General features: G+C 42.3%; 3 protein-coding genes and 2 pseudogenes across 4 annotated transcripts; 4 read left to right on the top strand and 1 right to left on the bottom strand.

Annotated features, from left to right (window-relative positions):
• Positions 1–14,460: 14,460 nt before the first annotated feature.
• Positions 14,461–18,085, top strand: LOC131490892 (procathepsin L-like). Its single transcript, XM_058693323.1, is given in 8 exon segments — positions 14,461–14,586; positions 15,121–15,243; positions 15,342–15,366; positions 15,369–15,487; positions 15,671–15,895; positions 16,342–16,504; positions 17,151–17,268; positions 17,719–18,085. Coding segments are annotated over 8 exon segments (999 nt in total). The 3' UTR covers positions 17,819–18,085.
• Positions 18,086–27,441: 9,356 nt separating this feature from the next.
• Positions 27,442–28,393, top strand: LOC131490891 (large ribosomal subunit protein uL10-like; annotated as a pseudogene).
• A 7,724-nt stretch (positions 28,394–36,117) lies between these two features.
• On the bottom strand, positions 36,118–112,928 carry LOC131491960 (procathepsin L-like). 2 transcript variants are annotated; one of them, XM_058695523.1, is made up of 8 exons: positions 40,217–40,311; positions 39,931–40,066; positions 39,513–39,632; positions 39,278–39,412; positions 38,628–38,852; positions 37,771–37,933; positions 37,001–37,118; positions 36,118–36,528 (listed from the first exon to the last, which is right to left on the bottom strand). In XM_058695523.1, the coding sequence occupies exons 2-8, from the start codon at positions 40,054–40,056 to the stop codon at positions 36,429–36,431; spliced, it is 987 nt and encodes a 328-aa protein (XP_058551506.1). In that variant the 5' UTR covers positions 40,057–40,066; positions 40,217–40,311; the 3' UTR covers positions 36,118–36,428. The 2 variants fall into 2 exon arrangements, with proteins under 2 accessions (XP_058551506.1, XP_058551507.1); XM_058695524.1 differs by lacking the exons at positions 36,118–36,528; positions 37,001–37,118; positions 37,771–37,933; ... (3 more) ...; positions 39,931–40,066; positions 40,217–40,311 and adding exons at positions 108,692–109,078; positions 109,560–109,677; positions 110,573–110,735; ... (3 more) ...; positions 112,515–112,650; positions 112,812–112,928.
• Positions 61,644–62,360, top strand: LOC131491961 (protein YIPF6-like; annotated as a pseudogene).
• Positions 94,028–98,598, top strand: LOC131491964 (procathepsin L-like). The gene is made up of 7 exons (XM_058695531.1): positions 94,028–94,155; positions 94,687–94,809; positions 94,908–95,054; positions 95,238–95,462; positions 95,909–96,071; positions 96,717–96,834; positions 97,287–98,598. The coding sequence occupies exons 1-7, from the start codon at positions 94,030–94,032 to the stop codon at positions 97,384–97,386; spliced, it is 1,002 nt and encodes a 333-aa protein (XP_058551514.1). The 5' UTR covers positions 94,028–94,029; the 3' UTR covers positions 97,387–98,598.
• Positions 112,929–134,452: the final 21,524 nt, after the last annotated feature.

The following is a 134,452-nucleotide window of genomic DNA, read 5'->3' as shown; positions in this document are numbered from 1 at the left end:
GCTGGCTTGATAGAATAGTGTGATGGCCTTTTGAAGACTCAGTTACAGCACAAGCTGCATGACAATATCTTGCAGGACTGAGACAAGGTTCTCTAGCAGGCTGCATGTGGTCTGAATCAGCATCCATATGGTGCTATTTCTCCAATAGCCAGACTTCCAAGGTCCAAGAATCAAGAGGTGGATATGGGACTGACAGCTCTCACTATTACCCCTAGTGATCCACTAGTAAAATTTATGCTACCTGTTCTTATCTCCTTATTCTCTACTGCCCTAGGTTCCTTAGTTCCAGAGGGAGAAATGTTTCTGCCTGAACATACATAATGATTCCACTGAACTGAAAGTTAAGACTGATGCCTAACCGCTTAAGTTCTTCACACATTTGAATAAACAGGCAAAGGAGGGAACTATAGTACAACCTGAGGTGAATAATCCTCACTACCAAGGAAAAATTGCACTGCTACTCCACAATGGAGGTAAAGGAGAGTATGTCTGGAGTACAAGAGATACCTTAGGTTTCTCTGTGATTAAAGTCAAGAGAAAATTACAGTAATGCAATCTAGCAGGCTAGTTATGGCCTAAGACATTTCCAGGTTGAAGGTTGGGGTCCTGTACGAGGTAAAGAATCATGACCAGCTGAGGTGCTTGCTGAGGGTCAAGGGAATGCAGAATGGTCCATCTTCAGTATTCACAGAGCCAGTGGAAGAAAGTAGTTATAAATACTAGATATGTAGTACCATGTGGCCACTTCCAGAATGAGGGCTGTCATTATCATGAATGTTTCCTTCCTATTTTGTCATGAATACGTATGTGTATGTATGTGCATAAAATATCTTTGTCTTTTTCCCTCTCTTATTTCTTTATCATGTCACATAAGATGTGCTGACTTTGCGTCATAACATTTAGGTATTGTTTATTTTACATCACAGTATTTTAGTTTGGGGGTATCAAGGACAAGAGTAAATATGACCCAAGAACCTTATTTCCCCCTGGGGCACCTGGGTAGCTCAGTCGGTTAAGTGTCCAACTTCAGCTCAGGTCATGATCTTGCAGTTGGAGCCCCACATCAGGCTCTGGGCTGACAGCTCGGAGCCTGGAGCCTGCTTTAGATTCTCTCTCTCTCTCTCTCTCTCTCTCTCTCTCTCTGTCCATCCCCTGCTCATGCTCTGTCTCTCTCTCTCTCAACAATGAATAAACTTAAAAAAAAATTTTTTTTAATCTTATTTCCTCTGTGGGAAAAGGCATTAGTGCATTTTTGGTTGTAACAGCTTAGTTGGATCATTTTAGGAAGAATTATGACCGTGCCATTGTCTTTGTGTGGAGATGAAGTATGGTTTGCGAAGATGTGTGAGTATGTCAAGTGGACAAGGACCTGAATTGTGAGAGTTAAATTTATGTGTCAACTTGACTAGGTCAGAAAATATTTGAACATCTGCTCAAACATTCTCAGTGTGTTTGTGAGGGTGACTTGGAATGAGAATAACATTGGAATTGGTATACTGAGTAAGGCAGATTGTCCTCCCTAATTTGGGCAACCCTCTTCCAATCAGTTGAAGGCCTACATAGGTTTAAAAAAACAACTGACCCTCTCCTGAGTAATGGGGAACTCCTCTTGCTACCTGACTTCTAGCTGGGACGTTGGTCTTTTCCTGACCTTGGACTGGAAGTGAAGCACTGTCTCATCTTGGGCCTGGAGCCTTCCAGCATTTTCAGTGGAACTTGGACGATTGCCTCTCTGGGTCTGACACCTGGTAGTCAGGTCTTCCCAGTTGGACTGAACTACACCTTGGGATCTTTTGTGTTTCCGGCTTTTTGGCTGTAGATCTTGGAAATTCTCAGCCTTCCTGAGCATGTGGACAAATTCCTTATCATAAATCTCATTCTGTATATATACATCCTGTGGTTCTGTTTCTCTGGAGAACCCTGATTAATAAAGGCTGCCTGAAGTCTATCCATGAACCCAAGATATCAATGGGCATCATTTTAAGAAGCCCTGCCCTAGAGGATTTTAGGTCTCAGGATTTGTCTACAAGGCATAGAATACACAGAACAAATCTGGTCTCAAGTCTTCAGGACCCAATGTTATTTTTCCCTGATCTTGTTTGCATACATAGCATTTACCAGCTTTCCTTTTTTTACCACCTTTCCTCATAGTCCAAGCAGCACTCTTATGCAGGGCACATATTTCAGGTCAGAACTACATGACCTCAAAAATCTCATACTCCACAGGGGTAGCAGATGCTTACTTATGATGTTACAAAGCTGCAGAGAAACTGGCTCTGGGGACCATGTCATCCTGTGCTGCCACCATGCTATCCTCTGGCGACTTGATGACCCAGCTGACAGCTCCCAGTCTCCTCCTTTACTGTAGGCTCCATATCTAGCATCTGGGAAGGTTACAGAACCTGTTTGACAGGCCCATGGTGATGACAGTCTTCATGTGACTCTCATTGCTGCCTGCAGATGTGGAGTTACTGCTGACAACCTGATTTGTGGAGACATCACTGGGGGAGTAAAATAAAAAACCAATTATATCATGTGTTTGGGATATCGGGAAGAATGATCCCAGCTAATATTTTCTTGAGAGAGTTTAAGAGTTTGTCTTCATTACTTTCTTACACCATACACAAAAATAAACTCAACATGGATGAAAGACCTAAATGCAAGACAGGAAACCATCAAAACCTTAGAAGAGAAAATAGGCAACAACCTCTTTGGCCTCAGCCACAGCAATTTCTTGCTCTCCATCTCCAAAGGCAAAGGAAATAAATACAAAAATGAAAATAAAAAGCTTCTGCATTGCAAAGGAAACAATCAACAACACTAAAAAGCAACTGACAGAATGGGAGAAGATATTTGCAAATGACATATCAGATAAAGGGTTAATATCCAAAATCTATAAAGAACTTACCAAACTCAACACCTGAAAAATAAATAATCCAGTGAAGAAATGGGCAGAAGACATGAACAGACACTTTTACAACCAAAACATCTAGATGGCCAACAGACACATGAAAAAATGTTAAACGTCACTTGTCATCAGGGAAATACAAATCAAAGCCACACAGAGATACGACCTCACACTGTCAGAGTGGCTAAAATCAACAACTCAGGAAACAACAGATGCTGGTGAGGGTGTGGAGAAATGGGAACCCTCTTGAACTGTTGGTGGGAATGCAAACTGGTGCAGTCATTCTGAAAAACAGTGTGGAGCTTCCTCAAAAAATTAAAAATAGAACCACCCTATGATCCAGTAGTAGCACTACTAGGAATTTATCCAAAGGATACAGGAGTGCTGATACATAGGGGCACAAGTATCCCAATGTTTATAGCAGCGCTTTCAACAATAGCCAAATTACCAACTGATGAATGGATAAAGAAGATGTGGTTTATATATACAATGGAATACTACTTGGCAATGAGAAAGAATGAAATCCTGCCATTTGCAACAGTGTGGATGGAACTGGAGAGTATTATGCTAAGTGAAATAAGTCAGTCAGAGAAAGACCGATATCACATGTTTCCACTCATACGTGGAACTTGAGAAACTTAACAGAAGACTATGGGGGAAGGGAAGGGGAAAAATAGTTTCAAACAGAGAGGCAGGCAAACCATAAGAGACTCTTAAATACAGAGAACAAACTGAAGGTTGACGGTGGGGCCGGGGAAGGGGGAAATGGGTGATGGGTGTTGAGGAGGGCACTTGTTGGGATGAGCACTGGACGTTTTAAATAAGCAATGAATCACAGGAATCTACCCCCAAAACCAAGAGCACACCATATACACTGTATGTTAGCCAACTTGACAATAAATTATATTAAAAAAAAAGAATTGGTCTTCATTAAACCTGTATATATAATAAAAGAAAGATAAGGCAGAAGAAAGGGAAAATTTTTTTCTATTTACTTAAACTTATTTGTACATGGCTACCCATGGAAAAAAACTGAAATGTCACATGATTCTATTTATATGATTACCCCTACAGATTATTACAGACAATACTAAAGTATTTCCTAATACTAAAGACAAAAGCAAATACTATCATAAAGAACTGATATCTACAATAGAGATCTCCCCATAACAATTTGAATCTGTAAATTCTCAACTGATATATCCAGTGGGGCTAAGATGGGTGTGTGTGTGTGGCGGGGGAGAATTCTCAAACACTGAGTGACTATAAGTTGGCCTAGTTTTTTGTAGGGTATTTGAAAATATCTACAAAACTTTTGATGGCCATACTAATGGATGTGTTAAGTTTCCAAATAATCTAGAGGAATATATACACAAATGTACAAAGATAATCATACAATACTTTTCATAGGAAAAAATTAAAAACAATCCGAAGACAGACCAAATGTCCCTCTATAGATATGTCCCTGTGGTAGAATTCCATACAGCCATGAAAACAACTACATAGATCTACATGTACTGAAATAAAAGGATGAATTGCTATATTTTGAGTGAAAGGAAGTAGTATATAAAATGTTATCTGATATACATAAAAAAAGGAAATCATAGAGTTTAGCTTTTCTTTACTTAGGCAATAAATGACATAGAAAGAAGCTTCAGACATTGTAGAAAGTATTTTCATCTTCCAGTAATTTCTCTGCTACTCCAAATAAATATTTGGTATCCAGAATCACTTCAAATACCTTCTATTCTACCCTGTCTGGTGGAGAAGAGCAATTATCTTCACTTCTCAGGCAAAACAGGAAACCCAGTTTCCTTAAAAAGAAAACCTAGAATAGAAATGTTATCTGTCCACCCAGCCCTACAGAGACTTGCGTCAACCTGTGGAAAACAGGACTCAGCTCTTTGCCATGCATAAATGCTGTCTTAGTCTGTCCCGGCTGCTATGACAGAGCAACATAGACTGGGGGCTTGTACACAACAGAAAGTTTATTTCTCAGAGTTGTGGAGGCTGGAAGCCCAAGATCAAGGCACCAGCAAATTCACAATCTGACAAAGGGCTATTTCCTCTTCATAGGTGGCCATCTTTTGACTATATCCTCACAGGGCAGAAAAAGGTTAAGGAGCTCCCTGGGACCATCTTTGTAAAGGCACTAATCCCAGTCCTGTGGGCTCCAATCACTTCCCAAACACCCTGCCTCCTAATGCCCTCACCTTGGGCATTAGGGTGTCCATACATGAATTGGTGGAGGCATGAGCCTTTAGTCTACGGCAAATGCCCAGTGGTTCTCTGCTGTGTCTCCACCCCAATGCCTATCAGCCACCACCACCTTTATATGAGTCCGTATGTGTGAAGAGCTTTCCCAGAGCCAATTCCAGTGTTTTGTGTGCATGAGCCCAGCTTACCCCTCAGAACAAGCTTCGCCTTCCTGGTTCACAAAATAAGAAAACTGGAACCAAGAGAAGCTAGTGGAGCCCACGGTCACACCCTGGGAAGCTGGTGGCCTACACCAGAATCTGCACACTCTTCTCACTTCGCCCCCTCACCTGCCTGGGAAAGCAGCCACGGGCTTTGGGTGATCTTGCAGTGATCTGTAGGAGGCCCCATGTTATCAGCACTGCCCACCACACGTGTTCGCTGGCAAGTCAGGGCTCCCAGAAAGAAATGTAGTCCCTTAAAGCCACGACAGATCTCAGTGTCCAGGTAGAAATTTACACTCTGGAAACCTGGAGCTCATTCCCTTTGGAGGAAATAATTTCTTCTGCGTATGAAATGGTACCCACCGCCACTCAGGGTTCTGAGAGTGTGCTGCAGCACACAAAGCATGGAGTGCCAAGACAGGGCTTGTCTCTTTGAAACACTATTGTGGGTTTGTTTTGTTGTTTTGTTTTGTTTGTTTTGTTTTGCAGATAGCATTTTCCAGGGATATCCATATCAATATCTCCAACTGTATGTGGTCTTTTTACCAAATGACCTTGTCATACCTTGCATTGACTGATGAGGTCTATGTTCCTCTTCTTTAAAAAAATTTTTAAAAAATTTTTTTTTCAACATTTTTTATTTATTTTTGGGACAGAGAGAGACAGAGCATGAACGGGGGAGGGGCAGAGAGAGAGGGAGACACAGAATCGGAAACAGGCTCCAGGCTCCGAGCCATCAGCCCAGAGCCTGACGCGGGGCTCGAACTCACGGACCGCGAGATCGTGACCTGGCTGAAGTCGGATGCTTAACCGACTGCGCCACCCAGGCGCCCCTAAAAAAATTTTTTTAATGTTTATTTTTCAGATGCAGAAAGAGAGAGACAGAGAGAGACAGAGAATGAGTGGGGGAGTGGCAGAGAGAGGCAGACACAGAATCCGAAGCAGGCCCCAGGCTCTGAGCTGGTAGCACAGAGCCCGACACAGGGTTCGAACTCACAGACTGTGAGATCATGACCTGAGTCGACATCAGACACTTAACCGACTGAGTCACCCAGTTCCTCTTATGTCCCCTCTTCTTGAACCCGGTGGAATCTGATAACTGTCTCAGAAACAGAACAGTCTTCTGAGACTGGAGCATAAAAATGCCATACTCCTCCACCCTGCTATGGGGACACGTGCTCCCAGATCCCAGCTGCCAGGAGGATTCTTATTCAGAAATATTCATTCCCTCAACAGGGTGGACCTTTCTGCTCAGATGCGGTTGGGTCTCTCTGTGTGACTTGCTTTGCCCAATGGAATTACATGGAAGGGACAGTGTGCCAGTTGTGAGCTCAGGCCCTAAGAAGCCGGGTGTTCCACTCACTCTCTCCTATTTCTGCCATTGCCACATGGAGACCAGGAGGATGTGAGATGCACAGAGCAGAGCCCACTGACCCAGCCTGGATCAGAAAACCTTCGGCCAAGGCACGGACCTGTGAGAACCAGTGAGCGACTGTTGTTTTCAGGCATGCTTTTGGTGTGTCAGGCGGCACAGCTGTACTTAGCCACAACAGGGATTTGGGGCATTCTCGTCCTGCTGACATGACCAGCCCTGAAAAAAGGCTCTGGCCTCACAGACAGAGGTGATCTGAACTCCGGCTGTGGAGCTTAGAATTGGGAGGAAACAACGATCTTACTAGCCTCTCACCACCTCAAGTTGTGACCACAGCTAAGTCGTGAAAGAGACTCGTGTTATTAGAGAATGTGACTAATGTGTACTGACATCACCCAGTGAAGCTGTGAGGGTGATGGTTTTATACAAGCAGCCATAAGTAAATAAATAAACTGTAAACGAAGCCCCTGACAGTGGAATCGGAAAACTGGAGTTTGTTGGAACAGCAATCTACTATCTCCATGCTCGTGGTGCATTTTTCACAAAACATTTTGTAAAACCTTGGCATGAAGCCTTTAGAGCTTTCCTGTTGCTTCAAATAAAGCAAAGTGGCTTGCTAGTATAGCAGAAGGGCTATGTTTTAATACAACCCTTATGCATTTCCGAGCAACGTCAATGCCTCCTCTCGCTAAATGCCACGAAGAGCCCAGAACCGCAGAGCTGCAGAGACAGCCTCCTTGCAGCAGGAACAACCACAGTCCACACTGGGTCTGAGAAGCTCGTGAAAGTAGCCATGAGGGTCATGACAAGTTTATGTTAAGAGAGAAAGTAGACACTCTGTTGCACTCCTCTATCGGATGACACTGCTGAACACCCAGTACTCGTCTGCAGATAGGATCAAGGAGCCATTTTCGCGCGGGTGCCTGTGGATGACCCTGGACAGAAAAAACATAGGCAACGACAGCAGCCCTTTTGTTTGGTGCTGAATGAGCTCCATACATCTGTGCACTATGTGCATGAGGTAAGAGTGATGGAAACATCTTATCTTCGCCAAGGAAGATATGCAGACGGCCAATGAGCACATGAGAAAGTGTTCACTGCTATCAGCCATTAGAGGAATGCCAGTTTAAGCCAGGATGATCATCTTTACACACCTATTAGATTGGATAAAATACAATAGAGGTAAAACCTAATACTGGTAAGAACGTGGAGAAACTGGACCACTCAGCCATTGCGGGAGGGAATGCAACATGGTATAGCTATTCTAGAATATGGTTTAGCGTTTTCTGCTTTTCTCAGTTTTATTGACATATAACTGAGATATAACATTGTATTAAAGTGTACAGCATAAAGATTTGATATGTGTATAACATGCAAAATCATCCCCACAATAACTTTAATTAACATCCATCACCTCCAAAGTTATAATTATTTTTCCTTGTGATGAGAACTTATTTTTAAAGTTCATTTATTTAGGGGTGCCTGGGTGGCTCAGTCGGTTAAGAGTCTCACTTCAGCTCAGGTCATGATCTCACAGTTTGTGAGTTCAAGCCCCGCATCGAGCTCTGTGCTGACAGCTCAGAGTCTGGAGCCTGCTTCAGATTCTGTGTCTCCCTCTCTCTCTTCCCCTCCCCTGCACATGTTCTGTCTCTCTGTCTCAAAAAAAAAGTTCATTTATTTAGAGAGAGACAGAGAGAGAGAGTTGGGGAGAGGCAGAGAGAGCGGAGACAGAGAATCTCAGGCAGGCTCCGAGTGTCAGCGCAGAGCCCGATGCAGGGCTCGAATTAACAAACTGTGAGATCATTGCCTGAGCCAAAATCAAGAGTCAGAGGCTTAACCAACTGAGCCACCAGGATCCCCTGTGATGAGATCTTTAAGTTTTACTCTCTTAGCAACTTTCAAATATATGATACAGCACTGTTCACCATAGTCACGACACTGGACATTACATGCCAAGAACTTATTTATCTCATAACTGGAAGCTTATACCTTTTGTCTTCCTGTCTCCACGTCCCCAACACCCAACCAGTTTCTTATGAAAGGAAACATTCTATTATGTTATGACCCAGCAATTGCACTTTTTTTAGCCCCTTTTCAATCACCTCCTCCTTCTTGAGAGTGTTTCAGGTGTCACTGACCAAACCTATCTCCAGGACCAAGCCCAACATCTCTTCCTTCATCTACAAGCCACAGACATGTATTTAAAATTAGCACCTGCAGCAGACTCATTAGAGCAAATGGAACAATTCCAAGACTGTCTATGCTATTGAACAAGATCCTTTATTTTTTTCTGAGAATGCCATCCTTAGAAATAGATAAGTCTGTAATGTCAAGAGGAGTATAAGAAGTCAGAGAGTGAAGCCAATAGCCAGAATCAGAGTGGATGGGCGTCATCACATTGGGGGTGATGACATCACTCACAGAGGTTCGCCCCACACCTACTAAGCTTCTGATTAAATCCAGCTGTGCTTGAAGAGAAACTTACTAAGTAAGCTGAGAAGCTGGAAATGTCTGTTACAAGGTGGTTGACCTGTCACCTATTGTCCCTAGGGGTATAGACAATGCCTAACCAGGCTGGAATATTAGGAAACTTGGCAGAAAAATGTGAGAATGTAGGATGTAGTGGTTACTACTTGCTGCCTGCACTAAACTCCAGCAAGAACCATACTTCCTTTACAGAGAAACTTCTATGCACACCACCCATCAGGAAACAGGGAAAAGAAGGAGACCTTGTTAAGAGAGACTAGTTCTGTGCACAATAATTGAAGACGTTTTAGATTCTGTTCATCTTTTTACCTGCAGAGTTAGAGGCACTAAATTCTCTGCCCCAGAGTAATGTTGGAATTGAAGATGGAACAGAAGGTAAGATAGCAGAAGGAACCAACAGCTTTTATCCCCTCTGGATTCTTTTTTTTTCTTTTTGTAATATCCTTTACTTTTTGACCCCCTTCCCATTTCTCCCACTCTACAGCCCCTGTGTTTGCCAACCACTAATCTACTTTCTGTATCTATTAGCTTTTTTTGTTTATTTGTTTGCTTGATTTTTGTTTTGTTTGTTTTTCTTTTTTGCTTTTTGTTTTGATTCCACATTTGACAGAGATTATATAGTATTTACCTTTCTTTGTCTGACTTATCGCTCTTGGGATAATGACCCTCAAGATCCATCCATATTGTCACAAATGGCAAAATTCCATTCTTTTTTATGGTTGAGCAGTATGTCAGTATATATATATGCCACATCTTCTTTATGCATTCATTTATTCATTCATTGACACTTAGGTTGTTTCTATATCTTGACTCTTTTAAATAATACTGCAATGGATATGTAGTACATATACCATTTCCAATTAGTATTTTCATTTTCTATGAATAAATACCCAGAAGTGGGAATTCTGGATGTTATGGTAGTTATATATTTAACTAGGGGGAATTTCCATGCTGTTTTCCATATGAACTATACCAGTTTACATTCCCACAAAGTGTGTATACAAGGGAGTCCTTTTCTCCACATCCTCACTATGTTTTTTATTTCTTATCTTTTTGATAATAGTAACACTAACAGGTGTGAGGTAACATCTCAGTGTGATTTTTATTTGCATTTCCTGGTAATTAACAATGGTGAGCATCTTTTCATGTACTTTTTGGCCATCCATGTGTCTTCTTTGGAAAAATATCTATTCATATCGTCTGTATATGTGTGAGTTCATTTCTGGGCTTTTTCTTCTGTTCCATACATCTATGTATTTGTTTTCATGCCAAGGACATGGGTTTTCTCTGTATTATTTCTTACAACTGCATCCTACTATAATTATTTCAAAAGAAAAGTTTAATGAAAAGAAAATGCTTATCTGTATGTTGACAAGCTAAATGGGGGCTGCCATGTTGAACAAAGGCTATTTCTTAGCCACTAGCATCCATTTCCTCTTGTCTTGGTAGGAACAGTGTGCTCTCATTTATGGTTTCTTCTTCCCCATCACATGCAGTCTTGTGGGAGAGGGGGCTATATTAAGATGCCTTTCCCTCCCTTAGACACGGGATGAAATATTGACAGACATTGTCTTCCAGGTTTTTCAATCTGGAAGCAGAATGATGCAAGGATGGAGGAAACAATGTGAATTCTTTTATTACAGCAACTGAGCCCTGACCACATTGCTGACTAGTTCCTGCTGCTTAGATGCCAGATTTGCCCTGGATTCCAGGTGTTTTGGTCCTGACATCTATTTCTTAGCATTGCTATGAACTCTGTCAATATCCCAATATCTTCTCCAAAATTCTATTTAAAAAAAAAAGAATATAATTGGTTTGGATTACCTGTCTTTTGCTCTTCAAAGATATCTTAAAATACCTGAGCTGTCAATTACCCTAGTTTCACATCATGTCAGTTTTCTTACTCTTTGCATGTGGACTAACTTAGAGTTCGCCAACTCCAAATTTTCATCATTGGGACATGCAACAAGGATTCAAAGACTCCCTTAGACAGAAGTCACTGTGAAAGGAAATGCAGTGATATATTTAAGCCATGTAACAATGCCTAACATATCACAAGTTGTTGACAACTACTACAAAGGTGGTGATGACTACGATAGTGATAATGTTGGTTTCCTGGACTGTAGAATGTCTGAAGCAAAAGTTGCAAGTAACTTGCTCTTGTTGTTGATAAAGTGAAACCAAGTAGACTGATGATCTTAATAAGTAGCTGATATACTTGCAATAATCTGGCCATCTGAATGCAGATAATAATAATACTAACCATGTTATAAGCATTTTTTTCTACTAAATAACTTAAAACATTTTCTGTACTTGTTTGAACATTAATTTTTTCGTGAAATTCTTCCTTCACATATAGTGTGGAAGGAAAATTTGACTGCCTTGGATGAATTATCACAGATTAAAGTTGGAAAAAGAAACAGAAAAATATGTAAACATAAATGTGAATATTTCAGCTCCATTTATTCATTTTTAATGTGACCAAAATGAGAGCAACTTTTTGCATGGATGTACTTTGCAAATCAAAAAAAAAAAAAGTCAAATCTAAAAGAATTGAAAGTCATCATTTGGCTCTGCTGCCCTTTCTTATTAATCAAGCACCTGCTGACCCAATCATTGAGATACTGGGTTCAATGGTGTAGTAGACATGAACATGACTTTGAGGAGCTCAGCCTAGCCAGGATTACCAAAAACTTATAAACACTGAACAGGCACCTGAGCACTCTGAAGTCTAGAATCTGTGGAAACACAAAGAAAAAAATCCATTTACTGGCTTTTCATTAGGGGACTGGAGGGAAGAGCAGGATTCTACCAGGCACTTAAAGAGGTAGAATGGTAATAAAGAGCATTCTTTAATAAAGGTAAATAAAGGTAATAAAGGCACAGCTTGCCAAAGGCACTGAGGCACAGGAGAGCCCCTCGGGCAACATCAGGTCATCACAGTAGCCCACTGACGGAGTACACCATTCATTGCTTTGTGACAGGGATGAGAGATGAGCCTGGAAATGCCATTTAGGGCCAGCGGTAAAGAATGGCAGAAAACAAAGATAATGATGAGAGTGATGTTGCTCCTTCAGAATGGGATAAAAGGATGAGCCCAGAGATAACACTGTGAAGGACTAAGTAGTCCAACAGTCACGGACAATTAGAAACCATTTGCTATGACTACACCACGCAAAATAAAACATTTAAAATGTGATATTACCTCTAGCATAATGGGTCAAACGTGAGACAATATGTATTTTAGGTTCTGTGAGTATAGTTAGGACATGTATGCTTCATTTATCAGTTTGGGAGTACAATTTAAGAATGTTAACCAGATGTAGCTTGGCTTTTTTAGCGTATAGGCTTACTTATTTATGGTTCATTTCACTAATCTGGTAACCTGGTTCACAGGAAGTAAAGAAATCGGTAGGTATTGCCTATGTATCAAATTCTCAAATAAATATTTTCTGAATGAAGCAAGGCTTTTGGAAGGATTTTCTGTGACCTCACAAGGAAGCAGTATTAAATTAGCCCTACTCTATGATCATGCCTGATGTGTATTATCTCATTTAATCTTCACAAGAGTCCTCTGAGGAAAATCTACTTATTGCCCCATGTCCTCACTGAAGAAACTGATGCTGAGGACATTGGGGAACCTACCGGGGACCCACACCAAGAGAACTGTATAATGGCCATGCAGGCCCAGCCCTGACTCCAAACCCCTGTACAGAATCCCTCTGACCACGGCGCTCCTAGAGTACAGAGTGCTGGAAACAACATGTGAGGAAGATCACTTGGGTGTCTCAGGCATGTAGTAGGTCTGGGAAAGGAGGTCGTCAACCACTCACTGTTTAGACATATGGAATCCTGTTTATAAGGAGAGCATAACCAGTCGTTAGAGGGGAAAATCATAGACTCCTGATAAATAATTTTTTGCTTGAGATAAATGTCTTTCTGAAACATTTTAAATTAAATCTGAAGAAAAGCACGTCAGATAGTGAGGACCATAATAATCCATAACACAAAGACTGGGGAGGAAAAGCTGTTTCCACAATCTGCCAGTCCTCCTTTTATTAAACCATATTATTCTGTAAATAACTCTTTTCTGTTGGTTTTGAGAAAGGCTTGAGAGGGAAGAACAATCCCTACTTGGGGGAGGCAGGAAGGGAGCATTACAAAATAAGACACTTTCCCTGGACACCCCTCCCATCTGCCCCTTTCCCTGAAATGACTTGAGCCTTGCCCAGTGCATACCTTGTTTGGGGGACTGACAGCCCTCTCCAGATTCTTCCATACCCAGGGGCATCCCATCCTGACACAGTGATAACACTTCTCACTGTGGGCTCTGCATCCTTTACCTGCCCCACCTTTGATCAGAATAAACAGGAACCACTAGACTAGATTATCCTGTTCTCATCCCTCCAGGAGATTTTCACCAAAAAACCTAGGACTAAAGGACAGGCAGGGTGATGCTGAAAACCCAGCTGGGGCTTCCTATGAGGTTCTTTTCATGAACCACCTTCCAACGGATAAGTGCATGGTAATTAGTTGATGTAGGTCCCCAGGGAGATGCAGGACCCTCCCCCTCCAAAGGGCTGTCCCTGGTCCTCCACCTTACCTCCCCCTGGGGCCACTGAAGCAGGCACAAATTCCCCTGGGATAATTAGGGACCCAGGCATCACATGCCCCAGCAGCCCAGAATTCCAGGGCACAGAGGCCCCTCCCACAAGATGGATCAGCCAATTGCAGTGCAGGCAGGTGGGGCACAAGGCTGGTAGGGCCAATCTCAGACCTTAAATGAGCAGCCTCCCAACCATTGCCAGGCCTCCTGGACATCCCCTGACCTAAAGCTGTGACTGAAACTGCACAACTACATCTGCCACAGGTGAGATCCCCAGAACTGGCATGAAGGGTGGGCCACCTCTGAAAACACTGGGGACAGCTGTTTTGGGGATCTGGGGTTTGGGGCTCCTAGGAGGCACTTTTCCAGGACCTGACCTCTCCAGACATGGCAGCTTGCCCCCACACACCAGGACTCAGGACTCCTCACTCCCTGCACTGCCATTTACATGTTCTGGAAGCAGGAGGCAGGTCACAGGGCAGGGAGTGGGAGCATTGCACGTCCCACATCCTCAGCCTTCCTCCACAGCCCGTGTAAACACTCAGGAGGATAAATTCAATCTTTTTGCTCTACTTCAGTGGCTCTAACATTTCAGAAGGAAGAATGGCTTTTTAGGTGGCTTGATCTAATCAGACACTCATTCTTTTCCTTTCCTAGATTTTCAAACATGCATCCTGCCTTCTTCCTGGCTACCCTTTGCCTGGGAATAGCGTCAGCTCCTCCACAAGTCAATCAGAGCTTAGATGAACAATGGTCCCAGTGGAAGGCAACACACGGGAAACTTTATAGCATGGTTGGTAACATTTAAACTTTCCAGGGGGACCCCTGAAAGAACATTCAATGCTGGTAGGAGTTCACAGCAAAGAGTAGCTTCTTGAGGCCGCTCTTACCAAGTCAGTAAGCAGGGCACTGGGACTTTGTACAACATGGGCATATGTCCTGCTGTATGGTTGTGGAGAACAGTTCCCAGAAGCCTTAGGCCGTCCCTGGGTGTGGGATATCCTCCTCTCTGTAAGCACATCCACTAGGTGTAGGTCTTTAGGTTTTTTTATTTTTATTTTTTTAACATTTATTTATTTTTTAGAGAAAGAGAGAGACAGATATTGAGCAGGAGAAGAACAGAGAGAGAGGAAGACATAGAAACCTAAACAGGCTCCAGGCTCTGAGCTGTCAGCACAGAGCCTGACACTGGGCTCGAACCCCGGAACCACGAGATCATGTCCTGAGCCCAAGTTGGATGCTTAACTGACTGAGCCACTCAGGCATCCCAGGTCATTCCCAGGATTTAAATAGGAATATAGATGATAAGTTAAATATTTATCTCCAGGATGAAGAAGGACAGAAGAGAGCAGTGTGGGAGAAGAATATGCAAATGATTGAACAGCACAATCAAGAACACAGCCAAGGGAAACACAGCTTCACAATGGCAATGAATGGTTTTGGTGACATGGTGAGTGTGACACGGATTGCTGAACATTTCATGCTTCCTCTAAGTACTTTTTCAAAACATCTCATGCTTGCCAACATTCTGTTTCCTTTTCCTTGAAGACCAGTGAAGAATTCAAGCAGGTGTTGATGACCTTAAAATCCAGAAACACAAAAAGGGGAAAGTGTTCCAAGCACCTCTCTTTGCTGAGATCCCTTCATCTGTGGACTGGAGAGAGAAAGGCTATGTGACTTCTGTGAAGGATCAGGTGGGACAATATTCAGCAGATCCCTCTCAAGAGTAAAGCCAAAAGGAATCAGTGTTGTTGCTTTGGAAATTGAGGCACAATATGCAGTTTGTTATGTTTTAAAAGAGTTTTAAGATTTATGGGCTGTCGTCAAAGCCTTGCAATTTATTTTGTATGCTAAGAGCGTTTGCGTTTTGTTTTCAGGGTGACTGTCATTCTTGTAGGGCTTTTAGTGCAACTGGTGCCCTTGAAGGACAGATGTTCCGGAAAACTGGCAAACTTGTTTCACTGAGTGAGCAGAACCTGGTGGACTGCTCTTGGACTCATGGCAATAAGGGCTGCCATGGTGGCCTAATGGATAAAACCTTCCAGTATGTTAAGGACAATGGGGGACTGGACTCAGAGGAATCCTATCCATATCATGCACGGGTAAGTGGAGTTCCTTATCTTTTATCAAAGTTGAGCATTTCAGTAGAAACAGATCCTGTATTTAGAATTCTTGTATGTGATTGTAGACTCTATACCTGCAAATGGTCAGAACTGACATTAAAATGTATTAGCCTAGCACAGCTCTCTGATCACCTCATTACCATATAGCTGTTCCTACAACTATGTTACATGGTGTCACGAACACCATCTTATATACAGTACAGGTCTCCAGAGTGAAAACTTTATGAATGAGTAGACCCAAAGAGTGTCTCATTGGATAGACACTGCTAATTTTTCAACTTCAAAACAATCAAACCCATTTTATGTCCTGAGATGCCTTATAACAAACTTCACTTGGAAATCATTCAGTTGCAAACAATCTTGCACTCCTGTTCCCCTGGACGTGGATGGTAGTGGTCAAGTCTCTCCCCCTTTACCTTTGAAAGAATGAATCCTGCAAATACAAGCCTGAGAATTCTGTTGCCAAAGTGACTGCCTTCTGGAGTGTCATAAACAAGGAGGATGGCCTAATGACCACAGTGGCAACTGTGGGGCCTGTCTCTGCTGCTGTAGATGCAAGCCTGAATTCCTTCCAGTTCTATAAAAAAGGTCAGCATGTGTCTACGTACAAAAGTAGGCAGGACAAATGGGGAACCACCATCATATAAGGCAAGATAGACCCTTTGCTGTGTACAGATCAGGAGGGTATGGACTTCACGTAGTTGTACCTTCAGCACATGTGATTTTGTGCCTGTTGTTCAGCATGTTGACATGACTTCACCCCAATTCCCCTGCTTTCAAACACTTCATAAATATATTCAAATGGCTACATAATTTGATTGGTATAGTTTAACTTACTCTAGTTCTTCCCACCTGTTAGACCTGGAAGATTTCCAAAGAGTTTTACTAGTGAAATGGACGCTGGAAAGAACCCCTTGGCTCAAGTGATTGTGTGTTTTTCTGCTGCTTCCCAATGCTGACATGGTAGAATAGAATGACAAAATTTCAACGAGTGTTCTTCTATGCCTCTTGACTGTTCTTTACAAAAGAGATTGTGATGATGTGTGTGTGATGATGTGCATGACAGCCTAAATCCCCAGCCTTGCTAAACAAAAAGAACTGATTTCTAAATCTTATTGGATTTATATTCCACCTGAATTCTGAGATGCCTCCTTTACTGCGGTGACTCGGTTATTGTTAGATGTTATCATGTTGCTTTGATGTCCCACCTTGGAATTGAAATTTACTTTTCCAGGCATTTATTATGATCCAAAGTGCAGCAATAAATGCCTGAATCACGGTGTTCTGGTGGTTGGCTATGGCTTTGAAGGAGAAGAATCAGATAACAAAAAATATTGGATTGTCAACAACAGGTATAAAAAGCCAAAAATATTTGTCTTTGGAATTGAAAAGGAAATCCTTTTGGCATCAGTGTTTGGATACAGATCATCAAACCCTTGAGCCCACTTCTGAGACCCCAGAAGTGTTTGCCGTACTTAGCGGGAACAGAGACATATTCATTTGTTGACATTAAGCTACTGTTTCAAACTTGCAAGGGTCCTGCTATAGTTTGAGTAGTACTGCATCTGAAACACATCTGACCCAAGACTTTCCTTTTCCTATCTCTCATTTTGCAGTTTTGTGAAAGTTTTGGGGATAGATTTCTCTGCTGGGTTGGAACTCAACCATGAGCAAGGATGGCCTCTCTTGATTCTTCCTGAATCTGTCCTGGCCTCAGGCACTGCTGAGTATCAGGTGTTATTGTCCATAAGAGAAATGTGTTTCTTCCTTTGTAATAAATGAAAAACCCCATTTTTTTTCATCTCGGGTGCAAATTGGGGCAAACACGGCTACATACTCATAGCCAAGGACCGGGACAACCACTGTGGAATCGCCACCATGGCCAGCTTTCCTATTGTGTGAGATGATGGTGTAAAGAAGACCTTGACTGGCAACAAATTATCCAGAAAATGGGTTTTATTTTCAAGCCTACCACACCCTGCTGTGTGGAGTGAAACACTTGAATCATTAAAAAACCAAGTTGTGATTTGATTGTGTGACATTTTTCACTGTGAATGTTACCACTTCACTCATTACTGCTGTAAATACTTTTGTATGAGTGACTAGTCTAGTAGCTTTTGAATTTTCAAGTGTCTTTTAAAAATGTATGAAATTTTACTTTTTAAAAGTAAAACAACTGCAGGGTGCCTGGGTGGCTCCGATGGAGAGTGTCCAACTCTTGATTTCAACTGAGGTTATGATCTCATGGTTCGAGAGAAACTGAGAGAAAGCTCTCAGTTTTTCCCCAGTGAGGATGATATTACTGGTGAGTCTTTCATATATGGCTCTTATTATCTTGAGGTATGAGCCTTCTATCCCTACTTACTGTAGAGTTTTTATCAAGAAAGGACACTGTATTTTGTCTAATGCTTTCTCTGCATCTATTGAGAGGATCGTGTGTTTCTTGTCCTTTCTTCTATTGTGATGAATCACATTGATTGTTTGCTCATATCGAACCAACCCTACATCCTGGATATAAATCCTACTTGGTCATGGTGAATAATTCTTTTAGTGTATTATTTTATCCAGTTGGCTAGTATCTTCTTGAGGATTTTGCATCCCTGTTCATCAGGGAAATTGGTCTGTAGTTCTTTTTAGTGGGGTCTTCATCTGGTTTTGGAACCAAGGTAATGCTGGCTTCATGGAAAGAGTTTGGAAGTTTTCCTTCCATTTCTATTTTTTGGCACAGCTTCAAAAGAGAATAGGTGTTAACTCTTCTTTAAATGTTTGGTAGTATTCCCCTGGAAAACCATCTGGTATTGGGTTCTTGGTTTTTGGGAGATTTTTGATTAGTAATTCGATTTCTTTACTGGTTATTGTCTGTTCAACTTTTTTATTTCTTCTTGTTCCAGTTTTGGTAGTTTATGTGTTTCTTGGAATGTGTCCATTTCTTCCAGATTGCCCACTTTATTGCATATAACTGCTCATAATATTCCCTTATTATTGTTTTTATTGCTGCTGTGTTGGTTGTGATCTCTCCTCTTTCATTCTTGGTTTTATTTATTTGGGTCCTTTCCTTTTTCTTTTTGATAAAACTCGCTGGGGGTTTATCAACTTTGCTAATTCTTTCGAAGAACCAGCTTCTGGTTTCGTTGATCTGTTCTACTGTTTTTTTTGGTTGTGATAGCATTGATTTCTGCTGTAATCTTTATTATTCCCTGTCTTCTGCTGTTTTGGTGTTTTATTTGCTGTTCTTTTTCCAACTCTTTAAGGTGTAATGTTAGGTTCTGCATCTGAAACCTTTCTTTCTTCTTTAGGAAGTCCTGGATTGCTATATAGTTCCCACTTATAGCAGCCTTTGCTGCTTCCCAGAGGTTTTGGACTGTGGTGTTATCATTTTCATTGGCTTCCATATACTTTGTAATTTCCTCTATAACTTCTTCATTAGCCCATTAATTCTTTAGTAGGTGGTTCTTTAGTTTCCAAGTATTTGTTATCTTGCCAAATTTTTCTTGTGGTTGATTTTGAGTTTCATAGCATTGTGGTCTGAAAATATGAAAGGTATGTTCTTGATCTTTTTGTACTTATCGAGGGCTGATTTGTGTCCCAGTATGTGATCTATTCTGGAGAATGTTCCAGGTGTACTTGAGAAAAATGTGTATTCTGCTGCTTTAGGATGAAATGTTCTGAATATATCTGTTAAGTCCCTCTGGTCTAGTGTGTCATTCAAAGTAATTAGTTCCTTGTTGATTTTCTGCTTACATGATCTGTCCATTTGCTTTAAGTGGGGTAGTGAAGTCCCTACTATTATGGTATTAGTATCAATAAGTTTATTTGTGTTTGTGATTAATTGATTTATATACTTGGGTGCTTTCACGTTTGGAGCATAAATGTTAAAATTTTTAGATCTTCTTGGTGGATAGACCCCTTAATTATGATATAATGTCCTTCTTCATCTCTTGTTACAGTCTTTATTTTCAATTTTTTAAAATGCTTATTTATTTTTGAGAGAGAGACAGAGTGGGGGTGGGGTGGAGAAACAGAGAAAGGGAGACACAGAATCTGAAGCAGGCTCCATGCTCTGAGCTGTCAGCACAGAGCCCAATGCAGGGCTTGAACTCACAAACTGCAAGATCATGACCTGAGCTGAAGTTGGATGCTTAACCAACTGAGCCACCCAGGTGACCCATACAGTGTTTATTTTAAAATCTAGATTTTCTGATATATGTGTGGCTATTCTGGCTTTCTTTTGGTGACCATTAGCATGATAGAGGTTTCTACATCCCCTTACTTTCAATCTGAAGGTGTCTTTAGGTCTAAAATGGGTCTCTTGTAAACAGTATATAGATGGATCTTGTTTTCTTATCCCTTCTGTTACCTTATGTCTTTTGATTGGAGGGTTCAATCCATTGACATTTAGTGAGTACTGAAAGATATTAATTTATTGCCATTATGTTCCCTGTAGAGTTAGAGTTTCTTGTGGTGTTCTGGGGTCCTTTGTAATTTTTGTCACTTTTGGTCTTTTGTGTTTTTCCCCCTCTTTTCTCACCTCAGAGAGTCCCCGTTAATATCTCTTGCAGGACTGGTTAGTGGTCACGAACTCCTTTAATTTTTGCTTTTCTGGGAAACTTTTTATCTCTCCTTCTACTTTGAATGACAGCCTTGCTGGATAAAGAATTCTTGGCTGCATATTTTTCTGATTCAACGCATTGAATATATTCTGCCACTCCTTTCTGGCCTGCCAAGTTTCTGTAGATATGTTTGTTGTGAACCTGATTTGTCTTCCCTTGTAGGTTAAGGACTTTTTTTCCTCTTGCTGCTTTCATGATTCTTTCCTTGCCTGAGTATTTTGTGAATTTAACTATCATAAGTCTTGTTGATGATTGGTTTTTGTTGAATCTAATGGGAGTTCTCTGTGCTTCCTGGATTTTGATGTCTGTGTCTTTCCCCAGGTTAGGAAAGTTTTCTACTATAATTCACTCACCACAGTCTTCTACCCTTTTTTCTTTTCATTTTCTGGGACCCCTATGACTCTGATGTTATTCCTTTTTAATGAGTCACTGAGTTTCCTAATTCTTATATAGTGGTCTTTTGCCTTAGTCTCCCTCATTTTTTCTGCTTCATTATTCTCCAAAAGTTTATCCTCTAGGTTGCTGATTTGCTGCTCTGCTTCATCCATCCTTGCCACTGTGGCATCCATTTGAGATTGCAGCTCAGTTATACCATTTTTTAATTTCATCCTGACTAGTTTTTACTTCAATTTCCACAGAAAGGGATTCTATGCTATTTTCAACCCCAGCTAGTATTCTTATTATCGTGATTCTAAATTCTGGTTCAGATATCTTGCTTGTATATATGTTGATTAATTCCCTGGGTGTCATTTCTTCCTGTTCTTTCTTTTGGGTGAATTCCTTCATTTTGTCATTTCAAAGGAAGAAAATAAATTAATAAGGTAAAAAAAATTAAAAAATTAAAAACAACACAAAAAATCAAATAAATGATGCTAAATCCTAGGTGTGTTTTGGTCTGGCTGTTGATGGAAGCTTGATAGATTAGAGAAAAAAGGGAAATAAGAGAACATTTTTAAAAAGGAAAAAAAGAAAACATTTGAAAATTTGAAAAAATGAATACAATAAGATAGAATAAAATGAAATGTTGAAAGTAAAATAGAATTTCAAAAAATTACCAAAAAATATAGTAGAAAAAATTAAAGAAAATTTTTCTTATAAAACCAGAAAATAAAAATAACGTTTTTCTCTTTCTGTATTCAAGAATAAGAAAAGAAAATAAAAAGAAAAAAATGAATAGATAGAACAGTGAACAGAATGAAACACTATTGAAATTACATCCAGTTTCCCCTAGAAGTAAACTATGAAGAACTTTAGAGTCCATAAACTAAGCTGTTGGAGAGACTTGTGTTCAAGAGTGCTGTTGGCCCAATTGGGTGGGGTTTAGTGTAATGGCTCTCTTCTCCACTAGATGGTGCTGCATACTTACTGGGTTTAATTGCTGTGGTGAGCGTAGGTGTGTATGTGCATGTGCTGGAGGGGTGACAATGGCATTCTTTCAGCTACCAAGTCTCTAGTATCAGAACTCTGTGTTCTTCCCAACCAGCAATGAAGCAACCCTCCTTTGTCTCCCACCTCCATCCATTCCCCACTTCTACACTGTCCGTGAATAAGCCATCAGTTTGCAAGGTGGCACCTCCCTCCCAAAATTTATCTCAGATGGGGCTGTTTCCTAACCCCTCACTTCTGAGGGTCCTGCAGCTTTGACTCGTTGAGATCCTCTGGGGAAGGGTCTCACCAATAATGGTCAGGTGCAGCCCTGCCCCCAGGAACGTTTGCATGACAGTGCTGCTGCTGATGCCCAGAGACTGCTGCTTTGTGCCAGTCTTCCCCAGAAAAAGTTCCTACGATTATGTAGACACAGCATTTCAGGGATTATGGAAAATTACCACACACATCTGGTGCCAGGCTCCACCCTTAGCATTCTTGTTCCAACATCAGCAAATGTGGCTGCTCTCTGGGGTCTAATGGGACCTTTGCCTCTGGGGAGGCCACATCACCTCTACCAAATGTCATCCCAGCAGGGGAAGCACCTTTCCCCATGTGGCCCGAGGACACTCAAACCTTGCTCTCTCCTCCTGGAATTTTCCCTTCCCACCAGAGCACCACAATGTGTCGAGCTGTGGAGTTTCAGACTCTACACCACCCCCGTTTATATAGTCTTAATGGAATTTAAACCCTCTCCTTTATCCTTTCTCCCTTTTTTGTTCAGTCCCTTGCATCTGTTTCCACTCTTTCTCTTTCTCTCCAGCTGCTTTGGGGGGGGGGTGTTTTCCCTTAATCTCCCCTCATCTCTGTCCTCTGTCTGCAAGAAAAAACAGCTCTCTGCCCTCAGTAGTTTCTCTCTCCCCCAGTTCACCTCTCTCTTTGCATACCTGCTGAGTTCTGTGGTTCAAGTTGTGCAGATCATTGTGTTACTCCTCAACTCAGTTTCTAGGTGTGCAAGATGGTTTGGTGTTGATCTTGCTGCATTTCAGGGATGAGAGATGCAAAAAAAAAAAAAGAAACCTTCCATGCTGTTCCACCATCTCGGCCCTTCCACGAAAGTTTGTATTTCTAGACAACTGGTCATTAAGGTAAGGAAAAACTTTGGTTATGTTTTTTATAATAAGCAAACTAACACTCTTAAGAAAATGTTTTGTCTCTTGTAACAGAGAGAAAACATAAGTTTTAATGTTGCATCAGTATCCTTTGGATATGAAAACTCATTCTTAAAAAAAATCTTAAATAAAATCAATTTTAGCATGGCTTGCAACAATCCAGGAGGGTTTTTCTTCTGATAGCAGTGTAGCTGGTGAGCAGTACTTCATAAGGTCCTTCCCATCGAGGTGACAACACACATTTTCTTCCAAAGATCTTGAGGTCCACCTGGTCTTCTGGTGGACAGGTGTGGCCAGCCTCACCAGTTGGTGGAGGCCATGCCTCTTTTCCCTGTTGGCAAGGTGCTTCAGGTGTACTAGAGAGTCCTCATCTCGAGTTAGTCATAGCATCATATTGTCCAACCACGGATGGAAGATTTAGAGATGCCAGTAGGCTTTGACAACCAAACACTCTTTCAAAAGGGGTCAGTCCGTGTCCCCTGTTTGGAGTATTCGGGATCCTAATAAGGTTCAGGAGCAATGTATTTGCCCTTTCATGGTTAATTTCTTGATATTTATCTTACAATCCATCTTATGTCTAGATTTTAATGTTCCATTTGCCCTGATAATTGAAGATAATATATGGTATGAAATTTTAATGTGTACCCCAGAGATTTTGCAAGCAGGTGGTTTACACCTCCTGTAAACAGAATGTTTTGTCTGATGCAAATCATAAGGAATGGCATTTCTCCATAAGGAGAAATTGGGGTGTTAATTTCTTTATTGCCTGCTGTGGCAGTGCCACATCTAGTCAGAGATCATCAGCCCATCTGCTGAGCATGCAGACAGTGACCAAACAGTGAGAATAGCACAGGGCTTGGGGCAAATCTATCAAATCCGTCTATACAACCACAGAGGGCAGGTGGGCCTAGGAAGCCTTCCTGGGGTGTGCTGATTTCTTCCAGAGATTTCCCCGGGGTTTACAAATCATTCACTGGGAAATCATGTGGTCAGGAATGTTGTGGATGCCTGGGCAAATCCAAATGTCTTTTTGGTCCTTCATTATCTTTGTGTCCAATTTGGTGGGTGGTAAGTGTAAGCCACAGGGTCAAAAGAAAGGGTGCTCTAGGAAGTCCATTTGGCCCACTGTATAATCCATCTGATAGTTGTTTGACACCTTTTTGTATCTGACTGTCCTTTGTAGACTGTGGGGCATTTGCCAGGTAATGAATACTGTCAGGGATAAAGGCAGGGTTCACAACTGGGTGGAGAAAGAACAAGGGGGCCTGTTTGGGGTGCATACTTACAGCTCTGCCAACCCTATCATTTTCTAGAGATGCAACATCAGCTGTCTTAGTATGCGCTGAACAGTGAACAATGATGGTTTTAGAAGCAGGGTGAATAGTTGTAATATGTCAGCAATTATAAGCCTTTTAGCAACGGAAATAAGATGACGGAGAGTTAGTTAAAAGCGCTTGTTTGTAACGGGTCTGTCATGTTGTAGAGAGGTGCTATGATTTATGAACTTGTAAGACAGCAGGCACCACGTGGGGACGCACAGGTGAATAGGGGAGCTTAATGTCAGAGTGCTGGCTATGTCCATCAGGTGGCAGCTGTGGCCACCTCAGGAAAGCATGGGGCCATACCTGATGCCACAGTGTCTGATGGGCATGAGAAATGTGCTCCTGGTTGTATATGATTGGCAAAAGGCTGTCCCAGAAAGCATGAAGCAACACCATTCCTTTCATTCAGTATAAATGAAAGGGCTTGTCAAAATTAGGTAAGCTAAGAGCTGGGGTGTGGACAGAGCCAGTTTTAAGGTGTCAAAGAAAGTTAATGCCTCTAAAGTCCATTGATATCTGAGAGAAGAGCATACAAAGGTTTATCAAACATTGCAAAATTAGGGACCATTTGGAGGCAGTAGCCAGCTGCCCCTCAAGATTTGTGTAACTGTGTTTTCATTTTGGGGAGAGGGATGGACATAATTGATTCAAGAATACTTGAAATGATGGGGAAAAGCTGAGAGGTTTCCCCCCAAGGTCAGGAACATGACAGGGATGACCATTCTCACCACTATTATTCAACATAGTATTGGAAGTCTTAGCCTCAGCAATCAGACAACACAAAGGAAGAAATGGCATCCAAATCGGTGAGGAGGAAGTCAAACTTTCACTCTTTGCAGATGACATGATGCTCTGTATGGAAAACCCAAAAGATTCCATCAAAAAACTTCTAGAACTGATCCATGAATTCAGCAAAGTCACAGGGTATAAAATCAATGCACAGAAATCAGTTGCATTTCTATACTAATAATGAAGCAACAGAAAGAGAAATCAAAGAAATGATCCTATTTATGATTGCACCAAAAACCACATTATACCTAGGAATAAGCCTAACCAAAGACGTGAAAAATCTATACACTAAAAACTATAGAAAGTTTATAAAAGAAATTGAAGTAGACACAAAAGCATGGAAAAATATTCCATGCTCTTGGATGGGAAGAACAAATATTTTTAAAATGTTGGTACTACCCAAAGCAATCTACATATTCAATTCAATCCCTATCAAAATAACGCCAGCATTCTTCACAGACCTAGAACAAGCAATCCCAAAATTTGTATGGAGCCAGAAAAGACCCCAAATAGCAAAGCAATCCTGAAAAAGAAAACCAAAGCAGGAGGCATCACAATCCCGGACTTCAAGATGTATTACAAATCTGTAAAGACAGAATGGTACCGGCACAAAAACAGACACTCAGATGAATGGAACAAAATAGAGAACCCAGAAATGGACTCACAAACGTATGGCCAACTAATCTTTGACAAAGCAGGAAAGAATATCCAATGGAGTAAAGACAGTCTCTTCGGCAAATGGTGCTGGGAAAACTGGACAGAGACATGCAAAAAAAAATGAACCTGGACCACTTTCTCACACCGCACACAAAAATAAACTCAAAATGGATGAAAGACCTAAATGTATGACAGGAGGCCACCAAATTCCTGGAGGAGAAAGCAGGCAAAACCTCTTTGGCTTCGGCCACAGCAACTTCTTACTCAACACGTCTCCAGAGGCAAGGGAAACAAAACTAAAAATGAACTATTGGAACCTCATCAAAATAAAGAGCTTCCGCACAGAGAAGGAAACAATCAGCAAAACTAAAAGGCAACCGACAGAATGGGAGAAGATATTTGCAAATGACATATCAGATAAAGGGTTAGTATCCAAAATCTACAAAGAACTTATCAAACTCAACACCCAAAAAACAAATAATCCAGTGAAGAAAACATGAACAGACACTTCTCCAAAGAAGACATCCAGATGGCCAACCGACACATGAAAAAAAGCTCAACATCGCTCATCATCAGGGAAATACAAATCAAAACCACAATGAGATATCACCTTACACCTGTCAGAATGGCTAACATTAACAACTCAGGCAACAACAGATGTTGGCGGGGATGCGGAGAAAGAGGATCTCTTTTGCATTGTTGCTGGGAATGCAAGCTGGTGCAGCCACTCTGGAAAACAGTATGGAGGTTTCTCAAAAAACTAAAAATAGAACCACCCTATGACCCAGCAATTGCACTACTAGGCATTTATCCACGGGATACAGGTATGCTTTTTTGAAGGGACACCTGCACCCCCATGTTTATAGCAGCACTATCAACAATAGCCAAAGTATGGAAAGAGCCCAAAATCCATCGATGGATGAATGGATAAAGAAAATGTGGTATATATATACAATGGAGTATTACTCAGCAATCAAAAAGAATGAAATCTTGCCATTTGCCACTACGTGGATGGAACTGGAAGGTATTATGATAAGTGAAATTAATCAGTCAGGGAAAGACAAAAATCATATGACTTCACTCAGGACTTTAAGAGACAAAACAGATGAACATAAGGGAAGGGAAGCAAAAATAATATAAAAACAGAGAGGGGAACAAAACATAACAGACTCTTAAATATAGAGAACAAACAAGGATTGCTGGAGGAGATAGAAGGTGGGATGGGCTAAATGGGTAAGGAGCAATAGGAAGACACTTGTTGGGATGAGCAGTGGGTGGTATTCATAGGGAATGAGTCACTGGAACTAGCCTTGAAATCATTGTTGCACTATATGCTAATTAACTTGGATGTAAATTAAAATATAAATATATAAATAAATTGTCAAAAAAAGGATATAAAAAAAGAAATATAAATTTTCTGTGCTTCGTCTTTATCAGATTATTCAAGAAAACTGAGTCTTAATATTAAAAGAGCTAAAGTTTGTTCACTATTGTATAACCTGCAGCATTTGCCTTTAAAATCTTTTATTCTTGGCCCTCCTCTTCAGGTGTCACCATGAGAGTCACTTCTTTCTTAAACTCTGCATGGCAATCATTGATGCATCCCCATGATGCCCAGGGAAGACAAGGTGACCCAGAAGTCCAAGTACTTCCTTAAGATCATCCATCTTTTGGACGATCATCCTTCATTGTGGGAGCAGACAACATGGGTTCCAGGAAGACGCAGTAGGCCCGCATGTGTTTGCATGAGAACGCTGTGGTGCTGCTGTGGCATGATCCCCATGATGTATGAGGTCATCTGAGGGCATCTGGAGAATAACCAGCTCTTGAGAAACCGTTGCCTCATATCTGGGTGAATGTGGGCTTTGTGCTCACCAAGGAGGACCTCACCGAGATCAGGGACATGCTTCTGGCTAAGGTGCCAGCTGCCGCCATGGTGGTGCCATAGCCCCATGTGAAGTCACTGTACTAGCCCAGAACACTTGTCTGGGGCCAAAGAAGACCTTCTTCTCCCAGGCTTTAGGCATCGCCACTAAAATGTCCAGGGGCACCACTGAAATCCTGAGTGACGTGCGGCTAAGACTGGAGACAAAGTGGGGGCCAGCGAGGCCACACAGCTGAATGTGCTGAGAAACTCCCCCTTCTCCTTTGGGATGATCACCAGCAGGTGTTTGACAATCGCAGCATCTACAACCGTGAAGTGCTTGACATCACAGAGGAAACTACATTCTCACTTCCTGGAGAGCGTCTGCAGTGTTGCCAGTGTCTGTCTGCCGATAGGTCACCTGATTGTTGCCTCATTGCCCCGTCCTATCATCAATGGACACAAGCAGGTTCTGGCTTTGTCTGCATGGACTTATTACAGCTTCCCACTTGCTGAAGCCATCACCATCACTGCTGTACCTGCTGCTGCCCTCAGCCCTGGCCAAAGCTGAAGCATAGGAAGAGTCAGATGAGTTGCATGAGGATAAGGGATTTGTTGGTCTCTTGATTAATCACCGAAAAGCAACCAATTCAGCCCATTTTATTTGTGGAACAAGGGAATAAAGGCTCACTTATCTTCAAAAAGGAATCTTTTATTGTCACTTGGGTTGAATAGTTAAATATTGTTGCATAATGATCTGTGATCCTATTTAATCAAATGTTCAAATATTTTGATTTTTTGTAACACACACTTTCCAAAATCAAATTCTAAAATGAAGTATTTTGACCACAATGCAATTAAAATATTCCAGAGGATCCATGGAACGTTTTCAAGAGATTTGGTCTTTTTATAAAAGGAAGATATTACACAAATTAGGCTTACTTCTTATGTTAAAGTACATAGGAAGCAATGTCAAATAAGGGATACTAACACCCTTAGATTACATTTATGTAGAAATATGTTAATAAAGTGTTTTAGAAATCATATGCAACTCTTAGAAACCTGATATGTCCTGAGATGTTACTGTCGTGTGTCAGAGAAATAACCAATTTCCTTGTCAGCAGCCTTGTCATGATCTCTCATCAGATCTTTAACCTTGGACATTTTAAGTCTTTATCATTTATAGACAGTTAGACTTTTACTCAGACACTTTTACAAAAGCTTCTGCAAATGTGTTTCACCTGCAATGATGCTGATGGGAAGAACTCTTTTCTATTGCTTCTGAAAACCTTAAGATTGTAAAGCTGAACTGGGTTAAGAATTTCCAGAGCGAATGGAAGATCTGGATTGAAGCAGAACAAGAATTAATAACATGAGACTGGATGAATGGAAGATGATTCTCATTTTTACAAATTTTTTTGAAACATTGCTGATTTTTAAAAGTTTTTTCCAGTATTAAGGAAAGTGTTTTAAGCTATGACTTACAGCTGTATGATAAAACATGCTTCTGTGAAAAGACTGGGATACTTATCTTTTTCTCCCTACCAATCTGTCCAGAATTCAAAACCTTTCAGTGAGTATTCTCATATGTTCATGACAATAGGTTAATTTGCATAAGTTGAATAAGAATCTGCTCTCTTTGTAACAGGACATATTTGGAAACACTGGTTACATCACCAAGACTTTGACAGAAATGTCATATTCAAGGGGGGACTTGCACAGACATAGATATGACCAGACTGCTTGAAGGAACTCAGGCAGACTTTATGGAGCCAATAAAACCCATTGGAAAAACAGCCTGATACTTATATCTGGGTCCTTAAGCAAGGCAGTCAGTTTTTATACATTGTGACAAGGAGACAACAAATTCATGATGAATTAACAGGATGAAGAAAACAGATGTTTGGGACTGTTAATTAGTAAGGAATCCTAAGAAACTTTTTCTCATAAGCTATGATTTACAGCAGTTTCATCATCAGGCCAAGTTAAAAAAAAAAGCAACTATTACACTTTGCAAACAAATTGGTCTTAATTTGGCTGTCCTTGGTAAAAATGAGGGTGATTATAGAAAGAAACATTATGTTTCAATAACACACCATTGTGGATATTACAGTCTAATAGAGTTCACTATGAACTGGACGAGATCCTAATTTCTTCTAGTTTCCTCTGAAGCCTGGCCACAAGTCTCCAAACTAATATTTTCCACTTTTTTTCTATCCTTTTGACTTGGAATCACTGGATACCCAAAACTCCCCTTTTCCCGAAGCCCTGCAAATTGAATATGAACAACTTGATGTAACCTTCTGAGAAATCACCGCAATAGCTCATATGTAGACAATCTTCATGCCTGTTCCTCTATGAGCCTCTCAGAAAGTCTGTCAGCCTGCCACTGCCTACCTACCTTACCTGCCTAAAGATGCTTTAAGCCCAGCATCTAGAGATTCTTTCAACTGGCTATCCTTGGAACTCAGAAACTGGTTTATAACTGGATCCTTTTATTAACCATTATCTTTCTTGTATTGCCATAGAATTGCCTCTTATTTATTACCTGATCATTTGAAGCAGAGGCCTCACTCTAAGAAGATACCTGCATTGCCTCTTCCTGAAATGAATTTGACTGAATTGACTCACTGTCTGAACAAAGAGACTGGATTAAGGACATAAAACCATCTATCAGCTCAACTTTGTTCTGAATGACAAGTTTGCTAGGTAAAGGATTCTTGTCTGCATATTTTTCCTGTTCATCACATTGAAAATTTCCTGCCATTCCCTTTTGTCCTGCCAAGTTTCAGTAGATAGGTTTGCTACTACCCTCATGTATCTACCCGTGTAGGTTAAGGGCATTTATACCTAGCTGCTTTCAGAATTCTCTCCTTATCTTTGTATTTTGCCAGTTTCACTATGATATGTCATGTAGAAAATTGATCCAAGTTACGTCTGAAGGGAGTTCTCTGTGCCTCCTGAATTGCAATGTTTGTTTCCTTCCCCAGATTGGGGAAGTTCTCAACTATGATTTGTTCTTAGCTTTGGCCCCTCTCTCTCTCTTCTTCTTCTTCTGGAACTCCTATGATATGGATATTGTTACATTTCACTGAATCACTTACTTCTCTAATTATCCCCTTGTGATTCAGAATGTTTTTATCTCTCTTTTTCTCAGCTTCATCTTTTTCCATAATTTTATCTTCTATTTCACCTATTCTTCCCCCTGCCTCTTCAATTCTCGCTGTCACCACCTCTAGTTTATTTTGTACCTCATTTACAGCATTTTTAAATTCATCATGACTATTTTTAAGTTCCTTGATCTCTGCAGCAATAGATTCTCTGTTGTCTTCTGTGCTTTATTCAAGCCCAGTGATTAATCTTATGACTATTATTCGAAATTCTCGTTCAGTTTTGATCAATTCTCTGTCATTTCCTCCTGGAATTTCTTTTGAGGAGAATTCTTCTTCCGTTTCATCATTTTGGCTAGTTTTCTGTCCCTTATGTGTTTTAAATGCTCGTTATATGTCTTGCACCTGCAAGCACTACTATATTAAAGAGGGATGATACGCTGTCCAAGGCCTGGCCCTTCAGGAGGTGTTCTTCGGAGAGTTACTTGCTCTCTGTTGTTGTTACTTTGGTTACTTTATCTCCCTGCTTGTAGTAATGTTTCGGACCCTCCACCAGGTGTGCTTTGGTTTGTTCATTGAAGTAGTCTTGGAAAGGAAAACAAACAGACAAACAAACAAAAAGAAAAACAAACAGAAAAGACACACACACACACACACACACACACACACACACACACACACAAAACCAAAAGCAAAAAATCAGAAACACCAGCTACAAGTAAACAATGGGGTGGAGGCAGTGCTGATGGAAGAGGCCTTATCCCATAGAAAAAGAGAAATGACAGGGCTGGGGAAGAAGAAAAAATAAAACTTGACCAGGCAAAGAAACTATAGGCTTAATCCAGAGAGAGAGTAAGGAAAATAAAGAAGGAGTCAGGGAAAAAGAAAAGAAGGTAAAGTTGTCCAGACAGAGAAACTATTAGGCTTAATAGGGACAGAGAAACAAAAGTAAAGAAGGGGGTGGGGATAAAGAAGAGAAAATAAACTTGATCAAAGAAACTATATGGCTTAATCCAGAGAGAGAGAGTAAGGAAAATAAAGAAGGAGGCAGGGAATAAGAAGAGAATAAGAAGAAGAAGAGAAGAGAAGATAAAATTGCCCAGACTGAAAAACTATATGGCTTAATCCAGAGGGAGAGAAAGGAAAATAAGGAAGGAAGTATAGAACATGTATCAAGAGAATGGATTAAACATGTCTGCTTAAATAGGCCAAAAACCAGGGTAACCAGACTAGAGGAGGGAAGAAATAAGAATAAGAAAAGGAAGGGAGAATATATCTATATAATAAGAATTGTCCGTGAATTAAACCAGGCAAGGCAAAAGCGCTGCTCTGGAGGAAGGGCTATCTCAGCTTCAATCCCACTCCAGTAGATAGGCCTCCACTGTGGGCATGATGTCTGTTCCCTGAAGCGCTCCTCCTATGGCCTGTCAGGTTGTCCAGGTGGGTCCCTGGAAGCAACTCTGCCTCTTTTCCTCCCGGACTCTTGGGGTTCAAGGTCCTTTGGCCTCAACATGGCTTTGTTGGAGAGGACAGAACTTCGGATCCCCCTACTTCTCTACCATGTTGGCCCCTCCCTTCAACCCCTCCCTTTTGAGGAACTGGGGCTTTGACCCACTGAGTTCCTCTGGGGGAGGGTCTTGCAGAGCAATGGCCAGGTGCCAGCCTGTCCACAGGAATGTTCAGGATACCACGCTGCTGCTGGTGCACAGAGACTGTGGCTGGGTGCCAGCCAGCCGCGGAAAAAGTTCGCATGATCTTGTAGCAGCAGCAGTTCAGGGTTTATGGAAAATCACAACACACATCTAGCACCAGGCTTCCCCCTCAACATCCTTATTCCAGCACCAGCAAATGTGGTTGTTCTCCAGGGTCTACTGGGATCTTTACCTGTGGGGAGGCTGCACAGCCTGTAACAAATGTCCTCCCCACAGGGGAACTGCCACTCTCCGTGTGGCCCATGGACCCCTCGGACCTCATTCTCTGCTCCTGGGGATTCGCCCTTCCCACCAGAGCCCCACCAAGTATCGAGCTGCGGAGCCTCAGACTGTGTGCTCCCCCCTGTTTATAGAGTCTTGATGGTGTTTAAACCCTCTCCTTTGGGGCACCTGGGTGGCTCAGTCGGTTAAGCGGCCGACTTCGGCTCAGGTCATGATCTCACGTTCCATGGGTTCAAGCCCCACATCGGGCTCTGTGCTGACAGCTCAGAGCCTGGAGCCTGTTTCAGATTCTGTGTCTCCCTCTCTTTGACCCTCCCCCGTTCATGCTCTGTCTCTCTCTGTCTCAAAAATAAAAATAAATGTTAAAAAATAAAAATAAAAAAATAAACCCTCTCCTTTGTCCTTTCTCCCTTTTTTTGTTCAGTCCCTGCTGCTGTTTCCATTTTTCCACTTTCTTTCCAGCTGCTTATGGGGGAGGGGATGCTTTTCCTGTACTCTACCCCTGTCTCTGTCCTCTCTCCACAAGCAAAAACAGCTCCCTGCCCTCCACGGCTTCTCTCTCCACCAGTTCACCTCTCCGTTCTGCGTACCTGCCAAGTTCTGGGGTTCAGGTTGTGTAGATTGTTGCATTAATCCTCAAATCAGTTTTCTAGGCATGTGAGAGAGTTTAGTGGTGATCTGGCTGCATTTCAGTGATAAGAGACACAAAAAATACTTCCATACTGTTCTGCCATCTTGGTCCTTCTCAGTCATACTTTAATTTTGTTTCAGAAGACGTGAAGAATGAGCTGGTCTTCTAAGGCTAAAAAAGGAGAAATTATTTCCTTCCAAGTTGTCAGTGGAAGAGCTGCCTTTTCTTTATATCTTCAGTTAAGGGTTTTCTTTTCTCCCAATATATACAAAATACACCAGTCTCCCATGTCTGGCACAGATCTAGCAGAAACCTGGCCCACCCGCCAGAAGCCAGCCAGGCATCCACTCGGACCACCCTGAGGACAGGTCAATGTTGAAGACAGCTCAACATTGAATGTGTGAATCTTCCAAGAGAGTTGCAGAGCAAGGAATTGTATTGACCAAAGACAGGCCACCTAAAAACGTGGACCAAATATCTGGGCTTACTTGGCTGGGTGACAAAACCAAGCTTCCTAGCTGCCAGAGCCAAATAAGAAGACTCTGAAATCAGCTATTTTGAAACGTGTGCTGCTCTCAAAGACTGACAGGACCACAAGAAAAATGGAGATGTATGAACATTAACACTATCAATTAACACTCCAGACTTTGAAAAGTACAGGTTTCAACCTCACCTTGTCTATAAACCACACTGCCTTTTTTTTTGAGAGAGAGAGAAAGAGAGAGGGCCCAAGTGAATGAAGGGCAGAGACAGAGGGACAGAGAGAGAGAGGGAGGGAGGGAGGGAGAGGGAGAGAGACAGGGGGCTCACCTGAAACCGGGCTGGAGCTTACCTGATACGTGACTCAGGCTCATCAACTATGAGGTCATGACCTGAGCTGAAGTCAGATGCTTAAGGACTGGGCCACCCAGGTGCCCTTCTCCTTTATTTCATGTGTCAACAAAGCATGTGGGGTTCCCACCTAAATGGTCAGAACCATATGGACTTGGATACCTGGCTCTTCTGTCACTGTGCTTAGTGACAGCATTTGTTCATAAAATTGTGTCACACCCACATGCCTGTTGAGGAATCATAGAAAATCGGATGATACATCAGAATTCCAGGTTCTCTTCAGCATTAAAGATCTTATTCCCAAGTTTCAGAGATGATGAATTAGAAAAGGCAATCCTAAATCTGTCTATGATAATGGAACAAGGAGGGTTCAATACCACTATGCATGCTTTGAAAACACTCCAGTCAGAAGGTAACAGCTTAGCCTCTGGGGGTCTCCAAAGTCATTATTTTCTAGATACCATGACTGCTTAGCAGGGGGTGCTTAGCAGGGGGTGCTCGTGCAATCATCAGTGGAAAATGTTGCTTTTTATCTAACCCAAATGAGGCAGATAATATCTAACTTAAATCTACTTTAAAAAAGGAATTAATATTTTCCATCAGATAAATGAAGCCCATTTAATTGGTCAGATCTATTCCAGGATTGTGGGACTCATTTCATGAGGTGTGGGGAAATGCGTTCTCTTCTATTTATTCATCCTCTTGCCTTCTTCTTTCCCAAATGTTTTGAGTATAAATGACACATGATGTTACCGTAGTTTCAGGTGTACAACATAGTAACTTGCCAACTGTATACATTATGCTGTGCTCACCACAAGTGTAGCTACCCCCACCCTACATTGCTATTAAAATACTGTTGACTATATTCCCTATGCTGTGCCCTTGATTCCTGTGACTGATTCATTCCATACTGGAAGCCTGTACCCCACACCCTCGTTCACCCATTCATTCATCCTCATGGTGATCTATGCTTTTCTTATTCTTTGTAGATTTGTTACTGCTCAATCCAAACTGGACTTCTCTCTCCACAGTCACCTGCTCAGCTATTTATTATATAAACTTTCAGGGGAGTTTCAGAGGAAGAAAGTGTGAGGCCCCAGGGAAGCCACCCCAAAATGTGCCACCATGGCATATTGAGTATCTTGAGTTGAAGCTACTTGGGATACAGCCAGTGCAAGAACACCCAGGCTGTCACATGCCCCTCTTGAAAGCAGGAAATGAGTGTCCCATATGAAAGGTCCCCTCCCTGTACTATGAGGTAAAGAGACATCCTTATCAGCAGAGATGGGGCTTCAAAGCTGAGAAAGCTGTAGAAACAAACCTTGTTACTTTTTTACTCATCTACAACCTCAGCCCAGATTCCACTTAGAATTCCTGCAATTTAAAACTCCCATACACCTTTTTTTTTTCCTGTCAATTCCTCACAAATTATTGTCTTTGTCCAAAATATATAAGACTGCAAAAAACCAATACAAAACAAAACAAAAAAACCTGTCTGCCTTGGCCATTTCTTTGGGCTTAAATTCATTAGTGGGCCTACCTGCCTATGTAATAAAACTTTGAGGGTTGTTTTTTTTTTCCTCCTGTTAACCTGTTTCATGTCAATTGAATTCTTAAACCAGTTGGAAGAATTTTGGAGGAATGAGTATATTTCTTCCTCCCTACAAAACCATTGCATTTTTACTACAAAGAAGTTTATGTATTAAAAACCGAGCACACCTCAACATATGAAAGTAAATTTTATTTTAAAAGGTAAAACTTTCATGCAACTTTTAAACATGAACACTCAGGGGCACATGGGTGTCTCAGTTCACTGAGTGTCTGACCTCAGTTCAGGTCATGATCTGATGATTTGTGTGTTCGAGACCCACATTGGGCGCTGGGATTACAGCTCAGAGCCTGAAACCTGCTTGAGATTCTGTGTCTCCCTCTCTGGTCTCCCCCACTCACACCCTGTATGCCTGTCTCTCTTTCAAAAATAAATTTTAAAAAATTAAAACATGAACATTCAAAAGTTATTAAGCAACTTAATCACACACTGTTGATTAGAGCAGGGATTAAAGAAGTAGTTTCGTCACCAGCGTAAACACTAACAGAATTTGTCACAACTTGGATCTCCAGTGATTCAAGTGTTTTACCCCACAAAATAAGATGTGATCAACTTTAGAATAAAATACATTTCCTGGATATTCTGTTATCAGTCAAGGCCTTCTTCATCACCATCATCTCACACGATAGGAAAGCTGGCCCTGGTTGCGATTCCACAGTTGTTATTCCGGTCTCTGGCCATTTTTATGTAGCCACCCATGCCCCAGTCAGTGCCCCAGCTGAAAGAAAACAGGGTTTTCCAACTATTACAAACAACCAAAAACATACATCTTTTGAACAATAGCATCCAGTATTGAGCAGTGCACCAGAGGCCAGGACAGATTCAGGAAGAATCAGGAGAGGCCGTTCTTGTTCATGGTTGAGTTCTAACCCAGCAGAGGCCTTTCACAAAACTGCAGTGTGAACAGGAAAAGGAAACCCTTGGGACCTGGGTGTGATATAGAATATTGAAAAACTTCCAATTTAGAAATACAGTGGTACCAAAACTATATCAAGACCCTAGCAAGCCTGAGACAGTATCTTAATGTTGTCATCATATGACTGACTATGTCTGTGCTCCCCCCTAGATGGGGTAAACACTGCTGGGATTACAGAAGTGTGCTCAAGGGTTGGGGGACCTGCGTCCAAACACTGGTTCCAAAAAACATTCCCTTTTCAAATTCAAAAGTACGTATTCCTGGATTTTCATACCTGTTCTTGACAAACCAATATTTTTGGTTATCGGATTCTTTTCCTTGAAAGCCAAAGCCAACCACCAGAACCCCGTGATTCAGGTCTTCACTGCTGCACTTTGGATCATAATAAATGCCTGGGGAGTAATATTCAATGCTGAGTGAGGATTCCCACGTGACATGTGATAGTAACCCAGCCTATCAACCACAGTAGGGGAAGCATTTCAAAATTCAGTTGTGATATTGATATGAATTCAGATGAGCTTTAAACATCAGATATTTTTGTTTAGTGGGAAGGGGTGGGGATTTAGGCCCTCATCTCACACCAGGAGAAATACTAACTGTCACAATCCCTTTTGAAAATAATAGTCAAGTGTCATTAAAAAAATCACCCGCCAAAACCTTATTATTCTACTTGTAGGATGTCAACCTAGGGAAACAGCAGAGAACATAAAATTACTTGAGCCAAGAGCTACTTTCCACTGTTAATTTCAGTAGCAAAATTCCTTAAAAGTTATCAAGGTCTAACATTTGGAAAAAAGTAAAGTAAGCTCTACTAATTAAATTATATTGTCATTTAAATATATTTATTATATACTTACACTAGTGGGGATTTGGGTCAAATAATGGCAAATGGAAACAGCAGACATAAATATTACATGTACAGAATGAACAACTATATTAAATCCACACACCCCAAAATTATACATTGAATTCTACATACCAAAGTGTCATTCTTGCTGTTTCTTAGGGTGGTTTTCCATTTTTTCTACATCAACAAATGCTTACCTCCTTTATAGAAGCGGAAGGTATCCAGGCTTGCATCTATAGCAGCAGAGATGGATCCCATGTTTTTCATCGCCACCAAGAGCGCCTCCTCCCGCCGAGGAATTGTCTGAAAGGCAGTGACATTGGCAGCAGAATACTCAGGCCTGTATTTGCAGGGTCCATCCTTTGAATGGTAAAGGAAAAGAAACTTGATTATGACCATCCACTTCCTGGGGAACATGACTTCAAGGCAGCTTACAGGTAAAAGATTTCCAAGTCAAGTTTGTTGTGAAGCAACCCAGGAGGTGAAAGGCTATTTATTGTCTTAAAATTAAAAAACTAATTGGTGGCTCAGTAGGTTAAGCATACAACTCTTGATTTTGGCTCAGGTCATGATTCCACAGTCATGGGATCGAGACCCGTGTTGGGCTCCGTACGGAGCATGGAGCCTGCTTGTGATTCTCTCTCTCTCCCTCTCTCTCTCTCTGGACCCCTTCCCCTCTCGTGCTCTCCCTCTCTTTCTCTCTCTCAAAATTAATAAAAAACCTTTTTTAAAAAAAGCAAAACTAACTGGTGTGGATTCAATGAAACACTCATGGTTTACCTGTCCATAAGAAGTTTTTCACTCTGGAGAAATCTGTACCTTGTGTAAAAGGTATGCATATCTCCATGTAATGTAGAAATAAAAACAGCTATGTGGTAACCATCTAAGCAGAGAACTATGCCAGGCTAATACCGCTTAATGACAGTCCTGACAGACTGCAGATAGAGAGTCTACAATTGGAAATGCGAATGTTAAACATGGTGTCTGTTTTCTTCAAAAGCATTCAACTCTAAGGACAGAGCTGGAATGGTGACAAGTGAGGAGCTCTACTCACTCTTGCAACATATGGATAGGATTCTTCTGTGTCCAGACCTCTGTTGTTCCTAACATACTGGAAGGCATTACTCATTAGACCACCATTGCAGCCCTCATTGCCTTCAGCCTGAGAGCAGTCCAGGAGGTTCTGCGCACTCAAGGAAACACGTTTGCCGTATTTCCGGAATATCTGTCCTTCGATGGCACCAGTTGCACTAAAAGCCCAGCCAGAAGCACACCGACCCTGAAAACAAATTATAAAGGTCGTAGTCTACAAAACAAATAGCAAGAGTGAAAACAGTCCATCTATATGAAAACTTTAAAACATAGCAACGGCAGGGTGCCTGGGTGGCTCATGGTTAAGCGTCGGACTGCAGGCTCAGGTCATGATCTCAAGGCTTGTGGTCTACCTTCGTCTACTCTGCATCAGGCTCTGTGATGACAGCTCAGAGCCTGGAGCCTGTTTTGCATTCTGTGTCTCCCTCTCTCTCTGCCCCTCCCCAACTCGTTCACTCTTTCTTTCTCTCAAAAATAAATGAACATTAAACAAAATAAATAAATACAGCTACAATATATTTTTCCACAGCAGGAAACCATAGCAGGGGGCCACTTTCTTTTTGGCTTTCCTCTTGGAGAGAGACCTGATGAGTAGTCATCCTTGATACTCACAAGACTAATATCAGGTGTCTGTCTCCTATTCATAGGTAAGGAGATACCAGCAGGGAAAGGGACTTTAAACACTGTCCCATTCTCATTCTTCTGGATTTTAAGGCCAATCATCATGTGCCTGAATTCTTCATTGGTCTTAAGGGAAAAGAAAGTAGAATGTTGACAAGCATGAGATTTTGGGGGGAAAGTACTGAGAGAAACAACAAAACTTTCAGCAAATCCGTGCCATACTCACCATGTCACCAAAGCCATTCATTGCCATCAAGAAGCTATGTTTCCCTTGAAGGTATTCCCTATTGTGCTGCATAATCATTTTCATATTCTTCTCCCACACGGCTCTTCTGCATTCTTCAACCTACAGGCAAACATACATATATCATTTTTATTTGTATTTAAAACCTACTGACCTGCACCAAGTGGATGTGCTCACAGAGAGGAGGAGAAACCACAGCCATGGATGGTCTTATGCTTCTGGGAGCTGTTCTCCAGCAACCACACAGCAGGACATATGCCCACACTATGCACACTCACGGTGCTGTGCTTACTGCTTTGGTAAGAGTGGTCTCAAGATGCTACTCTGTGCTACAAACTCCCACCAGCACGGGCATTCTCTGTGAGTCCCCTAGATAGTTTAGATTTTAGATGTTACCAACCACACCATATTGTTTTCCATGTGTCTCCTTCCACTGGATCCATTGTGCATCTAAACTTTGATCAAGCTCTATAGTAGCTGAGACTATTCCCAAGCAAAGTGCAGTTAGGAAGTCAAAAGGATGCATGTTTCAAAACCTAGGAAGCAAAAAAAAAAAATGAGAATCTGATTAGACTGATCTGTCTAAAAATCCATCCTCCTTTCTTCTAGATGTTAGAGCCACTATGGTGGAGTAAAAACATTGAATTCATCCTCCCAAGTACTTACAGAAGGATAACACTGCTCACCTGATCATGCAGCTGTGCAGATGCTCTCAGCAGGTGTAGCCCCAGGGCTTTCTGGTGCTGGGCAGTGACTCTGAGGCCACCCACTTAAATCCCTGGGGTTTGGCCTGATTGGCCCTATCCATATGGCCCAGTACACTGTAATCTTCCTGATCTGCTTTTGTTTCCCAAGCTGATGACTTCTATTCTGATGTTTTCTTGATGATAATTGCTTGTTCTTTACAGAAGAAAAACTTGTTGACAATGGTCTGGGCTCACTTTCCTGTCAAATGGTCCTTAACTGGTTTGACTAAAACAATAAAGCAGTCACAGTGGTCCAGCTAAGGGTCCAAAAGAAAAAGCTCATGCTTATTCAACAAAGAAAATAATGTTAAACTTCCATTTAGTTGATGCCATTATAAGATATGAAAAAAGTGTGTATTGAAGGCACACTGAGATATATTTAGTGATGATTTAGTGATCTGTGTCCCTGCATGTCAAATCTGAGAACAGAGAGCTGGGAGGAGCTTGGGACTCCCCTCATTCTCAGAGGCTACATATCAAAGATTCAAAGCCACTGGTGGAATGGCACCCGGGTGACCATCATTCCATAGGCAGGGGACAGAGGAACTATTGGGATCTCTAGCCTGTGACCTGAGAACCCCTTTCTTCTGTTTCTCATTCTTTCCTGATTGCCTTTCCACTGGAAGGTTACATGCTTGGGCCTGTCTCAGGGGGAATCCAGGTGTGCTTTCCATTTTCTAGCATCCCCTAAAGTACTCTGTACAGCTCTGGCCCTACTTGGGGAACGTGGGAGCATTCACTGGGTTGCATTGGACTCTGGGAAAATAGGCTTCAGCGACTAGAAGGCTGAGCGATTAACACATCAAAAGGAGAAAAGCCATATGATTATTTGAATAGATGCTTTTTAAAAATAAAAAGAAACATGCTATTTCAAATCAGTGGGAAGAGAATGGTCAATAAATAGCTAGTCATCTGGGAAAAATTAGAAGCAGATCCACAAAACGTATTACTGATGGATTCCAGAATTCAACATAAAAAAACAAAAGTATGAAAGTATTAAAAACATAAAAGAAAATGTATTTATGACCTTACACGGGACCAAAGACACTAAGCACAAAGTGTAAAGAAAAGATAGATGTGATTACGTCAAGATGGGAATTACACCCCACGAACAAAGTTAAAAGACACTCCACAGCACAGGAGAAAAATGTTTGTAACATGTAACACAAAGTGCACATCAAAGATCATACCTATTAAGAGGGAAAAGATAAATCACTTCAGAGAGATAAACTAAGGATATAAGACTACAGTTTGTGAAGAGAAAATACAAATAGTAGATGAAGCCATGGGAGACGGTGAGCCTCCCTGAGGATCAGGAAATGAGAAGAACATGGCCCATCCGTTCTCACTTAGCAGATGCACAATAAACAGCAGCGACTGATCCTTTCAGATGTCCTCAGGTGCTGGGACACGGCCCTCTTCTGCCTGCTGGAGAGACAGATCACAGGATGGCCACGGGACAGCAACGTGGCAGCACTGTGGACGTTGAGAAGTTTAGATAAGCAGGCCCTCTGACCTGGGGGTCAGCAGGGAAACCTAGATGAGCCTTTCTAAAGTTACATATTGTCTGTAAGAGCAAAAAGATGGGAAGGATTGAAGTGTCCAGCAGTAGGGAGACGGTTGACTGTGGAAAGCTCTTCAGTGGTTTGAGAAAGTTGGGAATTACTTAGAAACCCACTCCAGCTCTTATGAGCTTGGAAATAAATCCCTTACCTGGTTCAAGGGACATCACAATAGACGAACGTGAAAAGAAATATATTGATGCCATGCTAAGTAAGGCCTTTTGCTTCCACCTATCCTGATGACAATTAACACCGTCTTGACTCTCTATTCACTTCCTGTAATGAAACTAACCACTTTCTATAATAATAATAATAATAATAATAATTGCAAAGAAGGGAAAAAGGCATGAGAAAGATATGCTAGGAGATGGTGGGTGGGTCTATATGATGGGTCTGTGTATCAGTCTGAGGTCCCCAGAGAAACAGAACAGAGTTTAAGCCCTCCACCCCACGTAAACACACACACGCACACACACACACACACACACACACACACTGTGTCACAGTCTAGATGCAGCATTCCTTCTTCCGCAGAAACCTCAGTTTTGTTCCTAAGACATTCTACTATTCACTGAGGCTGCAGGGGTTTGGGACACACTCCCCCAAAGTAAGCAACTGTGGCATATTGGTTGTTTTGAGCTGCAGGCACTTGAGAAGCAGCAGATGCAGGAAGGGCTCTCTAACATCCCCTTTCCAGAAGCAGGTCATAAAATTTCCCTGAGAAAGGTGTTCTCTCCTGAGAAAGGATCCAGCAAGAGAGCATCCTGACCAATGGAGGCTGGGAGTCAACACCTAACACATCTATGCAAACACAATTCCTAAATAATCCTGTTCTTCCACTAGTTTTGTCCCCTGCCCCCCAAAGTATCTCCTTGTCACTCCCCACAACTTACTGTGCTTTGTCTTGTCATTTCTTTACAAATTTATCAAGACTTCCTCTAAAGTTATAGAAGCTTCCAGCTGTGGTCACCCCTTGGGGTATTTAATTCGATTGTGAAGGCCCCCATGTCAATAAAAAAATTTAATACACTTGGATGCTTCCTCTGATGAATTTGCCTTATGTCAGTTTAATCTCACGTTAGACCAGAGATCTTAAAAGCACAGAAAAACATTTTTCAGCCATGTGTGCTCAGGTGTGGGTTCTGCGTCCTGGCTGGGAACTCGTTCCCCAAGCCCCAGTCTCCTCCACCTGACTTATGTTGATTCCTGTTGCAGAGGGGAACTGTTCTAAGGTCACTGCCCCATGCAGTGGGGCACTTGAATCAGAGGAACCCAAGCAGTCTGGGCAACAATCCAACATGGACTGTGCCAATGGGTGTTACTAGAAAGGTCAGGCTTGGTGCCAACAATCACCTGTACAGGAGGAGATCCCGCCCCAACCACACAGGGCTTGGGTTGAATGCATGTGAAATGTGGGCCCCACGGCCCCCTCCTCCAGGCACATTGTAGCAGTCTACACAGCACACAAGCATTTGCAGGGACTGGACAGGAAGTATGCTGTTGCAGGGAAGATGCACAGCCTGCTGCACCCCTGCTTGCTCAGAGCTCATGATCTAGACAGGTGGACAGCAGAAGATCCCTGCTGGTTGGTCACACTCATAGGACAGCACCAGGGAGCTGGACCCCAGGAGGTCAGCACTGTCCTCCTGAGACCACAGACCACCATCTTACCTAATGTGTTCCTTGCTCTTTTTCCAAGACAGAGTGAGACAGCTTCCCACGCTCGCCTGCTGACTGGGAAGCAAGGTGAATTGCTTTTTACTGTGGTGAAATATGCACAACAAAATTGACCCTTTCAACCGTTTTCATTTAGTGCAGTCACACTGTTGCAACCCTTACCACTATCCATCTCCAGAATGTTCCTCATCTCACATTGAACTCTGTCCCCATGAAACCCTAACACCCCTCTCCTCTCTCCTCTCAGCCACTCAATTTCGACTGTGATGGGGATAATATTTTTGGAAGGCTTATGTTCATTTTTGATTCACATTCATATATGCAATACGCCCTTGATTTACCAGAAGCATCCATTGCCTTGGGAAGTGTAGTAAAGGAGATATGAAAATAAAAGTCAAATGTTCAGGATTTAACTTGCAAAACCAGAGTTTTGAGCTCCTGGCTTTCAATAATAAGCCAGGCTTTATAGATAGATGCACTGTCCTTCCAAATGCCAGACGCTCAGGAGAAGCTGGGTGGCACTGAGGACCTCCTATTCACAATCACCTTGTCTTCCACTGTGCACATCTTCAAGAGACAAAGGAATCCACAAGCAGCACCATAACTAGTTGTCTTAGGTTTCCTACTAACTCTGGGATCTGTGAGCACATTTCAAGTGCAGCCAGAATCACTGGTCTTCCCAAAGGGAGGCCCTGCCTGCGGAACAAAGGATGAGTTTTACAGTGTCAGGGGACGGGATCCATGTGGCTACGAAATATTTCATGGGCAGGGTCTGTGGGGCTTTCCCTGCATTTCTATGCACAGCACAGAACAAATGCTTCTAGACAAGCAAAACAGCAATAAACCTGAAAGCCACACTGCCCACCACAATGTGGTCACTAGTCTTGTGAAATGGAGAAGAAATAGGACCATAGGATGCTTTTGTTCTAAGATTAAGTTATTCAATTAAAAAATGTCCAGGGGCAGCTGGGTGGTTCAGTCAGTTAAGCATGTGACTTCTGCTCAGGTCATGATCTCGCAGTTTGTGAGTTTGAGCCACAAGCTGAGCTGACAGCTCAGATCCTGGATCTGACAGCTCAGATCCTGGAGCCTGCTTCAGATTCTGTGTCTCCCTCTCTCTCTGCCCCTCCCCTGCTCGCACTCTGTCTCTCAAAAAATAAATAAATGTTAAAAATTTTAAAAAAAGAACAAAGAAAAACTGTCCACAGTTCTGAGGCTCTGACTCTCCTAGATTTCAGATTTCTTTCTTTTAAATGCTTGTTTTCTTTCTTTCTGTTTCTCTTGATAGCCAATACAATGTTTTAAAACTATTTTACCATGACTGGTGATTGCGCTGGGAAGCTGTTGCTGTTTCTAAGTGGTCTTACTCTGTGTAACAGAGTGTCAGTCTCCATGTTCTTCATGAAATTCACACAGTGTGGGAACCTCCAGCACACAGTAGGGCTGCTCAGGTTCTGGAGTCAACAAATGAAAAGCTCATCTATGTTAAAAACAGTCTCAAACTACTTTGGGAACAGAGGTAGTAAAGCTTATTCTTATTTATTTTCAGAATAGCATTTTGCCAAAATGATAAATGGAAGCGAACCATGTTGGAAGTCCACGTTTGTCCAGTTTATGGGGCATAAGTTAGATGTCACCAGGAGAAACAATCAGATAAGGCCACAAATCAGAACATTCTACAAGATAACCAGTTTTGCATGTTGGCCCTGGAGTTGGGTGTTCTCTACATGATGGGTCTTTTGTGGCATCCTTGCTATGTACAGTCCTTGTTGACTGATAAGTTCCCCCAGTCCTTTCCCAATGGGAGGCCAGGCAGGGCCCCAGCTGGACAGCAGGCTCCCAGGCGCAGAGATGTGAGAAGGCTGGAGAAGTGGGGACCTGGGCCAGGTGGCAGGGAGCCTCACAGGGAGAAAAGCCCAGAGTGCTAGTGAGGCTGTGTCCCCAGTGAGGGGAGCCCACAGAAGAATTCAGCCCCTCAGACCAGACTGAGAAGGATGCAGACCCCCAGAGACTGGCTAATATTGTTGCAATTCAACGAACATTCAAATGAGTCAGCAAATGAGAAAACTCCACATGTCTAAAGATTCTAAAGCTTATGTTTCAACAAAAAATATCTAACTTGATAGAGGTTTTCCAGATTTGGAAAAAAACTCTTAAAACTGCATCCATAATGAGTTTTGAAGCTGAAGGTTTTCTAAACTACTAACAACTATAATATTGACCAACATTTTTGTTTCTCATGATGGTAGGAAGATTGAATTTTCTTTCCATCCATGCGAAAACGTGATATAAAATCTGTTATATTTAATAAAACAATGTTGCAAAAAAATATTACAAGGTATGGCAAAAGTTCATTAATACATATTTTTCTAGGAAAAGTTCTCAGCATGCTCTTTCAGTCCCTGGAATGTGGGAAATGGACACTCATGGAAAAATCAATGAGTCTCAAGGCTCTTGCCCAGGAGATCAAGTTTTTAGGGCCAGAAATTCCTTTACACACATAATAACACAAACTTACATATATATGTATATATACACATGTATGTGTGTATATATATGTATATATACATATATATACACACATACACTTACACATAGGCACAATATAGTTACCTACATTCATTCATTCGTTCACATATATACATATGCACACACATACACATGCGCACGTATGCATATGCACATTCACAGTATCCAATATATACATACACTCATAACACACACACTTTCAATAATACTTTCAATAATAAGCCAGACTTTATAGATAGATACACTGTCCTCATACACAATATTATACTTTAAATACTTAGCTCAGGAGAATAAATGGCCCCCAAGTGTGGGCAGACAGCCTGACAATTATTCTGAATTATAATAATTAAATATAAAATTCTATTTAAAATCTTAAACCCTTTGTTTCAGGTCACAGAGAGAATGGCTTAATCAAACCCTCTGAAAGTCTCTTTAGTTGTAAATTCCATGATTTCAGGGGGACAAGGCACATCATCCTCCCCAGAGCTGGCCTCAGTCTCCTCTCTGTGCCCCTGACAGGAGCCCCGCAGGGTAGAGTCATAGCATCTGGCACCCGGCCAGGCCTCCTCACCAAACATCAGCCCCAAGAGGGAGGGCACATCAGAGTCCCATCTCGGGGGTAACTCTGCTGTAGAACCTTGTGCAACTTCTTTCCTGCCCCTCCTCCCCATGCCCACACTCTTCTTCATTCTTTAGGAGCAAAGACTTGGCCCTGTGAGCAATAGTCACAACCAGCAAGCATCTGAGGATGGGGTTCTAGAAGATTAGCAGCATTTTCCTGAGTCATTTCTCGCTCCGGTCACACACATTTCCAGAGGTGCCCATGGAATCTCCTTAAAATCCCCTTCCAGGGTCTCCTCCCTGACCCTCCCTCCTCCAGGGTGTTCAGTGGGGACCTGCGCTCCCACCCCTGTCCTGGCCTGTGTCTGGAAGCTACTGAGTTCCAGGCTTGAGGGGGCTGAGGCCCCAGCCTGTCAGCAACACATGACCTTTGGTTGCAAAGATGAAGTCTGATCTTACTCTCAGGTGGCCACCCAAAATACAGCTCCAATCCCTGGAAATAACACCCAGAAACAATTTTTCAGGCACTGTTGACTTGACCCTGGTGACCTCCCTGGATGAGCAGGCACACGGGTGAACCTGACGCTGTGCCTTCTTGTGAGCCTGGGGCTGGCACTCACCATAGCTGCTCAGCCATGGTCTCTAGACAACGAATCTGATAACTGCCCACCTAATAAACAGTTTGGTTCAATTAAGTCCTCAAGAATCAAAAGTCTGGACAAGACTATGATTCAAACTGGGGGCAAAATGGAAAAACAAAAGAGAAAAAAGTCTAACAAAATTTTTAATTCTTCCTCCTCTGATACCACTTTAGATGTTTCCCTAAAGTAACAAATCTCAAATTCTTGCAAAGTGCATTGGATCATGTTTTCTATCTCAGCCCTTTTGGGAGCCCAGCTTCTCTGCATACTCTAAACACAGTGGGCAATTTTGCACACTCCTCTGCAAGCTTTTCTCTTACCTGGTTATTTTTAACTTTCAGCTTGATGGATCTTTTTACTTTGTTTTTAAGAAATTGTGGTAAGAGAAACAAAACTCAAAATTGGTCGTTTTAGCACATTTACCTGCGGGGTGCAGAGGCAGCCAGTCCTGTGCTCCCTCAGCACCAGCCATCTCCAGAACGTTTCTCATCTTGCAAACCTGGAAATCTTTTACTCCTTACAAAGGCAGTCATTTTCAGCCTCAGGTCTCCCAACCTCCCTCAGGTTTTACAGCCTGCCTGCTATCTAGTGGCTGCTTGCGCAGGTACAGCCAGGCCTGCTCTTGGTGTTGGAGGGGCTCTCCCAGGGTCACGCCATCCAGGCTTAGTGACAGCCCCGTGGACTCTGGATGTTGATGAGTCTCATTTGGCTGCAGGGGCTGAGCCATGTTCTGGTTTCTTCCTCCTGCAGGGGGTGGAGCCAGCTACCCATGGTGGGACTTCACCAGACAGTTCCCACCTCACCTGATTTCAGGAACAGAACACCCTGAAAGCCCCCGTGGCCTGTCCCCCGAGGCCTTTCCCAGGATGGGGCAGTGAGCGCAGTGGTCCTTAAGCCATTCAGGTTTGGGTTATATGCCTCGTTGTTTTACTTTCACATTCCCGGAGCCTAGGCAGCCCCACATTCTGATGAACACGTGCCAGTCCTGGCACCTGCATCTGAGAAAAGTAGACAGACTCTTGCCATCCTTTGCTTTTCTTTGTCCAGAGCTCTTCTGGCCCCTTCCCTGTTAACAGAACTCTCCTAGTGAGGAGGATGTCTCCTTTCCCAGCACCGCCCCAGGGCCCTGGGGCCATGGGGCCCTGGGGCCAAGCCACCAGGGAACTCCATCTCCCCACCCCTTAATGTTTATGCAGGCCCGCTCCAGAACCCACGCTGGGCCAGTGAGAACCTTCTGTGGAGCTCTGCACACAGAGAAAGACAGAGACAACCCTGACTTCTGGGTTCGGGCAGTGTGGTGCCACATCCCTGTATGTGAGGGTCTCTTTGAAACAAGAGAGAGAGCCATCGCCATTCAGGAGAATGTTGCCATGAGAAAAGAGCATCCACTCTCCTAAGGAAGGGACACCCCAAAAGGTGGACCCCATGGACGGCCTCTCCCAGGCTTGCCTGTCATTGGGCTTCTACTTAGGGTCGGCTAATGGGGGGCACTGCACGGGCTGGGGAGAGATTAGGCTCACGTGTTTCCTCCCCCATCACTCAGTGCTGCTTTTCTGACTCCAGCTGTGTGTCTGTGACTCTAAATTCTTGAGCGGCTTCACCCCTGGGCTCCAGCTTCCCCAGGAAAGGATTTATCCCTGTGTCTTTCTGCCCCAGGGGAGGTAATGGCTTCCTTCTGTCCCAGCCTCCAGATGCTTCACTGTCTCTTGGGTCTTCCTGTGAATTTTGCCCATGACTCTGCCTTTCATTAATGTCCCCACCAGGACTCTGACTGATGTGGATCAAGCACTACCACTCAGGTCCGATTTCCGTCTTTTGTCAAAGGCAACAATAAGTGTCCACAGGAGCTGTCCGTGGTGTTCAGTGCCGCTGAGCGTCCCAGTGAGAAAGGTCTTCCTTTATAGAATCCCCTCCAGGGCTTTCGGTCGCTCTAGGGGCAGGTCTCGGTTTGTGGTCTGAAGTCCATCCCGGCTAATCTCCCCTGTTGAGAAAGCAGGACCGAGCAACTGCACGTACCAGATGTCAGCCCCGTGGTTGGCTGTTCGCGCAATATTTCTATCAATGGCAGCAGTAGTGCTTTTCCGTTATGGGAGGGATATTAACGATCCACTTTTCAAGTCCACGTCTGTTAGTAAATGGAAATAATGGATCAATTTTGAAATATCGCATGAACATTTATGGTGAGACCTGTGAGGTTAGCTGGAAACACGATTTGGGTCCCTTGCGTCTGTACCTAGAGCCTGGGGGCCCAGGAGTGGTGCCCATGGACCCACGGTCCCATTACTAGCGCGCCTGCCTGTCTCTCCTCCATTGTCTTGAGGGCAGAGCTAGTCTGTCTGCCTCAGGGCTGGGACTTGGGCGGTGAGAGGCGGTTCCCCATAAGTGCACTGGGGGAGGGACCCAGGGAGCTGAGATACAGCTGTAGGTAACACCTTAGGTTTGCAGGGAATAGTAACACACATTGCAAAGTCCTGAAGAATTGACCATTTCCCCCGGCTGCCTGGCTTTCACAGTCGGTGAGCCAAACACAAAATGAGCCCTTGCATAAGAGCAAAGATTTCAGACTGAGGATAAGCCCAATGGGAAAATTCAAGGCAGGAAGGAGAAAAGCAGGAAGAGTTACTCTTAAGTGAATAGGTCTCTCTGATTATACAAGTAGGACACTTGGCCAATAGAAATGTAAAGAAGAAATGACGCAACCCTCAGTGGCAACGTGGGCCCCGTCGCAGTGTGCTTCTCTGCAGACTCTTAGTCCAAGTGGCGAAGGCTCTCGGGTTTCCCAAGAAGGGGTCTGTCCACTCCCCGTGCCGTCAAACCTGTGTCCTGGACAAGCACCATCAGGGATGGAATGTCTCAGTGGCACCACGGCCTCCGGCTTCCTAGGAGCAGACCAGATTTGCCAAATGAAAGGCATTCTGGCACCTCCTGCAGGAATTTTTTGTCGGGAGGATAAAAGATTAGGACAGACTTGTACACAGTATTACAACAATAATGATTTCATGTGGAGACATTAAAATTACAGAGGGAAAACATTAATTTTTGCTAACTGCTGGCCCCTAGTGGCCTGATGGAGAAGCCCCTTTGCAAGCTGGGCAGAAGACCTTCCCTTGTGCTCCTCTCTGGGGACAGAGGGCAGCAGCCCTCTGCAAGAAGCCCAAATACCCACTTGTCCAGTGACATCTCTTCAAGTGTGAATATTGGAAGCAAATCCAGTTTTCCTCCTCCCTCCCTCACCCATGTACACAGCACTGCCAGACCCTGGGTTTCAGCCTCTGCCTTTGTCACAGGCACATTATGTCTCTGAGCCCCAGGTTACTTCTCCCCAAAGGGGGTTTATCACACAAGCTCACCAAGTCCAGAGAATCCGGTGAGATGACACGTGTGTGGCACCTGGACCAGGTCAGCAGCCTCCCTGGGAGACCCGCTGCATTGCTGTGCTGATTGCAGCTGGGGCAGCTTCTGGGTCCAAAGGGCACATCCTCCTGACAGAATCTTCTGTCACTGGGCCCCAAGTCCCAAGTCTCCTTAAGCAGTGGCTGAAGGATGCTGCCGCACACGTTGACACTTGTAGATAATCCCGCCACCCTGAGCTGCATTTAATCAAGAATCTACTTGCAGATTCTTCAAGTTAGGGAAAATCGGTGAGAAGGAAGATGAATGGAGACACGACTTCTGAGGGGTGAGTGGTGAGTAGCAAATAACACTTCTCCCTCCCCAGGAACCATGTGTCACTTGATGTGTGGCTGGTTCAGGGTAACTCCTGGGCTTCTGGGGCATAATCTTCATTATCTATGAGGACCTATGCAATTTCCAGGTAACAGATCTAAATAGATTTCTTTGTCTCTCTCTCTCTCTCTGTCTCTCACTCAGGCACACAAGTTCTCATCCTTTCCTGCCTCCCTTGTGGTTCAGACTGGAGTAAATTTAACCCCACAGCAGGGAGCTGGCTCCCTCTAGGGGCAACAGCAGGAATTGTGAGGGAACTTGACCTACAACTAGAAGCACTGGCCTGGTCCATATTCAGAGTCTGAGCCTAATCATTAAATCAGGAAAACTGCTGCCCTCAGAGAGGGTGTAACCCATCCTACATTTATAAATCAAATCAAAACTACAGAAGAAAATGAAAAATGCGTGTATGAGATTGCCTTTATGCTGAAGTCATCACTAGGCACTGGCAAAAGAACCAGATGCTTCATGAACTGCCAGCTGTGTTGCAAGGGCAGCCCGCTTGGTCCCTCCAGGCTTCAGTGAAATTGTGGAGAGATACCCTGTAGGCTCTTGTGTGGACATCTATGAGGTGTCACATGTACTGTATTTTGTCCAGTGCTCTGCACACACTTGGTGCTCAGAAAGTAGTAGCAATATGTATGAGCAACATTGTAGACATCAATCCACTTTGGTATTATTTCTTCCCAAAGTACCAATTCTTCTCCTGTGTTCACAAAAAATAAGTGGAAAGGGCATGTTAACCTCAGTAAACTGTCCCCCGTTCCCGGCAAATTCAACTCAGATGTCCTTCCTCATGGAGAGAGGGGTCACATAGAAACACCATGTATAATACCATTGTTTTTGATGTGGCTACAGATATGTGGCTATCACTGTGTGCTATCATGTACACAAGTGAATTTGAGGTACAAAATTGAAACTGTTATGGAAAATCAATGATAAGCTATATTCTTATTTTCCCAAAGGTAATTTCCTCACTTGGGGGGATCTGGAGAAATAAAATCCCAACAAAGCTCCATGTGAGTGAGTGTGCAATCCCAACATTAAGCCACATTACGGAGCATTCATTCCAACATCACCAACTTTGAGATGCACAGGAACAGGATTCCGTAGGAACCCAATTGTGCTGCCCTCTGCTCTCAAGTCACTGGCAGTGCCCAGCATTCCAAGAAGAAAGCCTAAGGCGAGGACCCATCCTGGGGCCAATGCTGGATCTGTGCAATCTGGAAGCTGTGTTCGTCCAAGCTCACTGTGTCTTCAAGGGCTGGGTCCCACCTGTCCTCCCAATAGAACACGATGCCATGTTCAGTTTACACATTTGTGATGTGGACTTTTGTTTTCTGTGACCATTATTTCAGTGAGGCCTGTCCTTGCTATTGCTGGGACATCTGCATGTGCAGGCCAGGAAGGGGGTGGACACAGGGCCCACAGCCAGGCTGGCCACACCTAAGGCCACCAAGGCACTAGGAGACACGAGCCAAGCAACCAATGCAAAGCCAGCACTCCTCCTAGACTGTGACAAGAGACAGCACAAAGCAAGCACGGAGTGGAGAGACAGGATCCGGGGAGGAGGCGCCTATGTGCTGTCTTGCAGGGCCAGGGTGAGGGCAGGAACCTTGCGGAGCTGGTGGAGGAGAGTCTGGGCCCTCGTCTTCTGAAGTTTCTCAGCAGCCCACACTTAGGGATCCTACCAGGGTGGTTTTCCCAGACCTCGAGGGGCCCAACAGCTGCTTTTGATTCCACCCTGGATGTTAGGGAGGGTCACAGCTACTGGAGGAAAGGTCCTCAGTGCGTATCCTGAACACAGGTGACAGAAGGTGTGTTACTCACAGAAAAAGGCAAGGCCCTGAGCAGATTTTAAATTTTGCCCCAGGTTCAGAATTCCTGCCTGGTCTGTGCTTTTTGTGATAAGAACTTTTAAGAGCTACTCCCTTAGGGACTTTCAAATATGCCATAGAGTGTAATGAACTGTGGTTCCATCCTGTGCATTACCTCCTGGGACTTACTTATTTTACACCTGAAAGTGGTACCCTGGTCAGCGATGCTACCCATGTCTGATTCTGTCCCATTGCATCTAAAAACAATTCATGTAAAGTGCACACAACAGATAACTGACCATTTTAGCCATTTCAGAGGGACTGAAACTCTGTGACTTTACTACATGTACAGTGTGTACAACCAGCACTGCTCTGGGTTCCAGAGCATTTCCATCCCCTAAGGAAGCTCCGTAGCTATAACAAGTCACCCCCTGTCCCTGCCCGGGCTCTGGCAACAACCAGCATGCTCTCTGTCACCAGGGATGTGCCCGCGTCCATGGTATTTTGGTGCACAAGAAATGGGGTGGAGTAATTCCCGTGAAGCCGTCAATTTAAAAGGGAACCAGAGTCAGCCTGTCAGCGTGGCCCAGGGGCCCCTGTCCCTCTGTGTGGAGGGGTCCTGTTCCCTCATGACACCGTGATGGCACCAGATGCTGAGAAGGGGCATCAGGAAGTACATACACGAAGCTGTATGGGGCCGGAGGACCCCGTAACCTTCCCACTATCCTCTCTCAGCCCTACATGGAGAAGCAGGATTATTCACAGGTTCACTCACTCATTTATGGAGGCCCCCATGGCCTGAGCAAAGTGCAGGGAACAGGAGGGTGTGGACCCGGCCCAGATCCGTGTCCTGAGGAGACACAGACACATGAACACTGACACCAAACCCAACAAGAACTCTGATAGGATGGTGTGGGTGGGTGTTCTGTGCACCCAGAGAGCCTACTTCTACATCTGCACAGTCAGGGATGGTTCTCACTGCCCTTGCTCCAACCGGCCTCACAGACAGTCTGTTCTCCCACCCCCAGACTGATCCTGGCCCCAGAACAGGGTCTGTTGGAGTGTGGGGTGCAGCCTCGGGGGGGATTCCCTCCTGACCCAGGATGGTCCAGCTGCTTTAGCCTGGAAGGTGCAGTTGGGTGAGGCTTGGTGTAATAGTTCTGCTCTCCACTAGGTGGCGCTGCTTAGTTTACTGGGATGGATCAGTGTACAAGTGGAAATAGATTACCCAGCTCTCCAGTCTGGCACTGGAAATTGGCGCTCTCACTCACCCAAAATCAAGCACCCCTCTTTGTCTCAGGCCTTCTCCACTCCCCGCCTCTAACCCGTCTGTGTCCAAGCTGTTCACTTGCCCGGCGGCACCTTCCTCCAGAGTTTTAGCTCAGATGGGGTGTTGTTTTAAAACCACACGCTTCAGAGACTCCCACAGTTCGGACCCGTGCCAACTCTCTGAGGGAGGGTCTCACTGAGCAATGGCCAGTGCTGGTTTGCCCCAGAAAACGTTTGTGCGGTCGGGAAGCAGCAGAGGTTCAGAGATTATGACAAACCACAACATACAGCGGGAACCAGGTTTTGCCACAGTCTGGTGTCTTTATCCCAATACCCGCAAACGTGGTTGCTCTCTGGGGTCCTGTGGGACCTTTGCCTGCAGGGAGGCCCTATGGCCTCTACCAAATGCGCACCAAGCAGGGAAACCGCTTCTCCCCATGTGGCACACGGACACCTCAGATCCTGCTGCCTCTTTCTGGGGATTCGCCCTGCTTCCTCACCAGAACACCACTAGGCACTGAGCTCCAAAATTTCAGACTCTGCTCTTCACTTATTATAGAATCTTGGTGGTATTGAAACCCTCTTCTTTCTCCCTGTAAATGATTTGGGGAACAGATTTCTTGTTCAGTCTCCTGCGAGTATTTTCACTCTTTCTCTCCAGCTACTTTTTTTTTTTTTTTTGGAGGGGGGGTGTGCCTTTTGTGCATGATCCCAATGGGCCATACTCTCCCCATTTCTCTTTCTCTCTCTGTTCTCTCTCCATGAAAATGGCCCCCTTCCCTCCGCAGCCTTTCTCTCCCCACTTCACCTCTCCACACCGCAGATTTGCCAAGCCCTGTAGCTCAAGTTATGCAGATTGTTGCACTAATCCTCAGATCAATTCCCTAGGAGTTCAAAATGGTTTGGTGGTGATCTAGCTGCATTTCAGGGATAAGACAATTCAGGGTCTCCATGCTACTCTGTCATCTTAAACTCTCCCTAATCATCTTTATTTCTATTTAAAACCAACTCAGGGCACCCAGGTGGCTCAGTCCATTAAGCATCTGACTTAGGCTCAGGTCATCGTCTCACACTCGTGAATTCAAGCCCTGTGTTGGGCTCTGTACTGACAGCTCTGAGCCTGGAGCCTGCTTCAGATTCTGAGTGTGTGTGTCTCTCTCTCTACCCTTACCCCATTCATGCTCTGTGTCTGTCTCTCAAAAATAAATAACATTAAAAAAATTAAAACCAACTCTACTGCACCAAGTGGACATGCTCACAGAAAGGAGGAGAAACCATAGTCAGGGGTGGCCGGGCTTCTGGGAGCTGTTCTCCAGCAATCACACAGCAGGATTTATGCCCATGTTGTGCATAGTTACAGTGCCCTGCTTACTGCCTTGGTAAGATCAGCCTCAAGAAGATACTCTCTGCTTGTTATGCTAAGTGAAATAAGCCATACGGAGAAAGACAGATACCATATGTTTTCACTCTTAATGTGGATCCTGAGAAACTTAACAGACCATGGGGGAGGGGAAGGGGGAAAAAAAAGTTAGAGAGGGAGGGAGCCAAACCATAAGAGACTCTTAAAACCTGAGAGTAAACTGAGGGTTGATGGGGGATGGGAGGGAGGGGAAAGTGGGTGATGGGCATTGAGGAGGGCACATGTTGGGATGAGCGCTGCGTGTTGTATGGAAACCAATTTGACAATAAGTTTCATATAAATAAATAAATAAATAAATATTTAAAAATTTTAAAAATTAAAAAAAAGACAAAGATATGCTATGGAAATATTCTGGATTAAAAGAGGCTAAAAAATTCTGACAACTAAATGCAATACCTAACTCTAGACTGCATCTTTGTATTGAAGGCATGAAAATATTACCATAGGCTATTATTAGGTCAAGTGACCAGAATATGGATAGTAGCTCAAATAAAAATATTACATCAATGTAAAACAAAAAACATACTCCCTGCTATGAACTCCCACCAGCACAGACTGTTCTCTGCAAGGGTCCCTCTGGAAAGCTTAAATGTTACCAACCATGCCATATAGCTTCCTGTGTGTTGCCTTCCACTGGGACCATAGTTCATCTAAGCTCTGGTTGAGTTGCACAGCAGCTAAGGCTATTCCCAAGCAAAGGGCAGCCAGGAAGAGAGAAGGATGCATGTTTCAAAACCTAGGAAAGCAAAACACATGAGTTTCCAATTAAACCAAACTGTTTAAAAGCTATCTCCTTTCTTCTGAGGTGTTAGAGCCACCCTGATAGAGAAGAAATACTCCCAAGTGTTTGCACAGGGCTGGGGAGGAAGGCTGAGGACGTGCGATTTGCAGGAGACTTGCAGGACTGCTCCCCACCCTGCAACCATTTCCATTTCCAGGGCATGTGGACAGGGGCACATGGCATGGCCATCCACAGCCCAGTAGGTGGGGTGTATGATGGGGCCAGGCTCAAGGACAGCACTTTCTGCGAGCTCTGAACCTCTAAACCAAAAGGTGGTGGCCGAGCTGGTTTGGGAGTGGCCCATCCCCTCAGGACTGGCCCTGCACCTCACCTGTGCCAGGCGCAGCCCCACTGAGCTGACAAAAGGATCTGCCCTGAGCCAACCCCCCGCCTTTCAGGCCACATTCTCCATGTGGAAAACCTTACCAAGGTTCCCAAGGGAATGGGCGGTGGTGCTCACAGGGCTTTCATAGTGACAGGACACAGTTATGCTAATAAATGAAGGTACATATTTGCCTGTCTTGTTTTGTGTAAATAAAGGCTATTGCCAGCAGGTCTTGAAAGCCAAGAAACCACAAAACTCAATGGGCATGGGTTGAGCATTTAAAGGCTGCTAGAGCTCTGACCATCTCAAAGAGACACCCATGATGGCAGAAGGTGGTCATAGAACAGGTTAGACAGACACCAGGTCACCTGTCAGCCTCAAGAAAATTTTCCGATAACTTGGTACCCTGTGACACACCACACAGCCCTCAACCCCATGACACCTCTCTTTCAGGTATTAGCTTGGCTCCACAAAACCCAAAGCCGTAACTACTGGGATCCTTAAATTCTAGAGTCAGGTGTGCTAGCTTTTCACACACCTGCTTACTTTCTGTCTAAGAACTGTAGTCCCAGAAGGTACAGATATCTAGAAAGATGAAAACATTTATTAAAAATAACCTAGAATTATAGTGGCCATTATGGGGAATTTCCAGTTGGACGGAACTATTCACTTAAGATGTATACATGAAAGTCAGGTTCTCAGTTTAAATAAACAGAATGGGATACTTATTTTAATGCATATGCAGAAGACTCCAAAAGCCTTCAGTATTCCAAAATAGCTGCATTGAAAGATTCACTACAAAAGGCTACTGAACAATTAGAAACACAAGAGGTGCTTAAGACCAAAGACTGTAAGACTGACTTACGTCCTCCACCTCCTCAGCCCTCCTTGCCCTGAGTGCTGCATCTGCTACTTTCCTGTCCCAGGTGCCTTTTCACCTGAAGACACACTCACCTTTTTACAGGACACCACCTGAGATTACAGGTGATCCTCCTGAGAGGCCTTTCATTGTTGGTCAAGGACTGAACTGAGGCCCACAGTAAAATATTTCTTTTTTTTTTAATGTTTATTTATTATTGAGAGACAGAGACAGAGCATGAGCATGGGAGGGGCAGAGAGAGGGAGACTCAGAATCTGAAGCAGGCTCCAGGCTCTGTGCAGACAGCTCAGAGCCTGACATGGGCCTCGAACCCAGGAACCATGAGATCATGACCTGAGCCAAAGTCGGACATTTAACTGACTGAGCCACCCAGGCGCCCCGCCCACAGTAAAACATTTCTTAAACCTGAGCAGGGCCCCCAAGAGTTTTTAGTTTGTTTGTTTCATATTTATTTATTTATTTATTTGTCTGTATGTGTTTGTTTCATTTTTTAAAAATGTTTATTTATTGATTTTGAGACAGACTGCACTTGAGAGCCAGGGAAGGAAAGAGAAAGAGGGAGAAAGAGAATCCCAGGCAAGGTCCATGCCAGCAGCACAGAGCCTGACTAGAGACTTGATCTCACGAACCATGAGATCATGACCTAAGCTGAAATCAAGAGTCTGATGCTTAACCAATTGAGCCATGCAGGCGCCCCTTTTTCTTTCATTTTTAAATCAATTCCTCCTGAGAAATAAAATTCACATTATCCCTTCCTTTCCAAGTCCAGTCTCATTAGTTATGGATCCTTTTTTCCCAGAAATAACTATTTCCTTCTTGTCCGTTTGGCTTTACATCCTAAGAATGTGGCTTGCCTTTCCACTTGCCTGGGCTCTCTCTTCAGCTATCTTTGGGAGTGGCTCTAGATCTTGTCAACGTAGTACTGTTTACACCCTTTTGGAGGATGTCTTTCAGGTCCATGATGTTGTTTAATACTGCCAGAAATGTTATTGGTTTTCCTGGCTAAAAACTGATAATATATTTTTAAAAATTTTTATAACTCTATAAGAAAAACTTACACCAAAATTAAAGTTGATCATCAGAGCCTGCTGGAATTTTTTTTTTCGTTATAATTTTTTTTCAATTTTTAATTTTTAAACCTTATTCTACCAAACAGAAAAATAAAAACAGATCCAAAGTAAAAAGTTTTTTTAAGATTTTATTTTTTAAGTAATCTCTACACCCGACATGGGGCTTGAACCAACAACCCAGAGATCAAGAGTCACATGTTCTATCAACTGAGCCAGCCAGGCTCCCCCAACTAGTAAGTTTTATACCTATTTCATGACAGTAATTTTACACCAGAAGCTATAAGGTCTGCGACTCTGTACATTCACGTTCATATTTTTATGTGTTGTAAACGCTTCTACATTCAGATGGCATTGCTAAAATTCCCTTGTGAAGACCTCTATTTACCTGGTTCGAAGGCAAATGACAGTAAGCACTGGGCATTCTAAAACTGCAAAAGGTAGAGACCAACCCAGATACTTTCAAGTTCAAAAGATCTAAGAAATTATTTGATAAGTTACTTTAAGTTTGATGGTTTAATTAACACAAACACATCTTTAGAGTTATCAACAGTAAATAAACAGACTTGTATTCTACCTGAGTTTACTAACCAAATAAGTTATCTCTTATAAGATCTTACAGCCACAAAAAAAAATAAATAAAATAATAGCCTAGGATAAAACTTACTTTGTCTAATGCCTAATAAAGCTTTGTAAGTAATCTGCACAAAATTGTTAAAAACAAGTAGATGAAATCTCAAGTTTTGGAGTAAATTTTTTAAATGTGGATCCAGGGGCCAAGTGCAGGCTGATCCAAGAATGGCCATTTTGGCAAAAAGATTGTTTTGGAGTTAAAAGAAACCAAAACCCAGCTGATTCAGGAAAAACTCTTTACCTCTCCCCTTCTTAACTATCTGTCTGTAGAAGGAAGGGGACATTAGCCTACAGATTGCTCCTTCCCTAAGAAACTAAACTACACAACAGGACATTGTTTTCCAAACATCCTGCTTGCCAATGGTCTCCCTCCTCTTTGTATCCCCAGCCCTGACCTTTCTCCTTATCTCAGGATGTCCTGTGAGCCTCATGTTGCCTGTCTTTGGAATTCCATGACAACATGGGTTCCCTGTATGTATGAAACTAAATTTGATTTTTCTTCTGCAACTGTTAGATTCTTAGCCCAACTTAAAGGGCAGAGGAGGGGCACCTGGGTGGCTCAGTCAGTTAAGCGTCTGACTTCGGCTCAGGTCATGATCTCGCGGTCTGTGAGTTCGAGCCCCGCATCGGGCTCTGTGCTGACTGCTCTGTGCTGACTGCTCAGAGCCTGGGGCCTGTTTCAGATTCTGTGTCTCCCTCTCTCTCTGACCCTCCCCCGTTCATGTTCTGTCTCTCTCTGTCTCAAAAATAAAATAAACGTTAAAAAAAAAATTAAAAAAAAAAAAAGGGCAGAGGACATTTTTCCTCCTGGTAACTAACAAAATTCAACCAAATAAATTTGGAGATCTAAGTGGCTTTCTGAAATGCTTCATGAATCAGGCAGGACCCCACTGAGCATATAGAGATGTGCATCCAGGAGTAGTACAAAATGGAAGACTTTATAGAAGGGGGTGTCCAGAGAGTTATTAGCAAAAGAAAAGGATTGCTCCTGGCAGTGCTCTTTCTAGGGGACAAAACATGGTTTCTACCTCACCTCTTTGAGGGACGGAGAGGACCCAAGTGGCAGACTCATTGGACTAGATTGAAAAATTCATGGCTGACAAGTTAATATTACATTGGTGGGGTAGGTGGAAACTGCAGTTAGGTTCTATATTAAGAACCACTTTGAGGGGCTCCTGGGTGGCTCAGTCAGTTGTCTGACTTTGGCTCAAAGTCAAGATCTCACAGTTTGTGGTTCAAGCACCGCATTGGTCTCTGTGCTGACAGCTCAGATCCTGGACCCTGCTTCAGATTCTCAATCTCCCTATCTCTCTGTCCCTCTCCTGCTCATGTTCTGTCTCTCTCTGTCAAAAATAAATAAACATTAAAAAAAAAAAAGAACCAGTTTGGGAACTTAGCTGAAATGACATTCTGGATTTAAAATGACTACTTTTGAAGGGTATTGCAAAGATTATAGAGGATAAGTTATATGGCAGTCAGCATACAATCCCTAGCATATAGCTACTATATTATTCTTCATGATGTTCTGGTATTTAAGAGGGCCCTTATCATCAAAACACCCTTGTTAGGGTCATATCTTAAGATATATCACTGAAGATTTGAGAACTGTCAAACAGTCCAGAAATAATAGGACACATGACAAGCCCTTGAGGTCTGGGGAGGGAAAAGCACCTGAGGTCACAGGACCCAACAGAGATGGACAGAGGATTAGGGTCAGAAGGCCACAACTCTCTCAGCTGGAGCCATTCCAACACAGTGTCTCAGGTGTGCTCTCTGCTCAAGGTTGGATGGAGAATAAAGGACTAAGGTGCACTTGGAGTCTCTCAACCAAACCAGCTTCCATCATCATAGCTTTCTGCCCAGATTTTCCTTGCTTATTGGGTCCCCAAATGGGCATGAGGCACTGAAAGAGGTCAATCGTGGGTAGATCTTTGGGCAAAATGCAATGCTGCCTCCTGGACTCACCTCGGTGAATCTTGCTCATCAGTGATCAAGCTGGTGTTCTTCCCCTCTTTTCTTGTGCATTCTCAGAAACATAATCAGCAGGTCAAAAACTACTTTCTCCACTTCTAGTGGATTCACTCTCCAAACTGGACTTGTCAGAAAACATGAGTCAACAGTTGCCTTAAAATTTCAGTGTCTAGGTCTTGACCTATTTGTAATCTAATGGAAAAGGTAGTGGGTTTTTGTGCAAATACAGAGTATGTGGATGTTTAATTATCGAGTGGAACAACTAACCAAACCAGCGACCTGGCTCGTGAGCAATAGTGTCACATGTTGCTTACATGGTCGTCCTGGGGATGGGACAGGAATGCCTCATTTCCCTGGCTTGTCTCCCCCCATTAGAGCTTTCATGAACAACTTGGCAGGGACTGTTTTTAAGGATTCTCAGAGGGACCTTGGCCATTGTCCTCCCAACAATTTCTTCTGTTTTTTAATTAAAAAAAAAACAAGTAGGGAGCAACCTGGGAGAAGGAGGGCCAAGATGGCGAAAGCAGCAGAGTCTTCGGGAGAGCCAGGGACAACGTGGCCCAGGCCCCTGTTTGCAGGCCTTTCTGATATATCCATCTCACAAGACATCCTCGTGGAAGGAGAATTCACCATTCCTATGAGATCTCACATTCGGGAATTTGACAGCTCCACATTAAATGAATCTGTTCAGAATACTATTATGCGTGATCTAAAAGCTGTTGGGAAAAAATTCATGCATGTTTTGTACCCAAGAAAAAGTAATAGTCTTTTGAGAGATTGGGATTTATGGGGCCCTTTGATCCTTTGTGTGACACTTGCATTAATGCTTCAAAGAATCTCTGTAGATAGTGAAAAGGATGGAGGGCCCCAGTTTGCCGAAGTCTTTGTCATTGTCTGGTTTGGTGCAGTTACCACCACCCTCAACTGAAAACTTCTTGAAGGAAACTTACCTTTTTTCCAGAGCCTCTGTGTGCTGGGTTACCGTATACTTCCCTTAACAGTGTCAATGCTGGTTTGCCAGTTGGTCCTTTTGGCCGAGCACGGACCAATAAACTTCATGGTCCGGCTTTTTGTGGTGATTGTGATGTTTGCCTGGTCTATAGCAGCCTCTACAGCTTTTCTTGCCGATAGCCAGCCTCCAAACCGCAAAGCCCTCGCCATTTATCCTGTTTTCTTGTTCTAGTTTGTCATCAATTGGATGATTCTCACCTTCACTCCCAAGTAAATCAGGAAATGGAAATTAAAAGCCAGTGAATTGAAAGCTCATCTGAAGGATACAATTCACCATGGAGCTTTGCCTCTGGCCCTCTTTTGTCTAATTTTGGAGATATTTTGAGATGAAATGGGAGCCATAAAGCACCATCGCCACTTATATAAGGAACTGATGTTTGAAAGGTTGTCCTTTTCCTCTTAATGTCATTTCTTGAAAATACATAGTATACACAGTATAGTGCTGCCTTAAGGCATGATAGGGTCACTGTGGTCCATTTGAGTGACAACCAATGATTTAGAAAGCACATGGATACATCCTGCAAGTTGAGTAGAATTAGTAAGTGTATTTTCAGTTTTGAGAATACCAGTTCAGGTGTAGCTCTTAAATACATTGCCTTATGACTATTAGAATATGCCTCTCTCTTCATAAATAAGAATGGATAGTCTGTATCCATTTTCTTTTATTTCTCTCTTAGGCTTAAAAAGGCAATGACAGAGGTTGGGAAGGGGTTTCATAACTGGGTAGGAGAAAACATGCATTCACCGGTGTTCAGATTTTGACAGGGGAAAATTCTACACTTGTTGCTTTTTTTTTAAATTTTTTTTAACATTTATTTATTTTTGAGACAGAGAGAGACAGAGCATGAACAGGGGAGGGTCAGAGAGAGAGGGAGACACAGAATCTGAAACAGGCTCCAGGCTCTGAGCGGTCAGCACAGAGCCTGACACGGGGCTTGAACTCACGGATGGGACCGTGAGATCATGACCTGAGCCGAAGTCGGACACTTAACCGACTGAGCCACCCAGGCGCCCCTACTTTTTTAAAAAGCAAAGGGCAGCTAAAGAATTGGCTTCTTTAGTCTTTCCATATAGTCACCTTTCTGCCATGCTTAACAGCACCTCAGTGACACTCTAATTTTTAATCTTACCCCCCCTAGCTCTGAATATGCAAACTGTTCTCAGTTACCATATAATTTTCCTTTGATTAAAGCTCTCCGTGGACCAGTGCTTGAACTTATCCAGGTGGAAGACCTTAGTCCTTCATTCATATTATCATGTGGGCACTTTCTTCTTAACAGTAGGAGGTAGTTTGGATACAGCATAACTCTAAAGAATTATTCTGCGTAGTCTGGCCTCTAACTAGAAAGTAAAGCTAAATCAGAAGACTGCACTTAACCATGTGAACACGGAGGGATTTAGTGTTCTGATGGCTGGTTCACAGAACAGCTAGATGCTTAGAGCATGACGTAGGATGAGTTAGGTTTACAGCTGCCACCTTTTCATAGTGGGCTTAGCAGTTTTTCATTAGGTGTGCTTGTCGGATTGGGGAATAGCAATATATTTTCTTGGTTTTAGACTTTATTTGTAAATCTAATTCACTCTTCTTTAGACAAGTACTTTTTTTGCACATGTGCACCTGCTTGTATTCTCAGCTATTTATACACACAAGTGTGAGGGCTTTTCAGGGAGCAGAGTGTCTGGAAAGGCTGATTTCTAAGCTAAACTGGGCTCCTTTAAGGTAATATGAGCTACTGCCTTCTATAAATTGCCCATTGAAGAACTCTTAGTAGACAAAAGATTAGGAGTCAGGCAGACAACATCCACTGTATATACAGTTACTTATAAAAATAGGAATTTATTCCACATTTTTTCTTTATCATGGAATTTAAATATTTATTCGTTTTGTATCTAAAGACTATCTACACATAGATATATAATTTTAAAAACACACTTTCTCCATTCTCAGCTTAACTAAGAACAATACTAGGACAAATGGGTTCCTGGAGTGATAATAAATTACAAAGCATTACAAAGTTGGTCCCCTCTGTCCCAGCCTTGTCCAGAGTTTTTGGTTATATCTTTATTTCAGCTTCCCTTCTAAATTTCAAAATAAACCCGTGAGCACAAAGCCAATGTTTCAGTCTTAAAGTGGTAAAGAAAATATTTTGAAACTGGTTCTAATTGGTCCAAAAGTATCATCCATTTCCATTGTCTGAAATTTTCTAACTTCTTACCAAAAACATCTCTCTTCCAAAGTTATTTCATACTCTGTCACAATGGTTATAATGTAAAATTTAAAAAAATAATACTGTTTCTCAAAAGGGAATTATCTGCTGAATTTTATTCAGGCTAAATATTTTGGTCAGGAATTTTTAGGGCCACAAATGAAGTAGGGGTTGTGCAGGGGTGGGTGGCGGGGGTTATACATATTGGGTGTTAAGGCAGCTTGTTCTGTATATTAACCTGTTGCTCTTTGGTGACTTCAAGAATGGTTTTATTTGATTTAAATGAAGGTGGGTAAAATGGAGATTATCTTTCTCAAAATGAATGATCCATTTTATGGCATAAATTATATTTTCTTAATATATGCAAAAAAAAGTGCATTGCTTTCTGTAGCAGACCTGATTATCTGGAAGTTGTAACCCTCAACACAGCTTTCCCTGATTTGCTGCAAAGGCACATGGCTAATTATAGAAAAAAAGACTAGAAGAGAAGGGGATTTTAACAAAGGAAACCCTCTTCCAAGAACTGGGAATTTTCATGCTTTAGATGAAACTCAAGTGTGTGAGCATCATTACCAAATGTGGTGGATCATTGCCGAGTGTGGTGCATCACTACTGTCGTGGCTTGTCATTTGCTGCTCCTGCTTCTGAGATTGAGCCTCCACTGTCATATTCTTTAGCAATAGGAAGGGTAAAGACTGGATTTAATCGTTGTTCAGATTATAAAAACTCAACTGATGCAAACATATTTGAATGTGCCATGTAGTCATAAATGTCAGCCATACCATTAATTTTCAAGTCTTTTGCATTTTAAAAGGCTTATTACATGAATTCAATTGGATCTTTTTATTTTGATGGGGTTTTGTTTTGTTGGGCAAGGTGGGCTTGTCACAGAGCATGGGACTGGTAAGCATTTAACTGTTTACTATATTTGTCTTTTTATAAAGTATTCCCCAGATGTGATGATGAGAAGGTTAGCAAGCCTTTGTATTTGAAGATTTAATTGTACACTTTTTTTTTAAATTTTTTTTTACCGTTTTTTTTTTATTTATTTATTTTTGGGACAGAGAGAGACAGAGCATGAACAGGGGAGGGTCAGAGAGAGAGGGAGACACAGAATCGGAAACAGGCTCCAGGCTCCGAGCCATCAGCCCAGAGCCTGACGCGGGGCTCGAACTCACGGACCACGAGATCGTGACCTGGCTGAAGTCGGACGCTTAACCGACTGCGCCACCCAGGCGCCCCTAATTGTACACTTTTTATAAGCTAACTACTTACTGTACCTGGACTTCCTGTTTATTCCTGGAGATGAAAATGAAAATCTCCTGTCATTTCAAATCTTTGGGTCATCAAGTCATTGAAATGTATCTAAATGCTATCATGATATGATCAGACATCCATTGCATGCAGCTGTTTTATTCCAGGTAAAATACTGACATTGTTACTCTTCATTAGACTGTTAATATCTGAGACAATTTGGATAGAAATAAATGTGTGAATGCTAAAAAATAAAAAATTAAAAAACAAGTAATCACTTTGAAAATATGACAAAGTTCTGGTAAGTGAGATTAAAAAAAAAAAAAAAAGCATCCAAAATTCCAGTCTACTTCCTTGTGGCCTCACGAAACCAGTAGACAACTGGGATTTATGGCTCACTCAAGGAATACTCTGTTTTGACTGATGGCCTTTGATCATCATAATAACCTTTATCTTATCTTACAGATGAATGAACTAAAGCTTAGAGAGGTTTGGGAACTTCCTTAACAAGCAAGCAGGGAGCCAGGATTTTATCTCAGGAGCTGTAAGCTATAATTCCAGACCAGAAAGCACTTAGCACCACAGGGCTGTGCCAGACCCAAGATGGAAGGCTGACAATCAGTGAAGATAATGGAAGAGAATTGCAAAGGACAATAGTTAATGTTTTATGCTGCAGCCAAGGGACCTCACACCTTCCCCACCACCTCCCCAAAATCAGTACCCTAGGCACAGTCCCTAAAATGATGGTTTGGAGAATTGTTGCCAGGCATGGGAAGACAGTTGTAGAAATCAGAATCCAGTTGTCATGATGATCAGTACTAGAATCTACTATGTACAAAGCTGTGTCTGAAACATATAATCTCTCTATAATCACTTCATTTTTACCAAAGGTAGTCAAATTAATATTATTTGCAAAATAAGTCTAGTTTTGAAAAATACTTGGCCTGATTATTTACCTAAGTGCAGCAAGAATAGTGATTGACATATGATTTCATTCATATGTGGAACTTGAGAAATCACAACAAACAACATAAGGGGAGGGAAGGAAAAGTAAGATAACAACAGAGAGGAAGGCAAACCATGAGACACTCTTATATACAGAGAACAAACTGAAGGCTCCTGGAGGGGAGGTAGGTAGGAGGGTGAGTTAAATGGGTAATAGGAAGTAAGGAGGGCACTTGTTGGGATAAGCACTGTTATATGTAAGTGATGAGTCATTCGGTTCTACTCCTGAAGCCAAGACTACACTGTATGTTAACTAACTTGTATTCAAGTAAAAAAAAAATAAAAAAATAAAAAAAGTAAAGTAAAATAAAATAAAATAAAATATAGTGATTGATGATGTAGGCTCTTTAAAAGCTGCTTTGATGGAACTTTTCATAAGAAATTTCTCAGTTGATGGGGCGCCTGGGTGGCGCAGTCGGTTAAGCGTCCGACTTCAGCCAGGTCACGATCTCGCGGTCCGTGAGTTCGAGCCCCGCGTCAGGCTCTGGGCTGATGGCTCGGAGCCTGGAGCCTGTTTCCGATTCTGTGTCTCCCTCTCTCTCTGCCCCTCCCCCGTTCATGCTCTGTCTCTCTCTGTCCCAAAAATAAATAAAAAATGTTGAAAAAAAAAAAAAAAAAAAAAGAAATTTCTCAGTTGAACTTTTAATAGCCTCTCAAGGCCAGGAACCAAGCTAATTACTTGCCCTCAGAGTTCATCTGCAATACCTATAGGTTTGGGGGGATTCTTCTCTACTCAAGGTTCCCCAAATATCCTGAGGTTCCTGTACCTGTCAGGAAGCCACCCTGTTTACTCACCTGGTAAGGCTGCTGGGAACTCTGTCACAAGGCTGACATCTTCTTGGGGCTTTGTAGGCTCCATAAAGTCAACCTTAGTTCCTTAAAGCTGTCTGGTCAGATCTGAGTCTGTGCACGTCTTTCCCAGGTAGGTAGGACATTCCAGTCAAAGCCTTGGTCATATAACCAGTGTTTCCAATGTGTCCCTGTTCTAAGGAAAACAGATTCTTATTGAATGTATGCAAATAAATACATCGCCATAAAAATATAAGAGTATTCAGTGAGGTTCTGAATTTTGGAGGGTTCAAGTGGGGAGAAAAGACAGCTGTTTCAATCCTGCTTACAACAGTGTAATACATCAAATTGCTAGAAGTCAGTTAGCTTAAAAGAAAATGTTTCCTTAACTCTGGGAAAACAAAACATTTTTTAAGTGAGCATGAAGTCATAAAAATGCTACCAATCCTCCTTGGTTCATTCAGTCCCATGTTATTAAGTCTTGTTCTTCTTGAATCCAGTTTTTCCACTAGTTCTGGATATTTTTACATAGCTCGGTTTTATGATCTTAAGGTTGTCAGAAATCTATACTCAGAGGTTTAGTTTCTGGTTTTGTTTCTATGTTTTATTTTTTTCATAAGCCTCACTGAAGATGAAACACATTGGCAGGAAGCTTTTATAAAAGTATTGAGTAGAAGTATAAATGTCTGTAAATAATAAAAAGCTTGAAAACGGCCATGGCTAAAGAACTGGTGAGAGTTCATGACAATACAATTGACAAGGACATTTGATTGTTTCTATGACACACAACACTTCAATATAATAACAGACCTGGACATCAGGTCTCTGTGGGCTTTATACAATTTTATACGATTTTGAAACACTTATTTTAATAACATCTCTATACAATTATAATCTAACAGAATTTAGCATCACTTACTCGACAATGCTTTAATTTATGTCATTTTTAACACACCAAGAAAGGCTAATTAATTTCTCAGAAAATCTTTTAAATGTTCATATATATATATAAAATGTGTGTATATATGTGTATATATATGTATATATACACACATACACATCAAAAGGTTTGAACATTTGATTAAATGGGATCATAGATCATTATGTAACAGTAGTTACGCATTTAACAAAGTGACAATAAAGGATGTCAAAGGCACAAAAAAAAGAAAGAAAAGAAAAAGATGTCAAAGTTTATATAGTTATAAGCAAAATTTGTTAAGATTTTTAATAGAAAGACTCAGTTTTCTTAAGTTTTCAAAATCCAGATAGACATAGAAAAGTATTTTCATGGTATATAGAATCTGGTTTTTTGTTTTGTTTTTTTAGCAGATAACTTTGAAGGTAAAGAAAAACCTTTGTTTATAATTTTTTTTAATTTTTTTTAACGTTTATTTATTTATTTTTTTTTTTTTTTGAGACAGAGAGAGACAGAGCATGAACGGGGGAGGGTCAGAGAGAGAGGGAGACACAGAATGTAAAACAGGCTCCAGGCTCTGAGCAGTCAGCACAGAGCCCGACCCGGGGCTGGAACCCACAGACCGCGAGATCGTGACCTGAGCCAAAGTCGGACGCTTCACCGACTGAGCCACCCAGGCGCCCCCCTTTGTTTATAATTTTTAATGAATAGCCAACCATTAGTTCAAGAAATATTTGTTCTTTTAACAAAGAGAAACAAATTTTCCACTAGGGTGCTTTTTTTTTTCTTTTTCTTTTATATAGTTTATTTATTTTGAGAGAGAGAGAGTGCGCGCGCACACACAAGTGGGGGAGGGGTAGAGAGAGGGACGGAGAATCCCACTGACAGTGCAGAGCCCAATGGGGAGCTTGAACTCACAAAACATGAGATCATGACCTGAGCCAAAGTAGGACCCTACACCAGGGTGCTTTTAATATCAAAATTCATTTCTGGGGCACGTGGGTGGCTCAGTTGGTTGGACCTCGGACTCTTGATTTTGTCTCAGGTCACGATTCCAGAATCATGGGATCAAAACCCAAGTCCAGCTCCATGATATGTGTGGAGCCTGTTTGGTATGATCGCTCTCTCTCTCTCTCTCTGTCTCTCTTTCCCTCTGAACCTCTCCCCCGCTCACACACACTCTCTCTCTCAAAAAAAAAATTTTTTTTTACTTAAATTTATTTTTTTAAATTATTTTTAATGTCTATATTTTTGAGACAGAGAGAGAGAGCACCACCTGGGGAGGGGCAGAGAGAGAAGGAGAGAGAGGAACCCAAGCAGGCTCAGTGCTGTCAGCACAGAGCCCTATGTGGGGCTCCATCACATGAACTGTGAGATAATGACCTGAGCCGAAATCAGGAGTCTAGCACTTAACTGATGGAACCACCCAGATGCCCCAAGATTAGTTTAATTCTAGCTTGTACTGACCAAACATAAAACTCCTCTCCAAAGATTACTTTTCCATAAACCTTTTACAACTTTCCTTCTTACATTCAGATATTGTCTTAACTTTTTGTTGTTTTGTTCGTTTGTTTTTGCCCCCAATCAGCCTCACATTAAGAGAAAAATCTTCTTTTCTCTAATAAAAATATATATCTCCATCCTAATACCATTTTTTGACAAATTTTGCAATAGAGCTAGCCTGCACTTATTTGAATCTCAGCAAACACACAATAAAAGTCTCATATTTAATGCTGATAATTCTAAAGACACGTCTATTTTAATAAAATCAATAACCTTAAATTACCTTTAGTACCAAATAGAGCTCTTTCACAACTTAATGTTAGCAATACCATCTGGAGGAACAGAAATCATCACGCATTTACAACATGTGCAGACATATACACAGACAAGATAGTAAAAAAAATACTAATTTTCTGGAGAGGACTTAGGCACATTTTTCAAATATCTCCCTCTATTTTTTTTCTTTTTTTTAATTTTTTTAATGTTTATTTATTTTTGAGACAGAGAGAGACAGAGCATGAACAGGGGAGGGGCAGAGAGAGTGGGAGACACAGAATCCGAATCAGGCTCCAGGCTCCGAGCCCGACGCGGGGCTCAAACTCAGGGACCGTGAGATCATGACCTGACCCGAAGTCGGACGCTTAACCAACTGAGCCACCCAGGCGCCCCTACTTTTTTTTTTCTGATGACACCTTTTTCTCTACAGTTTGCATTTCAAAAAATGGCTTTAGGTCTTGGAGAAGATGGGGGTAGAAAATTTGTATCACAAAGCTGCAGAAAGAGTGTTTTAAGTTTTCTCCAAGGTAGAAATTAAGAGCATATCTTACTGATATCGGAGGTGGTAGAGTGTGGGAAGAAGAGCACTTTTAGCAGTTTGTATTTTAAAAAGCTCGCTAAATTAATCAAGTGAGCAAGTAAGCAAGTAAGTAAAATTTTTTGAAAGGCCACTTTCCCTACTTTCCCCCCCCCCCGCACCCCCCCACCCCCCCGCCAGGCTCAGATGATTCAGGCTGTCTTTACATTTTAAGACAAGATTTATAATTGTAAGAAGAGAGAAAATAATGTACACTTTTTTTCTAGAGTTTCAGAATAACTGCTATTTAAAATGGATCCTACTTGGGACACCACGAGTAGCTCAATCAGTCAATCAGCCACCGGGTAGCTGACTCTTGATTTCAGCAGGTCATGCATGATCTCATGGTTTGTGAGTTCCAGCCCCACATCGGGCTCTGAGCTCACTGTGCAGAGCCTGATTCGGATCCTCTGTATCCCTCTTTCTGGCCTTCTGCAGCTCACATTCTCTCTCTCTCTCTCTCTCTCTCTCTCTCTCTCTCTCAAAAATAAATAAATGTTAACAAAAACATGAAAATGGATTTTTTTTCCTGAAGTACAGGACAATTTGTTCCCATATCCTGATCTTTTATAACATCCAGAAACATTTTGAGAGGAATAGGTGAGTTTGGAGGATTGGTAAATACATGTGGATTTGGACTTGTTTTTAGGGTTGTACTTCAGGTCTTGCGGAGATTTGGAAGACAGATGGTTGTTTCTAATTTCCCAAAGAACTGGATTATAGATTGAATATCAAGGGATTGGCCCATCTTTTTAATGAAATGATTTTGTTTCTCTGTTTATATCAGAAAGACTTTTCACTGAAATGGGAATCAAAAGATTTATACCTTTGTAAAGTCTGTGTAAAGCATTTTCACAAAAGCTTTCTTTCTGGGTACCCAATGAAACATGGCTTCTATTAACCCCTGAATATTGGCCTTTTGCAGATCATTTGTAGGAGGGCCTAGGGGAATTTTAGTCCTGTTTCCTCTGTGAAGTTGGGGGGGGGGGTAGTGAATAGTTATTATTCTATTTAACTTCTCTCCACAGCTGGTAAGATATATTTATTTATTTATTTATTTTGAGAGAGAGAGAGAGAGAGAGAGAGCTCAAGCAGGGGAGGGGCAGAAGGACAATCCCAGGAAAGTTCTGCACTGTCAGCATAGAGCCTGATATGGGGCTCAAGCTCATGAACAATGAGAACGTGACCTGAGCCAAGATCAAGAGTGGAACACTTAACTGACTAAGCCACCCAGGCACCCCTCTTGTAGGACGTTTTATTTTTTTTTTTTAATTTTTTTTTTCAACGTTTTTTATTTATTTTTGGGACAGAGAGAGACAGAGCGTGAACGGGGGAGGGGCAGAGAGAGAGGGAGACATAGAATCGGAAACAGGCTCCAGGCTCCGAGCCATCAGCCCAGAGCCCGACGCGGGGCTCAAACTCGCGGACCGCGAGATCGTGACCTGGCTGAAGTCGGACGCTTAACCGACTGCGCCACCCAGGCGCCCCATTGTAGGACGTTTTAAAACCAGGGGCAAAAAGCTTTATAATTTAAAAGATCTGTTGGTGCCCAGAGGACGCCAATTTTTTGGTGGTGGGGCTGTAGGGTACACCTATAAAGAACATTGGATAAGAATGTCTGACCTGCAGCGCCTGATGATGGAGCCTACAGGCAGGCAAAAAGTGGGCCTTACTGCCGGTCTCAGGTGCTTTTGTTAAATTCTTTTTCCAGCTTTCAGCATTTAATTTGAACCTGGAGATTGGGCCAGAGTGCTCCCTGAAAGTTTTTAGGGCAGGGAAGTAGTAACAAGTAAATGAAGCCCAACCTTAAGAATGGCAGGCTGTCCTGTAGTAACGCCTGGGAGTGAGGAGCAGGGGCTATGGATTTCCTAAAGATGGCTCCTGCCTTAGAATATTCTCCTGTGTGTTTCCCCACCGGCCCCTCACAGGCAGGCTGGTGTGGCTAGATGCAGAGGTGAGGCTGGAGTGTCCATGGCTGTGGGCCTCTTGCAGGTGTGGCTGCCAGTGTTGTGAAGAGCTGGGGGGCAGGGGTGGTGGGAGCAGCAGGGAACAAGAGGAATCAGAATTCTAAGCCAGTCCCTCCTTCCAGGTGGTCAGAAGAGTGTATTTGCGTAAGTAGGAGGCAGGACACGTGCTATTTCCCTGTTTGTTTGCTTTAATTTTCTACTTCAAGTATTTACCCAGGAATGAGGGCCTCTGTGTGCATTCCTGCCCATGGCTCACAAAGTAACTGAGTCTGGACAACCCCATCCAAGTGCTATCATAACTCAGAAATGACCTTCTACCTGGTCTCTCTGCACACTGGGAGGGAAATTCCCTAAGTGGGTTCCATCTTGCTCCCACCCGCTGAGCACACCTGGACCAAACCAATCTCCTGATGTAGGTTTGTCAAGCCACCTACCTCTCTGATTAGATCTCCTCAGGCATCGTTCTCCCCCAGACCACCATGCTCAAGCCCTGGTGCCAGGCCTATCCCCCTTCCTTTTGGTGTGTTTCCTGTGACACACCCAGCTCTCTACTGCCCCAGGCCCTTTGCACTCACTATTCCCTCTGCCTACCCTCAGCCCCTCCTCTGCTGCAGCCTCCCCTCTCTTGTCCTTCTTGTGCTGGTTTAAATGTCATGGGCAGAGAGGGGTCCCCTGAGCAGTCAGTGGGAAGTAGCCCCCCACCCCCTTTCTCTCATTTCACCCTGTTTGAATCCCTGCACTTACACCAGGCCAGCAATCCTTTCTGTAATAGACCAGGTGTTTTCTCTTGTGACGGTCATGTGTCACTAAACCAGTCATAGACAAGAGGAAATGAAAGGGGTGATTGTGTTCCATAACAGTTTATTTACAAAAACATGCAATGGCTCCTAGGCTGTTGTTTGCCAACCCCTGACTGGCATTTTCCTTATTTGTTTACAGCCTGAGTCTTGCCACTTGGGCGCTGTGGTCTCCCCTGTACCTAGAACAGGTCTTGGCATATCTGGACATTGAATATCTTTTAAGTGAATATCGTTTGGTAACTGCATTGCTCTTTGGAGCCCCAGTGAATCTTGGGTTCTACTTTCCCTTTTTCCAGAACATTTTCCCCTGGCCACGTAGCTTCATGCTCCTTGCAAAAGTGACTGAACTTCAGCATATTGACTGGGAAGCACTGTCAGAATCTGGGGACACCAGATAGCAGCAGGGAGAGGACAAGGCTTTCTGCACAAGGCAGGATGCATTTAGACCCAGCAGGGAAGGAGCTGCAACTCTTCATGATGCAAATGCAGTTTATCTGTGGTGACTTTTTAATCCTGGGCAAACTCCCAACTTTGTCCTCTTTTCCAGTATGTTCCTGGGCACCTTCCTTCACTGTGCCCTCTTAGGCTTAGAAAAATAACTGCTTTGATATCAGTGTCTGAAGCATCTGATTGGAAGGACCATAAAACTAAATCAAAACAGACTAACTTCTTAACCACTCCCAGAACTCGGATGCTAAAATCAGATCAGCAGGGCAGGTGTGGTGACAGTAAACTAGATGCACTCGTGACATCTACCTGTACCCCCTCCCCACCATTCTGACATGCACCCCTCATCTTCCTGGGAGGCAGAATTGGTCTAAGCAACAGCACAGTTCTGGGCAGGTCTGTGCAGCTGTACTGGCCTGTTCACTTTGGGGCGGGGCACAGGGCAGAGTCAGAGGGGCCGCTCCTTTTGTAAGAAGGTGGTTCCCACAACCCAAGCTGTGGCTGTGGGTCTCCTGAGCCCCCAGAGCAGGGGTGGGCTGCTTTGCCAGCTCGCTGGGGGCGAACAAGCCTTGATTTGCAGCACCGGCTGCTTCCTGGGATGCAAATACTGCCACCAGGGCTGATTCCAAGCCCCCAGTGTGAGGGCACTGAACACGCAGGTGGGAAGAGACGCATGTGGTGGGCTCTGCGGGGGGCACCAGAGGCTCCCGCACACGGCTGCCCCCCAATCACTTCGTGGTGAACTGGGTCACAGCACACCTCGCCCAGCTCAGGCCTGTCCCGGCTTCTTCCTTCCCCCACAGGCTCTGGCCTGGGCCACTCCCACCCCACCCTGCCCAGATGTACTGGCTGCAAGGTCTCACCTCCCCGAGGTCAGCCCCCAGAGCTAAGGACACGGGCCAGCTGAGTAGCTGTCGTTGGCCACATTGTGTGGCTGCAATAGGAAGGAAATACCCAGAGCAGAGGGCGAGCGAGTGTCCAGGAGGAGCCCTGCAGGGGCCGCGGCTTGCTGTCCCCAGAGAAGATCACATGGGAGGAAGTGTCTTCTGTCCAGGGTGCAGAGGTAGCTTCTCCGTCAGGCCTGTCACTTTTCACCACTAGGGGTCAGCAGTTAGCAAAAATGTTTTCCCAGGATGATTTCAATGTTTCCCTGTGAAACTATTATTTGTATGATACTATATACAAACTCTATTCTAATCTTTTATCCTCACAATGCAAACCAATGAGCTATAGAAATACCTGACATTTACCAATCTGATCTGTTCTTGGCAACCACGAGCCCGTAGTTCACTAGACAAGTCTGTTCCAATGGTCTTTCCCAGCACAGGATTCATCACACATGGAATGGACAAACTCATTCTTCTGAAACCTCATAGATTTTGTCAGACTCGGACTAACATTCTACAGAGAAATACACTGACATGTGGACTACGATAGTGTTGAGAATTGAGTCATTTTTTTTCTTCCTTACATTTCTGTTTGCCAAGTGTCCCAGTTTTAGAATCAGAGAAACAGGTACATTTAAGAATAAGGGTTCCAGCTTTTCTCCTTCCCCTTGGATATTCCCCTTGTCCATGTCCTCGGTGTGATCGTGACCAGCCAGCCAGGACCTTCTGCCTGCTCTTCCTAACTTCTGAGCTCTGAGCCAGCAAGAGTGGGGGAGGCTGTGTATCTTACCTGCAAATGCTTGTGTGCTGTGTAGACTGCTGTAAGGTGCCTAGAGGAGGAGACCGTGGGGCCCACATTTCACGTGTATTCAACCCAAGCCCTGTGTACCTGGGGCGGGATCTTCTGTGCAGGTGATCCTTGCCACCAAGTCTGACCATTCTAGTAACACCATTTGGCACAGTCTCTGTTGGATTTGTGCCCAGACTTCTTGGGTTCCCCTGAGCTCACTAAGCATCCACTATACAAAATCATGGGGAACTGACCTTAGAACAGTTCCCCCTTTGCAACAGGAATGCACACAACACAGGGTGGAGGAGAGTGGGGTGTGGGGAAGGAGTTCACCAGCCAGGACTGAGAAAGTAAAATCTGAGCACATAAGCTGATGCAGCCAAAATGGCCTAACCTATTAGAGAGACTCTGGCATTTCCTTTTAATCTGTGTTAACCTTAATCCTTATTAGTATCTGAGTAGAACTGGAAGTGAAAGTGCATCCACTGGAATCCTAGGACAAGCCTAAGGGGGGAGAGTAAACCTCAATTCCCCAGAATGCATTAACCCCCTGCCACTTCCTTCCATTTTCTGTGAACTAATTAGCCTTTGTCATACTCAACTATGTCTATAACCCAGACTTTGAGCATAATTAACCTCCACACTATTGAGAACTACCATATTCCTTTATTCTTCTTAAAATTAATGTGACTTAAAGCCACCATGCAAAATCTAGTCTCTTTCATTCATGGAGCCCCTCCTTCTCCCCACGGCTGTGCAAGGGTTCTGGAGTTTTATAAACATTCTGTTTTTGTCAGCCCTTTGTCATTCCAGGATGCCTGGAAATCTTCCAGAGCCCATCCTTTCTAGACCAGCTTCACATAGCATGAGTACAAGCAGGCTACTGTCCTCAGTCTGAGAATCCCCTCCCCTTCTCCCCTCTTGTCCCATTCCACTAAGCAATAGACACTTCATTCCTTGATGACAGACACATTATAGGAGGTATTCTCTCTCCCTGCAATTAGGAAATCTTTTGGTTTTGATTGTTTGTTCGTTATTTTGTCTTCAAACTTGGCTTTCAGAGCCCTTGGACTCAGGAATTCTAAATGAGACGTCAAGTGCTGAAAAGTGACTCTTTTCCTCTTTGCATTCCTGCTGTTGAAATCCTCATTTTCCATGAGACAAGGATGTCCCTGGCCATAGAGGGGACCAGTCCCTAGAAATGGAATGCAAACGGGAAAAGAACACTGACATTTCAGACAGTACCACTGCCCTGTGACACACATGACACAGGTCTGCAGGTGGCTACAGGGCCCCTCTCAGCATCTGATACAGTCTCCCCTCAGCCCTGACAACGGCACCCAGGACCTGCTCTAGAAGAAAGAACTCAGGAGTGGGAGGTCTTCTGCTAGGAGAAGAGAGTTGTGGTTGCCGGGGGGAGAAGGGAAAATCTCCCCATGAGGCAGTGCAAGTCACAGACACAGGAGGCACTTTCCAGAAATGTTGAATGGACACAGTGACAGAGGGTTCGGGACTGTGCCTGGGGTAATGATGTGGGGCCCCAGGGAGGACTGTGGTGCCTTGGTTGCTGTCCCCAGGACTGCAGCATAAAGCATTGGCTGTTGTCCTCTGCAATTGTCTTTAATGATCTTTACTGACATCCAGCCTTCAATCCCGGGTCTGGTACAGCCCTGTGTGCTGCCTTGTCTGGAGTTACAGCTCCTGAGATCAAACCCTGGCTCCCTGCTCACCAGCTGAGGAAGCTGCCAAGCCTCTCCAAGCTTCAGTTCATTCATCCATAAGATGGGATAAGGGGAATTATGGTGAACAAAGGCCATCACCCAAAGCAGAGTGTTTGTGACTATATTCAGTTGTCCACTGGCTTCAAGAGGCCACAAGAAAGTAGACTGGGAATTTGGATGCATATTTTTTCCATTTTTCTTATTTTATTTGTCTTTTAACTTAAAAGAAAGAGAGAGAGGAAGAAAGGAAGGAAGAAAGGGAGGGAGGGAGGGAGGGAGGGAGGGAGGGAGGGAGGGAGGAAGGAAGGAAGAGAAAAAAAAGTAACAAAGAAACTCTGGAAGGACAAGGGACAAGGTCCCTCTGAGAATCCTTCACAACAGCCACTGCCAGTTTGTTCATGAAGGTTGTAATGCAAGGAGACAAGTCAGGGCAACCTTGCATTACTGCCCCCCCCCCCCCCCGCCAGGGACATGACATAAGGAATGTGACATTGTTGCTCATGAGCCAGGTGACAGGTTTGGTTGATTGTTCCACTTGGTAATGAAACATTCACGTACTCTTCATTTTTATAGCAAACCACTGCATTTCCATTAGATTATGGATACGTCCAGGACATAGAGACTGAAATTTTAAGGTAATCCTTCACTCATGTCTCCTGGCAAGTCCAGTTTTCCTGGACCGTTGTAGACTGATTCTACTGGAAGCCTACAAAGTCATTTTCACTTGTTTTTCATTTTTCTGGCAACATGCAAGAAAAGGGGGGCGGGGAGGAACACCAGCTTCCGAGATGGATCACTGGTGAGCAAAGTTCACCAAGGCAAAGCCTGGACTCAGCATTGCATTTTGCCCAAAAATCTGCCCACAGGTGACCTATTTCAGTGTGTCGTGCACATTTGGGGGCTCAACAAGCAGGGAAATGCAGGGCAGAAAGCTTTGATGATGGAATCCAGTTTGACTGAGAGACTCCAAGGGCACCTACTAAGGTGCCTTCACTCTTCATCCAACCTCGAGCACAGAGCACACCTGAGGCAGCCTGTTGGAATGGCCCCAGGTGAGTGTTTGCGGCCTCGTGTTGCTAATCCTCTGTCCATCTCTGCTGGTCCTATGACCTCAGGTGCTCTGCCCTCCCCAGACCTTAAATCCCTGTCACATGTTCTATTCTTTTTCTGTGTTGTCTGATAATTCTATAATCTTAAGTGATATATCTAAAAGCATGACCCCAACGAGGGTGTTTTGATGGTTTAAGGGCCCTAATAAATTCCAGAACATCGTTAAGAATAATAGTAGTAGCTACATGCTGGGGATTGTATGCTGACCACCATATAATGTATCCTCTATCATCCTTACAATATCAATCAGAGGTAGGCATTTTTAATCCCCTTTCACAGATGAGAAAATGGAGGCTCTTTAAGGTGAAGGGTCTTGCCAAGGTTATACATGACTAGTAAGAAGCAGAATCAAGATTTGAATCCAGAATTATTTAATTCCAAAACCAGTGGCCTGAATGACTACATATTTATTTGATTATTGTCTGCCTTTGCCTGTGAATCTATCATCATGTTCATGTAAGTCCTTAAATAAGTATTTGTTGAATGAATGAACACTATCTCCCATCCACACCTAAGGAATGGAGGTATAATGGTGGAATGGCAGATTGTTATGACAGCTGAGCAAACAAAGAGAAGACCTATCCCTACTTCCCCTCTTTGCTCCAGCTAAACTGAGTTCTCACCAGGCCCCTACTCGTGAAGTATGAAGTATGGGGTTGCACGATACCCAAAGGAACTACTCGAGTTTTCTAACTTAAACAAACAGCTCTGGGGAACATGTATGAGAAAGGATAGTAAGTGAGGCAGTGGGGAGAAGAACATAAACTTTTACTAAGATGAATTTCTTGACATGGACTCCTCAAGAAGAGTTTCTACATTTAATGATGGAGCTTGGGGAGTCAGAAAGGGTCTAGCAGTTTCACATGGTTGTGAAACATGGACCAAAATGTGTCCCATAGTGACTGAGTGGAAATTCCAGACCGGCTCTGGTTTAATGTAGAATAAGGGGTACGGGTGTAGAAAAATTGGAATATTAGATAGGATTTGTCACTTAAGACATTCTTACCCACACTGGGAAGATGCAGAAGACATATTTTGGACCACTCTTATGAGAAATGAATTCGTAATGGGTCCAGTGGCAGCCCAAGGCAGGGTTGGTGCCATCAGTGTGATGGACAGCAAAGTCAGAGCAGCAATCAGAATTGTCTGCTTCACGCACACCTGTGACGTTGGCTAGTTGATCACAGTGTTCCTAGAGGTCAAACAAATATGAAGCTGCTAAATTCTTACTAAGCAGAAAAGTTCCAGATTAAGTGAACAAAAGTCTAACCTGAGTCATAAATGAGAATCACATCCCTTAATCAATTCCAAACTTGATCCAGTTTACAGACCCTGGACCATTGAATGAAGGGGAGTCCAGGGCCCCTTGAAGAAGGACCCCGGGACACTAGCAAACATGTTTCCTCTTAATCCCTCTCCAGCCTTTCCTCCAGGCATCTCTGGCTTTGACCAGGGTAAATACATTGGAAATAATCAGACATTTCAGGGACTACTGGAGACTCACTCTGAATCAGCACTAATTCCAAGAGACCCAAAATGTCGCTATGGTCCACCAGTCAAAGTACAGGCTTATGGAATTCAGGTGATCACTGAAGTTTTAGTACAGATCCATCTCCCAGTTGTCCTAGTGGGTCTCCAAACCCATCCTGTGATTATCTCCTCAGTTCTGGAATACATAATTAGAATAGATATTACTGAGCCCTGTGTTTTGCAGAATCCACATTGGCTCCCTAACATGTGAAGTGAGGGATATTAATGATGGAAAAGTCAAGTACAAGCCACTAGAACTTCCTCTACCTAGGAAAGTAAAACCAGAAGTAATACCACATCCCTGGAGAGGTTACAGAGGTTAGTGCCTCCATCAAGGCCTTGAAAGTCATAGGAGTGGTGATTGTCATTGCATCCCCATTCATCTCTCCTATGTGGCCTGTGCAGAAGACAGTTGGATCCTGGAGAATGACAGTGGATAATTGTAAGCTTAAGCAGAACGTCACATCGATGACAGTGTTGGACCAGACGTGGATGCATGGCTTGAACAAATAGTGTGTGGCTTTGATTTGGTCAAATGCCCTTTTCTCCATCTCTGCCATAAGTCTAATCAGAAGCAGCTTGCTTTCAGCTGGCAAGGCCATCAATATACCTTCCAGGTTCTATGTCAGGGATATATCAACACCCCAGCCCTCTGTCATAATTTAGTTCACAAGGGTCATGATTGTCCCTCCTTCCAGAAGATATCACAGTGGTCTATTACATGACATTATGCTGATTAGACCTAATGAGCAAGAGAGCAATGACTCTAGAATTGTTGGTAAGACATTTTTTGTGTAAGAGGGTAAAAAAATAAATCAGACAAAAATTCAATGGTCTTCTATTTCTGTGAAATGCCTAGGCACCCAATGGTATGGGGCTGGTGGAGAGACCTCTTCTAAGGAGAAGGATATGTTATAGCATCTCCCCGCCGCTAACCAAAAATGAAGTACAAGGCTTCCTTTGGGTTTTGGCATCTTTGAATTAGGAAACAACATATTCCTCCTGTGGATGTCATGTCATGTCTATTTACTGAGTCCTCCTGTGGATGTCATGTCATGTCTATTTACTATTTACTAAACACACTGCTGGTTTTGAGTGAGGTTCAAAAACAAGAGAAAGCTCTGCACCAGGTACAATAGCTATGTGGCTGTTCTGCCGCTTGAGTGACGTTCAATGGTGTTTGAGGTCAGTGGCAGATAGGGGTGCTGTTTGGAGTCTTTGGTAGGCTCCTGTAGGTGAATCACAGCACTGTGAGGATTTTGGAGGAAATCCATATTCTCCTTTTGAGAAAGAGGTCTTGGCCTGCTCCTGAGCCTTAGTAGAGACTGAATATTTAACCACGGGTCATCAGTTTACAGTGTGACCTGGGCTGCCCGGCAAGCATGGATGTTATCTGATGAACAAAGCCATAAAGTTGGACATGCACATCAACACCCTTCATCAGATGGAAGCGATATATGCACCATTAAGCCCAAGTGGGCCCTGAAAACATGAGTAATTTACCCTAGGGAGCAGCCCAAATTCCATGGCCCCAACCCTGCCTTCTTTTGCCCAGCCTACACCTATGGCCTCCCTAGGAGTTCTCTACAGTCTATTGACAGAGAAAGATAAGATTCAGGCCAGGTTTACAGGTGGTTCTGCACAATGGGTAGCATTCACTTGGAAGTACACAGCTGCAGCACTACAGTGGTTCCAAGGAAATTTTCGGGGAAAGTATGTGAACAAACCTTTCTTAATGGGTAGAAAGATATTTGTGTCCTGTGCGAATGCTCACCAGAAGGTGAGCTCAGCAGAGGAGGATTTTAATAATCAAGTGGGTAGGGTGAGCTGTTCTGTGAATAGCAGTCAGCCTCTTTCCACAGTCACCCCACCATTGCCCAAAGGACTCACAGACAAAGTGGCAGGGATGGAGATTATGCATGGGCTCAGCAACACGGTCTGCTTTCACAAGGGCAACCTGGCAATGGCCACTGCTGAGTGCCCAATCTGCTGGAAGCAAAGACGAACACTGAGTCTCTGATATGACACCATTCTCCAGGGTAATCAGCTAGCTACCTGGTGGCAGGTTGATTACATTGGACCCCTTCCATCATGAAAGGGGCAGCCTTTTGTTCTTCATTGAACAGACAGTCTGGATACAAATTTGCCTTCCCTGCATGCAATCCTGTTGCTGAAAGGATTCAATACAATTATGGTATCCCACACAGCATTACCATATTCCAGGACCTCACTTGACAGCCGGTGACCTGCAGCAATGGTCCCATGCCCATGGAATTCCCTGGTCTTCTCATGTTTCCTAACATCCAAAATGGCTGGCTTGATAGAATGGTGCGATGGCCTTTTGAAGACTCAGTTACAGCACCAGCTGCATGGCAATATCTTGCAGGACTGAGGCTCTTGCAAGGCTTTCTAGCAGGCTGCATGTGGTCTGAATCAGCATCCAATATGATGCTATTTCCCCAATAGCCAGAACTCCAAGGTCTAAGAATCAAAGAGTGGATATGGGAGTGGCAGCTCTCACTATTACCCTTAGTGATTCAATAGTAAAATTTATGCTTCCTGTTCTTACCACCTTATTTTCCTCTGCTCTAGATGCCCTAGTTCCAGAGGGAGAAATGCTTCCACCAGAATATACACAATGATTCCACTGAACTGGAAGTTAAGACTGTTGCTTAGCCACTTAGGTTCATCACACCTTTGAGTCAACAGGTAAAAGAGGGAGCTATGGTACTGGCTGAGGTAAATAATTCTCACTACCAAGGAGAAATTGGACTGCTACTATACAATGGAGGTAAGGGAGACTATGTCTGGAATACAGGAGATACCTTAGGTTGACCTGTGATTAAGGCCAATAGAAAATTACAGCAACCCAATCCAGCAGGCTAGTTTGGTCTAAGACCCTTCAAGGATGAAGGTTTGGGTCACTACACCAGGTAAAGTATCATAACGAGCTGAGGTGTTTGCTGAGGGCCAAGGGAATGTAGAATGGTTCATCTCCAGTACCAGGGAAAGGGACAGAGCCTGTGGAAGAAAGTAGTTATAAATACTAGATATGTAGTACTATGTGGCCACTTCCAGAATGAGGGTTGTCATTATCATGAACGTTTCCTTCTATTTTGTCATGAATACATGTGTATGTATGTGCATAAAATATCTTTGTCTTTTTCCCCCTCTCTTATTCCTTTATCTAATTACATAAGATGTGCTGACTTTGTATCATAGTATTTAGTTATTGTTGATTTTACATCATAGTATTTTAGTTTTGGGGTATCAAGGACAAGAGTAAATAAGGAAACTTATTTCCTCTGTGGAGAAAGGCATTAGTGCATTTTTGGTTGTACAGTTTATTTGGATCATTTTAGGCAGAATTATGACCTTGTCATTGTCTTTATCTGGAGATGAAGTATGGTTTGAGAAGATGTGTGAGTATGCCAAGTGGACAAGGGCTTGAATTGTGAGAGTTAAATTTATGTGTCAACTTGTAGTAGTTCAGAGAATAGTAGTTCAAGTAGTTCAGAGAATACTTGAACATCTGTTCAAACATTCTCAGTGTGTTTGTGAGAGTGATTTGGAATGAGAATAACATTGGATTGGTATACTAAGTAATGCAGACTGTCCTCCCTAATGTGGGCAACCATCTTCCAATCAGTTGAAGGCCTAAACAGGTTTAAAAAAGAAATAACTGACCTTCTCCTGAGTAATGGGGAACTCCTCCTGCTGCCTGACTTCTAGCTGGGACATTGGTCTTTCCTACCTTGGACTTGAAGTGAAACGCTGGCTCTCTTAGGCCTGGAGTCTGCCAGCATTTGGACTGGAACTTGAACCATTGGCTCTCTGGGTCTAACACCTGGTACTCAGGTCGTCCCAGTTGGACTGAACTACACCTTGGGATCTTTTGTGTCTCTGGCTTGTTGGCTGCAGATGTTGGGAATTGTAGCTTCCTGAGCATGTGGACCAATTCCTTATCATAAATCTCTTTCTCTATATATACATCCTGTTGCTTCTGTTTCTCTGGAGAACCCTGACTAATAAAGACCGCCTGAAGTCTGTCCATGAACCCAAGAGATCAATGGACATCAGATTGAGAAGCCTTGCCCTAGAGGACTTTCGGTCTCAGGATTTGTCTACAAGGCATAGTATACACAGGGCAAATCCAGAGCCCAGAACTGCAGAGTTACAGAGACAGCCTCCCTGCAGCAGGAACAACGACAGTCCACACTGGTCTGACAAGCTAGTCAAAGTAGCCATGAGAGTCATGACCAAGATTGTGTTAAGAGAAAGTAGACACTCTGCTGCACTCCTCTATCGGATGACACTGCTGAACACCCAGTACTCGTCTGCAGACAGGATCAAGGAGCCATTTTCGGCACGGGTGCCTGTGGATGACCCTGGACAGAACACAGGCAACAACAGCAGCCCTTTTGTTTGGCTCTGAATGAGCTCCTGACATTTGTGCACTATGTGCACGAAGGAAGACTTCTTATCTTCACCAAGGAACATATGCAGATGGCCAATGAACACATGAGACAGTGTTCACTACTATCAGCCGTTGGAGAAATGCCAGTTTAAGCCAGGATGATCATCTTTACACACCTATTAGATTGGGTAAAATACAAATAGCAGCAACACCTAATGCTGGTAAGAACGGGGAGAAACTGGACCACTTAGTCATTGCTGGTGGGAATGTAAAGTGGTACAGCCACTCTAGAATATAGTTTAGCATTTTCTAGTTTTCTCAGTTTTATTGACATGTAACTGAGATATAACATTGTATTAAAGTATACAACAAAGATTTGATATGTGTATAAATTGCAAAATGATCCACAATAACTTTAATTAACATCCATCACCCCCAAAGTTATAATTATTTTTCCTTGTGATGAGAACTTTTTTTTTAAGTTCATTTATTTAGAGAGAGACAGAGAGAGAGCTGGGGAAGGGCAGAGAGAGAGGAGACAATCTCAAGCAGGCTTCAAGCTGCCAGCACAGAGCCCCATGCAGGGCTCGAATTCACAAACTTGAGATCATAACCTGTGCCGAAATCAAGAGTCAGAGGGTTAACCAACTGGGCCACCCAGGCACCCCTATGATGAGATCTTTAAATTTTACTCTCTCAGCAACTTTCAAATATACAGCACTGTTCACCGTAGTCACCACACTGGACATTACATGCCAAAAACTTATTTATCTAATAATTGGAAGCTTATACCTTTTGTCTTCCTGCCCCCATGTCCCCTACACCCAAACAGAGTCTTATAAAAGGAAACATTCTATTACCCTATGACCCAGCAATTGTACTCTTCCCCCCCCCACCCCGACTTACTCACCCCCTCCTCCTTGAGAGTGTTTCAGGTGTCACTGACCAAACCTATCTCCAGGACCAAGCCCAACATCTCTTCCTTCATCTGCAAGCCACAGAGATGTATTTATTTTAATTATTTTTAATATGATTTATTGTCAAATTGACTAACATACAGTGTGTCACAGATATGTATTTAAAATGAGCACCTGCTGCAGGCTCGTTAGAGCCAGTGGAACAATTCCAAGACTGTCTATGCTATTCGACAAAATCCTTTCTCTTTTCTGAGGATGCCATCCTTAGAAATAGATAAGTCTATAATGGTCAAGAGTGATTATAAGAAGTCTGAGTGAAGCCAACAGCCACGAGTCAGAGTGGATGGATGGAAGGAACGCACACTGGGCGTGATTACATCATTCGTGGAGGCTCGTCCCACACCTACTAAGCTTTGGAATCCAGCTGTGCTTGAAGAGAAACTACCCTGTTTCCCATGCAAAGGCAATATACTATTTTCAAGCCTATTGAGTTAGGTTTCTGTCATTTGAAACTGGAAGAGTGATGTCTAATAGAGAAACTGGTACTTGGAAATAGGGTCTTACAAAAAGAAGTCTATACAATGTGGATTGGCTGGGCTGTGATAGGATGGATACAGTGAGGGTACGTCTCTCCTTACTAAGTAAGCTGAGAAGCTGGAAATGTCAGTTACAAGGTGGTTGACCTGTCACCTATTGTCCCTGGGGGTATGGACAACACCTAACCAGGCTGGAATATTTGGAAACTTGGCAGAAAAATGTGAGAATGTAGGATGTAGTTGTTACTCCTTGTTCCCTGCACTAAGCTCCAGCAAGAAACACACTTCCTTTACAGAGAAACTTCTATGCACGCCAGCCCATCAGGAAATAGAAAGAAGAAAAGAAAGCATTGTTAAGAGAGACTCTTTCTATGCACAATAATTGAAGGTGTTTTAGATTCTATACATTGTTTTACCTGCAGGGTTAGAGGCAATAAATTCTCTGCCCCAGGCTAATGTTGGAATTAAAGAAGGAACAGAAGGTAAGATACTTTTTTTTTTCCCCTCAGGCTTCTTTTTTTCTTTTTGTAATATCCTTTACTTTTTGACCCCCTTCCCATTTCTCCCACTCCACAGTCCCTGTGTCTGCCAACCACTAATCTACTTTCTGTATCTATTAGCTTATTTTGTTTTTTTTTGTTTATTTGTTTTGCTTGATTTTTGTTTTTTTGCTTTTTGTTTTGATTCCACATTTGACAGAGATTATATAGTATTTACATTTCTTTGTCTGACTTATCGCACTTAGGATAATGACCCTCAAGGTCCATCCATATTGTCACAAATGGCAAAATTCCATTCTTTTTTATGGCTGAGCAGTATGTCAGTGTATATATATGCCACATCTTCTTTGTGCATTCATTCATTGATTGACACTTAGGTTGTTTCTATATCTTGACTCTTTTATATATAATAATAGTCTTTTAAATAATACTGCAATGGATATGTAGTACATATATCATTTCCAGTTAGTATTTTCATTTTCTATGAATGAATACCCAGAAGTGGGAATTATTATAGTAGTTCTACATTTAATTTGGGGGAACCTCCATACTGTTTTCCACATGAGCTGCACCAGTTTACATTCCCACAAAGTGTATACAAAGGAGTCTCTCTACAAAGTTTCTCTACATCCTCACTATGCTTTTTATTTCTTGTCTTTTTGATAATAGTAACACTAACAGGTGTGAGGTAACATCTCAATGTGATTTTTATTTGCATTTCCTGGTGATTAACAATGGTGAGCATCTTTTCATGTACTTTTTGGCCATCCATGTGTCTTCTTCGGAAAAATATCTATTCACATTCTCTGTATATGTGTGAGTTTATTTCTGGACTTTCTATTCTATTCCATCCATGTATGTGTTTGTTTTCATTTAATTAAGAAGGACATGGGTTTTCTCTGTAGTATTTCTTACAATTGCATGTGACTACAATTATCTCAAAAGAAAACATTTAATAAAAAGAAAAAGCTTATCTGTATCTTGAGAAGCTAAATGGGGGCTGCCATGTTGAACAAAGGCTATTTCTTAGCCACCAGCATCCATTTCCTCTTGTCTTGGTAGGAACAGTGTGCTCTCATTTATGGTTTCTTCTTCCCCATCACATGCAGTCTTGTGGGAGAGGGGGCTCTATTAAGATGCTTTCCCTCCCTTAGACACGGGATGAAATATTGACAGACATTGTCTTCCAGGTTTTTCAATCTGGAAGCAGAATGATGCAAGGATGGAGGAAACAATGTGAATTCTTTTATTACAGCAACTGAGCCCTGACCACATTGCTGACTAGTTCCTGCTGCTTAGATGCCAGATTTGCCCTGGATTCCAGGTGTTTTGGTCCTGACATCTATTTCTTAGCATTGCTATGAACTCTGTCAATATCCCAATATCTTCTCCAAAATTCTATTAAAAAAAAAGAATATAATTGGTTTGGATTACCTGTCTTTTGCTCTTCAAAGATATCTTAAAATACCTGAGCTGTCAATTACCCTAGTTTCACATCATGTCAGTTTTCTTACTCTTTGCATGTGGACTAACTTAGAGTTCGCCAACTCCAAATTTTCATCATTGGGACATGCAACAAGGATTCAAAGACTCTTTCAGGCAGAAGTCACTGTGAAAGGAAATAGAGTGATATATTTAAGCCATGTAACAATGCCTAACATATCACAAGCTGTTGACAACTACCACAAAGGTGATGATGATGATGATGGTGATGATGTTGGTTTCCTGGACTGCAGAATGTTTGAAGCAAAAGTTGCAAGTAACTTGTTCTTATTGTTGATAAAGTGAAACCAAGTAGACTGATGATCTTAATAAGTAGCTGATATACTTGTAATAATCTGGCCATCTGAATGCAGATAATAATACTAACCATGTTATAAGCATTTTTTTCTATTAAATAATTTAAAACATTTTCTGCACTTGCTTGAACATTAGTTTATTCATGATATTCTTTCTTAATATATAGTGTGGAAGGAAAATTCTCCTGCCTTGGGTGAATTATCACAGATTACAGTTGGAAAAAGAAACAGAAAAATATATAAACATAAATGTGAATATTTCAGCTCCATTTATTCATTTTTAATGTGACCAAAATGAGAGCAACTTTATGCATGGATGTACTTTGCAAATAAAAAAAAAAAGTCAAAATGTAAAGGAACTGAAAGTCATAATTTGGTTCTGCTGCCCATATTTTTAGTGCAACATGCAACTTTTCTTATTAATCAAGCACCTGCTTACCCAATCATTGAGATTCTGGGTTCAATGGTGTAATAGACATGAACATGACTTTGAGGAGCTCAGCCTAGCCAGGATTACCAAAAACTTATAAACACTGTAACAGGCACCCTGAAAGCTTTGAAGTCCAGAAGCTCTGGAGACACAAAGAAAAAATCCATTTACTGGCTTTTCATAGGGGACTGGAGGGAAGAGCAGGATTCCACCAGACATTTAAGAGGTGGAATGGAAAGGAAGAACATTCCAGGGGGAAGACACAGCTTGGCACAGGAGAGGCACAGGAGAGCTCCTCAGAGTAACATCAGGTCATCAGAGTAGCGCGCTGATGGACTGCACTGTTTATGGCATTGAGGCAAGGATGAGATATGAGCCTGGAAATGCCATTTAGGGCCAGCAATTAAAGAATGGCAGAAAACAAAGATTATGATGAGGGTGATGGTACTCCTTCAGAATGGGATAAAAAGACAATGAGCCCAGGGATAACACTGTGAAGGACTAAGTAGTCCAACAGTCACGGACAATTAATCAGAAACCATTTGCTATGACTTTATACCATGTGAATTAAATATTTCCTGCTTGTATTGCATAAAGGTTGGGGGCACTTGGCCTGTTACAGTGACATCAACAGTGCACACTGTGACCTTCTCTTCTACTTCCTGTTAAATTTCCCTGAAGCGATGTATTTCTTCTATTAAAGGATCATTCTGGTGCTACCTGGAAGATGCAAAATATTTGGAAACTGTAATGAATGTGATATAAAATATAAAAGTGTGAATTTTTAAAGGACTCATAGTCTCCATAATTTGGAGTACTGAACCAGAAAACTACCCTGAATAAATGTTGACTGAAGTAATATTTTTTTAAAGAAAGATTTCCCCCAGAGCATAAACATATTGTAAATCCTTGAACACAAGCACTATTGTGCAGTTTTTATTTTGTATGAAATGACAGGAGCATATACTTCAGTAGAAATGAGGTCCTCACATAGAGAAACAGGCTTTACAAACAGAAAAGTCAAATACAGAAGTAAAACCAGCTTTTCTCCTGAAGCAAAGTCAGTTCCCACATCTCCCCCTCTTCTGCTCCTTCCCAACGGGTGCACACGTCTTTGCTTTCCTAGGAGATGTTCTAACGGTCTACTTTAGAAACACAGACTAAGAATCTGGAGGAAACTTTTATTGTTTTACAAATAAATGCGAAATCAGTAACTAATTGTTCTCTTGCTGCTTTAAAAGATTAAAAATGCGCCCTGGGGCGCCTGGGTGGCTCAGTCGGTTAAGCGTCTGACTTCGGCTCAGGTCACGATCTCGCGGTCGGCGAGTTCGAGCCCCACGTCCGGCTCTGGGCTGATGGCTCAGAGCCTGGAGCCTGCTTCGGATTCTGTGTTTCCCTCTCTCTCTGCCCCTCCCCCGTTCATGCTGTGTCTCTCTCTGTCTCAAAAATAAATAAACGTTAAAAAAAATTTAAAAAAAAATGCCCCAAATGTCCATCAGCTAATGAATGGATAAAGAAGATGTGGTATGTATATATATATATATATATATATATATATATATACACACACACACACACACACACACACACACACACAATGGAATACTACTCGGCAATGAAAAGAAATGAAATCTTGCCATTTGCAACAACGTGGATACAACTGGAGGGTATTATGCTAAGTGAAATAAGTCAGTCAGAGAAAGACAGATATCATAGATTTTCACTCATATGCGGAAGTTGAGAAACTTAACAGAAGACCATGGGGGAAGGGAAAGGAAAAAAACAGTTACAGAGAGCAAGGCAAACCATAAGAGACTTTTAAATACAGAGAACAAACTGACAGTGGTACGGGGTGGGGAGCGGGAGGGCAGGGAAAATGGATGATAGGCACTGAGGAGGGCACTTGTTGGGATGAGCACTGGGTGTTTTATGTGATGAATCACAGGAATCTACTCCTGAAACCAAGAGCACCCTGTATATACCTTATGTTAGCTAACTTGACAATGGAAATTGTCAAATGAGTCAGGAAATGAGTCAGGAAAAAAAAAATAAAGATTCAACATGTTATTTAAGTCCTGTGTCAGCTGAGTATTTTTAGAATAATTCACAGAAGAAGAGAATAAGGGCCTCATGGATGGACAGGCTTCCCAGGATCTCATCCTGAGTTCAGACCACTCTGTCCACTGAGAGCTGCCCTGTGGCTTCAGGTGAACCCAGGCTGCAGGCACTGGTGACCCAGAGAAGCTGGAGGTCAGGCTTTCCTTTCACAGCTGCTTTTCTGAGGGAGTCTTACTGTTGCTGCTTATTTCTACCACATTAACAAGCACAGATAGTAGTCTTACTTGGGGCACAGCTCTAGGTCAATAGAAAGATTTGGCTACTTTCTACAGATTTTTTTTTTCAGGGAAAAGTCAGGAATTTGCTCAGTATCCTGACAAAACATCCATGTTTTACAATTTAACTTTGTGGGTTTTTTTTTTTTTGCTTTGATCTCAAATTTTATCCTAACAAAGTTTCTATTGAGGTAGAATTTTACATAAAATGAAATTAATAGATCTTAAGTATATAGCTGAGTAAGTCTTGACAAATACACGCACCCATGGAACTATCCCCCAGATCAGGGTATAGAATTTCCCAACATTCTGGGGCACCTGGGTTACTTAGTTGGCTAAATCCAACTCTTGGTTTCAGCTCAGGTCATGATCTCACAGTTTATTTATCAAGCCCCACATCTGACAAGTGCAAAGTCTGCTGTGGATTCTCTCTCTCCCTCTCTCTGCCCCTCCCCTGCTCTCTCTTTCTCTCTCTCTCAAAATAAATAATAAAAGAAACTTAAAGAAAAAGAATTTCCCACATTTTAATGAGTTCTCTTTTGCCCCTTTCCAGTCAACAATTCCCCTGAAAGTAACTACTGTTATGAGATCTATCACCACAGATTAGTTTTGCCTTTTGAACTTCATATAATACACGTAGATATGTACTTTTGAACATGTGCCTTCTTTTGCTTGACATACTGTTTTTAAGAATCATATACTGTTCAGGGCGCCTGGGTGACTCGGTTGGTTAAGCATCCGACTTTGGCTCAGGTCACGATCTCACAGTCGGTGAGTTCGAGCCCCACATCCGACTCTGTGCTAACAGCTCGGAGCCTGGAGCCTGCTTCAGATTCTGTGTCTCCCTGTCTCTGACCCTCCCCCATTCATGCTCTGTCTCTCTCTGTCTCAAAAATAAACATTTAAAAAAAATTTTTTAAAAAGAATCATATACTGTTCTTTTTTAAATGTTGAATAAGAATGTACTACAGTGTGTTTATTCATTCTCCTCTGGTTTCCAGTTAAAACTTATTGTGAGTAAAGCTGATGTGAATATTCTCACTTGGGTAGATCCTAACATTACAATTGCTGAGTTAATGGCCACGTGTATAGTTACTGTTATAAGCAAGTGGTGAGCCACCGTCCAGAGTGGTTTACCATCTACATTCCCACTGGTAATGTATGAGAGTTTCAACAGTTCCACACCCTCACCCACATTTGCTATTGCACCCTTGTCAATATTACCCATCCTGAGGAGTATGAAATATCATCTCGTTGTAATCTGAACAGCTTGTAGAAAAACTTGAGCCACCTTAGCACACTCAGATGACTGCCTAAATTCTAATAGGAAAGAAAAAAAGCTATCTGTAATTTAAAATGTGATATCATCTCTAGCATAATGGGTCAAATGAGAGACAATAGATTGTATTTTAGGTTCCGTGGGTATAGTTAGGATATGTATGCCTCATTTATCAGTTTGGGAGTATAATTCAAGAATGTTAACCAGATGTAGCTTGGCTTTTTAATGTATAGGTTTACTTAACCACTATAATTTATGATTCATTTCACTAAACTGGTGACCTGGTTCACAGGAAGAAAAGAAGTCAATAGGGATTGCCTATGTATCAAATTCTCAAATAAATAGTTTCTGAATGAAGCAAGACCTTTGGAAGGATTTTCTGCGACCTCACAAGGAAGTAGTATTAAATTAGCCCTACTCTATGCTCGTGCCTCACATGTATTATCTCATTTAATCTTCACAAGAATCCTCTAAGGAAAATCAAATTATTGCCCTATGTCTTCACTGAGGAAACTGAGGTTAATAAATACCTTTTTGCTTGAAATAAATGTCTTTCTGAAACTTTTAAAATTAAATCTGAAGAAAAACATGTTGGATACTGAGAAACATACTAATCCATAAGACAGACAGTAGGCAGGAAAAGGGTGTTTCTACATTCTGCTTGTCCTCCTTTTATTAAACCATATTATTCTGGAAATAACTCTTTTCTGTCAGTTTTGAGAAAGGCTTGAGAGGGAAGAAGAATCTCTACCTGGGGGAGGCAGGACAGGAGCATTACAAAATGCCATGCCTTCTCCGGACACCCCTCCCTTCTGCCCCTTTCCCTGAAAGGACTTGAGCCTTGCCCAGCGCATACCCTGCTTGGGGAACTGCCTGCCCTCTCCAGACTCTTCCATAACCCAGGGGCATCCCATCCTGACACACTTATAACACCTTCCCATGTGGGCTCTGCACCCTCCACCTGCTGCACCTTCGATCGGAATAAACAGGAACCACTAGACTAGATTATCCTGTTCACATCCCTCCAGGAGATTTTAGCCAAAAATCCTAGGACTAAAGGACAGGCAGGGTCCTTAAAAGCCAGTTGGGGTTCCCTGTAAGTTATTTTCATGAACCATCCGCCAATGCATAAATTCATGGTAATTATTTGATGTAGGTCCCCAGGGAGGCGCCGGACCCCCTCCACAGGGCTGTCCCTGGTTCCCCAGCTCACCTCCCCCTGGGGCCACTAAAGCAGGCACAAATTCCCCTGGGATAATTAGGGACCCAGGCATCACATGCCCAGAGCTCCGGGGCACAGAGGCCCCGCCCACAGGATGGATCAGCCAATTGCAGGGCACGCAGGTGGTGGGGGCAGGGCTGGTAGGGCCAATCTCAGACCTTAAATGGGCAGCCTCCCAACCATTGCCAGGCCTCCTGGACATCCCCTGACCTGAAGGTGTGACTGAGCTGCACAACTGCACCTACCACAGGTGAGATCCCCAGAACTGGCATGAAGGGTGGGCCACCTCTGAAAACACTGGGGAGAGCTGCCTTGGGGGTCGGGGGTTTGGGGCTCCCAGGAGGCACTTTTCCAGGACCTGACCCCTCCAGACATGGCAGTTTGCTCCCCCTCCCCCCCCCACCACCACCACACCAGGACTCAGGGCTCCTCACTCCCTGCACTGCCATTTACATCTTTGGAACCAGTAGGCAGGTCACAGGGCAGGGAGTGGGAGCACTGCACGTCCCACATCCTCAGCCTTCCTCCACAGCCCGTGTAAACACTCAGGAGGATAAATTCAATCTTTTTGCTCTACTTCAGTGGCTCTAACATTTCAGAAGGAAGAATGGCTTTTTAGGTGGCTTGATCTAATCAGACACTCATTCTTTTCCTTTCCTAGGTTTTCAAACATGCATCCTTCCTTCTTCCTGGCTACCCTTTGCCTGGGAATAGCGTCAGCTGCTCCACAAGTCAATCAGAGCTTAGATGAACAATGGTCCCAGTGGAAGGCAACACACGGGAAACTATATAGCATGGTTGGTAACATTTAAACTTTCCAAGGGACCCTTGCAGAGAACATTCCATGCTGGTGGGAGTTCATAGCAGGGAGTAGCTTCTTGAGGTTATTCTTACCTAGGCAGTAAGCAGGGCACTGGGACTGTGCACAACATGGGCATATGTCCTGCTGTGTGGTTGCTGGAGAACAGTTCCCAGAAGCCTCAGGCCGTCCCTGGTTGTGTGGGATATCCTCCTCTCTGTGAGCACATCCACTAGGTGTAGGTCATTAGGTTGTTTTATTTTATTTTATTCACATTTATTTATTTTTGAGAGAAAGAGAAAGACAGAAATTGAGCTGAGGAGGAACAGAGATAGTGGAAGACATAGAAACCTAAACAGGCTCCAGGCTCTGAGCTGTCAGCACAGAGCCTGACACTGGGCTCAAACCCCAGACCACGAGATCATGTCCTGAGCCCAAGTTGGATGCTTAACTGACTGAGGAACCCACACGTCCCAGGGCAGTAGATTTTAAATAGGACAAAGATGGTAAGTTATATGTTTGTCTCCAGGATGAAGAAGGACAGAGGAGAGCAGTGTGGGAGAAGAATATGCAAATGATTGAACAGCACAATCGGGAACACAGCCAAGGGAAACACAGCTTCACAATGGCAATGAATGGTTTTGGTGACATGGTGAGTGTGACACGGATTGCTGAATGTTTCATGCTTCCTCTAAGTACTTTTTCAAAACATCTCATGCTTGTCAACATTCTGTTTCCTTTTCCTTGAAGACCAGTGAAGAATTCAAGCAGGTGTTGAATGACCTTAAAATCCAGAAACACAAAAAGGGGAAAGTGTTCCAAGCACCTCTCTTTGCTGAGATCCCTTCATCTGTGGACTGGAGAGAGAAAGGCTATGTAACTCCCGTGAAGAATCAGGTGGGACAGTACTCAGCAGATCCCTCTCAAGAGTAAAGCCAAAAGGAATCAGTGTTGTTGCTTTGGAAATTGAGGCACAATATGCAGTTTGTTATGTTTTAGAAGAGTTTTAAGATTTATGGGCTGTCGTCAAAGCCTTCCAATTTATTTTGTAGGCTCAGAGTGTTTGCATTTTGTTTTCAGGGTGACTGTCATTCTTGTTGGGCTTTTAGTGCAACTGGTGCCCTTGAAGGACAGATGTTCCGGAAAACTGGCAAACTTGTTTCACTGAGTGAGCAGAACCTGGTGGACTGCTCTTGGACTCATGGCAATAAGGGCTGCCATGGTGGCCTAATGGATAAAGCCTTCCAGTATGTTAAGGACAATGGGGGACTGGACTCAGAGGAATCCTATCCATATCATGCACGGGTAAGTAGAGTTCCTTATCTTTTATCAAAGTTGAGCATTTCAGTAGAAACAGATCCTGTATTTAAAATTCTTGTATGTGATTGTAGACTCTATACCTACAAATGGTCAGAACTGCCATTAAAATGTATTAGCCTAGCACAGCTCTCTGATCACCTCATTACCATATAGCTGTTCCTACAACTATGTTACACGGTGACACGAACAGCATCTTATATACAGTACAGGTCTCCAGAGTGAAAACTTTATGAACGAGTAGACCCAAAGAGTGTCTCATTGGATAGACACTGCTAATTTTTCAACTTCAAAACAATCAAACCCATTTTATGTCCTGAGATGCCTTATAACAAACTTCACTTGGAAATCATTCAGTTGCAAACAATCTTGCACTCCTGTTCCCCTGGACGTGGATGGTAGTGATCAAGCCTCTCCCCCTTTACCTTTGAAAGAATGAATCCTGCAAATACAAGCCTGAGAATTCTGTTGCCAACGTGACTGCCTTCTGGAGTGTCATAAACAAGGAGGATGGCCTAATGACCACAGTGGCAACTGTGGGGCCTGTCTCTGCTGCTGTAGATGCAAGCCTGAATTCCTTCCAGTTCTATAAAAAAGGTCAGCATGTGTCTACATACAAAAGTAGGCAGGACAAATGGGGAACCATCATCATATAAGGCAAGACAGACTCTTTGTTGTGTACAGATCAGGAGGGTATGGACTTCACGTAGTTATTCCTTTAGCACATGTGATTTTGTGCCTGTTGTTCAGCATGTTGACATGACTTCACCCAAATGCCCCTCTTTCAACCACTTCATAAATATATTCAAATGGCTACATAATTTGATTGGTATAGTTTAACTTACTCTAGTTCTTCCCACCTGTTAGACCTGGAAGATTTCCAAAGAGTTTTACTAGTGAAATGGACGCTGGAAAGAACCCCTTGGCTCAAGTGATTGTGTGTTTTTCTGCTGCTTCCCAATGCTGACATGGTAGAATAGAATGACAAAGTTTCAACGAGTGTTCTTCTATGCCTCTTGACTGTTCTTTACATAAGAGATTGTGATGATGATGTGTGTGATGATGTGCATGACAGCCTAAATCCCCAGCCTTGCTAAACAAAAAGAACTGATTTCTAAATCTTATTGATTTATATTCCACCTGAATTTTGAGATGCCTCCTTTACTGCAGTGACTTGGTTATTGTTAGATGTTATCATGTTGCTTTGATGTCCCACCTTGGAATTGAAATTTACTTTTCCAGGCATTTATTATGATCCAAAGTGCAGCAATAAACGCCTGAATCACGGTGTTCTGGTGGTTGGCTATGGCTTTGAAGGAGAAGAATCAGATAACAAAAAATACTGGATTGTCAAGAACAGGTATAAAAAGCCAAAAAAAATTTATCTTTGGAATTGAAAAGGAAATCCTTTTTGCAATCAGTGTTTGGATATAGATCATCAAACCCTTGAGCCCACTTCTGAGACCCCAGAAGTGTTTGCCCCACTTAGCGGGAACAGAGACATATTCATTTGTTGACATTAAGCTACTGTTTCAAACTTGCAAGGGTCCTGCTATAGTTTGAGTAGTACTGCATCTGAAACACATCTGACCCAAGACTTTCCTTTTCCTGTCTCTCATTTTGCAGTTTTGTGAAAGGTTTGGGGATAGATTTCTCTGCTGGGTTAGAACTCAACCATGAGCAAGGATGGCCTCTCTTGATTCTTCCTGAATCTGTCCTGGCCTCAGGCACTGCTGAGTATCAGGTGTTATTGTCCATAAAGAGAAATGTGTTTCTTCCTCTGTAATAAATGAAAAAAACCATTTTTTTCAGCTGGGGTGCAAATTGGGGCAAACACGGCTACATACTCATGGCCAAGGACCGGGACAACCACTGTGGAATTGCCACCATGGCCAGCTTTCCTATCGTGTGAGATGATGGTGTAAAGAAGACCTTGACTGGCAACAAATTATCCAGAAAATGGATTTTATTTTCAAGCCTACCACACCCTGCTGTGTGGGGTGAAACACTTGAATCATTTAAAAACCAAGTTGTGATTTGATTGTGTGACATTTTACACTGTGAATATTACCACCTCACTCATTATTGCTGTAAATACTTTTGTATGAGTGACTAGTCTGGTAACTTTTGAATTTTCAAGTTTCTTTTAAAAATGTATGAAATTTTACATTTTAAAAGTAAAACAACTGCAGGGTGCCTGGGTGGCTCCGATGGAGAGTGTCCAACTCTTGATTTCAACTGAGGTCATGATCTCATGGTTCCAGGGATTGAGCCCCTCGTTGGGCTCTGTGAGCTGACAGTTTAGGATTTTAATTTCTTTAGAGAAACCCACAAACGTGGCCTAGCTACCATTAATGTTTTCCTCCACCATAAAATGTTGGAACAAAAAAGAAGGACTTGAATAGTGTGTGATCTCTAACTAAGCTTTAGTGATAATGATTGAAATATATGCGCTGCTGGAATGGAGATTTCTTCACTCTTCTGAGTCCTTTGCTCCTAAAAGAACCAAGTGTTGTAAGTACACACACACTTGTCCAAATTCCACTTTCTAATTTCTGAATCATTTGCTTCCCTTGCAATTTTTTTTGATAGAAATTATAAAGGTCTATGGAATGTAGGAAACACTGGTAATTACTTTATGATACATGCAAGACTTAGGGAGGAGTCAAAATTTTTTTCTGCTTTATTTATTTCATGTCTATAAGCTTCTCTTAGAAATAGGATTTTTAAGTTTTTTAAATTTATTTTGAAAAACAAAAAGGACAAGCAGTGGAAAACTCAGAGAAAGAGGGAGAGAGACAATCCCAAGCAGGCCCCACACTGTCAGTGCACAGCCTGACATGAGACTCAATCTCATGAACTTGAAACCATGACCCGAGCCAAAATCAAGAGTCTATTTCTCAACCGACTGGGCCACCCAAGTGCTCCTCAAAATAGTTTTATGAAAGATGATTTGTGATTTTCCAATTTTTAAATAAATATGAATGGCTTGTAAATTACAGAAGCTTCTAATATCTGGTGAATTGTTCACACATCAGTCAGATCTACCCACTTTCTGTCCCATCGGCACCTGCACATGTTCTCAGAGTCTTGGGCTGAACTCCCAGGATGGTGTGGACAGCAGTCTGAGCGAGCCTGTCATGGTGAAGCAAGATGACTTTTACAAAGAGTCCTCTCTAGGGGATGTTCAGAGACTGACTATGGCAGACTGCATGTTCCAAATGGACCCAGCCTTGTCTTCCATCCCACACGCCCCTCTGCTCAGTGGCTTTTCCTCTCCCCATCATGAGGTGGGGTCTCAGCCCTTGCCTGGATCCCTGGGCATCCCTGGTGACAGGCTCAAATACAGTACGCAGCAGAGTCTCCCTGGGGACCAAGTCCAGGTCATAAGAGCCTGGAGCTCCTTGTGGGCATCCTGGCACACTTGTTATTAGGATGTTGCACAAAGTTATTTGCTTTCTTAGACTCTTTCAGGAGTAAACTTTGGATCATGGGGACCTCTTCATCCATACCCTCTCCAGAAACATCCTTACATCCATGGTAGAGACTTATTTAATCCTGGAAAGTTGTCGCTGAGTCCTTTCATAAAGAGGCTTCTTGGATTGAGTCACGATTAAAATAAATATATTAATGGTGATCCCACTGGCTATTAGCAGACAGCAGATCTTTCAAATTAGAAAATGTTCTATATTTAGAACATTTCTTAGAGAGTTCTCCTTCCTAGCAGCTGCCTTCTTGGTATTTAGGGGAGGATCAAAATGAAAAGAAAACACATGGGAATGCAAGCTGGTGCAGCCACTCTGGAAAACAGTATGGAGGTTCCTCAAAAACTAAAAATAAAACTATGCTATGACCCAGCAATTGCGCTAGTAAGCATTTATCCACGGGATACACGTGTGCTGTTTCAAAGGGACACATGCACCCCCATGTTTATAGCAGTGCTATTGACAATAGCCAAAGTATGGAAAGAGCCCAAATGTCCATCCATGGATGAATGGATAAAGAGGTGGTATATATATACAATGGAGTATTACTTGGTAATCAAAAAGAATGAAAATTTGCCATTTGCAACTATGTGGATGGAACTGGAGGGTATTATGCTAAGTGAAATTAGTCAGTCAGAGAAAGACAAAAATCATATGACTTCACTCATATGAGGACTTTAAGAGACAAAAAGATGAACATAAGGGAAGGGAAACAAAAATAATATAAAAACAGGGAGGGGGACAAAACAGAAGAGACTCATAAATATGGAGACAAACTGAGGGTTACTGGAGGGGTTGTGGTAGGGGAGATGGGCTAAATGGGTAAGGGGCACTAAGGAATCTACTCCTGAAATCATTGTTGCACTATATGCTATTTGGATGTAAATTTTAAAAAAGAAAAAAGAAAATTAAAGAAAAAGAAAAGAAAACACAAACCAGTATAAGGCTAGCCTTAGGGAGTCTCTTAATAAAAGAACAAAAATCAGAACAAGAACCAAAAACCAAATCTGACATCAATCCCCCTTCTTATATCTCCTTCATCCCCACACCTCTGTCCCTAACCCTCCAGGAGATCTTTTGGATCTCTGGGCTCCTGGTCTAGAAACTTTCCCTTCAAAACTGAGCCCCAGCTCTTCAGCCAGTTCCCTTAAATACAAAAACTCCAACTCTCCCTGAAAAATCCTGAACGCCCAGCTCCTTATTTTAACTATTGTTTCTTTACAAGATTTATAGAGAGTACCTCAGCCTGGCCTCCTGGCCTGGGAAATACAGTTTGTTCCTGTAAGTGCTGAGTGTTGAGAAGTACATCTAGCAGGAGCGGCCAGGAAGGGCAGTAAAGCTCATGCTGCGGTCCGTACAATTGCTCAGAGTCTCCAGGGCTTTGTGATCAAGTTCTGCCAGTTCCAGGCATTCCTGAGCAATGTCCTTGAGGAGGGTTTCCTGGACCCCTGTCACAAAGAATTCATGTCCCCTGGACAGTGACAGACCTTCTCAATTATGAAGTCCCTTTACTTCTACTCTCAGAAGATCCTACCGAAATTACAGAGAAATTTTAAAAATTAATACCTTTTTACAACCCAACTCACAGACACCTTCACTGCTGCTAAAGGGAGTCCTTCCAGCCCATGAGTATACGGCTGTTACCAGGCAGGCCAAACAGCTCCCCTCACAGGGGACACAGAGGGCCACACCCTCTCTCTGGCCCTCCTGGGAATGACCAGGAGAAGGCTCAATTGTTCAAGGGTTAATAGGAGCAACGGAAGAGGCCTGTTCCCCCAAAGTGAATTGGTCTACGGATGAAATATACACTCAGGAAGAAGTGCATTTGTTAAGCATTTTATACAAACTTTAAAAAGCACACTGTATTCAATCCGGTAGCCCCAGAACGTAAAATTCTTGTAATTTCTGCTTCTGTGGGAAATTTCCCCCCCGATATTAAAAAACAGGGGCACCTGGATGACCCAATCGGTTAAGCATCTAACTTTGGCTCATGTCATGATCTCACCTTTTGTGCATTCGGATCCCCCATTGGGCTCTATGCTGACAGCTCTGAGCTTGGAGCCTGCATCAGATTCTGTACTTGTCTCCCTCTTCCCTGCTCGCACTCTCTCTCTCTCTCAAAAATAAACGAATAAACATTTAAAAAATGGTTAAAAAAAAAAAAACACCTGACAAGTCCACGATAGTGTGGTTGGTGGGAGGCGGCAAACACCAAACAAAATAATGGAGACAGCTACCTGCATCTTTGAAAATAGCTCTCAAGAAAGCCAACGGGAATAAAAGAAAGGAACAGAAAACAAGTCTTGCCTTACAACTTGAATCTTTGGAAAGGTGAAAGCATGATGGAGAATGACTCCAGCCCACTCTGACGTGTCTCCGTTTGCCTCCAGAGAACTGCAGATATTGCAAATAATACAGGACATTGGGGGAGAAATTGTCCTGCACTTAAGAAAAAGGAAAGTCTAAGAAACAATTTCCCCTAATCCCTGTAACCCTGAAAAAATTCATTTTTCTCCAGAGGGACAATTCCCCCTTTAAATGATGGGTCAGCCAGTACTCAGTCAACGCCAGGACCTTCCAGAAAACTTTAAACAGAGGCTCAGGAACTAGATTTCTTGAGTCGCATTGGTGTGACTGTCTCTCCCATCTGCTCAGAGGATTGATCTCTACCTGTCACCTGACTCTGTTCAGGCTCTCAGAGTCTCTGGGCGACCCGTCTTACTGCCCATGTCCCAGCCCAGCCCAGATTCTTCAGGCCCTGTTCACACTCCCAGGCCCTGCTGCTTCCCAGGTGTTAACTGGCAAACTTCTTGGTAAAGATTTGTTATCTACATTTAATGCCAATGTAAATTGCAATAAGAAAAGTCACTTTTGTTTCCTCACCTTCAGGTCAAGCTCCAAGTGTCCTGCTGTCTTTACTGGAAGTTCATCCTGAGATAAATTCCTCTGAAGAGGATGGATGTTTAAAAGATGCCCGAGGGGCGCCTGGGTGGCGCAGTCGGTTAAGCGTCCGACTTCAGCCAGGTCACGATCTCGCGGTCCGTGAGTTCGAGCCCCGCGTCAGGCTCTGGGCTGATGGCTCGGAGCCTGGAGCCTGTTTCCGATTCTGTGTCTTCCTCTCTCTCTGCCCCTCCCCCGTTCATGCTCTGTCTCTCTCTGTCCCAAAAATAAATAAAAAATGTTGAAAAAAAAAAAAAATTTAAAAGATGCCCGAGTCAGTCTTTGGGCTACACACACAGTTGAAGTTGAGTTGTTAGGAAGTGGGAGCCTGGGTGCATTTCTCGGGAGAGGGACCCACCCTCGCCCTCGTGGCCCAGCACCCTCCCTCTAGAGACTCGGAGCAAGTTATACCCTTGTAACAGAGTCTCTCTTGAACCACAGCATCCTTGTCTTTACCACCCGACCCTGTATCTCCCCAATCTTGCCCATAAAGAAAGAAGGCAAATGTGACTCAGAGGGAAACCAAATCCATCAGTTTGCACAGGATTTAGAAGCCATAATCTCTTTCATAATTTCTCGGCATCCTGTGCCCTGCAATCCAGCTGATAATTTTCATCATTCCTGCTGATGCAACCTGGTTTACAGAAATGACCTGTGAACAGCTTCCTTTTCAATTCCTCTGCACCCTGACTCCTGGTTTCTTGTGCCTTCACGGTTAAAAGGAGACCATTCACCTGGCCTTGCATACCCCAAGGATATTTGGTGTATGCAATATTTTCCCAAGTCCTTAAAGTGCAGCTAGACACTGTAACTTCTACCCAAGGCTCCCTGCTGGTACCCTTTACTCTATAAACAAAGCAAGCTGGGAGCTTTTATGGACTCCCTCATTCTCTTAGGGGCATTAGCTGAACAAGGCAGACAGCTTATACAGCTCTACATCTAGACTCCAAGAGGTGTGAACAACAGTTATCTCTTTAGTATGACATAACCTGTTTAGGACATGCCTCAGGGCATTCAAAATCTCACTCCAAATATTCTTGAATCAATTATGTCCATCCCTCTCCCCAAAATGAATACACAGTTACATAAATCTTAAGGGGCAGCTGGCTACTGCCTCCAAATGGTCCCTAGTTTGCAATGTTTGATAAACCTTTGTATGCTCCTCTCTCAGATATCAATGGACTTTAGAGGCATTAACCTCCTTTGAAGCCTTAAAACTGGCTCTGTCCACACCCCAGCTCTTAGCTTACCTAACTTTGACAAGCCCTTTCATTTATACTGAATGAAAGGCATGGTGTTGCTGCATGCTTTCTGGGACAGCCTTTTGCCAATCAGATACAGCCAGGAGCGCATTTCTCATGCCCATCAGACACTGTGGCATCAGGCCCCATGCTTTCCTGAGGTGGCCACAGCTGCCGCCTGATGGACATAGCCAGCACTCTGACATTAAGCTCCCCTATTCACCTGTGCGTCCCCACGTGGTGCCTGCTGTCTTACAAGTTCATAAATCATAGCACCTCTCTACAACATGACAGACCCATTACAAACAAGCGCTTTTAACTAACCCTCCGTCATCTTATTTCCGTTGCTAAAAGGCTTATAATTGCTGACATATTACAACTATTCACCCTCCTTCTAAAACCATCATTGTTCACTGTTCAGCACATACTAAGACAGCTGATGTTGCATCTTTAGAAAATGATAGGGTTGGCAGAGCTGTAAGTATGCACCCCAAACAGGCCCCCTTGTTCTTTCTCCACCCAGTTGTGAACCCTGCCTTTATCCCTGACTGACAGTATTCATTACCCAGCAAATGCCCCACAGTCTACAAAGGACAGTCAGATACAAAAAGGTGTCAAACAACTATCAGATGGATTATACAGTGGGCCAAATGGACTTCCTAGAGCACCCTTTCTTTTGACCCTGTGGCTTACACTTACCACCCACCAAATTGGACACAAAGATAATGAAGGACCAAAAAGACAGTTGGATTTGCCCAGGCATCCACAACATTCCTGACCACATGATTTCCCAGTGAATGATTTGTAAACCCCGGGGAAATCTCTGGAAGAAATCAGCACACCCCAGGAAGGCTTCCTAGGCCCACCTGCCCTCTGTGGTTGTATAGACGGGTTTGATAGATTTGGCCCAAGCCCTGTGCTATTCTGTTTGGTCACTGTCTGCATGCTCAGCAGATGGGCTGATGCTCTCTGACTAGATGTGCCACTGCCACAGCAGGTAGTAAGGAATTTAACACCTCCATTCGTCATGTTGCCACCAGAAGACCAGGTGGACCTCAAGATCTTTAGAAGAAAACGTGTGCCGTCACCTCACTGGGAAGGACCTTCTGAGGTGCTGCTCACCAGCTACACTGCTATCAGAACAGAAGAAAAACTCTCCGGGTTTCTTGCAAGCCATGGCAAAATTGATTTTATTTAAGATTTTATTTAAGAATGAGTTTTAATGTTTTCATTCATTTTTGAGAGACAGAGAGAGACAGAGCACAAGTTGGGGAGGGACAGAGAGAGAGGGAGACACAGAATTTGAAGCAGGCTCCGGGTTCTGACATGTCAGCACAGAGCCCAGCTCGGAGCTCCAACTCACGAACCATGAGTTCATGGCCTGAGCTGAAGTCAGACACTTAACTGACTGAGCCACCCAGGCGCCCCTAACTTTGGACATTTTTAAGTCTTTTATCATTTATAGACAGTTAGACTTTTACTCAGATGCTTTTACAACAGCTTCTGCAAATGTGTTTCACCTGCATGAGGCTGATGGAAAGAACTCTTTTGTATAGGCTTCTGATAACCTTAAGATCATAAAGCTAAACTGGGTAAGAATTTCCAGAACGAATGGAAGATCTGGATTCAAGCAGAATAAGAATTAATAACATGGCACTGAATGAATGGAGGATGATTCTCATTTTTACAAATTTTTTGAAACATTGCTGATTTTTAAATGTTTTTTACAGTATTAAAAAACTAGGGGCGCCTGGGTGGCTCAGTCGGTTAAGCGTCCGACTTCAGCTCAGGTCACGATCTCGCGGTCCGTGAGTTCGAGCCCCGCGTCGGGCTCTGGGCTGATGGCTCAGAGCCTGGAGCCTGCTTCCGATTCTGTGTCTCCCCCTCTCTCTCTGACCCTCCCCCGTTCATGCTCTGTCTCTCTCTGTCTCAAAAATAAATAAACTTAAAAAAAATTAAAAAAAAAAACTATTTTAAGCTATGACTTACAGCCATTTGATAAAACATGCATTTGTGAACAGACTGAGACACTTATATTTTTCTCCTTACCTGATCTGTCCAGAATTCAAAAACTTTCAGTGAGTGTTTTCATATTTTCACAACAATATTTTAATTTGCATAAGTTGAATAAGAATCTGCTTACCTTGTTAACAGGACGTATTTGGAAACACTGGTTACATCACCAACACTTTGACAGAAATGTCATATTCAAGCGGGGACTTGCACAGACACAGATATGACCAGACTGCTTGAAGGAACTCAGGCAGACTTTATGGAGCCAATAAAGCCCATTGGAAAAACATCCTGATACTTATATCTGAGTCTTTAAGCAAAGCAGTCAGTTTTTATACATTGTGACAAAGAGACAACAAATTCATGATGAATTAACAGGATGAAGAAAACAGATGTTTGGGACTGTTAATTAGTAAGGAATCCTAAGAAACTTTTTCTCATAAGCTATGATTTACAGCAGTTTCATCATCAGGCCAACTTAAAAAAAAAAGCAACTATTACACTTTGCAAACAAATTGGTCTTAATTTGGCTGTCCTTGGTAAAAATGAGGGTGATTATAGAAAGAAACATTATGGGGGCACCTGGGTGGCTCAGTCAGTTAAGCGGCCGACTTCGGCTCAGGTCATGATCTCATGGTCCGCGAGTTCGAGCCCCGCGTCGGGCTCTGGGCTGATGGCTCAGAGCCTGGAGCCTGCTTCCCATTCTGTGTCTCCCCCTCTCTCTCTGACCCTCCCCTGCTCATGCTCTGTCTCTCTCTGTCTCAAAAATAAATAAACGTTAAAAAAAAAAAGAAAGAAACATTATGTTTCAATTACACACCATTGTGGATTTTACAGTCTAATAGAGTTTACTATGAACTGGACGAGATCCTAATTTCTTCTAGTTTCCTCTGAAGCCTGGCCACAAGTCTCCAAACTAATATTTTCCACTTTTTTTCTATCCTTTTGACTTGGAATCACTGGATACCCAAAACTCCCCTTTTCCCGAAGCCCTGCAAATTGAATATGAACAACTTGATGTAACCTTCTGAGAAATCACCGCAATAGCTCATATGTAGACAATCTTCATGCCTGTTCCTCTATGAACCTCTCAGAAAGTCTGTCAGTCTGCCACTGCCTACCTACCTTACCTGCCTAAAGATGCTTTAAACCCAGCATCTAGAGATTCTTTCAAGTGGCTATCCTTGGAACTCAGAAACTGGTTTATAACTGGATCCTTTTATTAATAAACATTATCTTTCTTGTACTGCAATAGAATTTCTTCTTATTTATTACCTGATTGTTTGAAGCAGAGGCCTCCCTCTAAGAAGATACCTGCATTGCCTCTTCCCGAAATGAATTTGACTGAACTGACTCATTGTCAGAACAAAGAGACTGGATTAAGGAGATAAAACTATCAGCTCAACTTTGAATCCGTGAATCTTCCAAGAAAGTTGCAGAGGAAGGAACCACCTAAAAATGTGGACCAAAAATCTGGGCTTTCTTGGCTGAGTGACAGAACGAAGCTTTCTAGCTGCCAGAGCCAAATCAGAAGACTATGAAATCAGCTATTTTGAAATGTGTGCTGCTCTCAAAGACTGACAGGACCACAAGAAAAATGGAGATGTATGAACATTAACACTATCAATTAACACTCCAGACTTTGAAAAGTACAGGTTTCAACCTCACCTTGCCTATAAACCACATTGTTTTTTTTTTTTTCTTTTTGAGAAACTGAGCGAGGGCCCAAGTGAATGAAGGGCAGAGATGGACAGAGAACGAGAGAGGGAGAGAGAGAGACAGGAGGCTAACTTGAAAGGGGCTCAAACTCACCTGATATGTGACTCAGGCTCATCAACCGTGAGGTCATGACCTGAGCTGAAGTCAGATGCTTAAGGACTGGGCCACCCAGGTGCCCTTCTCCTTTATTTCATGTGTCAACAAAGCATGTAAAGGACTCCCACCTAAATGGTCAGAACCATATGGACTTGGATACCTGGCTCTTCTGTCACTGTGCTTTGTGACAGCATTTGTTCATAAAATTGTGCCACACAACATGCCTGTTGAGGAATCATAGAAAATCGGATGATACATCAGAATTCCAGGTTCTCTTCAGCATTAAAGATCTTATTCCCAAGTTTCAGAGATGGTGAATTAGAAAAGGCAATCCTAAATCTGTCTATGATAATGGAACAAGGAGGGTTCAATACCACTATGCATGCTTTGAAAACACTCCAGTCAGAAGGTAAAAGCTTAGCCTCTGGGGGGTCTCCAAAATCATCATGTTCTAGATACCGGACTTCCCAGCAGGGGGAGCTCGTGCAATCATCAGTGGAAAATGTTGCTTTTTATCTAACCCAAATGAGGCAGATAATATCTAACTTAAATCTACTTTAAAAAAGGAATTAATATTTTCCACCAAATAAATGAAACACATTTATTTGAGCAGATCTATTTCCAGGATTGTGGGACTCATTTCATGAGGTGTGGGGAAATGCGTTCTCTTCTATTTATTCATCCTCTTGCCTTCTTTTTTCCAAATGTTTTGAGCATAAATGACACACGATGTTACCGTAGTTTCAGGTGTACAACATAGTAACTTGCCAACTGTATACATTATGCTGTGCTCACCACAAGTTTAGCTACCCCCACCCTACATTGCTATTAAAATACTGTTGACTATATTCCCTATGCTGTGCCCTTGATTCCTGTGACTGATTCATTCCATACTGGAAGCCTGTACCCCACACCCTCGTTCACCCATTCATTCATCCTCATGGTGACCTATGCTTTTCTTATTCTTTGTAGATTTGTTACTGCTCAATCCAAACTGGACTTCTCTCTCCACAGTCACCTGCTCAGCTATTTATTATATAAACTTTCAGGGGGGGTTCAGAGGAAAAAACTCTGAGCCCCAGGGAGGCCACCCCAAAATGTGCCACCATGGCATATTGACTATCTTGAGTTGAAGCTACTTGGGATGCAACTGGTGCAACAACACCCAGGCTGTCACATGCCCCTCCTGAAAGCAGGAAATGAGTGGCCCATATGAAAGGTCCCCTCCCTGTACTATGAGGTAAAGAGACATCCTTATCAGCAGAGATGGGGCTTCAAAGCTGAGAAAGCTGTAGAAACAAACCTTGTTACTTTTTTACTCATCTACAACCTCAGCCCAGATTCCACTTAGAATTCCTGCAATTTAAAACTGCCACACACCTTTTCTCTTTTTCCTGTCAATTCCTCACAAATTATTGTCTTTGTCTAAAATATATAAGACTGCCAAAAAAAAACCCTGCCCAACTTGATCATTTTTTGGGTGGGGGGGGGGCGGGGGGCGGTATTCAAACTCATTACTGGTCCTCCCTGCCTGATAATAAAATTTTGAGGCTTTTTTTCCTCCCATTGACCAATTTCATCTCAATTAAATTCTTAAACCACTTGGAAATAAGGAAGGAAATTAGGAGGAATACTGGAGGAAATAAGGACATTTCTTCCTCTCCACAAAACCTTTGCATTTTTTACTATAAAGTAGTTTATGTATTAAAAACAGAATCACACCTCAGCATATGACAGTAAATTTTATTTTAAAAGGTAAAACTTTCATGCAACCTTTTAAAACATGAAATTCAAAAGTTATTAAGCAAGTTAACCACACACCACTGATTAGAGCAGGGATTAAAGAAGTAGTTTCATCACTAGTGTGAACGGGCACAGAATCCAATCACAACTTGGATCTTCGGTGATTCAAGTGTTTTATCCCGCACAATAAGATGTGATCGACTTTAAAATAAAATTTATTTTCTGTATATTCTGTTGCCAATCAAGGCTTTCTTTATCACCATGATCTTACACGATAGGAAAGCTAGCCATGGTGGCAATTCCACAATGGTTGTCCCGGTCTTTGGCCATTTTTATGTAGCCGTCCATGCCCCAGTCAGCACCCCAGCTGAAAGAAGACAGGGTTTTCCAATTGTTACAAATGGTAAAACACGTTTATCTTTATGAATAATAACACTTGATACTGAACAGTGCAGCAGAGACCAGGACAGATTTAGGAAGAATCAGGAGAGGCCGTTATTGTTCATGGTTGAGTTCTAACCCAGCACAGAATTCTATCCCCAGACCTTTCACAAAACTGCAATGTGAGCAGGAAAAGGAAAATTGGGGGACCCAGATGTGTTATAGAAATTTTTTAAAATTCCAATTTAGAAATACAGTGGTACCAAAACTATATTAGGACTCTAGCAGGTGAGGCAATATCTTAACGTTGTCATTATATGACTATGTCTGTGTTCCCCCCTAGATGGGGTAAACACTGCTGGGATTTCAGAAGTGTGCTCAAGGGTTGGGGGACCTGCGTCCAAACACTGGTTCCAAAAAACATTCCTTTTTCAAATTCAAAAGTACGTATTCCTGGATTTTCATACCTGTTCTTGACAAACCAATATTTTTGGTTATCGGATTCTTTTCCTTGAAAGCCATAGCCAACCACCAGAACACCGTGATTCAGGTCTTCACTGCTGCACTTTGGATCATAATAAATGCCTGGGGAGTAATATTCAATGCTGGGGTGAGGATTCCCACGTGACATGTCATAGTAACCCAGCCTATCAACCACAGTAGGGGAGGCATTTCAAAATTCAGTTGTGATATTGATATGAATTCAGATGAGATTTAAAAGTCAGATATTTTTGTTTAGCGGGAAGGGGTGGGGATTTAGGCCCTCATCTCACACCAGGAGAAATACTAACTGTCACAATCCCTTTTGAAAATAATAGTCAAGGGTCATTAAAAAAATCACCCACTGAAACCTTATTATTCTACTTGTAGGATGTCAACCTAGGGAAACAGCAGAGAACATAAAATTACTTGAGCCAAGGGCTACTTTCCACTGTTAATTTCAGTAGCAAAATTCTTTAAAAGTTATCAAGGTCTAATATTTAGAAAAAAGTATGGGGCGCCTGGGTGGCTTGGTCGGTTAAGTGTCCGACTTCGGCTCAGGTCATGATCTCACGGTCCATGAGTTCAAGCCCCGCGTCAGGCTCTGTGCTGACAGCTCAGAGCCTGGAGCCTGTTTCAGATTCTGTGTCTCCCTCTCTCTCTCCCCCTCCTTGTTCATGCTCTGTCTCTCTCTGTCTCAAAAATAAATAAACGTTAAAAAAAATTTAATATTTAGAAAAAAGTAAAGTAAGCCATACCAATCAAATTATGTAACCATTTAAATATATTTATGATATACTTATCCTCATGGGGATATGTCAAGTCATGGCATATGGAAAGAGCAGGCATAAATATTACATGTACAGAATGAACAACTATGTTAAGTCCACACACCCCTAAATTCTACATTGAGTTCTACATACCAAAGTGTCACTCTTGCTGTTTCTTAGGGTGGTTTTCCAATTTTTCTACCTAAATTTCTACATCGACAAATGCTTACCTTCTTTATAGAAGCGGAAGGTATCCAGGCTTGCATCTATAGCAGCCGAGATGGGCCCCATATTTGCCACTGCCATCATAAGGGCCTCCTCCTGCTGAGGGATGTTCTCGAAGGCGGTGACATTGGCAGCAGAATGCTCAGGCCTGTATTTGCAGGGTCCATCCTTTGAATGGTAAGGGAAAAGAAACTTGATTACAACCATCCACTTCCTGGGGAACATGACTTCAAGGCAGCTTACAGGTAAAAGATTTCCAAGTCAAGTTTGTTGTGAAGCAACCCAGGAGGTGAAAGGGTATTTATTGTTTTGAAATTGAAAAACTAACTGGTGTAAGGGGCCCTGGGTGGCTCAGTCAGTTAAGTATCCAACTCTTGATTTCAGCTCAGGTCATGATCTCACAGTTGTGAGATGAAGCCCCATGCTCTGCACGGAGCATGGAGCCTTCTTGGGATTCTCTCCCTCTCCCTCTCTCTCTCTCTGTACCCCTCCCCCTTTCATGCTCTGTCTTTCTTGCTCTCAAAATTAATAAATAAATAAACTTAAAAAAAAAAAAGCAAAGCTAATTGGTCTGGATTCAATGAAACACTCGTGGTCTACCTGTCCATAAGAAGTTTTTCACCTTGGAGAAATCTGTACCCTATATAGAAAGGCATGCATATCTCCAAGTGATGTAGAAATAAAAACAGCTATGTGGTAACCATCTAAGCAGAGAACTGTGCCAGGCTAATACCGTTTAATGACAGTCCTGACAGGCTGCAGATAGAGTCTACAATTGGAAATGTGAATGTTAAACATGGTGTCTGTTTTCTTCAAAAGCATTCAGCTCTAAGGGCAGAGCTGGAATGGTGACAAGTGAGGAGCTCCACTCACTCTTGCAACATATGGATAGGATTCCTCTGTGTCCAGACCTCCGTTGTTCTTAACATACTGGAAGGCATTACTCATTAGACCACCATTGCAGCCCTCATTGCCTTGAGGCCAAGAGCAGTCCAGGAGGTTCTGCACACTCAAGGAAACACGTTTGCCAGTTTTCCGGAACATCTGTCCTTCAAGGGCACCAGTTGCACTAAAAGCCCAGCCAGAAGCACACCGACCCTGAAAACAAATTATCAAGGTCTCAGTCTACAAAACCAATAGCAAGACTGACAGCAGTCTATTGATCTGAAAAGTCTTTTAAAATATAGCAAACATGGTATATGGTTTCCACAGCAGGAAACCATAACAAGGGGGACACTTTCTTTTTGGCTTTCTTCTTGGAGAGAGACCTGATGATTGGTCATCCTTGATACTCACAGGACTTACAGCAGGTGTCTGTCTCCTGTCCACAGGTACATAGATATCAGCAAAGAAAGGTATTTTAAACATTTTCCCTTTCTCATCCTTCTCGATTTTAAGGCCATTCATCATGTGTCTGAATTCTTCATTGGTCTTCAAGGAAAAGAAAGTAGAATGTTGACAAGCATAAGATTTTTTTTTGGCAAAGTACTGAGGAGAGAGAGAACAAAACATTCAGCAATCCATGCCACACTCACCATGTCACCAAAGCCATTCATTGCCATCGTGAAGCTGTGTTTCCCTTGGCTTTGTTCTCGATTGTGCTGTTCAATCATTTTCATATTCTTCTCCCACACTGCTTTCCTCCAGCTCTCATTCTAGAGGCAAACATATGACTTATCATCTTTATTTCTGTTTAAAACCTACTGACCTGCACCAAGTGGATGTGCTCACAGAGGGGAGGAGAAATCACAGCCAGGGATGGCTTGATGCTTCTGGGAGCTGTTCTCCAGCAACCACACAGCAGGACATATGCCCACACTGTGCGCAGTCACGGTGCCCTGCTTACTGCCTTAGGAAGAGCAGCCTCAAGATGCTACTCTGTGCTACGAACTACCACCAGCACGGACATTCTCTTTGGGTCCCCTGGATAGTTTGGATGTTACCAACCATTCCATATTGCTTCCCATGTGTTGCCTTCCAGTGAATCCATTGTGCATCTAAACTTTGATCAAGCTCTATAGTAGCTGAGGCTATTCCCAAGCAAAGGGCGATCAGGAAGACAAAAGGATACATGTTTCAAAGCCTAGGAAGGAAAAAGAAATGAGTATCTGATTAGACCTATCTGTCTAAAAATCCATCCTCCTTTCTTCTAGATGTTAAAATCACTATGATGGAGTAAAATCCTTGAATTTATTCTGCCAAGTACTTACCCAAAGATTATACCAGCCCCACCGGGTTGCTCACCTGATCATGTAGCTGTGCAGATGCTGTCAGAAGGTGTAGTCCCAGGGATCTCTGATGTTGGGCAGTGGCTTTAAGGCTACCCATCTAAAGCCCTGGGGTTTGGCCTCACTGGCCCTGCCCACACCAGCTGGGCACACTATGATCTTGTTTGTTTTCTTTTGTTTTCCAAGCTGATGGCTTCTATTCTGAAGTTTTCTTGATGATTATATCTTGTTTTTAGCAGAACAAAAACTTCTAGACAATCATGTGGACTCATGTCCCCCCTCAAATCGTCCTTAATTGGTTTGACTAAAACAATGAGCTCACAGTGGTCCAGCTGACAAAAACAAGTATATGCATATTCAGCAAGGAAAAAGATGTCCACCTCCAGTTAATTGATGTCATTATAAGATGGGGAGGACATGTATCATAAAGGCACATTGGAATACAGTTAGTGATCAGAGGCTATCAACTGTGGGTCTAACACTGTGATAACTACATTTTTTAGACGTTTTTCTCACAACTCAGGTCAGATAAGTGTATTTTCATTTTATAAATAAAGAAGACAGATAAGAGAAATTTTGGTCACCCATTCAAAAGAATAAAGCCAAAGTCAGCTCACTGACAAGTTTTAACTGTAAAAGTATGTTGAAGGTGGTCATTCTGAATGGAGGCAAAAGACAGCACAGGCATCCACAGAGATACTGCCACTTCAGTTCCAGACCACTGCAATAAGGCAATATCACAATGAAGTGAGTCAAATGAACTTTTTGGTTTCCCAGTGCATATAAAAGTCATGTTGACACTACACTATAGTCTATTAAATGTGCAATAGTATTTATGATCTTTAAAAAAATGTACAGACGTTAATTAAAAAATACTTCATTGCTACAAAGTGCTATCCATCATCTGAGCTTTCAGCAAGTGTGACCTTTCGGCTGGTGGAGGGTCTTGCTTCAATGTTGATGGCTGCTGACTGGTCAGGGTGGTGGATGCTAAAGTTTGGGGTGGCAGAGGCAGTTTCTTAAAATAAGACGACAGTGAAGTTTGCTGCAATTGACTCTTTTCTCATGAATGACTCCTCTGCCACACGCAATGCTGTTTGTTAGCAGTTTACCCACAGTAAAACTTCTTTCAATTTTAGAGTCAGTCCTCTCAAACCCTATCTCTGCTTTATCAACTCAAGATATGTAATATCCTAAATCTTGTGTTGCCATTTCAACAATCTTTACAGCATCTTCACCAGGAGGTCAAGATGCTTTTCCATCTCAAGAAACCGTGTTCTTTGTTCATCTATAAGAAGCAACTCCTCATCAGTTCAAGTTCTACCATGAGACTGAAGCCATTGAGTCCCATTTCCAGGCTCCACTTCTAATCCTAGTTCCCTTGCTCATTCCACTCCACCTGTAGTGTCTTCCTCCCACTGGAGCCTTGAGCCCCTCAAAGTCATCCATGAGGGTTGGAATCCACTTCTTCCAAACTCCTCCTCATGTTGGTATTTTCACCTCTTCCCAGGAATCATGATGATGTATACCTACATCTGTTTTGAGCTCAAATATTTCCACATTTACATATGAAAAAATAAAATGCAGACCATCCTGCATTTAGCAGAATTTGCTCTGAGCACACATCCCTCAGCACTCGTAGACAGAATATTTTCCCATATATTTTCTCCAATATTGTGTTCTTCATAGAAATGTTAATTGGGAGTACCAAGAATTTCAAATTTATTGACCAAAAAATGTAAATTTTGAGAAATATTCTAGGCAGTCTGATGAAAAATTAAAACAAAGTCAATATTGAGAAAAAACATATTCTTTAGAAATAATAGCAGTGATAAGCTATGAGATAAGATAGCTAAGGAAGTGCGAAATTATGTGAATATATAACAGAAATAATTACTGTGTTTATATTATTTTTAATGCTTGGGTAACCATTATAAGTGTTTCATTTTCCTTTAAAGCATATATATATATACATATATATATATATACACACATATATATTAAAATATATAAAATAATTTTATTTTTATAAGTATTTTGTATGAAATATTATATTTTCTATGTATACCATAATAATTGAAACTGGTGTTAGTGATTATTTCAAAATTTACATTATTGTAATTATTTTCATGTTTTTTTCCACTCTCAAAACTATACCAATTTGAACTAAAGTTGATTTGGACAAAATAATTAAACAGGTGACAGCATTATTTTTTTTCTTTTTTCCTTTTAATACCCTTCACCCATTTCTCCCACACCCCACTCCTCACTTCTAGCAACCACCGGTCTGTTCTTTGTACCTATGAGCTTGCTGAAGTCCATGTGCCCAAAGTACAATGAAAACCATTGAATGGTCCCACCTTCCCTGTGCTTTGGGGGATGCTAGAAAATGGAAAGAACTCCTGGACTCCCCCTCAGACAGACCCAAGCATTTACCCTGGGAAGCTGATCAGGAAGAAATGAGAAACCAAGAAGAAAGGGGTTCTCTGATCACAGGCTAGAGATCCCAAAAGTTCTTCCATCCCCTGCCTATGGAAGGATGGTCACTCAGGCACCATTCCACCAATGTCCTCAAATCTTTGATATGTGGCCTCTGAGAATGGAGTGGGGGAGTCCCAAGCTCTTCCCAGCTCCCTGTTTTGGGATTTCACTTGAAGGGACCCAGGGTCTCAGCTTGAGGAAAGAGGCATATGAATGGTGCATGGGTTTTCCCCTGAGTGTTCACCACATTCATCAAAGCAACACACACCATGACCGAAGGTGCTGTCTCTCACCTCTGTTTCCAGCAAAACCTTATCCTCATGGCTTTGCAGTCTTTAGACCAGGTGCTGTACACTTACCAAATTAAGGTATTCTTAAGAGATTTTGAAGATTTCAGTTGGAATCTTTGAGGTGCACATTTCAGATAATGTCTCTAATAAAGCATTAATAGCCCATTGGTTAAAATCAGAATGTTTCTTGAAAAAGAAAATTGATGTTTCCTTTTGGAAGACTGAAAATGTCAAGTACATATTAAAATTCTGCTGCTTCTATTACTGCTACCAAGCCATAGTTAGCTGAGGAACAATCCTGGGTCCTGAATTATACTCACCCTGAACTCTGCATTGGGTTGTACAAGCCACCCTGCCCAAGGCTGCAGTAAGAAAGGAGAGCATGGCATCCTCTGATGGCACATTCTAGCCTCTACATCCCCACCACTGTTGCCTTACTCTAATGCAAGACTTCAGTGGACTGTCTGATGTTGAGTCACTTTGAATCCCTGGGTTAAGCCTGATGTTGTCCTAGTGCATCTTTGATTTAGATATTTTGGGGTTTGATTTGAAAGTATGAGCTCTAGGTGCTTATTCCTTGTTGGTTCAGTGATGAGGCAAGATGACTCTCAGGTCTGGTCAGGAGACTCTGTATGTGAAGGCTTGTGGTTAGCGGGGGGGGGGGGGGCGGGGGGGGGAGTCCAGCTTAGATTGGATGGAAGGTCACCCAGAGAGTGCTAGATGGCCTCTCAGGGTACCTTCAGTGTTCAGCATCATGGTAAGGAACCCACATCTCAAGCATCAAGTTGACTAGATAGTTTGCTGGTGTTTAAATGACCTTTCCTCTTGGCCCTGAGACTGAGTTAACTCCCATTGTTTGCATCCCCATAGCATCCTGCACTGCCATTGAGATAGGAAAGACAGGAGTTTGTAAAAGCAAATGAGAAGGCACATGTAGACACTTAGAAAGAAGGCCATGAAAGGCTCCTGGACCCAATTTCAATGTCTTACACAGCACCAATCCATTCTCAGACCCCAGTGGGGTATCCAAAAATTCAACTCAATTAAAGACACCCTATGCAGAGATAGCATTATACCCCCCCAGGTTAGTGCTCAGTTCTACAAGACTGCCCTTCCTGCCCACTTCAGATGCCAGTCACAAGCCCCGACTCTTGTCTGGGCTTCTGACCCACTGACTATGAGTCAAAGATTCCCAAGATGCCCTCTCTGGGTTCAATTAATTTGCTAGGGCAGCTTCCAGCTTTAGTTACTGACTAGACCACAGTTTTTTAATAAAGAATATAACTCTGAAATAGGCATATGGAAGGGTTGCATAGGGCAAGCTATGGGAAAGGGCACACAGCTCCCCTGCCCTCTCTAGTCCTGCCAGCTTTCCCCAAATCTCCACATGCCAATCAACCTGGAAAACTCTTTTAGGGGCTTTAAGGAGGTTTCATTGCATAAATACAATTGACTAAATCATTGGCCATTGGCAAGTGATTCAACATCCAGCCCCTCACCTCTCCCCTTCTGGTCAGAGGGCGAGGCTGAAAGTTCCAACCCTCTCAACAGATGGCTGACTCTATTGGCAACTAGCCTCCATCCTCAGGCTCCTTCCAAAAGTCACCTTATTAACATAACAGAAGACACATTGATCACTCTCAACACATAGGAAATCCCAAGGGTTTAGGGGGTTGTAAGCCAGAAATTGTGGACAAGGACCAAACAAATATTAGAAATATATTTTGGTCATTGAATGAGCAAATACATGTTTCTTATAAATCACAATATCACAGGTCAGAAAAGAAGTGGACATATGCTCAGGAGAGACCCATGCCAAGAAGGAGACAGTAGCCAAGGGACCCAACACTGCCCAGAGATAGGGTCAGAAGAACTGGACAGTGTGCTCCTGATAGAGTGGATGGAGTCATATCTGGCAGCCTGAGGTGGTAGCAGGAGATGAAAGACAGTCACTGTAGACAGGCATCCTAGACTCCAGGATCTACATGAAGACAGAGATAGGGCAGTAGCTGGAGGAAAGTTTTGGGATTTATAAAGTAATTTTGGTTACTTCTTAAGACCAGAGAGTCCTACCTGTTATTAAAAGCCAGGGAAGCCAGGGGGAAGGATTGCTTCTCCTCCACCATGGGCCAGAGGCCAGAGGGCCATGGAGAGGGTGCCACCCTGTGCAGAGACTGCAGGATCATAGCTCAGAGGAAGGACAGAACTCCGGTCAAGGAGAAATCAGTGGGAAGGAACCCTGGTTTCATACACAGAAAATGTGGTCTTTCTGATGGTTGAATGGAGCTGTTTCAGAAGCATCAATGGTGAAGACTAAAGATTTTAATTAAAAACCTTCCACTTTTCCGGGGCACCTGGGTGGCTCAGTCGGTTAGTCATCTGACTTCAGCTCAGGTAATGATCTCATGGTTTGTGAGTTCGAGCCCCGTATTGGGCTCTGTTCTGACAGACCAGAGCCTGGAGCCTACTTTGGATTCTGTGTCTCCCTCTCTCTCTTCCCCACCCCTGCTCACGCTCTGTCTCTCTCTGTTTCTCAATAATAAATAAACGTTAAAAATTTTTTTAAAAAAAAAAACCTTCCACTTTTCTAAAGAGTCTTTCAAGCTCATGCTTTAGAGCTGTGGTTCCCACAGTAGCATGTCTTAGAATCACCTGGAATCCTGACTCTGGAGGCCCAGAGTTTCTGATTCTGTAGGCCTGGCCAGATTGGGGTGGGGGGTGGGGAGGGGGACAAGTATTTGTGCTCCTGACAAGATTCCTGGGGATACTGATGCTGCTGGTCCACTTTAAGAATCTGCTCTGGGGCCTGGTTCTTCAGAAATCTGAAAATAAAGCCAATTTTTTGAATACATCCAAATCAGATAAAAATGTAATTGGTTACACCAAAAAAAAAACCTATTAGAAAGAATGCAACATTGTGAAAATAACAGATTATTAAAGGGAACATGCCACTTAAAGAAAGGTAAGATTAGGTTTTACAATGAACTTTTTAGGGTATTGCTAGCAGAGAGCAGACTGGCCCCTTATTCCATGACATTATTGAGAAGGGCATTGTTCTGTTTCCTATTTACATAATCACCAGTATGTCCTCAAAATTTTAAAGGTATTTTGCTCACCTCCATCATTTTGTAATTCTCTGGAATTTTCTGCTCAGCAGGAAATCAGAACAGAGCATCTAATTAAACAGCTGAGGTAGCTGTGCTAGCAAACAAGACACAGGAACTTGAATGACTCAGAAGCAGTGAGGGCAGCAGTTTGTATTTAACCCTTGCACATGGAGCACTATACTCCTTGGGTATGGTGGGCTAAAAAGCGTGAGCTTGGAGCCTCAACTTGTCACAGATGTCATAGCCATGGGCTCTGGTCTGTGAAGCTGAATCCATTTTCATTTTCTGATTTGAAAACTTGACTGAAGTCTGCTCGTTCACCTCTCCTTCAAATCTCCCTCACATCTGCCATATAAGGGTACAGAGCCTGCCTGAATGTTTGTCCAGAATTCTCCCCCATCCCTGAAGGCTTTGCTGGGTAGTCAGAAGCCCAGATGAAGGTGGGGAAAGAACTCCTCTCCACCCCGACCCAACTCAGCTCCTGACAGCCAAGGCCAGAAGTTTGCTACTCATTTTTCCAGACTCATAAGTTTTGATTTACTTGCCTTTTAGAGCACAAGGAGGTAGGGAGGGAAAGGAACCTTCAAGAGGTATTGGGGAAAGTGAGTTTTGAAATAGAGTGTCAGTTGCAGCTCTGTCCCTCCATTGAGAATGTTCACTGCTCCTTCCTCAGCATCCCCACCTGTCCTGTCTCTCTGAATTCGCACTCATACCTGCACTGCTGCCATGGCGAAGGGAGAGGCTTTCTGAAGAAAATGTTCCAAACTGTAGACATGGGCTCAGTGTGGGGGTGGGGGTATGAAGATGGAGGTGAGGGGCAGGCAAGGACTAGGTGTTCAAGGTACAGCATGTTGAACAGGGAAGAGCCCTGGGCCAGGCTGCCTGGGCTTGACTCCACCTCTGAGGCCTCTTGATGTTGGGTGAGTTATCTAAACATTCAGACTCTGAGTGTTTCATCTACACAATGGAGATGATAAAGATATTTCCCTCGGAGGGCTGGTGAGTACGTACAATGAGATACGGCACAAAATCAGAGCTTAATGACCTTGGTTGTTATAACAGTTAAGGAGCATGGCTTACAACTATGAAGAGAGGCTATGGTTTTAGCATCTTAGGTGATTTCTTGGCAGGATGCAGACAAATGTGTTCAGAAACCAGGGAGAAGTCCAAGAATGGCCTTTGCAAAATGGCTCAGGTAGAACCATTTGTTAACATGGCAGCTCATTCCCTCCAGATGCATGACCTTCAGCTCAAAATCCTGAGAACTGCACTTCCTTCAGTGGTTCAAATAGATCTGAAGCCCACGCCTCTGGCAAAGGGTTCTATCCAGAGACAATAACACACCATGTTCCTCTTTCCTCTTCTGCAGACCTTAGAGGATGAGTCTTTGAAAAAAAAAAAAAGTCCTGTAGCCAGGATGCAATATCAGTCAATGGGCTATGCCCTCCGTGTAGTACAACCTGGTGGCTCTTTCCACTGGACAAGGAAAGGCTCTCATCATGCTTGACCCAGGGGTACCCAATATGGCAGAATGAGCACTTGGGACTCCATTGGCCTCTATGCTTTAGTTCCAGTCCCCTGGAATAATTTCCTGGTCATTCCTAATACTTGAATTGGGGCCAGAGAGTCTACTTTGGGGACCCAACACCATCATCAAAAAACATTAAAGACTTTGCCGAAGGTAGGGCATTTAGGGGTTCTATAAGGTCATTCTCAGCAACCCAGGCCCTGTCCTTAAAGAGTTTGTTATCCAAAAATGCATTTGACCTCTTTGGTTTATGGGAATACAGTGATTTAAGAATCCCACTGCTGCCAATTTTTAGACAGAAACAGATTTTTTAGAGCAGGACCATCCAATAGAACTTCCTGTGATGATGGGTGTGTTTTGTAGTCTGTGGTGTAAGACAGTAGCTACTACTTCATGTGACTAACGAACACCTGCAATGTGGTTAATGTAAAAGAAGATTCAAAATGGAGTCTTCTTAGCTAGGATAGAAGACTAGCTTTCAAATGGAACAGGAGCCGTAAGGAAACTGAGACTTACACATGTCTTCTGACTCAAATTCTCAGAATTGTTGCTGACCTCAGCTAAAAGACAAAGCACCTGCTGTCTGTGAGAATGGACATAAATGGACTTTTTGCCTAGTTCTAACCCTACCAACCAATCCCATATGCATTAATGTAAACAAAGACAATAAATCTGTCAGGATAAAAATACAGGATAAAAAATAAAAAACTTAACTCTGGGAGCTTCAATTAGTAGGGAATTCTGAAAAAAATTGGGGCTGGTGGTAAATTGGTAAAAAGTAACAGGGCTATTTATAACAGCCTTCTTGGCTCTAAATTTCCCATCTCTGGTCATCTCTGTCGACCTCTTGGTACAAGGAAGGCACTTTTTACATGACAGATATATTTACTACCTTTAGGGGAACAGAGGGGGAAGTGAGTGCCCTTCCTTGCACAGGCTGTCTGTTAAATAACTTTATTTAAAATAATCAATATGCCAAAGTGGCCCATCTTGGGGCAGCCTGCCTTGACCCCTACAGTTCCCCCTCTGAAACTTCCCTGGAAGTTTTACACATGCAAAGTTGAGCTGGTGTCATTCCTTCTTTAAATCTTTTTTAACGTTTACTTATTTTTGAGAGGGAGAGAGGCAGAGAGAGAGGGAGACAGAGAATCGGAAGCAGGTACGAGCTCCAAACTGTCAGCACAGAGTCTTGAGGCAGGTCTTGAACCCATGAACAGTGAGATCATGCCCTGAGCCAAAGTCGGACACTTAACAGACTGAGCCACCCAGGTGCCCCTCATTCCTTTTCATTGACCCAGCCTCTTAAGTCAGTTATGATAGAAGGTCACTTTAGTTCAATATTTTAGAAGGCAATGAGGTAGGTGTTTTCAAAGTTAGGGCTATGGTTTAAGCAATCAGGTACTAAATCAGAGGCATCGCAATAGAAACAAAAGAAAAACAGTGGTTAATCACTGGATCAAAGTATAAACCAGTTTCTGAGTTCTTAGACCCAGCCAGTCAAAAAGTCTACATGTCAGGGAGGAAACACCATCAGATACGGTGAGGACAGGCAGTGGCAATCTGACAGATTTTACTTGGTAGCAGTTCAAATGTCTAGCCCACAGAGCGACAGGCATGGAGTGTGTCTATACATGAGCTGTTGTGATTTCTCTGAAGTTTATATCTAGTTGTTTGTATTAGTTTTCTGGGCTTCAAGAAAAAGGGCAGCTTTGGTTTCAAATGATTCCAAGTTAGAAAGCAGGGAGAATAATCAAAAAGTAGTTTGAGAGCTGCTTCCAGAAACTGGAGGTAGCAGGATTGGGGCACCTGGGTGGCTCAGTCAGCCAAGTATCTGACTCTTGATTTTGGCTCAGGGCATGATCTCAGGGTTTCTTGAGTTCCAGCCCCACTTGGACCCTGTGCTAACAGTGCAGAAGTTGTTTAGGATTCGCCCTCTTTCTCTGCCCCTTCCCAGCTTGCACTCTCTCTGTCTCTCTCAAAATAAATAAATAAACTTAAACAGAGAGAGAGAGAGAAATCAGGATCAACTCTAGTTTGGAATCTAATATTTACCCAGGTGTGTTATTGGAACTCAATTTTTCTTTCTATAATCACCCTCATTTTTTTTTTACCAAAGATAGCCAAATTGAGACTAATTTGTTTGCAAAGTGAGTCTAGTTTCAGTAAACTTGGCCTGATCGTTTATATAAGTATGGCAAAAGAGCAATGGATCCCTTAGGTTCCTTTAAATCTGCTTTGTTGGAATTTTTTTATAAGGAATTTCTAGATTAGACTTTTAAAAGCCTCTTGAAGCAGAAGCCAAGCCAAATACTTTCTATCAGAGTTCACCTGCAATACCTATAGATTTGGATAAATGCCTCTCTTCTCCAGGTGCCCAAAATATCCTGCAATTCCTGCACTTGCCAGGAAGTGACCTTCTATAAGGTCAATAACAAGGACAAATAAGCCTAATTAGGGTAATGTCTTCTTTTATAAGGACACCAAAATCTTCTGGAATGTTCCATAGGCCCTCTGGACCTGATAAGGCTTCTGGGAACTCTGTAAGCAAGGTACTGGGCTGACATCTTCAAGGGGCTTTATAGGATCCATAAAGTCAACCGTACTTATTTAAAGAAGTCTGGTTATATCTGAGTGGGTGCATGTCTCGCAAATACGGATTTTAGTCAAAACCTTGGTGATATAACCCGTGTTTTCTTTTTTTTTTATTTATTTTTTATTTTTTTTAATATATGAAATTTACTGTCAAATTGGTTTCCATACAACACCCAGTGCTCATCCCAAAAGGTGCCCTCCTCAATACCCATCACCCACCCTGCCCTCCCTCCCACCCCCCATCAACCCTCAGTTTGTTCTCAATTTTTAACAGTCTCTTATGCTTTGGCTCTCTCCCACTCTAACCTCTTTTTTTTTTTTTCCCTTCCCCTCCCCCATGGGTTTCTGTTACGTTTCTCAGGATCCACATAAGAGTGAAACCATATGGTATCTGTCTTTCTCTGTATGGCTTATTTCACTTAGCATCAAACTCTCCAGTTCCATCCACGTTGCTACAAAAGGCCATATTTCATTCTTTCTCATTGCCACGTAGTATTCCATTGTGTATATAAACCACAATTTCTTTATCCATTCATCAGTTGAACCAGTGTTTTCAATGGTGTCCTGTTACAAAGAGAAAACATTCTTATTGAACTTATGCAAGTAAATACATTGCCATGAAAATATAAGAAGACTCACTTTGACTCTCTGAGTCCTAGAGGGAGAAAAAGAAACATTTTAATTTGTTCACAAAGTATATTTTGTCAAACTGCTGTCAGCCTAAAAGAAAAAGTTTTCTTAAATTTGGAAAAACAAGACATTTTTAAAATCAGCAATGTTTCAAACATTAATGTCATAAAAATTATAATTTTCCTCCATTCATTCAGTCCCATGTTATTAATTCTTGTTCTGCTTGAATCCAGTTTTTCCATTAGTTATGGAATTTCTTACCCAGTTCAGTTTTATGATCTTAAGGTTATCAGAAGCCTGTATTTGTCAAAAATTCTTTTCATGAATTTCTCTGAAGATGAAGAATATTTGCAGGAAGCTTTTGTAAAAGCATCTGAGTAAAAGTATAACTGTTTATAAATGACAAGAGACTTAAAAATGGCCCTGGCTAAAGATCTGATGAGAGATCATTACAACGGAGTTGACGAGAAAATTTGGTTATTTGTGTAATACACAACACTTTTAGGTAAAAACATACCAAGACATACCAGATTCCAAGGAGTTTTACACAATTTCTAGAACACTCATTTTAATAAGTTGTATCTACACAAATGTAATTTGAATGTTAGTATCACTTATTTGACAATGTTTCTCATATAATTTAGCATAACAAATAAGCCTAATTAGGGTAATATCTTCTTTTATAAGGACACCCAAATCTTCTGGAATGTTCTATAGGCCCTCTGGACTATTTCAGTTAAATCGTGGTCAAAAGACTTTATTTTTAGAATTTGACTTTAGGAAGTATGTCAAAAAATATCAAAAGGTTTGACATTTCATTAAATTGGATCACAGATCATTATGAAACAATATTTATTTATTTAACTCAAGTGACAATAAACGATTTTAAAGGCAAATGCAGAAGGTTATATAGTTGTAAACAAAATTTAGCTCTTAATATTAAGACTCAGTCTTCTTGAATAATCAAAGTTTTGCTAAAGACAAAAGAAAATCTTTGTTTTTCTTTTTTTTTAACGTTTATTTATTTTTGAGACAGAGAGAGACAGAGCATGAACGGGGGAGGGTCAGAGAGAGAGGGAGACACAGAATCTGAAACAGGCTCCAGGCTCTGAGCTGTCAGCACAGAGCCCCACGTGGGGCTGGAACTCACGGACCGCAAGATCATGACCTGAGCCGAAGTCGGACACCCAACCAACTGAGCCACCCAGGTGCCCCCCACTTTTTTTTTTATTTTTTTTGAGAATCTTTGTTTTTCTAAGCTGATTACATTAAAGGTAAAAACAGCAACTTTGTTCACAATTTCTAATAAAAACCTGAGCCCATAATCTAAGAAAACTTTTTTTCTTTTAACAGAGAGAAAAAACAAATTCTAATTTTGCTTCAGGGTTTTGATGTTAAAACACATTTTGAATAAATTTATTCTAATCTTAGCTACTACTGATCACTCATAAAATCATTTTCCAAAGGTTTTTTTTCCATAAAATTTTACAACTTTTTAAAAATTTTTGTAAACATTTATTAATTATTGAGAGACACAGAAACACAGCATGAGCAGAGGAGGGGCAGAGAGAGGGGAAGACAGAATCTGAAGCAGGCTCTAGGCTGTCAGCAGAGAGTTCGATGTGGGGCTCAAAGTCACAAACCGGGAGATCATGACCAGGGCCGAAGTCAGATGCTTAACCGACTGAGCCACCCAAGCACCCCAACTTTCTTTTTTACCTTTAAATTTTGTCCTTAGCTTTCCCTCTGTAAAAAATTAGCTTCACTTTAGGGCAAAATTATTTTCTTTTCCCTCAACAAAAATGTTGTTTTATTCCTTAAATCTTTTTCTTACCAAAAACACATCTTCATTTCTTTGCATACTGCTGTTTCCCTTGTTACTTTTAGTAGTCCTAATGACATTTATTAGAATTCTTAACTCTTAGAAAATTCAGTTTCTGGTGAAAACTAAATAGTAAGCAATTGTGAACTGTTACGTTGAAATTCCTTAAATTGGCAAATACATTTTATAATACATTTTCTAATTTAGAAAGATGTTTCTTCATAGTACTACCTTTTCATAAAGCACAAAACATGTTTTGCTGACATACCCAAGTTTATCATTAATTTCTCAGTAATAAGACAAAAGTATATAATCCTATGTTCAATGCTTAATGGTTTGTTATTTTATCTTATTTGGAAATAATCTAGATATTCAATGAATTCGACCTAACTCGTTACTTAGCCAAATGTGGTTTAGGTTACCAAAAGGATTTGAGGAAACTATTTGTAAAATTTACCTAAACACTTCTTTTTTTATTCACATCTTTTCAACTTACCTATTCTTAACAATTGTTTAGACTACCCTAAAACTTCATGAGACATTAGACAAAGTCAAACCTAATTAGACATTAGGTTTGTTTCTGATAAATTTGGCAACAGAGATAGCATGAACTTATTTGAACTCTCAGTGAACACAGGCAGAATAAAAGTTTTAATTTTAATGGCCATAACTTTGAAGACATGTCTACGTTATTTATACCAACAACCTTAAGTTAGCCTTAATATCAAATAAGTTTTCAGATCACACAAACTTGGAAAACATTTGGATGAGTTTCTAGCTTTCTGAGTTTTTAGATTGCCCAGTCTTTACAGTGCTTGCCTTTAAACCAACTAAATAGAGCTCTTTTACAAATTAATTTCAGCAATACCATCTGGAAGTAGAGCAAATATCTCACATTTACAACATACATATGGACACAGATATGTACACATGGATATAACTAAAAATATTATAGTATTTTTACTAATATTTATGGAAAGGACATTATAGGCCCAGTTTCCAAATACCTCCCCCTGTTTTTTTCCCCTCTGATGAGAAACTTTCTCCTAAAATTTGCATTTTATTTATTTTTTTTATTTTTTTAAATGTTTATTTTTAAGAAAGAGAGAGAGAGAGCAAGCAGGGGAGGGACAGAGAGAGGGGCAGACACAGAACCTGAAGCAGTCTCCTTGGGCTCTCAAAGCAGGACTCAAACTCACTCAAGAGCTATGAGATCATGATCTGAGCTCCACCAACTGAGCCATCCAGGCACCCCCTAAAATTTGCATTTTAAAGAATGGCTCTTGGGTTCTAGAAAAGGGAGTGGAAAATTTGCATCACAAAGGCATAAAGTTTTTTTTTCCCCCCCAAGATGGACTTCTTAGGACATAGTGGCTTCTTCTCAGAGGTGTTAGAGCCTGGGCCCAAGAGCCCGCAGGGGCTGAGAGCAGGTTGCCCCAAATGAGCCACTTCTGCCTGTGAATTATTTTGAGCCAAAGACAACTGAGACCTTGTGGGCTCAAGAGAAACTTTTGCCTCTCCCTTAGCTACATAGAGGAATCTAAATTGTAGGATCTTTCCAGAATAAAGGTTATTACCAGAGACAAATTTTATCTAAGTAACCCATCTATATAGCAGGGCACACATTTCTTTACCAAATACTTACTCTTTGTTTTCTTGTGAAGTGCATTCCTTCCCTTTGAAGTCCCAGTCCCCTACCTCCTTCTCCTTAGCTCAGAATGACCTATATGCCTTATTTTGTCTGTCTTTGGAATTTTCGTATCTGTGTGTATCCCCATACTTATGCTATTCTACTTGATTTTCTTCTGTTGAACTGTTCCATGTCAATTTGACTCATAGTCCAATTAGAAGGACCTTTGAGGAAAAAGGAATTCTTGCTCCCAGACAAGCCCTTTTGAAGTTTGTATTATAAAAAGGTTTCTTCCCCCACCCCCCTTTTTCCCCTTCAGGCTCAGGTGATTATGGGCTGCGTTTTGAAGGTAATAAGAGTTATAACTTTAAGGGACAGAGAAAGAATGTAATTTTTTTTTCCTTTCTATAAGGTTTCAGGGTAATTGTGATTTCAATTTTACCTTTTTTTTCTTAAGTACAGGACAATTTGGTTCCAATATCCTGAACTTTTGTAATATCCAGAAACATTCTGAGAAGTAGAGGACAGGTTTGGGGATTGTTGAAGAAGGTGGGGTTTGACTTGTTTCTAGAGTGTGTCAGTGAGGGAGTCCTTGCTCTGTCCTATGGTCCCAAGAATTTTGAGGCTGCCACTTCAAAGTATGTGCAGAAAAAAAAATTCCTGAGGTGAGTGAAGGAAGCCTAAGGCAGGAACCAGTACAATGCTGCCTCACTGGGTCTCTGTTTGGGTCGTGGCTTTGGGGCCCTGGCTGACAGAGGTAGGTGCCACTTGGCTCTGGTTGGTATGAGAGTGTGGACTCTGTCCATTCTTCATAAACAGGCAACATCTTTTACAGCTAAAACTTAGTTGCTTAAGATAATATTCCTGGGGCACCTGGATGGCTCAGTCACTTAAGTGGCTGACTTCAACTCAGATCATGATCTCACTGATTCGTGAGTTCAAGGCAGGTGTCAGGCTCTGTGCTGACAGCTCGGAGCCCAGAGCCTGTTTCAGAATCTGTGTCTCCTTCTCTCTGCCCCTCCCCCACTCACACTCTGTCTCTCTCAAAAGTAAACATTTAAAAAAATTTTTTTTAAAGATAATATTCCCCAGCTAGTTTTTCCCAGGAAAAATTGTTTGTTAAAAAAACAGATCACATTTTCAAAATTCAGAAGTTCAGGCCTGAATCTCTGAGAGTCATTTGTTTGCTGAGCTACCACCTATGTAGGTTCTGGTCACTCCTTACATTTGCTTTTAGATGGAATAATTCTATTTGAAAGTCCCATTTGTATGCCCTAATATCAGGGCCTTGTGTTTACCCCAAGCTTTAGGACATTCTTTGTCTCTCAACAGGATTACCGTGTTCTGGACTTCATGTGGCTATTAATACAGCCCAAACACTCCAGTCAGTAGAGTCAAAGAATTTCCAGATCAAGTTTGTAAAGTCTGGTTTAAGCTGGAAGAGGAGCACAAGCTTGTTTGCAAGTGGGACCCTCTCTCACCAAATTCTGGAGGTGTCATTATTGACACCATTATCCTGTGATGGATAATGTGGTGTGGTGTGGTGTGGTGTGGTGCCAGCTTGGCCATCCCCAGAAGTCCTCATGACCTCCAAGGAGAAAGAGCTCATGATTCCATGTGACCGAGCGGCAGTCAATGAACAGGATCCAGGGACCTGCCTTTACTGCCCCAAACTGAAACTTCAGACAGGTTTCTTCTTTCTTTCATTTGTTTCCTAAATGAAATTCTCAAAAGTGCAGTTTCCTGTACCTCTCCGAGGGTTGCATTTTGTCATCCTGCACAAACCATCCGACGTCTTGAGGGCAAAGTCACAGGATGTGAATTGTGAGGTTGATAAAGTTAAAATTATGTACATGCTCCCAAGCTTGGAGATGTTTCATAGTGGCTCCGTTCTATGCTTAAAAAGTCCTTCTGGAGAGCCCATGAAGGAAGATATTTATGTTACCACTAATAAATAAATAAACAAATAAATAAATAATAAATAACTAGATAGATAGATAGATAGATAGATAAAACTCCTACATGAAAAATACCATAAATCTCTTTGAAGGAGAGGTTTCAAAGACGGAAAAAGTCATCAGCCCTGAATGACCGGCAGCAGGTAAACAGGCTTGACCACACGAGGACCCCTTGTCAATCTTACCACAGGATGAGCTCCCAAATAGAAAACCAGTGAAGGGAATGACCACACAAGCCAGGGAAGAAACACAAGCGTCTAGCCAGCAAATGGGAAAATGTTAATAGAAAGGGAACACAAATTAAAATGCATAAGAGATCGGCAAAGTTTAAAAGATGAATATGCTTGATGATGGGGAAGGAGGGAAATAAGCACTCTCATGAAACGTTAATGGAAATATAAATGTCACAACCTTTCCAGGGGACAATCTAGCAACATGATTTCAAATATTAGATACCCACAGCTTTTGACTTAGCAGTTTATCCTGATTTCCCCTAGGAATTTATCTTAAGGCAATAATAGTTCAACTAAAAGAAAGATAAATGCACAAAGATATGTCATTGCAGAATTGTTTATAACAAGAGGAACAACTGAAGTATCCATCCATAGGGGCTGGTTAATATCTTCTGGGATATCCACGATACTCTGGGCACATATTGTGCTGCACAGCTGTTCATTCATTAGAAAGATTATCCTTCTTGGGGCGCCTGGGTGGCTCAGTTGGTTGGACGTCCAACTTCGGCTCAGATCATGATCTCATAGTTCGTGAGTTCGAGCCCCACGTTGGACTCTGTGCTGATAGCTCAGAGCCTGAAGCCTGCTTTGGATTCTGTGTCTCTCTCTCTTTCTCTGTCCCTCCCCCACTCACACTCTGTCTCTCTGTCTCTCTCTCTTTCAAAAATAAATAAACACTGAAAAAATTTTAAAAAAAGAAAGTTTAGGGGCGCCTGGGTGGCTCAGTTGGTTAAGCGGCCGACTTCGGCTCAGGTCATGATCTCACGGTCCGTGAGTTTGAGCCTCGCGTCGGGCTCTGTGCTGACACCTCAGAGCCTGGAGCCTGTTTCGGATTCTGTGTCTCCCTCTCTCTGACCCTCCCCTGTTCATGCTCTGTCTCTCTCTGTCTCAAAAATAAATAAACGTTAAAAAAAAAAAAAACAAAGTTTATCCTTCTTCACACATCAATAGCAAAACATGGCCACAAAATATTGAGTGAAAGAAAAGCGTTCCAGGAGTATATTCTCATATATACAAGCATAGACGTGTGACTATTTATGAACACAAATATGTATATGCATATATTAATATATACATATATAAACATACATTCAAGTATATATACTACATGCAAATATGTGTGTATGTATACATACACTATATATATGTAGTATATATATGCATAAAGCTTCTTCTAGGAATGTGTCATCTTGATAGAGATTTCTAGAAGTTGAGATTATAGGGTTGTTCACATCCTTGCATTGTGTGAATATGTGCAATGACCATGTGTTATTGAAAATGGATCATTCCAATTCTCTCTATAGAAAGTATTACAAAAGCATTGTCATTTGCAGACACAGAGAGTATGCAACCAAATAAATTAACAAGAGAAAATCTGTCAGGTAGTTGATTAACAAAAATAGGGTACTCTTTTTCTAGATTTTATAATGTTTAATATAGCATTAGCTTTTAAAAAATTATAAAATGTTGTGATTTCTTTTTCTGCTTTAAATAAATATTCACCTTTGCACCAAAAGTAAAAAGAAAGAAAATAGATCATTCTGTTTTGAAAAAGAAGTCTCCTTTCTCCCTTCACCCTCTCCTCCCCTCCTGTTTCCGGATAGCACAGACCCCAGGGGTTGGGAGTAAGGGAGGTCCTCCTGGATCAGTGTCACCCAGAGAGGGGGTTCCAGCTGGAAGAGTCAGGTCTATGTTCTAGTCTCACTGGGAATCGGGCAGGTGACACTGTGCAGTCCCTTCACCTCTCAGTGAAACTGGAACTCTTACAAGATATTTAAGGTCTTTCCCAATTCCATTTTAACTTTCTCTCCTCCTAAATAATACTCTCTGATCTTAAAAAAAAAAAATATATATATATATATATATATATATATATATATATATATACATATATATATTTCTCTCATATCCTTTCTCACAGCCCAGCTTCTCTGGCTAGAAGAAAGACACTTATTCTAAGGTAAAACTACACTTTGTAACTTTACAAAGCAGAGCAGAAGCAGTTTACGGGGATCTACACAGTTTCCCAAGAATAAGAAAGATCCATTAGGCTAGTATTTGGAAGAATTTTGACTGTGGCTATTAATAACAGATGCTTTTTATATCTAATTCAGAGCATATGTGCACAAGCACACACACACACACACACACACACACACACGCACAAGCCCCACCAAAACAAAAATAAACTGCCTGTCTACTGTGTTCTAAGATATATTTTTCATTCTTTTCTGTTCAAATCTATTCTGTTCTGTTCTGATCTGATCTAATTCACTCTGTTCTGTCCCATTCCATTTATTTAGATGCATTTCATTAGAAAAACAAAAAAGCATATTAGTAATGACCCATTAAATGGATTTTATGGCCCATTAAAGGATTTCTATCCACCCTTTGAAAAAGTGCTGCACTGGGCAGCTTCATAGACATTTCACTAGATCATAAAATTAATCTATGGGTTCAGAATGGAGACAGTGAAATAAAAATAAAGTAAAGGGAAGTGTATATGTTAGATACAGAATAGGTTAACGTTACTCAAATACCCCTTAAATAACTGCCTCAATTTTTCACCCAATACATGGAACAGGTGGGATGTGTGTGGTATGGTCTAGACAGCAGGTTATTCTGATCTCTCCTCACCCTGTAACATTTGGTCAGTGGACTAGTCCCTCTTAAAAATAGAAAGTCTGTGTTCTCTTATCATAGAAATGTTGGAATACTGAGCCCAACGTATTAATCAATATTCCAATACTGATTCAAAAGTGAGACCCTTCTTTTTTCCTCTTTTTAAAAATTAAGAATTCTCAACAACAAAAGTACATATTCCCCAACATAAAGCAAATCTCCAGAATTCACCAGTTGTTTTTTGACATGAAACTTGAGATTTAATATGCATCTGTTCCTAGAATAGAAGGAGTCATTTTGTCTTTTGGAGGTTTTTGTTTTGCTTGCTTGCTTTTACATAAAATCCCTTATAAGTTTCATAAATTGAAGACTAGGGATTAGTCAGTTCTGGCCCCAGAAACTTTAGTCGACATTTAACAAGAGGAAACCAGGGTGAATGCTTGATAATTTTCTCAGGAAATGCTTGAGAGTCCAGGTAGAGACTTTTTTTTTTTTGATGTAAAAACAATGATTATTTTGACTAAAATTCTGGATGGTGTTAGGAGTATCCAATTCTGACTGATAAGACAAACAGAGATACAATGAAACCCAAAATTGGTTTCTAGAATTTCCACCTATATACAAAAGGATTTTGATTTTGTACAAATGGGGATACCCTCCACAGGGGGGTGGGCATCCTCCTGGCTGTGGTGGAAATTTGCAGTGATCTCTTAAAAAGACTAAAAGGAAACTAGGGAAAATAATCTGTGCCCCCTTCCTCAGAAAATCTCTGTGAAGAGACAGCGGCAGAGATGAAAGCAGGAGAGGCTGGCCTGGTGGGCATTGGCGTGAAACTGTTGCTTTCTTTTATTAAGTACTCTTAATTGCTATTTTTTAATACAGAAAGAAAGAGGAAAACACTAAAGAGTCTATAATGTTTCCAACTGATTAAAACTGTAATTTCCATTCTTGTTAACAAAAATTTTAAGGTAATATATCTCAAAAAATTAAACAGAATTACCATATGACCAAGCAATTCCACTCCTCGGTATATACCTCAAATAATGGAAAACAGATATACAGAAAAAACTTGCACACAAATGTTCATAGCAACATTATTTGCAATAGCCACAGGTGGAAACAAGTGAAATGTCCAACAACTGAAGAGTGGATGAATAAAAGGTGGTACATCCATACACAGGAGTATTATTCAGCCATAAAAGGAATGAGGTACTGATGCATACCACAACATGGATAGATCTCAGAAACATTTATGCTGAGTGACAGGAGCCAGATGCAAGGACAAGGTCAAGGTATAAATACAGAAGGCAGATCACTGGTTACCAGGGCCTGCTGGGAGAGGGGAGGGCAAGGACTACTTAATGGGTGTAGGGTTTTCCTTTGGGTGATGGAAATGTTCTGTAATCTGACAGTCATTGTTGTACAGCATTATGAACATGTACTAAATGCCACTGAATTTTGCACTTTAAAATTGTTAATTTTGTCTGATGTGAATTTTACTTCAATTTTAAAATGTGATCTAAGATGAGGAAATGTAAAACATACAGAAATATACAAAATTAAAAGCAAAAGCCTCCCCCCTCCCATACCCCCAGTCACGTTGCTCTTTCCAGGGATGACCACTGCTCAGTGTTACTTCTATTCTTTGAGCTGGGATGGCAGGAGGGATTATGCACACCCATCTCCATATCTACCCCTCCTCCCCTTCAGCAGATCAGGTAGAGCATATTAGTCTCACCTGATTTTCTCTTTCATGACTTGAAGATTGTTCTACACAAGCACAGACAGATTTGTGGCATTGACTGAAGGGGCTGCCCAGCCTTGTGTTGAGAGGACAGAATGAGCTAATTCCTTATGGAGAAAAGTTTTGCTTGCCTCTGATTTTCCACCAGGAGACCCAGAGCTGTAATGGAGATGCCCAAATGTGTCCACTCATGACCTTGTGCAAGTAGATGTGCACAGCACATTGCTTACTGGGGTTACTGGATCAAAGTATATGAGCACTTAACATTTGTGTTACCCAATATTCTCCCAGAAAAGTTGCATCAATTTATAGTCTCCAGTACCATAAGTACCCATTTCCCTACATCCCTGACAGTGTTAGATGTGGTGAATCTTTTTACATTTCTGGCCATCTGATGGTAAAAGATGAACCTCATGGTTTGATTTGCACTTGTTCAATTATGATTTATGTTGTACAGTTTACCTTGTATTTATTGAACACCTACTTTCGTCTTGATAAATTTCTGTCCTTGCACGTATTTAATTAGCATTATTTATCTTTTTCTTGTTGCTTTGTATAAGCTTTTAGTAAATGAAGGAAGCTGACCTTTTGTTGCTGTTCATTTAGAAATATGTGTGGGCTTTCAACTTTTTTTTTAATGTTTATTTATTTTTGAGACAGAGAGAGAGAGAGAGACGGAGCATGAGCAAGGGAGGGCCAGAGAGAGAGGGACACACAGCATCCAAAGCAGGCTCCAGGCTCTGAGATGTCAGCACAGAGCCTGCTGACGTGGGGTCAAACTCACGATCTGTAAGATCATGACCTAGGCCAGAGTCGAACGCTTAACCAACTGAGCCACCCAGGTGCCCCTCAACTTTTTATGCCATAAAGATATTTACAATTTTATGTTAACAGATTTATCCTCCTTAATATCTAATGGGTTTTGTGTACCATATTAAAAATTAATGTATTCATGTTTCCTTCTTCTGTGTTGTCCAATTCAATAGCTACTAACCACATGCGGCTATTTAAATTTAAATT

This window comes from Neofelis nebulosa, chromosome 12 (genome assembly GCF_028018385.1).
Source record: "Neofelis nebulosa isolate mNeoNeb1 chromosome 12, mNeoNeb1.pri, whole genome shotgun sequence".
In the NCBI taxonomy this organism is placed as follows: domain Eukaryota; kingdom Metazoa; phylum Chordata; class Mammalia; order Carnivora; family Felidae; genus Neofelis; species Neofelis nebulosa.
The sequence above is the reverse complement of the archived record's forward strand: the minus strand, read 5'-3'. Positions and strand labels throughout refer to the sequence as shown.

Bases quoted from the DNA above. Each gene is read 5' to 3' on its own strand.
- LOC131491964 (XM_058695531.1), top strand. From the start codon at position 94,030: ATGCATCCTTCCTTCTTCCTGGCTACCCTTTGCCTGGGAATAGCGTCA. The intron at 95,463-95,908 runs GTAAGTAGAGTT...TACCTTTGAAAG, and splicing joins CCTATCCATATCATGCACGG to AATGAATCCTGCAAATACAA. The intron at 96,072-96,716 runs GTCAGCATGTGT...TTACTTTTCCAG, and splicing joins CTTCCAGTTCTATAAAAAAG to GCATTTATTATGATCCAAAG.
- LOC131491960 (XM_058695524.1), bottom strand. From the start codon at position 112,640: ATGTATCCTTTTGTCTTCCTGATCGCCCTTTGCTTGGGAATAGCCTCA. The intron at 111,999-112,102 runs GTGAGTGTGGCA...TTTTCCTTGAAG, and splicing joins TGAATGGCTTTGGTGACATG to ACCAATGAAGAATTCAGACA. The intron at 110,736-111,440 runs GTGAGTGGAGCT...TACCATTCAAAG, and splicing joins CCTATCCATATGTTGCAAGA to GATGGACCCTGCAAATACAG.